Source organism: Zootoca vivipara, chromosome Z2, assembly GCF_965207765.1.
Source record: "Zootoca vivipara chromosome Z2, rZooViv2.hap1.1, whole genome shotgun sequence".
Taxonomy (NCBI): Eukaryota; Metazoa; Chordata; class Lepidosauria; order Squamata; family Lacertidae; genus Zootoca; species Zootoca vivipara.
Genome location: NC_142585.1, coordinates 45,664,242 through 45,789,379, shown reverse-complemented (window position 1 = coordinate 45,789,379; position 125,138 = coordinate 45,664,242). Strand labels below are relative to the sequence as shown.

Sequence of the window (125,138 nt, the reverse complement as noted above, 5' to 3'; positions counted from 1 at the left end):
CTTCCTTTTCCTGCCTCCCTTTTTTCTTTCTTTCTCCCTCCCTCCCTCCCTCCCTCCCTCCCTCTCTTCTTACCCTTCCCTCCTTCCTTCCTTCCTTCCCTGCCCCTCCTCCCTCCCTCTCTTATTTCTTACCCTCTCCTTTCTCCCCCTCCCTCTCTTCTTACCCTTCTCCTCTCTCCCTCTGCTTCCCCTCTTCCCCTCTGCTTCCCCTCCCCCCTCCCCCCTCTCTTATTTCTTACCCTCTCCTTTCTCCTCCACCCTCTCTTCTTACCCTTTCCTTCCCTCCCTCCCCCTCCCTCAGGCACCGCCTCCAGCTCCTGGAGCGCCTGGCCACGCCCGTAGTCACCGCCCTCCTCCACAGTATGATCGCTGAGCGCCTGGAGTCCACCTGCCGGGGATTGTTCGAGCGCTCCTTCCTGGCCGACTTCCACGTGGTGAGGTGGAAGGGGTGGGGCTTCCAGGGACAGTGGGCGGGGCTCCTTTCACACCTCTTCCTCCTTCCCTCCAGTGGATCGAGCGTGTAATTGGCCGGCTCGACTAGTTCCCCCTCTCACACTTCTCCCTCCCTCCAGTGGATCGAGAGCGTGATTGGCTGGCTCAGCTGGGTCTTCCTGCAGGGGAGTGGGGATTCCGGGGCAGACCCCACCCTCCACCGCTGGCGTTGCCACGTCCAAATGTTATTCTACCGCCTCTACACCGCCCTGCGGATCGAGGAGCTATTTGGCATCATCCGAGGTGGGTTATGAGTTCGAGTCCCTCCCTCTCCGGAAGCTTCTGCCGAGATCTGCTTCATTCATTCATCAGTTCTTTTCATTCAGATTTCCCCGACTCGAAGCCGGCCATTAAGGACCTCAAGTTCTGCCTTGAGAGGACCAACCAGCGGCAGAACCTCCTCAGCTCCCTGAAAAGCGCCCTGGAGATGCGGCTCCTCCATCCCGGTCTGTCTTCTTTTTTTAAAGAAAAAATTCAATAATTTATTGATATTTTATTAATTTTTATTAATTAATATTTTATTAATTGGTTTTTATGCTGAAGAAATGTGAGAAATAGCGAATAAATATGTTAATATTTTTAATATAAACATATTATAAATACATTATATATTTGTTAATTTATAGTATATTTTATTATATGAACGTATAACTTATATTAATATTATATATCAATAAATAATACATATAATACATAGTAATATACAGTACACCTAGTATATATTATACCAATATATAATTTATAATATCTATATATATAAAAATGTAAAAATCGTGAAACTGCATTTTCCACTTTTCTCCGTAACTGCTTGACCGATCGTCCTGAAATTTTGACACAACAGTCCGGGCCACTCCCCGAGCGGGAATCCCTCAAATCACACACCTGGGCAGGTATAGACCTGGTTTTCCACCAAGTCAAACAGCGCCCTCAAGTGGCGTAATGCCCTCCTCCACCCCCTCCCTTTCTGTGAAATCTAAGCCACACCCACAAACCAAATGACATCATCAACCAAGCAACTGAAACCACCAAGTCGGCCATTATCAGACCCCTAGGCCCGGGGGGGGGGAACCCACAGCAACGCACTTGGGGGCGCGGCAAGGGGTTTTTACTTTACAATTTAGCACCACTACCCCCCCCCAAAAAAAATCCCCCACCAAATAACCAACATTGCCAAGTGGAGGTAGGGGCCTGCCTGGGGGGGTGGGGTGTCCGAATAGAGGGCAGGGATACGTAATGGGTCAGAACAGGGTGGGGGGAGAGACAGGGATGAAACCTGCCCTCTCCACAGTATCTTGCCTTGACTCAGGGGGACTCTGAGGCTCAGGGGGTTCTGAAGGGGGACTATTACCCTCCATTTCACAGACTAACGCACAGCAACGCGTGCAGGGCCAGCTAGTATATTATATATTTAATAAACTAAGTAAATTTTATTAATCTTAGTTTAATTAAGCTGATTAGATATTATTTGATTTATTTCCCCGCCAGGGGTAAACACCTCGGACATCATCACCCTCTACATCTGTGCCATTAAGGCGTTGCGGCAGCTGGATCCCTCAATGGTTATCCTGCAAGTGGCTGGGGAGCCGATCCGGAAGTATTTAAGGTGGGGGCACCTCAGGGTGTTGGCTGGGGTGCCGAGGGTACCCAAGGGTGCCGGGTGGGGCTGAATTCTTGGGAGAAGGAAGCTGCGCGTGTCACCTCGTGGAGGTAGGGCACCCAGGGATGCTGGCCTGCAGAGCACCCAAGGTTGCCGGGGTGGGGCTGAATTTCAGGAAGAAGAGAGTGGCGAGTGTCACCTCGTGGGGGGGCGGGGGTCACCCTGTGGGTGAAGGCATGGCAGCACCCGACTAAAACTGGGTGCTCCCCCGGCGCAGAACCCGCGAGGACACCGTGCGGCAGATCGTGGCAGGCTTGACGGGCGAGGGCTCCGGTGACCTGGCCCACGAGCTCTCAAGGGCCGACCCCGTGACCCTGGACAACGGGCAGGAGAGCGATGAGGAGGCCGGCGGTGAGCCTGAAGATTGGGTGCCCGACCCGGTCGACGCCCACCCAGGTCGGTTTTGGGCGGGGGGGAATTGGGGTCTCACCATAGTCCCTCTTTCCTGGCCGTCCATCACGGGTGGGGGCACCCATCTCTCATAGGCGGAGGCACCCATCTTCCACAGGTGGGAGCGGGCCTGTCTCTCACAGGTGCGGGCACCCGTCTCCCACAGGTGGACACCTGTCTCTCATAATGTATAAGCTTCAAACTACATCTCCCAGAATCCTCACCTGTATTTCTCGCAGGTGGGGGCACCCCTCTCCCACAGCCGGGCACCCATATTCTATAGGTGGGGGCACCCATCTCTCCCAGGACTCATGGGTGGGGGGTGGCACCCGTCACTCACCCTCTCCTGGGCCGGCCTCCCCGCAGCCGGAAAGCCCCACGCCAAGCGCCGCTCGGCCGACATCATCACCCTCCTGGTCAGCATCTACGGCAGCAAAGACCTCTTCATCAACGAATACCGGACCCTGCTTGCCGACCGGCTGCTGCACCAGTCGAACTACAGCGCTGAGAGGTGAGCGTGGTTCTCCTTACGGTCGTCCAGACTGACCCCTGGGGTCCCGCCGGAGCCTGAGAACTCGCCTCTCTTCTCCGCAGGGAGATTCGGAACGTCGAGCTGCTGAAGCTGCGCTTTGGCGAAACCCAGATGCTGTACTGTGAGGTTATGTTGAAGGTGAACTAACTTTCACGCAGCGGGGAGTTCCACAGATCCAGCCCCAAAGCACTGCATCCTTTTCCCCGCTCTGAATTTCCCATCGCTCATGCAGCGGGGAGTTCCACCGATTAATCCCCAAACTTTCCCTCTCTGAATTTCCTTCCTTACTACCTTTCACGCAGCAGGGAGTTCCACAGATCAAGCCGCAAGCCCTTATTTTATTTCCCTCACACACTCCCCTAAATTTCCCGACATTGCTACCTTTAACACAGCGGGGAGTTCACCAAACTCTTATTTTATTTCTCCCACCCCACCCCTAAATTTCCCGTCCTTGCTACCTTTCATGCAGCGGGGAGTTCACCAAACTCTTACTTTATTTCTACCAGCCACCCTCCTACATTTCCTGACATTGCTAGCTTTCATGCAGTGGAGAGTCATGCTGATTTTTCAATTTCGAATCTTCTTTTTCCGCGCCAGGACATGGCGGACTCTCGCCGGATCAATGCCCACATCCGGGACGAGGAACAGAAACTTCCGGAAGGGCAGAGTCCCCCCTTCCCCTTGGCGGCGACCATCATCTCCAGCGAGTTCTGGCCGCCCCTCAAGGAGGAGAAGCTGGAGCTGCCAGCCGAGATCTGCGCCGCCATGGATGCCTATGCCCGGAAGTACGAGAAGCTCAAGGTCAGGCGGGTTCCGGGTTCGAGTCTCGAGGCAGGCGGGCATCTTGATTCCTGGAGAGTAACATTTGCCCTCCTTAGGCCATGCGAACGCTGAGCTGGAAGCACCACTTGGGCACGGTCTGCCTGGAGGTGGAGCTGGCCGATAGGACCCTCTCGCTGTCCGTCACGCCGGCCCAAGCAGCCATCATCCTCCACTTCCAGAGCAAGGGTGAGTGAGGGGGTGGGGCCTGTCCCTGCTTGATTGACGTATCCTGCGCCCCGCCTCTTCCTGTCCCTCAATCGATTCCCTTCCCTGCTTGATTTACATATTCCGCATCCCGCCTCTTCCTGCCCTGCTTGATTGACATCTCCTTTTCCCCGCCGCTTCCTGCCCTCTTTGATTGCTACCGCCCCGTCTCTTCCAGCTCTGCTCGATTTTCATACCCTGTGCCTTGCTTCTTCCTGCCCTGCTTGGTTGACACATCCTTTTCCCTTCCTTCCATTCTTGATCCTGGGCTTGATTGACATTTCCTGTTCCCCGCCTCTTCCTCCCCCTTGAGCAATCCTCTTTCCTGCTTGTTTGATATATCCTTTCCCTGCCTCTTCCTGCCCTCCTTGATGGCCGTATCATTTTCCCTGCCTCTTTCTGCCCTTTTCAATAGACATATCCTTTCCCCCGCTTCTTCCTGCCCTCCTCGATTTGCCACACCCTGTCCCCTGCCTCTTCCTGCCCTCCTCAATGGACATATCCTTTCCACCACCTCTTCCTTCCATTCTTTTTTTCCAAAATAAATATCAAATTTTGCAAATATCAATTCAGCATTTAGTCAGATTATACATATTTATCGATTTCCCATGCTTCAGACTCAGACTGGCTGATCCTGGCCTTGATTGACATTTCCTATTCCCCCCCTTTTCCTATTCCTCGAAGGTCGCCCTTTTCTGCTTGATTGACATATCCTTTCCTCCACCTCTTCCTGTCCTCCTCGATGGCCACATCCTTTCCCCCACCTCTTCCTCCCCCTCCCTGCTTAATTGACAGTTCTTTTCCCCCACCTCTTCCTGCCCTGTTCAATTAACATATCCTTTCCCCTCGCCTCTTCCTGCTCCTCTGCCTCGCCTCTTCCTGCCCCCAATTGACATATCCTTCCCCCCCCCTCTTTCTGCCCCTGTCCCACCCCTTCCTGCCAGGCACCTGGACCCTGGAGGAGCTAAGCTCCGCCCTCAAGGTCCCGCCTGCCTCCCTGCGCCGCAAGCTGGCCCTGTGGCTCCAGCAGGGGGTGCTGCGCGAAGACCCCCCGGGTACCTTCTCTGTCGTCGAGGAGGCGCCCAAGGAAGCGCCCGACAAGGTGGTGCTGGTCGAGAGTGATGAGGAGGGCGACTCGGCCATGGCCTCCCAGGCCGACCAGAAAGAGGGAGAGCTGCAGGTATTGACGATTGATTGATTGATTGATTGATTGAGGGATTGGATTGGATTCGCTGTCTGGGCTCCTTCCACCAAAAGGGGATTTGATTTGACTGGCAGCCTCCCCTTCCTCTGTGTTTTGATGGCTTTATCCATCCGTCAATTGATTATTGATTGATTCTTGATAAATCTATTTTTTCATAATAATAGCCTCAGGGTAACAGTGCCAAATTAGGACACAGTTTGATTTGTGAATTGGTTGATTGATGGGCAGCCTTCCCTCCCTCTGTGTTCGGATGGGTTCATCCATCCGTCAATTGATTCTCGATCAATCTATTTTTTCATAATCTTTTTTATTTATAATTGCCTCAAATTTGATTCCCCCCCCCCAAAAAAAGCCGTCCCTCGACTGGATCCTTAGCTCTTTTGCAGCTAGAACGGACCTTCTAATCGAAGGATGGATTTTCTCTGATTTTCCCGATCAATGGATCCCTCCCCAGGTCTTCTGGACCTACAACCAGGATGGGATCTTTGATTTTTTTTCAAGCCCTCCCTCGACCGGATCCTTAGTTCTTTCGCAGCTAAAACGGACCTTTTGATCGAAGAATGGATTTTTCCTGATTGATTGATTGATCGATCCCTCCCCCCCAGGTCTTATGGACCTACATCCAAGATGGGATCTTTGATTATTTTTTCAAGCCATCACTCTATCAGATCCCCAGCTCTTTTGTAGCTAGAACAGACCTACAGGTGAAACTCGGGGAATTAGAATTGTCTAAAAGTGCATTTATTTCAGTAATGCAACTTAAAAGGTGATACCAATATATGAGATAGATGCATGACATGCAAAGCAGGATACGTCAAGCGTTTATTTGGTGTAATTGTAATTATTTGTCGTTAGGCGGGTCAATTATAAATGGAATGTCATTAATGAAATGTCATAGTGATGTTTATTTTTGTTTATTTTTGTATGATTGTAACTATTTGTTTTATTCCTGTGGAATTTCCAAAAGAAAGCATTTGTAAATTCAATGCAGTTTTTGTCGATATTCTAATTTTCCGAGTTTCACCTGTAGACGAACCTTTTCGATCCAGGGATGGATTTTCTCTTATTTTCCTGATCGATCGATCCCATGTCCTTGGGACCTCCCTCCAAGATGAGATTTAAAATATATATATATATATATTATTTTTTAAGCCATCCCTCGACCAAATCCCCAGCTCTTTCGCAGCTAGAATGGACCTGTTGATCGAAGGATGGATTTTCTCTGATTTTCCCGATTGATCATTCGATTGATCCCTTCCCCCCCTAGGTCTTCTGGACCTACATCCAAGCCATGCTGACCAACTTGGAGAGCCTCCCCCTCGAGCGGATCCACAGCATGCTCAAGATCTTTGTCATGACCGGCCCCATGGTCAGCGAGATCGACCTCCGCGAGCTCCAGATCTTCCTCCAGAAAAAGGTCCAGGACGAGCAGCTGGTCTTTTGCGGCGGAGTCTACCGCCTCCCCAAGGCCGGGAACTGAAGTGCCGGGTGCAAATTCCCCCACGGGGGTGAGGGACATGGGTGCGAGGGATGACACGGGTGCTGTCTGTTCGGGGACCCCGGCGTCCGAGGGAGCCGGGCGCTCAAAGGTGCGCCACACAATAATGGCATTTGTTCGCAGTCAAGTGCCTGCTCTTTTCCTTTGAGAATTTATTGATTGCAAAGTAAAAAGTAAAAACAAATATAAAACCACACATTTGTTTCTTCCTATTTTTTCTTTTTGGCTTTGTAATAAAATAAAAGAATAAAATAATGCATAAAGAATAATAAAAAGAAAGGAAAAGTCAAGAAGGAAATGCAAAGATGCAGGGAAAGAAGAAAAAAGGAAAAATGCAAAGAAAGGGAGACAGGTAAAGAAGAAATAAAGGTATAATACTACGGTATTTATAAATAAATTAGATAGATATTTATATATAAATATGATAGATGGATAGATAGATGAATTAAGGAAGGAAGGTAGAAAAAGATAGATAGATTAATTAAGGAAGGAATGCAGGAAGGAAGGGAGAAAAGGATAGATAGATAGATCTATCTGCACACACACACACACACAACTCTGCTTCCGGGAACCTTGTGACATGCCCAGGCCTTATGACATCACGGTGTTCCGGATCCCCAGGAGAGGGACGCCCGGCCATGTTGCTGCCGCTGCTTCTGCTGCCTCTGCTCTTCCTATTGGTGTCGCCGGGTAAGACCAAAATTTTGGGGGGGAGGGGGGACTCAAACCCGCGACGCCCGTTCACCACCCCCTTGCTTTTTTTACGCCCGCAGCCCAGTCCCCGCCACCCGAGCTGGACCCCTACTCGGCCTCAGAGGAGCCCGACGAGATGGACCCAGAGCCCGCTGAAGGAGGAGGAGGACCTTGGCGCGGAACCGAGGTGGGTGCGAGAGCCTGAGCTGCTGGTTTTCCGCTTGCAGGGACCACCCCCCGAACGCAGTTCTCTCTCCCCACCAGGCGTGTTCGGTAGCCTTCCCCAAATAATAATAATAGTAATAATCTAGATATGCAGATAGGTGGATTACAAGTTGTAATAATAATAATAATAATAATAATAATAATAATAATAATAATAATAATAATAATATAGATATGCAGCTAGGTGGATTACAAGTTGGAATAGTAATAATTAGAAATGCAGATAGGTTGAATATAAGTTGTAATACTACGACTACTACTGCTACTACTAATAATATAGATATCCAGGTATGTGGATTACAAGTTGTAGAAGTAGTAGTAATAATAATAATAATATAAATACAAATATCCAGATAGGTAGATTACAAGACTTCAAGTTCTAATAATAATAATTACAAGGTGTAGTAGTAGTAGTAGTAGTAATAAGACAACAGGAAAAGGATAGAAAAGGAAAAAATGCAAAGAAAGGGAGGCAGGAAAAGAATAAAAAAGGAAAAATAAAAAGGAAAAATTTCTCCCCTGAGCTGCTGGCTTGCAGGGACCACCTCCCAAATGCAGCTTTTTTTTCTCCCCCCGCCAGGCACTGATTGATTTCCCGCCGAGGGGACGCAGGAGGAAGCGGGAGCTGGCGTTCCTCGAACATGCGCCCCACCGGGTGAGTATCACACCCCACCCCACCCCCCGGAAAGAGGCGCTGGGTGCCGGGTGGCTGCTCTACGGTTCCCTTCTTTTCTCACCCCGCAGGTCCCCATCCAGCACCGCCGGGTTGCCGTCGCAAGTAAGGCTGCCAGGGAGTGGGTGTGAAAGGCAGGCCGCCGTATCCGTTGGGAAGGGCGCGGGTTCGAGTGTCAGATAGGGGCCACCTTGGGTTCAAATTTGGACCAGGGGACCGGATGCGAAACACAGCCCTCTGCAGAAATTCGATGGGGATCCTTAAGAAGGGCGCCGGTTCGAGTCTCCAGCTTGAGCTGACCCTTTTGGGTTCAGATCTGGGCCGCCTTGGGTTCAAATTGGGGCCGGAGACTGGGTACGAAAAGCAGGCCGTCGTAAAAATTTGAGGGATATCCTTGGGACCGGGTGTGAGAAGCAGGGTGTGGGTTTGAGCTTTTGCTGGCCCTCTTGGGTTCAATTTGGGGCCAGGGACCGGGTGCGAAAGGCGAGCCTGCCATATCAATTGGATGGCGATCCTTGAGAGGAACGCGGGTTCGAGTCTCCAGCTTGATCTTGGGTTCAAATTTGGGCTGGGGATCGGGTTCGAAACACAGCCCTGCCGTATCCATTGGATAGTAATCCTTGGGGTGGGCATGGGTTCGAGTCTCCAGCTTGATCTTGAGTTCAAATTTGAGCTGGGAACCGGGTGTGAAAAGCAGCCCTCCGCCGAAATTCGAGGGCAGTCCTTGGGATGGGCCCATGTTCGAGTCTCCAGCTTGATCTTGGGTTCAAATTTGGGCCGGGGACCAGGTGCGAAATGCAGGCCATCGCAGAAATTTGATGGGGATCCTTGGGAAAGGGCGCGGGTTCGAGTCCCCAGCTTGAACCGGCTCTCTTGGGTTCAAATTGGGGCCGGCGGGGAGGGGAAGCGGTGCGGGAACCTTAGCGTGGCGCCCGGTTTCCCCGCAGTGGCGCCGCCGGAGGAGTGCGATTGCCCCGAGACACTGGCCAAGGGGACAATGGTGGCCATTGTGTCCGTCTTGGCCTTCCTGGGCTTCTTCTCGACCTCCGTCTTGCTAGTGGTGGCCATCTGCCTGCTGCGCATGGTGGACCGCCAGCGGTGAGTTCCACAGGACGATGGGGAAATTGAAATAAAAGGAACAATAATCTGGATAGGCAGATAGGGGGATGGCAAGTTGTATAATAATAATAATAATAATAATAATAATAATAATAATAATAATAATAATGACATAGATATATAGATATGCAGGTAGGTGGGTTGCAAGTTGTCGTAGTAGTAAAAATACCAATAATAATAAAAATACTATAGATATGCAGATAGGGGGTTGCAAGTTGTCGTAATAATAATAATATATAGATATACATATGCAGATACTCTGTGGACGTGTCTTGAACAGATTAATCCACTTTCCATTACTTTCAATGGGAAAGTTCGCTTCAGGTTAAGTACAGACTTCCGGAACCAATTGTGTACTTAAACTGAGGTATAACTGTAGGTGGGTTGCAAGTTGTTGTAGTAGTAGTGATAGTGGTGATGATGATGATAATGATAATGATGATGATAATAATAATAATAATAATAATAATAATAATAATAATAATAATTATAGATAGCAGATAGGTGGATTACAAGTTGGAATAATAATAATATAGATATACAGATAGGTAGATCACAAGTTGTAGTAGTAGTAGTAGTAGTAGTAGCAATAATAATAATAATATAGATATCCAGATAGGTAGATTACAAATTCTAATAATACTAATACTGATATCTGGATAGGTACATTACAATCATAATCATAATGATAATATAGATATCCAGACAGGTAGATTACAAGGTGTAATAATAGTAATAATAATAATAATAATAATAATAATCTAGAAAGGTAGATGACAAGTCATTCTAAAAATTTTAAAAAAAATACCCAGAAAGGTAGATTGCAAATAATAATTGGGGGGGGGGGAGAGAGAGAGGAAGTGGAGAGCCCACTTCCTGCCTGTGACATCTCTATGATTTTAACCCTCCGTCTGCCTTCCAGGAAATCGGGGAAGGACGCCAACGGCGCCAGCATAGCCAAAAGACCCCTCCCTCCACTGCCGTGAGTCCGGCCCTCCGGGGGCGGGGCGGGTGAGGGTCAAAGGTCGGGGCGGGTGCCCAACTGAGCTCCTCTCCCGGTGTGATTGCAGCCCGCCCCGCCCGGAGCGCGTCTACTTAGCGTCGAGGGCCACGCCGGGGTATGAGCGGCTGGTGGCGGCCACCCCGTGAGTAGCTGCCCCTCCCCCGTCCCTGTCCATCATTCTGGGTTTCAGGGGGTGGGACCAGATGACCATCGTCCCATACCTATTAATCATTCTGGGATTCAGCTTGAGGACCATGGTTGTACCGTACCTGTCAATCATTCTGGGATCCAGGGGTCAGGACCAGAGGACCATGGTTGTCCTGCCCCTGTCAATCATTCTGGGATTCAGGGGGCGGGGCCAGGGGGCCATGGTTGCCCCGTACCTGTCAATCATTCTGGGATTCAGGAGGTGGGACCAGAGGAACATGGTTGCCCTGTCCTGGGAAATGTAGCACCCTGTCCCCCCTCCTTCCAGGCGTACCCCGGACGGGGCCTACCTGAGCCCGGACGAGTTGAACCCGGGTCCCAGGTAAGTCTGCGTCCCCTCACCCCCACCCCATCCCCCAACGCCTGGGCTCCCCCCCGGACGCCCCCCTCACCCAGCTCCTCCTCCATTTCCCAGAGTCCACCAGGTGCCGACTTACCAGAAGATGGGCGTCTACCAAGCCGCCGGGTCTCAGTCACCGAGGAGCAAGTTAGTAGTGGGGGTGGGGGGTGGAGGACCCGCCTTCCCTGTCAATCAAGCCAGGGTTTGGCGGGTCAGGATAGATGACCCAGGGAACCCTTCCCTGTTTCCAGGGCTGTTCCGGAGAGCGAATACATCACCGTCAATCCGGCGCCGGGTTTTTCCAGGTGCGGTCTCCCCCCCCCCCCCCCCGGTTCTCTTCCATTCTATATTGGCTCTGCAAAGGGCATATATATATATACACACACACACACACACATACAGTGTATCTCTATGTAGATAGATAGATAGATAGATAGATAGATAGATAGATAGATAGATAGATAGATAGATAGATAGATAGATAGATATCTGAATATATTTATATAGATATCTGAATTTTAGATCTGTCGTTCCCCTGTCCCTATCTCTGGGTATCAATTATCAATATCAGCCGATTAATGAGACTGGTATATAGATATAGAAATATATAGTCATATATTTCACACTTCCTCCTTCCAGCCCTGCTCCGGAGAAGACGTATTCTGGGGCCGGAAAGATCCGCCCCGGCGCCGAGGGCGAAATCTACGGCACCCCAGAGGGGACAAAGCCGGAGCGATCGTACGTGGGCGGAGAAAATCGCTGGGGGGGGGTGTAGAAGGGGAAGGTTTTCCGGGGTCAGGGGAACTCTCCCCCCCGAAGGTGGATAAGAAGGGGGTTGGGCAGCATGGCTTTTGGGCCCAGCTGGGGGTTGGGCCAGATGACCCCGGGGTCCCTTTCGGGTGCGATGGCTCGGCCGTCCTGTGAATCTCGACTGATGGGCCTGTGATGTTTTTTTTCTTCTTTCCCTCCCTCCCTCCCTCCCTCCCTCCCTCCCTCCCTCCCTCCCTCCCTCCCTCCCTCCCTCCTTCCTTGCCTCCCTCCCTCCCTCCCTTTCTCCTTTCCTTCCTCCTTGTTTCCTTCCTTTTCTTTCTTCCTGCTTCTATTCTTCCCTTCTTCTTCCCCCCTTCCCTTTACTTTTTCCTGTTTTTTCCCTTTCCTTCCTTCTTTCCCTCCTTCCCCCTTCTTTCTTCCACCTTCCCTCCCTCTCTTCCTCCCTCCCTCCCTCCACTTCCTTCCCTCCCCCTTCTTTCCCTCCCTCCTTTCTTACCCTCTCCTCCCTCCCTCCCTCCCTCTTTCCTTCCTTCTCCATACCTCCCTCCCTCCTTTCTTACCCTCTCCTCCCTTCCTTCCTTCCTTCCTTCCCTCCCTCCCTCTTTCCTTCCTTCTCCTTCCCTCCCTCCCTCCCTTTCTCCTTTCCTTCCTCCTTGTTTCCTTCCTTTTCTTTCTTCCTTGCTTCTATTCTTCTCTTCTTCTTCCCCCCTTCCCTTCTTTCCTTTTTTCCTGATTTTTCCCTTCCTTCTTTCCCTCCTTCCCCCTTCCCTCCCTCCCTTCTCCCTCTCTTCCTCCCTCCCTCCCTCCCCCTTCTTTCCCTCCCTCCTTTCTTACCCTCTCCTCCCTCCCTCCCTCCCTCTTTCCTTCCTTCTCCATACCTCCCTCCCTCCTTTCTTACCCTCTCCTCCCTTCCTTCCCTCCCTCCCTTCCTCCCCTCCCTCTCTCTACTTCCTTCCTTCTTCCCCTCACTCCCTCTTTCCCTCCCCTTCCCTACTTTCTTCTTCCTTCCTTCCCTCCCTCCCACCTTCCTTCGTTCCCTCCATCCCTCCCTCCTTCTTTTGTTTCTTTCCCAGAGGCCAAGCTTCCCCGATTGCCGAGACACCAGTTTCCGGGTGAGTCAGTCGCCCTCCTCGAATCCACAGTTTTGGAAATAAATCCCGGAATGATTAACAGGGAAGGGGACTCAGGGTCATTTAGCCCCACCCCACTGAATCCCGGAATGATTGACAACTGTCGTTCCACTTGCACCCATTTCACAGGCGGGAAAATCACATTTACGAGGAAGTGGAATGAGAGGGCGCCTATGGAGATGGACGTATTTTTCGACAGGGCCTGGAGGGCACCGCTTGGGGAACGGCCTGGGGCTCCGAATAAAGCTCCACTTTTATCTCTTATGTTTGTCCCGTGTCTTAATAATTTTTTTTTAATTTAAAATAAACTTTATTTCATTTAAAAGCACATACAAAAACAAAACAAAACACAAAAACAAAACATACATTCATAATATAATATCAAACTAAATCAAATCATAATAAATCAGGGTGAAATCATACTCAAATCATATTTAAATCATATATGAAAGAAAATTATAAATCATTCATACAAAATTACATACTTGACAACACTAAACAACAAAAAAAGAAAGAAAATCCCAATCCTTGAATTTATAACAAGTTAAAACAAACATAAGAGAAAATTTAGGGTCTTAGGCCCTCTATTCCCCCCCACCCCTCTAAAAAAAAGGAAATTGACTTCCAGTCACCTTATACTCTGGTCTGCAATTGTTCTTTATATACACACACCTTTTCCCTATCTTCCTTTAATGTCTTTTATTTTCGTGTCTTTTATATATCTTTTATATATCTGTCTTTTTTGATATTGTTTAAGCAGGCTCCAACTTTTTTCTAAACTTGCCTCCTTTATGCCTTTTACCCTGCCCGCTCTAATTGATAGATTTTGGTATGTTACTATCTTTTCCACCCATTCCTCCTTTTTTGGTATTCTTTAACTTCTCCAATTTGTTGCGACAAGTAATCTGCCGGCCGCTGTCGCATGCATGACTAAACATCTATCCTTTGCCTTTATTTCATTGCTTAATAGTCCCAATAAAAACATTTCCGCGTCCTTTTTGAAAGGGTATTTAAAGATTTTTTTCAGTTCATTATATATATCATCCCAGAACTTTTTAATTTTTTTACATTGCCACCAGATCTACATTTGTGTTCCCAGTTCTTCTTGGCATCTCCAGCATGTATGACTTACTCCTTTATACATTTTAGCTACTTTTGTGGGTGTCATATACCATCTATATTGAATTTTTTAAAAAATTTCTTTTAAATCAAAATTTGATACATATTTCAAATCCCGCCTCTACAAATTTTCCCATCTATCAATTGTAATATCCCTCCCAAAGTCTTTAGCCCACTTAATCATTGTATCTTTCATCATTTCATCTTTGGTTTCCCACTCTAATATCAATTCGTATAAATTTTTGATATATTTTCCCTTCCCTTCTAACAGACTATTCCCAAATTTGGACATTTCCTTCTCAAATCCCACCTTTTTATTTAATTGAAATCGTTGCCTGATTTGAAAATATTGTAGCCATACATTACATAAATTTTTGATCTCATATTCTTTTAATTTCCAATCCCCCCCTATATCTTCTAATAATTCTTTATATATTGGCCATCTTATACCCATATTGACTTTTTTTACCGATATTATTTCAAATGGCGACACCCACCACGGCGTTTTAGGTTCCAGTGTTTTATGATACTTTTTCCAAATTTAATATAACGATTTCCTTATTATATTATTCATAAATACGTTATGATTTTCCATTTTATCCTTTAACATGTAGAGATGCCAACCAAAGCCCAATCCAGCTCCTTCCGAATCCAATAGCAAATTATTTTTAAAGTCCATCCAATCCTTTATCCAAACCAGCCCTACCGCATCATGGTAAATTTCTAAATTTGGTAGGCCGAATCCCCCTCTTTCTTTTGAATCAATCATTCTTGCTCTTTTCCCATTTAAATAAATTATGTTATTTCTTTCCGCCAATCTTTAAAATCCTAAAACTGGTAGATTTTGAAATAAATATACATATTAATTTGGGCAATAATTTGGGCAATTAAAATGAGTCTTAATAATGATGATGATGATGCCAGTAGGGGGGGTTATTGGGTTTTTAACTCTGATGGTATGTTTTGTGGTTTTATATTTTGATTTTTCTTTTGCGAACCGCAATAATAATAATAATAATAATAATAATAATAATAATAATAATATATTCAAATAGTATATACATTCAAAAAATAAAAACAGCAATAATAATATAAAAATTCAAATAGTATATAGATTCCTACAGTATATAAATTCAATAAATAAAAATAATATATAAATTCAAATAGTATATGAATTCAATAAATGACTATAATATATAAATAGTATATAAATTCAAATAGTATATAAATTCAATTAATAACTTATTGAATTTATATACTATGATTATAAACTGACCGAAAATCACTGAATATGTGGCTTTAAATGGGCAACTACTGTATCACAAGCAGGCCTATTTTATTTATGTAATGATTTTGTTGTAAGCCAAAAATGACTTATCTTCTGAGTTAGCCAATAAAACTCTGAGACAAGAGGAGTTAGGAGTCCATTATGTTTATTGCAAAGCAATAAGGTTACAGTCGAATTTTTTCGGAATACTGCAACCCCGCCCAAAGGTCAGGCGGTATTTATAACATTTAAGACAAAGGATTTCAATTTAACCAATCACATAAATAATCACATTATTTCATATTTAATATTCATCATCTCATTTCATATTTCATTACCTAATCTAATTGGTTGTTTAGTTGTGTCCGACTCTTCGTGACCCCATGGACCATAGCACGCCAGGCACTCCTGTCTTGCACTGCCTCCCGCAGTTTGGTCAAACTCATGTTCGTAGCTTCGAGAACACTGTCCAACCATCTCGTCCTCTGTCGTCCCCTTCTCCTAGTGCCCTCAATCTTTCCCAACATCAGGGTCTTTTCCAAGGATTCTTCTCTTCTCATGAGGTGGCCAAAGTATTGGAGCCTCAGCTTCACGATCTGTCCTTCCAGGGAGCACTCAGGGCTGATTTCCTTAAGAATGGATAGGTTTGATCTTCTTGCAGTCCATGGGACTCTCAAGAGTCTCCTCCAGCACCATAATTCAAAAGCATCAATTCTTCGGCGATCAGCCTTCTTTATGGTCCAGCTCTCACTTCCATACATCACTACTGGGAAAACCATAGCTTTAACTATACGGACCTTTGTCGGCAAGGTGATGTCTCTGCTTTTTAAGATGCTGTCTAGGCTTGTCATTGCTTTTCTCCCAAGAAGCAGGCGTCTTTTAATTTCGTCACTGCTGTCACCATCTGCAGTGATCAAGGACCTAATCTAATACGCATGTGCAATAAGCATTGCTAACTAAACTTTGATTCTTACTGTGATCTGTTACATATTGTTAGTTTGCATGTATGGGAACCTGTGTTACGTGTGGATGTAACAATTTATGTTCTAGTTTATGAATTGCTTCTTTGTGATTTACGTATTAGCTGACCTATCCCAGTAGGGACAGCTTCTTGCTGAATCATCAGTTTCTTTAAAGCAACAGGTTACCATAATTCACTAATAAAAGCATATTCCAGGATTTATAGGGAATTACATTATTACCTTAATTGGGGCCCTGCTACATTCCTTCCTTTGACTTCAAGCTAAAGGTGCGAGATTACTCGCACCGATCAGCTTGACACTTATGTAACTCATTCAGCTTGACCCTCAGGTAACTCATCTTGACCCTCCTGAGGCAATTGTTGATATTGCAAAAGTAACTGCTTTTGGGCCATGTTTTTGGACTATGTTGGGAAGGATTTAAATACAAATTGTCATCAAAATTTGGTACTGGGTTGGCACCATTCCTTTTAGCCAATAAGACCAGTGCAAATCCCCCTACTAACATCCAAAAATGTATAGAATTGCTATTGCTCTATTTGGATGAGGGCGCTAAAAATAAGGGAGTCTTTTAGAGAGCAAACCAGCTTCCGGAGTGTGACGTAGGGATCCTGATGGTACAATGTCTATTCTAAGTCAAAGTCTTGGTCCTAAGCACACGTCCTGGTGCTCACAGACCAAAGGTGAATCCAAGGAACAAACCCCCCAGCAATCGCAGTCTGTGGTCAGCAAAAGCAGCAAACAGTCCTCGCCAGCGCGGTGTCAATGGCTCATCCATCCACAGATTCAGCCAGATGTGTACTGGTGCAGAGGCCATCAAAGGGGTATGCCCAAGAACGCACCTGGGGAGAAAAAGAAACAAAACACGGCAGAGAGAGACTGTACATGGTGATGTAATGCATGTCCCCCAACAACCACCAGCCCACTGTTGACCCACAGGAGAAATTTGGAGGGTCTAGGGAATATCTGCAAACAGGGCAATGGGGTCTGCGAACAGGGCAATAGGGAGAAGCTCTGACAGAGCTAGGTTGCTTGACAGAGCCAAGCCACTGAATTAGGTTTAGAGCCATCGGTTGGCAACTCTCATTGTTCTACACTCCTGTGGCGGCCAGCTTGGCGGGTTTGCCAACTCCGCTCTATGGTGTTTGCTTCGACAATGGATTAACCCTTCGATGTGCTCTTTCAAAAGGTGACAGTTTCAGGGTTCTTTTTGGGTAACAACAAATTCTGGGCAGGGTAATAGGGAGTACCTCTGTCTATTTTATCACAGCCTCTGAAGTGTTTGCTTTGTCCACTCCTCCAATACCCCGGAACCAGAGCCACCTTTGGGCTCTCCTCTCATCGTCCCATGCTTCTGCCATGACAGGCAGCCTGGCGGGCCACCAACTCCTTGGCGGGCCGTCAACCCTGCTCCACAGCGTTCCGTTTGGACGATGGAGTCACCCCTTGGATGTGCTCTGCAACATGGGCACGGAGGGTTGTGAAAGCACACTCCAAATCTGTGTAGAAGATAGACATTGCCCTCAAAATGTGTACACATTCCTTTTCCATCCTTTTTTTCTTCTTCCAATTATTCCAAATTTATGCCCCCGGCCTGTGTACCAGTTGCACCCCACTCTCCCTCTTTTTCTCCTGAGTGTAAAGGTACCCACTTCCTCACAATGTCAGGTCTACTACTGTAGCTGCTGCTTCCAAGAGCCCCACCTTTTCCAACCCCAACATTCCATTCTTCACTTGCCACCCTTATTCCTCATTACATTTCATTTACATTCCTCAACCGTACTCTGTTCACATATTCCCTGATCATTGGGAGCCAGGCTCCTAAGCCAGGGATTGTGAGGCTCCCCCTGAGGCCCCCCTTCCACCCTCTTGCTTACTGCCTGCACACCACTCTCCCCCCACAAAACATGAAAATGTGTCAAAATATATATATACAGGGTGCAGGAAAACTACAGTTCAGCCAGTTGTCAAAAGCCAGGGCAGAACTGCAGTAAAACTTTTTTTAAAATGACTACTTGTGTTAAAACAGTGAACACCGGGTGCAAAAAACTACATGTCATTCTGAAAGCTTTAAAAAAATGTGAAAAAGGTGAACAGGTAAACAACAATTCAGTATAAACTAGTAAGTAGGCCAATAAGAGCAGGAGGCCTGAGCCTGGTGATAGGAGAAAGCAATGTAACGACACACACATAAAAGCCATACACATACAGTACAGAGGCCTACCACTGCAATACGCCTGGAGAAAGGTTCAGCCAGGGATATAGAGAGCTTTTAGGAATAGGCTCACTCAGAAATCACACAGAGCTGACTCATTGAACAGGCTCTCCCAGATTCACATAAGCGCGCAAACAAATTCACAATTCACACAAGATAGTTCAGGGTAGGCCCGAAAGCCAGGACCAGTTCAGGGTAGGCCCGCTATTAAAAGCCAATACCAGTTCAGGGTACAGGTGTGGGGATGCACAGATAAACAACAGGTACCAAAAAAAAAAACAAGGCCAGAACTACAAAAAACTCAACAAAATGTGAAATTGTGTTTAAAAAATGAAATACAGGGTGCAGGAAAACTACAGTTCAGCCAGGTGTCAAAGGCAAGGTCAGAACTGCTGAAAACCTTAACAGAACGTGAAATTGTGTTAAAAAATGAAATACAGGGTGCAGGAAAACTACAATTCAGCCAGGTGCCAAATGCAAGGGGCAAAACTTGCAGGAAACCTAAAAAATGTGAAAATGTGTCAAAAAGGAAATACAGGGTGCAGGAAACTACAGTTCAGCTAGGTGTCAAAGGCAAGGTCAGAACTGCTGAAAACCTTAACAGAACGTGAAATTGTGTTAAACAAAATGAAATACAAGGGTGTAGGAAACTACAGTTCAGCCAGGTGTCAAAGGCAAGGTCAGAACTGCTGAAAACCTGAAAAAAAAATACTTGAACTCGGGTTAAAACAGGGTGCAGATGTGCTGGGGAAAACTAGAGGTCAGCCTGGTGCCAAAAGCAAGCGAGGTGATAACAGGGTGCAAGATAAACAGGGTGCAGGAAACTACAGTTCAGCCAGGTGTCAAAGGCAAGGTCAGAACTGCTGAAAACCTGAAAAAAATACTTGAACTCGGGTTAAAACAGGGTGCAGATGTGCTGGGGAAAACTACAGGTCAGCCTGGTGCCAAAAGCAAGCAAGGTGATATTAGAAAGCACACACACGTCACTTGCCCCCACCTTCCCAGGCCCCACCTTCTCATGGCCACTGGTCCCATCACCTCCTGGCAAATAGAAGGGGAAGAAATGGAGGCAGTGAGAGATTTTACCTTCTTGGGCTCCTTGATCACTGCAGATGGTGACAGCAGTCACGAAATTAAAAGACGCCTGCTTCTTGGGAGAAAAGCAATGAAAAGTGAGAGCTGGACCATAAAGAAGGCTGATCGCCGAAGAATTGATGCTTTTGAATTATGGTGCTGGAGGAGACTCTTGAGAGTCCCATGGACTGCAAGAAGATCAAACCTATCCATTCTGAAGGAAATCAGCCCTGAGTGCTCCCTGGAAGGACAGATCGTGAAGCTGAGGCTCCAATACTTTGGCCACCTCATGAGAAGATAAGAATCCTTGGAAAAGACCTTGATGTTGGGAAAGATGGAGGGCACTAGGAGAAGGGGACGACAGAGGACAAGATGGTTGGACAGTGTTCTCGAAGCTACGAACATGAGTTTGACCAAACTGCGGGAGGAAGTGCAAGACAGGAGTGCCTGGCGTGCTATGGTCCATGGGGTCACGAAGAGTCGGACACGACTAAACGACTAAACAACAACAACAACAAAATGTGATTATTTATGTGATTGGTTAAATTGAAATCCTTTGTCTTAAATGTTATAAATACCCCGCCTGACCTTTGGGCGGGGTTGCAGTATTCCGAAAATATTCGACTGTAACCTTATTGCTTTGCAATAAACATAATGGACTCCTAACTCCTATTGTCTCTGAGTTTTATTGGGCTAACTTGGAAGATAAGCCATTATTGGCTTACAACATTAGCATACAGGTAAACAGGAGGTAAACAGGATTAACATAAGGTAACAATGCACGATGTCCCAGGACATTGATATGCAAGTACCAGTAAGTATATGGGAGGGGATCCTTGAGTACCTGGCCGGGGGGGGGGGGGGAATGGGTCCAGGTGTGAGTATTGCCTCTGGCTTCGGAGGGTCAGGAATGGCAGGAGATGGTACCTGTATGGATTATGGATATGCAGAGGAGCACCACCCTGGCCACGTGAACTCTTGCTTAAAAGGATTATGGCTGTTCCCTGCATCCCTGAGAGCCCTTGGCCCGAGTAGCAAAAGGGGGGTTTCATTTAGAAATACAGATACATGGTATTCATTCATAAAGAAATATGAAAAAATTCCTTCAGTAGCACCTTAAAGACCAACTAAGTTTTTATTTTGGTATGAGCTTTCGTGTGCATGCACACTTCCTCAGATACACCATGAAGAAATATGGTTACATAGAATCTCAGGCAACAGAGAAAGGGTAGGAAAGAGAGCCTTTATTACACAGGGCTTGATCTTGAGGGGTTCGTGTTGGTGCGATACTAGAGTGGTGTTGTAGGATCAGACAGGGTCCCCTTGAGGGCATTTGTGCCAATCTTTATTCCCAAGTGAAGCCTCGTTCGGGTGCCCCCCCTATAAAATTCCCTAACAAATTTCATTTATTTTTGTTTAAAAATGGACCATTAGTTTATCTCAAGCTTCGTTCCGTGAGGGGAAAAAGAGTAGGCCTCACCTGATTGCTAGGGAGGCTGAGGCAGGCCTAATTTATTTAATGGCTTCTTTGATTTAATGATTTATGCTTTAAACAGGCCACTAGTTTAATTCAAGCTGGCCTATTTATTCAATGGTTTATTTCATTTATTTATTTGTTTGTTTTAAAATGGACCGTTACTTTAGCTCAGGCTTCATTCCGTGAGGGAAAATGTGTAGGCCTCACCTGGTTGCTAGGGAGGCTGAGGCGTTGTCAAGAGCCTATTTTCTTTATTTATTGGTTTATTTCATTTATTTATTTATTTTTTAAACGGGATACTCATTTATCTCAGGCATTCCTATTTTATTTATTTCATTTAATTTCATTAATTCATTTATGCTTTCAATGGGCCACTAATTTATCTCAGGCTTCGTTCTCTGAGGTGAAATGTAAAGGCCGCGCCTGGTTACTAGGCGCCCGACGCGTTGCCAAGGACGCGGTTGCTAGGGCAGCCCGTGATGCGTTACACAACGGAGAAATGTCCGAGCGCGTTCCTGCGCCCCGGCCGTTGACGTCGCGTGCTGGGCACGAAGCAACCAATCCTGAGCCTCCTCTCCATCCTTTCCGACCAGGCATTGGCTGTGCTGACTAAGGGGCGGGATTAAAAAATCAATAGGGGGCGAGAAGGAGTGAGGTGTCGGACAAATGAGAGAGAGGCACGCTAAAATGCAAGCGGCAAACGTCTAATGGGCGTTTGGCGCGCGGGTGGCCGAGCTCAAAAAAGACCAATGGGAATCGATAAAATGCAAGCGCAAAGGAGCGGCATGGGTTTCGTCCAATGGGCGTCTGTGTCCGCGTGGGCGGGCTCGGAAAAGACCAATGGGAACCGATAAAATGCAATCGCAAAGGAGTGGCGTGAGTCTCGGCCAATGGACGTTTTGCGCGCGGGTGGGCGGGCTCGGAAAAGGCCAATGGCACCCGTCTGATGCGCAAGGCCTCGAGGTGGAAAGAAGAGGAGGGCGACTTGAGGAAACGAACCACCTCCGACGGATGGCCAATCAGACGCGGCGGTGGCCTTGATGGGCGGGGTGGATAAAAAGAGGAGGCCCAATAGGCTGAGAAAACGAACCTCCTCCGACGAGGGGCTGGAACCAATGTGGTTCGTTTCTTGCAGGAAACGCACCTCGGCCAATGGGCGCCGCCGCGCGCGCGCCTTCCATCCAATGCCCGCCTCGCGGAGGCGGGGCCGTGGGCTTCCTCCGCCCTGCTCGCCGAATCCGTGGCTCCCGCGCGCGCCGCTTCGGTTGCCCAATCAGCGCCCGCGCCGTCGCGCCTATATAAGGCGGAGACCGTTGCCAGGACGCAGCCAGCGTCCCGCGCGCGTCCAACGATCAGCATCTCCTTTAGCCGCCCAAAAGCAACCGCCGTCATGAGGGAAATTGTGCATTTGCAGGCCGGCCAGTGCGGCAACCAAATCGGCGCCAAGGTTTAATAATAATAATCATAATAATAATTATTATAATTAGGGGGGGTAGAGGAAGGGCGGGGAAAAAAACAAGGCCGCTTAGCCCCCCTTTTTTGTGTGTGTCTTCCCCAGTTCTGGGAGGTGATCTCGGACGAGCACGGCATCGACCCCACGGGCACATACCACGGCGACAGCGACCTGCAGCTGGAGAGGATCAACGTATACTACAACGAGGCCACCGGTGGGTGGCAGGGAGGCCTCTGGGCAGCTGCCCGGGGGGGGGCATAGCTGTCAAGTTCTCCCTTTAAGCAGCATTCCTTTATGCTGAATAGGCTTCCTTGTGAGAAAAGGCAAAACTTGACAGCTATGGGGGGGGGGGAGAGAGAGGTCCAATGGGGAAATGGGAAAGAGAGAAAAAAGGGAAAGGGTTGGGAAAAGATAGAAGGGAAAATGGATAAGAATGGGAAATAGATAAAAAGGTGAAATAGGTAAGAATGGGAAATAGATAAAAAGGTGAAATAGGTAAGAATGGGAAATAGATAAAAAGGTGAAATAGGTAAGAATGGGAAATATATAAGAGATGAAATAGGGAAGACTGGGAAATAGAGAAGAATGGGAAATAGATAAAAAGGTAAAATAGGTAAGAATGGGAAATAGATAAAATAGATAGATGGGGATATGGATATGAAGGTGAAATAGATAAGGAATGGAAATAGAGCCATTAAAACAATAAAGAATTTATCTTTAAAGAATGGGAAATAGAGAAAAATAGATAGAAGGTGAAATGGATAAAAAGGTGAGATACTGTACAGGTGAAATTCGGAAAATTAGAATATTGTCAAAAAATGAATTTATTTCAGCAACGCAACTTTAAAGGTGAAATCAATCTATGAGATAGATGCATGACATGCAAAGCAAGATATGTCAAGCCTTGATTTGTTGCAATTGTAATTATTTGTCATTAGGCGGGTCAATTATAAATGGAATGTCATTAATGAAATGTCATAGCGATGTTTATTTTTGTATGATTGTAACTATTTGTTGTATTCCTGTGGCATTTCCAAAAGAAAGCATTTGTCAAAATGAAAAGAAAAAAAACAAGGAAGTTGAAATACTGAAATCAATGCACTTTTTGACGATATTCTAATTTTCCAAGTTTCTCCTGTAAAATGTTGAAAGAATGGGAAAGAGATAAAAATGGGAGATAGAAATAGAAAGGGGAAATGGGTAAAAAGGTGAAAAAGATAATAATAGATAGAAGGTGAAATGGATAAAAAGGAGAAAGATAAAAATAGAAAAGTTGAAATGGATAAGAATGGGAAATAGATAAAAAGTGAAATAGGAATGGGAAATAAATAATGGGAAAGAGAAAAATAGGTGAAATGGATACAAAGGTAAAATGGATAAAAATAGATAAAAAGGTGAAATAGATAAAAATAGATAGGTGAAATGGATAAAAATGGGAAATAGATAGACTGAAATAGATAAGAATGGGAAATAGATAAAAAGTTGAAATAGGTAAGAATGGGAAATAGATAAAAAAATAGATAAAATATAGGCAGAAGGTGAAATGGATAAAAAGGTGAAAGAGGTAAAAATAGATAGGTGAAATAGATAAGAATGGGAAATAGATAAAAATAGATAGAAGGTGAAATGGATAAAAATGGGAAAGAGATAAAAAGGTGAAGTAGAAAAAAAAGGAGGCCTGGAGATCGAATGGGTATTTAAAAAGCCCCCTGTATGTTAAAAAAAAGGAACCCTAGAGTGCAAATGTGTGTTAGAATGGGTACTTTAAATAATAATAAAGATTCCTTCCAATAGTGCCTTAGAGACCAACTCAGTTTGTTATTGGTAAACTGAGTTGGCCTCTAAGGTGCTACTGGAAAGATTTTTTTTATTTTGTTTCAACTATGGCAGACCAACACTGCTACCTACCTGTAACTTACACTTAATAAGTTAGAAATCAGTTCCAACAGCGTTGCTCTATATTCCAAAAGGAGCCCTGGACTTTGAATGGGTATTTAAAAACCCCCTGTGTGTAAAAAAAGGAGCCCTGGAGTGCAAATGGTTTTTTTTTAAAAAAAGCTCCCTGTACTTAAGTACCCTGTAGAATGGGTACTTAAAAAGTTAATAATATTAAAAATATTTTTATTTCTACCCACCCATCTGGTTCGGTTTCCCCAGCCACTCTGGATGGCTTGCAACAAAATATATGAAAATACAATGGTCTGTTAAACATTAAAAGCTTCCCTTACAGCCCCGGGGTCTATATTCCAAAAGGAGCCCTAATTGGGTATTCAAAAATCTCCACACACACACCCCAATTAATAACTGGGTGTGGAAAAGGCTCCCTGAATTCATACACGTCCTTTTTTAAAAAACAAGGAAATTCTAGATGTATTCCATGTGTTGGTCTATATTCCAAAAGGGACCTGGGGTTGAATATATATATTTATTATACCCCGCCCATCTTGCTGGGTTTCCCCAGCCACTCTGGGCGGCTTCCAACCAAATATTAAATACTATAGTCTGTTAAACATTATAATTTTTGCAATATTATTATTTATACCCCACCCATCTAGCTGGGTTTCCCTAGCCACTCTGGGCAGCTTGCAACCAAATATTAATACAATGGTCTGTTACACATTTAAAGCTTCCCTAAACAGGAAAATATTGTCTTGGTCTATATATTGTATTGGTCTAGAGCAGGCCTGGTCCTCCAGCTGTTTTGGGACTACAATTCCCATCTTCCTTCACCACTGGTCCTGTGAGCTAGGCATGATGGGAGTTGTAGTCCCAAAACAGCAGTTGGGCCAGGCCTGGTCTATACAGTTGTACCTTGAAAGTGGAACAAAAAATACATATAATATTCTTATATAATGTAATAATACAGGTGAAACTTGGAAATTTAGAATATCGTCAAAAAGTGCATTTATTTCAGTAATGCAACTTATTAATTTTTATTTTTATTTTTACAAATGCTTTCTTTTGGAATTTCCATAGTAATAAACCAAATTGTTACAATACTGTAATACAAAAATAAACATCGCTATGACATTTCATTAATGACATTCCATTTAAAATTGACCCGCCTAATGACAAATCATGACAATTGCAACAAATCAAGGCTTGACATATCTTGCTTTGCATGTCCCACATCTATCTCATATATTGGTTTCACCTTTTAAGTTACATTATTGAAATAAGTGCACTTTTCGATGATATTCTTATTTCCCGAGTTTCTTCTTAAAAGAAGAGCCCTTGGATTTCCGTCTTTTTCTTTTCCAAACTGCCTTAGGATACATACAATATTCCTATGTAATATAATAAATAATAATATAAGAAATGTGTATTATAAAGACCACTGGACGTTTAAAAAGCCTTTGGGTTGATGTGTATACGTATACAGTATACACATATGTATGTATGTATGATATATATATATATATCTGTGTATGTACTTAAAACATCCCAAAAATTAATTTAAAAAAAGCCCTAGGGTTGAGGGATGTATTGTTTTTTAAATTTATTTTAAAAGAGTCATAGGACTCATACATATTAAAAAGAACGCTGCAAGTTAAAGATCTATGTATTTCGGTTTATTTATGTGTGTGCATACCGTATTTTTCCTAGGTTTCCCCCCTAAAAATGTCAAAAATTAGGGGGCATCGTCTACACGGATACATTTTTTTAAACCTGAGTCCCCTAGAATAGGGTCATGTAGACGGGAAAATAGTCTAAAATATGTATTTATACTTGAAAAGGCCCCCCCCCCACCATTTTTTTAAAGAAAATATTTCCAAAATCCAGGTTTTCGTGTTTGGATTTTAATTTTTTTCCCTCCCCCCAGGTGGCAAATATGTCCCTCGCGCTGTCCTGGTTGACCTGGAACCTGGAACCATGGATTCGGTCCGCTCTGGACCCTTCGGACAAATCTTCCGCCCGGATAATTTCGTTTTCGGTGCGTCTCTATTGATCGGCATTGGCAACCTGAAAGAATTGATATTTAATTGGTATTGTTTTTATCTTCGTTGGAAACCGCCCAGAGTGGTTGGGGAAACCCAGTCAGATGGGCGGGGTACAAATAATACATTATTATTATTATTATTATTATTATTAAGTTTAGGGAAGTTTTGAATGTGTGACATTTTAATGTATTTTTAACCTTTGTTGGAGGCTGATGGGCGAGGTACAAATAAATTATTATTATTATTACACAGAACATATATATGTATATTATTGCTCCGTGTCCGCTTCCAGAGAAGCGGACACAGAGCAATGGATTCAAACTACAAGAAAGAGGATTCCACCTAAACATTAGGAAGAACTTCCTGACAGTAAGAGCTGTTTGGCAGTGGAATTTGCTACCAAGGAGTGTGGCGGAGTCTCCTTTGGAGGTCTTTAAGCAGAGGCTTGACAGGCATATGTTAAGAATGCTTTGATGGTGTTTCCTGCTTGGCAGGGGGTTGGACTGGATGGTCCTTGTGGCCTCTTCCAACTCTATGATTCTATTATGTTAATATATAATATATAATATAAAATATTATAGTATTATGTTTATTTATTAATATGTTATATATCATAATATATCCTATATATATAACATAAATATATAATACTAATATACCATCATAGAATACTATTATACTAATTATTATTTTATCAATATTATATTAATATATCATAATATAATATTAATTGTTATTAATATTATATAATTATTTTACCATCATAGAATACTATTATATTATTAATACTTATTTTATTAATATAATAGAATATATTATGATTGATTATAATTTTATCCTAATATGCTATCATATTATTAAGAATTATTTTTATTAATATTTGATAATAGAATACTATTATATTACTAATAATGATGATGATGAATACGGCCTCCCCTCCTTTTCTCCCTTCCCAGGCCAGAGCGGCGCCGGCAACAACTGGGCCAAGGGTCACTACACCGAAGGGGCCGAACTTGTCGACTCGGTCCTGGACGTGGTCCGCAAGGAGGCAGAGTCCTGCGACTGCCTGCAGGGCTTCCAGCTCACCCATTCTTTAGGTGGCGGCACCGGCTCTGGGATGGGCACCCTTTTAATCTCCAAAATCCGAGAGGAGTACCCCGACCGGATCATGAACACCTTCTCCGTCGTGCCCTCGCCCAAGGTCTCCGACACTGTGGTAGAGCCCTACAACGCCACCCTCTCCGTCCACCAACTGGTGGAAAACACCGACGAGACCTACTGCATCGACAACGAGGCTCTCTACGACATCTGCTTCCGCACCCTCAAGCTGACCACGCCCACCTATGGCGACCTCAACCACCTCGTCTCCGCCACCATGAGCGGTGTCACCACATGCCTCCGTTTCCCCGGTCAACTCAACGCGGATCTCCGCAAACTCGCCGTCAACATGGTTCCATTCCCTCGTCTTCACTTCTTTATGCCCGGATTCGCCCCGTTGACGAGTCGTGGGAGCCAGCAATACAGAGCATTGACCGTCCCGGAGCTGACGCAGCAGATGTTTGACGCCAAAAACATGATGGCCGCCTGCGACCCTCGCCACGGGCGATATTTAACGGTCGCCGCCGTTTTCCGGGGGAGGATGTCGATGAAAGAGGTCGACGAGCAGATGCTTAACGTCCAAAATAAAAATTCCTCGTACTTCGTGGAGTGGATTCCCAATAACGTGAAAACGGCCGTGTGCGACATCCCGCCTCGTGGTTTAAAAATGTCCGCCACTTTCATAGGAAACAGCACAGCCATCCAGGAGCTGTTCAAGAGAATCTCAGAGCAGTTCACAGCCATGTTCCGGCGGAAGGCCTTCCTGCACTGGTACACTGGGGAAGGGATGGATGAGATGGAGTTCACGGAGGCTGAGTCCAACATGAACGACCTGGTCTCGGAGTACCAGCAATACCAGGACGCCACCGCCGAAGAGGAGGGCGAGTTTGAGGAGGAGGCGGAGGAGGAAGCCGCCTAAGAAGACAAAATATGCTCGAGAGACTTTAGACAGCTTTATTGGACCCCATCCCCTTGGCATATTGACCCCCCTTCTCACCTTCCAGGTTCTTCTCCACCTTAATTCCAAGTTCTCACCAAGCTTCTAGGTGCTTCTGGCCTCCTAAGTTGTCACCATCACATTCAAGCTTCTTCTTCCCTACCTTGGCTCCAAGTTCTCCAGGTGCCTTCCAAGCTTCTCCACCTTGAACCCAAGCTCTCGCCATCTTCCAAGTTTTTTCTTCTGCTCCACTCTGTTCTCACCATGCTTCCAGGTTCTTCTGGCCTTCCAAGCTCTCACCATCACATCCAGCTTCCTTCCAAGCTGCTTCTTCTTCTCCACTTGGAATCCAAGTTCTTCTCACCATCACGTCCAAGTTTCTCCTTCTCCACCTCCAAGTTCTCAGCAGGTGCGTTCCAAGCTTCCAGGTTCTTTCACCATCACGTCCAAGCTTCTTCTCCACCTCCAAGTTCTCAGCAGGTACCTTCCAAGATTCCAGGTTCTTCTCAACATCATGTCCAAGCTTCTTCTCCACATTGAACCCAAGTTCTCACCAGATTCTTCTGGCCTCTAAGTTCTCACCATCACCTGCAAGCTTCTTGTGCTCCAAGGTGCCTTCCAAGCTTCTCCACCTTGAACCCAAGTTCTTACCATCTTCCTTCCAAGTTTCTTCTTCAGCTCCACCTGGATTCCAAGTTCTCACCAAACTTCCAGCTTCTTCTGGCCTCCCAAGCTGTCACCATCACGTCTAGCTTCCTTCCAAGTGTCTTATTCACCTTGAATCCAAGCCGTCTACGATATCCCACCGCGTGGTCTCAAGATGTCCGCCACCTTCATTGGAAACTCCAGCGCCATCCAGGAGCTCTTCAAGCGCATCTCGGAGCAGTTCACGGCCATGTTCCGCCGCACGGCATTCCTCCACTGGTACACCGGGGAAGGGATGGACGAGATGGAGCTCACGGAGGCCGAGTCCAACATTGAACGACCTGGTCCTGGAGTACCAGCAGTACTAGGACGCCACCGCTGAGGAGGAGGGGGAGTTTGCGGAGGAGGAGGGGGCCTATGAAGGAGAGGAAGACACACCAGGCTCGAGAGACTTTAGACAGCTTTATTGGACCACCCCACCCCTTGGTTTCTTCCCTTGTTGGTTCTCCTTCTGACGTTCTCACCAGGTTCTTCTGGCTCCTAAGTTCTCACCATCACGTCCAAGCTTCTTCTTTCTCCACCTTGATTCCAAGTTCTCAGCAAGTGCCTTCCAAGTTCTCACCATCATCACGTCCAGCTTCCTTCCAAGCTTTGTCGTCCTCTCCACCTGGAATCCAAGCTTTCACCATCCCAAGCTGCTTCTCCACCTTGAATCCAAGCTTTCACCATCACGTCCAGCTTCCTTTGAAGCTTCTTCTTTTGCTCCATGTGGATTCCAAGTTCTCACCAAGCTTCCAGGTTCTTCTGGCTTCCCAAGCTCTCACCATCACATCCAGCTTCCTTCCAAGCTTCCCAGTTCTTCTGGCCTCCCAAGTTCTCACCTCATCACCTTCAAGCTCCTTCCAGCTTCTTCCTCTCCATCTGGCATCCAGCTTGCTTCCCTGTTGGTCCTGGGATTCCAGCTCATCTTCTCCACCGTGGCTCCACATTCTTCCATCACATCCAGGTTGCTTCCAAGCTTCCAGCTTCTTCCTCTCCACCTGGCCTCCACCTTCCTTCCCCGTTGACTCCAAGCTTCCACGTTCCTCCTTCTTCACCTTGCCTCCCAAGTTTTCACCAGGTCAAATCTGAGCCTCTGGAAATTCAACTCTTTCCACGTCACGAGTCTCCAGCTTCTCCAACGTGGTCTCCAGGCTCTCCTTGATATTTGGCCTCCTCGGTCTTCTCGAAGATCTGACCTCCCCAATCCACGGTTTTCTCTAGGCTTGAGGGCATCTCTCCATGGTTCTACCATGCCACCTCTGGCAGATCTCCTGGATGTCTCTCCATCTCAGGTTCCTCCTGCAAGTCCAATGGTGGACACGAATGATGGAAGCCCAAAGATGCACCACGAATGTTGGAATCCACGAAGAATGGACGTCCAACGATGGACCACGAAGGATGGAAGATAAAAGATGGACCACGGATGATGGAAACCAGTGATGGGCTACGAAGAATGGATGTCCAACGATGGACCCCCTCAGACGTCACCTCTGGATTCCTCTTCCTCTTTCCCAGAAGGCACCTCTACATTCTTCCTCATTTCTTAGAAGGTCACCTCTACCCTTGTTCCTCCATGGTTCCTCTCTCCCTCGCTTCTCTGTGGTTGTGATGTCATCTGCCGTTGCCGCCGGCGTTGTCTGGGCGGCCATTAAAAATCCTCTTTTCAACCCTCGCGCTGCCTCCGCTGAAGTTCACCAAAATAGGCTTGGCGGGTGCTGTTGCCAAAGGTTTGGGCATAGTTGTCGCGGATTGCTGGGGGGGACGACAAAAATAAATAAATATAAATATATGTGTCAGAGGGAAGGGTGGGTCAAAAGAAATTAATAAATCTAAATAATAATGACTAATAAATTGAAATAAAAAGAATAAATCCAAATAATAATAAATGATGAATCCAAATAATACAATTAAATAATACCAAAAATGAATATCTATGTCAGAGGGGAAGGTTGGGTCTAAATATAGGAATAAATCAAAATAATAATGACTAATAAATAAAAATAAAAATAATGAATCCAATAAAATATTTTTTAAAAAATAAATAAATAAAAATAATAAATAAAAAGAATAAATGATAAATCAAAAGAATAAAACTAAATAATACCAAATAGGGGAACGGTGGGTTTAATAAATGAATCAATCTAAATAGGGTAATAATGACTAATAAAATAATAATAATAATAATAATAATAATAATAATAATAAATCCAAATAAGAATGAATGATAAATAGAAATGATTCAACTAAATAATACAAAAAATAAATACATATCTCAGAGGGGAATGGTAGGTCTAAATAAATGAATAAATCTAAATAATAAGTGATGATGAGTACAGATAATAAATCTAAATAATAATGACTAATCTAAATAAAAATAATAAATCCAAATAATAATAAATGATGAATCTAAATAATAAGGTTTAGGCATAGTTGTTGCAGATCACTGGGGGGACCAAATTTTATAATTATATAGGGGGGTGGATTTGTGAGTGTGGAAGGTGGGAATTAGAAAGAAATAACTAAATAAAATAAGAATGATAATAATATAAACAATGATAAAGAAAAATCAAATTATAACATAATAAATGTAAATGATAACAAAAATTTAATCTAAATAACAGTATAATTAATAATTATATTGCCCCCAAATTTTGGACATTACAGTATTTTTTAGGGAAAAAACAGTCATACACGAAAAAATACGGCAATCTAAATAATGATAAAGAAAAATATAAATGATAACATAAATAATCTAAATCATGAATCTAAATCTAAAAATGATAAAAATCTAAATGATAAGTAATATAATAAATGATAATAATAAATTTAAATAATTAATAATAAACATAAATAATAATGAATAAATAATAAATGCAAATAAGTAATAATAAATAATGTGGAAAGGGAGGAAAAAAGGTGTGGAAATCGGTAATGGCTGAATGGGGGAAATGGACCGAAGGAAAGGAAAAATTCTGGACTGGGGTTGGGGACGGGGACAGTGTGAATGGTGGAACAATCCAAATGGGAATCCATAAATTATTATTATTATTAGTGGGGAAGTTTGAACGGGAAGGGGGAATCGGCCAAAAACTAGAAAAAATCTGAGTGGCAAAGGGAAATACCTGAAAAGGAAAGGTGGGAAATAATAGCCATATCTAGAAATCACCGCAAGCAGAAATATATTAGTCCTTGACCAAATGAGATTTGACCAGTAAGGGGGTCCAGGGTCATCCATCCCATCCCCGGACTTACTGGGCACGAAGCCGGTGTAGAAGGGCATCAGGCCTCCGCTGGTGTAAATCTTGGTGTTGGGCCAGTAGGTGCGGGGATGGCGCTTCCCAAAGCTGTACATGGGGCTCCGAAGCATTTCCTGCGGGGATGAAAGGGCGAGGCTCAGGGTTTGGGACCTCAGCGGGTCATTTAGGCTGACCCGCCCTGGGTCCGGGCTTTGAAATCCTGGAACCCGAGGCAGCAAAGGGACATTATCCGCTCGGAAACGGATAAATTGATGCACGCCATCGCCAGCCGTGGGAGTTGCAGCACGCACCTGGTTGCGGTCAAACTCGTTCATGGCGTCCTTCACCCCCGTCAGATAGTTTTCGCCCATGATCCAGGGGAAGCGAGGGATGTAGCCTGTGTAGCCTGCAACGAGGGGAGGAAATCCCCACAAGGAGAAATGATCCAGGGGAAGCGAGGGGTGTAGCCTGCAATGAGTTAAGGATAGTTCTGGGCGGGGTAAGGGCCTTTGAGCAATTAGTCCCCGTAAGGAGAAATCTGAAAATCCCCACAAGGAGAAATGATCCGGGGGAAGCCTGTTATGAGGGAAGTATAATTCTGGGGGTGTGAGGGTCGGGGAGGGTTCCCTCGAAACCAGCATTTGGGCCCCGTGCAGGGCTCCCTTGTAACTACCACTATGAGTTCACGGCGCAGCCCAGAAGCTGCTGGGTTCCTTTATCTGCGCTGGACTTGAAGCGACTACTCCCCGCAAGGGGAAATCTAGAAACCCCACAAGGAGAAATGATGCAGGGGAAGCGAGGGATGTAGCCCGCAATGAGGGAAGGATAGTTCGGGGGGGGTGAGGGCTGGGGAGGGCTCCCTCAAAACTAGCATTTTCGGCCCTGAAACTACCACTACGAGTTCACAGTGGAGCCCAGAAGCTGCCGGGTTCCTTTGGCTGCACTTGGCTTTGAACGATTAGTCCCCGCGAAGAGAAATCTAGAAATCCCTGCAAGGAGACAGGATCCAGGGGAAGTGAGGGGTGTAGCCTGCAATCAGGGAAGAATAGTTTGGGGGGGTGAGGGCCGGGGAGGGCTCCCTCGAAACTACCACTACGAGTTCACAATGGAGCCCAGAAGCTGCCGGGTTCCTTTAGCTGCGCTTGCCTTTGAGCAAGCGAAACCCCCCACAAGGAGAAATATAGGAATCCCCGCAAGGAGAAATCTAGAAACTCCCGCAAGGCTTGGCCTGAAGCCCTGGAGGCGGCTGGTTTCAGAAAGAAGGTATAGCTCTGTGGGCGGAAGGTGGGGCTTCCCCAGGAAGGGGTGGATCCGGTACCTTACCCGAGATAGCCTTCCGCTGGATCAGGTTGGGCGTGTCCATCTTGGGTGTGCGATCGAATCGACAAACGTCCGACGTCTCGGTGGCCAGCGGGAGGGGTGTGCCCTCGATCCGGGTTGGCTGGGGGGCGGAGAGAGGGTGGGGTCAGCAGGGAGCTCCGCCCTCCCCAAACCCCGCCGCTTCTGACACTGTTGTCGCATGTTTTGCGGAAACGAGATTCCAGAGGGGGGTGTTTAGGTTCACATTTGAACCAGGGACCCGGGCTTACCTCCTCGCTCCCTGCGCCGCCTCCGCTGCACGGGACGGCCCTCCAGCCCTGCCCACAAATCAGGGACATCCCCGGGTCGCAGGGCTGCCCCCGGTCCCGGCCACACACCAGCGCCACGTCCGGGTGGCACAAGTACATCTTCGAATCTGGGTTCAAGTCTGCACCGGTGAGCGCCGGGTGCAAGTCTGCGCCGGCCGACGAGGCAAACTGGCGCCAGCCGGGCCCGCAGGCGAGGCGGATGCCCGGGTGGCAGGAGGGGGTGTCTTTGCCTGGCGGCGGCACCCGCACACATGGTCGGTTGCCTTGTGGGGGAAACGTAGTGCGTGGCGGCACCCGGCCTGGAATGGGAATGCAGCCCTGGTAAGGGACAAAGCCTGAAAGAGAAGTGTCAGAGATATAATAATAATAATAATAATAATAATAATAATTTTTAATATTTAGTCATAATAATTGTGTAATAATAATATTCAGGAATAAAAAATATTCCGCTAAAATAAATTAAAAATAATAATATTCAGTAATAATAATTGTGAAATTATAATATTCAGTAATAGGGGGGCATTTATACATGGGGGCGTCCTATAGACGAAAAAATACGATATATAGAGGGGGGATGGAGAGAGAAATATAGATTAGAGATATAGATAGATAGATAGATAGATAGATATACATACAGATAGATATATAGATATAGGTTAGATATATATAGAGAGATATATATATATAGAGAGAGAGAGAGAGAGATAGATAGATAGATAGTTGTTGTTTAGTCGTTTAGTCATGTCCAACTCTTCGTGACCCCATGGACCATAGCACGCCAGGCACTCCTGTTTTGCACTGCCTCCCGCAGTTGTGTCAAACTCATGTTCGTAGCTTCGAGAACACTGTCCAACCATCTTGTCCTCTGTCGTCCCCTTCTCCTAGTGCCCTCAATCTTTCCCAACATCAGGGTCTTTTCCAGGGAGTCTTCTCATGAGGTGGCCAAAGTATTGGAGCCTCAAGTTCACGATCTGTCCTTCCAGTGAGCACTCAGGGCTGATTTCCTTCAGAATGGATAGGTTTGATCTTCTAGCAGTCCATGGGACTCTCAAGAGTCTCCTCCAGCACCATAATTCAAAAGCATCAATTCTTCGGCGATCAGCCTTCTTTATGGTCCAGCTCTCACTTCCATACATCACTACTGGGAAAACCATAGCTTTAACTATACGGACCTTTGTAGGCAAGGTGATGTCTCTGCTCTTTAAGATGCTGTCTAGGTTTGTCATTGCTTTTCTTCCCAAGAAGCAGGCAAGGTGATGTCTCTGCTTTTTAAGATGCTGTCTAGGTTTGTCATTGCTTTTCTCCCAAGAAGCAGGCGTCTTTTAATTTCGTGACTGCTGTCACCATCTGCAGTGATCAAGGAGCCCAAGAAAGTAAAATCTCTCACTGCCTCCATTTCTTCCCCTTCTATTTGCCAGGAGGTGATAGGACCAGTGGCCATGATCTTGGTTTTTTTGATGTTGAGCTTCAGACCATATTTTGCGCAATCTTAATTCCTGCTTGGGATTCATCTAGTCCAGCCTTTCGCATGATGAATTCTGCATATAAGTTAAATAAGCAGGGAGAAAGGAGTACGACAAGGTTGTATATTGTCTCCCTGCTTATTTAACTTATATGCAGAATTCATCATGCGAAAGGCTGGACTAGATGAATCCCAAGCAGGAATTAAGATTGCCGGAAGAAATATCAACAACCTCAGATATGCAGATGACACAACCTTGATGGCAGAAAGTGAGGAGGAATTAAAGAACCTTTTAATGAGGGTGAAAGAGGAGAGCGCAAAATATGGTCTGAAGCTCAACATCAAAAAAACCAAGATCATGGCCACTGGTCCTATCACCTCCTGGCAAATAGAAGGGGAAGAAATGGAGGCAGTGAGAGATTTTACTTTCTTGGGCTCCTTGATCACTGCAGATGGTGACAGCAGTCACGAAATTAAAAGACGCCTGCTTCTTGGGAGAAAAGCAATGACAAACCTAGACAGCATCTTAAAAAGCAGAGACATCACCTTGCCGACAAAGGTCCGTATAGTTAAAGCTATGGTTTTCCCAGTAGTGATGTATGGAAGTGAGAGCTGGACCATAAAGAAGGGTGATCGCCGAAGAATTGATGCTTTTGAATTATGGTGCTGGAGGAGACTCTTGAGAGTCCCATGGACTTCTAGAAGATCAAACCTATCAATTCTTAAGGAAATCAGCCCTGAGTGCTCCCTGGAAGGACAGATCGTGAAGCTGAGGCTCCAATACTTTGGCCACCTCATGAGAAGAGAAGAATCCTTGGAAAAGACCCTGATGTTGGAAAAGATTGAGGGCACTAGGAGACGGGGACGACAGAGGACAAGATGGTTGGACAGTGTTCTCGAAGCTACGAACATGAGTTTGACCAAACTACGGGAGGCAGTGCAAGACAGGAGTGCCTGGCGTGCTATGGTCCATGGGGTCACGAAGAGTCGGACACGACTAAACGACTAAACAACAACAACAAGCAGGGAGACAAAATACAACCTTGTCGTACTCCTTTCCCAATTTTGAACCAATCAGTTGTTCCATATGCAGTTCTAACTGTAGCTTCTTGTCCCACATAGAGATTTCTCAGGAGGCAGATGAGGTGATCAGGCACTCCCATTTCTTTAAGAACTTGCCATAGTTTGCTGTGGTCGACACAGTTAAAGGCTTTTGCATAGTCAATGAAGCAGAAGTAGACGTTTTTCTGGAACTCTCTAGCTTTCTCCATAATCCAGCACATGTTTGCTATTTGGTCTCTGGTTCCTCTGCCCCTTCGAAATCCAGCTTGCACTTCTGGGAGTTCTCCGTCCACATACTGCCTAAGCCTGCCTTGTAGAATTTTAAGCATAACCTTGCTAGCGTGTGAAATGAGCGCAATTGTGCGGTAGTTGGAGCATTCTTTGGCACTGCCCTTCTTTGGAATTGGGATGTAGACCGATCTTCTCCAATCCTCTGGCCATTGCTGAGTTTTCCAAACTTGCTGGCATATTGGGTGTAGCATCTTAACAGCATCATCTTTTAAAATTTTAAATAGTTCAGCTGGAATATCATCACTTCCACTGGCCTTGTTATTAGCAGTGCTTTCTAAGGCCCATTTGACTTCACTCTCCAAGATGTCTGGCTCAAGGTCAGCAACCACACTACCTGGGGTGCACGAGACCTCTATATTTTTGTGTATTCTTGCCACCTCTTCTTGATGTCTTCTGCTTCTGTTAGGTCCTTACCACTTTTGGCCTTTATTATGGTAATCTTTGTACGAAATGTTCCTTTCATATCTCCAATTTTCTTGAACAGATCTCTGGTTTTCCCCATTCTATTGTTTTCCTCTATTTCTTTGCATTGCTCATTTAAGAAGGCCCTCTTGTCTCTCCTTGCTATTTTTTGGAAATCTGCATTCAGTTTCCTGTATCTTTCCCTATCTCCCTTGCATTTTGCTTGCCTCCTCTTCCCCGCTATTTGTAAGGCCTCATTGGACAGCCATTTTGCTTTCTTGCATTTCCTTTTCCTTGGGATGGTTTTCGTTGCTGCCTTCTGTATAATGTTACGAGCCTCCATCCATAGTTCTTCAGGCACTCTGTCCACCAAATCTAAATCCTTAAACCTGTTCCTCACTTCCACTGTGTATTCATAAGGGATTTGATTTAGATTGTATCTTACTGGCCCAGTGGTTTTTCCTACTTTCTTCAGTTTAAGCTGGAATTTTGCTATAAGAAGCTGATGATCTGAGTTACAGTCAGCTCCAGGTCTTGTTTTTGCTGACTGTGTAGAGCTTCTCCATCTTTGGCTGCAGAGAATATAATCAATCTGATTTCGATTCTTCCCATTTGGTGATATCCATGTGTAGAGTCGTCTCTTGTGTAGTTGGAAAAGAGTGTTTGTGATGACCAGCTTGTTCTCTTGACAGAACTCTATTAGCCTTTGCTCTGCTTCATTTTGAACTCCAAGGCCAAACTTGCCAGTTGTTCCTTTTACCTCCTTATTCCCTACTTTAGCATTCCAATCCTCTATAATGAGAAGAACATCCTTCTTTGGTGTCATTTCTAGAAGGTGTTGTAAGTCTTCATAGAATTGGTCAATTTCAGTTTCTTCAGTACCGGTAGTTGGTGCATAAACTTGGATTACTGTGATGTTAAAAGGTCTGTCTTGGATTCGTATCGAGATCAGTCTGTCATTTTTGAGATTGCATCCCATTTCAGCTTTCACCACTCTTTTGTTGACTATGAGGGCCACTCCATTTCTTCTACGGGATTCTTGCCCACAGTATTACCGGTAGATATGATAGTCATCCGAACTGAATTCGCCCATTCCCTTCCATTTTAGTTCACTGATGCCCAGGATGTCGATATTTATTCTTGCCATCTCATTTTTGACCACATCCAGCTTACCATTATCCATGGTTCTTACATTCCAGGTTCCTATGCAATATTTTTCTTTACAGCATCGGACTTTCCTTTCGCTTCCAGGCATATCCGCAACCGAGCGACCTTTCGGCTTTGGCCCAGCCGCTTCATCAGCTCTGAATCTACTTGTACTTGTCCTCCGCTCTTCCTCAGTAGCATGTTGGACGCCTTCCGACCTGAGCGGCTCATCTTCCAGCGTCATAACTTTTATATGCCTGTTGTCTTTGCCCATAGAGTTTTCTTGGCAGGGATACTGAAGTGGCTTGCCATTTCCTTCTCCAGGTGGATCACGTTTAGTCAAAACACTCCACTATGCCCTGTCCATCTTGGGTGGCCCTGCATGGCATAGCTCATAGCTTCTCTGAGTTATTCAAGCCCCTTCGCCACCACAAGGCATTGATCCATGAAGGGGAGATAGATAGATAGATACATGAATAGATATAGAGATAGGTTAGATAGAGAGATATATATAGATAGGTTCGATATATAGAGAGATATATATAGAGATATAGAGGTTAGATAGAGATATACTGTAGATAGATATACATACAGATTTATATAGATTAGATAGGTAGATATAGATAGATAGATAGATAGATAGATAGATAGATAGATACATACATACATACATACATACATACATACATACATACAGATATATAGATAGAGATAGATAGATAGATAGATAGACATACAGATAAGAGATATAGATATAGAGACCCACCGGAATACCCCGGGATGTAGTTTTGGTGCTGGTCCATGCATTGGCTGAATGGCCGGTCACGGCCGGTGAAGTCGCCGACAAATTTAGGCCTGGTCAGCGGTGCCAGGACGGAAACAGGGCTTTTCTGGACGTTGGGGTCAGTCAGGACGTCACAGGTGATGCGGCCGTAGGGCTTGCCCACCTCGAAGCGGACCTGGGGGTAGAAGCCCGAGTACCTGGAGAAAAGAGGCGGAAAGTGGGGGGGGGGGGAGAAAAAGATACAATAATAATGATAATAATATATTATTTATACCCCACCCATTTGACTGGGTTTCCCCAGCCACTCTGGGCAGCGTCCAACACAATATTAAAATACAATAATCTATTCAACATGAAACACATCCCTAAAGATGGGAAAATCCAGAGCGGGTGAAGCACGGCAGGACCCCTGGGCATCATCTAGACCAACCCCGTGGGAAGGAAGCCATCGGGGTGGGTGTCAAATGAGAGAAATGTTATTTATATAAGGATTGCAAGAAGCTTTTTAAGTTAAGTGATGAAAATCAGCGTAAAGAAGGAATTTTGGAGAGGAATAAGAGTGCTTAAGTACAGGTGAAAATTAGAATATCATTGAAAAGTGCATTGATTCAATAATGCAACTTACTATTTTTTATTTTTATTTCGAGAAATGCTTTCTTTTGGAAATTCCACAGGAATAAAACAAATCGTTACAATCATACAAAAATCGCTATGACATTTCATGAATGACATTCCATTTATAATTGACCCACCTAACGACAAATAATGACAATGACAACAAATAAAAGCTTGACATATCTTCCTTTGCATGTCTTGAATCTATCTCATAGATTGGTTTCACCTTTTAAGTTGCGTTACTGAAATCAATGCACTTTTGGACGATATTCCAATTTTCTGAGTTTCACCTTTATATAAAGATTGCAAGAAGCTTTGCAAATTAGATGATAAAACTCAGTGTAAAGAAGGCTTTTTAGAGATGAATAAGAATGTTATAATTTCTTAAGTAGTGAAAATATAGGAGTTAGTTATAATCGTAAGAAAATCAAAAGGAAGGGTTGAAGTCAGGCTTTTAGCCCTAATGTGTAAAATAAAGGGAAATGTAATGGAAAATAATGATAATGGTAAAATGAATCAAAATGATTTGGCAAAAATAAGAAATGGTAGATTGTGATCCGCAAAGAAATAGGTAGATCGGCAAAGAAATAGGCCTGGCCAAGCTCAAACTGTTTTGGGACTACAACTCCCATCATCCCTAGCAAACGGGACCAGTGGATTATGGGAAATGTAGTCCTGGAGGGCCACTCTAGAGAGAAACAAGGCAAAAGAGAATTGAATGGGACCTCTCATAATCATCTAGACCAACCCGCTTTTGGAAACGGCGATTTTTATTTATTTATTGCGCATAAATAGTGCATATATCACTCCCTCCCTACCTCTCTCTGATTAGAGACCCTCCCCACCCCCAAATTTGGGGCTCAAACTCACCCTGGAATGTAATATGGTTCCTGCGGGAAAAACTTCCCTTTCTGAGCAGCCGCCATCTTAACCTGGCACCTTTGGGTGTTGGGGGTGGCTGGGTGGGCCCTGACTTCTCTGGGGTGCAGGCTGCCTCCTGGGGGCAGCTGGGCTCGCCGGCGGCGACCATTGTGAAGCCGGCGTGTGTGACATCGGCGGGCAGGCATTCAACAGGCCAAGCTAGTGGGAGAAATGGCTTTTTCCTGGCCAGATTTCTCCCATAAATTAATGGGAAATTTAGATTTAAATGCAGACGGGCCGAAATCGCAAGGGTGCAGCTAGATGGGCAGGCGAAAGCTGTGCTTTCCCAGGCGGGAATCTCACCAGTGCAGCTCTAAGAAACTCATTTCTAAAGGAGAAAAAGAGGCCTGAGCAACGGCACTTCCGCCTGCGGGGATGGGCTTTGGTTTGCTGGTGGAAAGGCCGTTTTCTACGCAATCCCTGCCTGCAGAAAAGCAGGAGCTCCAGGTTGTTGCGCAGGATCAACAGGAGGGATGGAAAAAGGGTCCCAGGGTCATCTAGCCTCGCCCACGAGAAAGCAGGAACTGTGGAGCTACGAAACGAGGGATGGGCCTTGACGTTTTTAGGCTTTGGGAAGGCAGAGACCCCACTGACCTCACACTCGGGGCTGAGCCGTTCCCTCGGGGCGCCGGACATTTCCCAGGATATAAATACCCGCCGGAGGGGAGGCCGAAACCCAATAATAATTCGGCTCTGGGGGGAAGGGGGGAGGAATTCACAGGATTGTAGAACGACAGAAAGGGTCCTCAAATCATAGAACGGTTGAGCTGGAAAGGTACACCTGTGGCCATCTAGGCTGACCCCAGCTGTCCCAATGGTCCCTCCAAAGCTCCCAAGGAAGGAGGGAGGCCTGGGATTTGAATCCGCACCCGGTTCTTAATAGGCATCGATCCGGGGTTGGGGACCCCCCCTCTCATTTAGCCCTCCCTCCCTCCCTCCTGTTACCCCCACTCACTTTCCCCACCCTTTCACTTTCTTGCCTCCCCCTTCCCCCAGTTCTGTCAATAGCTCCTCCCTTCCCTCCAATTTCCCCATCAATCCCCCCTCCCTCGCAGTTCCCCTGTCAATCATCCCCCTTCTCTCCATATCCCCTGTCAATCTCCCCCAGTTCCCCCCAATTTTCCATCAATCTCACCCAATATTCCTCCATTTCTCCTGTCAATCTCCCCCCAAATTCCCCCCAATTTCCCTCCATTTCCCCTGTCAATCTCCCCCCAAATTTCCATCGATCTCACCCAATTTCCCCTGTCAATCTCCCCCCAAATTTCCTCAATTTCCCCTGTCAATCTCCCCTCCCCCCCAAATTTCCCCCATCGCCCCTGTCAATCTCTCCCCATTTTGCCCCCTCCCTCCATTTCCCCTGTCAATCTCCGTCCAATTCCCCCCCGTCAATCTCACCCTCCCCCCCTTCCATTTTCCCACCCTCCCTGCTCCCCGCCCCTCCCTCCCCTCCGCGCCGAGCCGCGCCTCTCCGGCTCCGGCGTGGGAAAAAACGACCGAGACTTTCCCACGCTCTCCGACTCATGCTAATGAGCCCCGCCGGCGGACCCGCCCCCGGGACCCGCCCCCCGCCCGGCCGTGCCCATATAAGGAAGCGCCTGCCAGGAGCGCTTTGCCAGGGAATGAATGGGAGCGCGCTGGAGCGGATTAATGAATGAATGAATCAATTCTAGGGGAAAGGTGGGGGGGGGGGAGGCGGCTGAATGGCCTTTTTAAAGCCCCCCCTCAAAGATCCAGTCCATTTTCCCAGGCCTAGACACCCCACAAAAGTCCCTTTTTAAAATGGGGGTGGGGGTGGGGAATAGATAAGATAGGTAGCAGTTGAAGAGAAAAGGGGATATATTTGAAAAACTGAGCATCAAACAAGCCATCGGTGGAAGAGGAAAATTAAGAAATGAATAAAAAAGTCAAAAATAAAATAAAATTTTACTTGTGCTTGGAGAAATTAGTGTTTATTGTTTTATGTAAGTTTGTATATATGTATGTATGTATTGTCTAAATTTCTAATAAATAGTTAAATTTAAAAAGGAAAAAGGAATAAAATAATTATAATAATTATAAAATAAAAACTCCCTGAAAAAGGGAGGGGGGATAGGAAGAAATGGGGATTAGGAAAGAAAGTGAGGCAGGAGGAAAACCTTTGAAAATTAATAAAAAGTCAAATAATAATAAAAAAGTCCCTGCAAAAGGTGGGTGGGGGATAGAAAGGAATGGGAGTTGAAAAGGAGAAATAAAGTGGGGAATATTTTACAATTAAAACATGGAAGGGGAAAGAAAGGGAGGCAGGAGGGAACCACTTGAATATTAATAAAATAATTATAATAATAATAAAATTAAAAGTCTCTGAAAAAGGAGGGGGGATAGGAAGAAATCAGTTGAAAAGGAGAAATAAAGTGGGGAATATTTTGTAGTTAAAACATCAATGCAAGAGGAAATAGCAAGGCAGGAGGGCGACATTAAAAATTTGAATAAAATGTTAAATAAGAATAAAATAAAAAGTCCCTGAAAATGGAGGGGCGGGGCTAGAAAGAAATCAATAGTTGAAAAGGAGAAATAAAGTGGGGAAATTTTTATAATTAAAACATCCTTGGAAGAGGAAAGAGAGCGATGCAGGAGGGAGATCTTTTTTTTTTAAAAAAAAATGTTTTAAAAGTCCCCGAAACAAAAGGGGGAACCGAGGCCAGGAGTTGAAAAGGAGAAAAGAAAGTCAGAATTTTATTAAATAAAAAATTGAAAGTCCCTTAAAAAGGGGGACAGGAAAAGATTAAAAAATTAATAAAATGTTTTAAAAGGCTCTGGAAAAAAGGGGGAATAGAAAGAAGCCAGAATAAAGTTGGAAATATTGAAAAATAATAAAAAGGGCCACCAGTGGAAGCCAGGAGGAGAACATTGGAAAATTAATAAAGTCCCGGGAAAAAGGGAGAGAAATGAAAATGAGAAACTCTGGGAAAGTCAGATTTCTTAAAAAAATTAAAATACAAAAAAAAATCGAAGACGAAATGGGCATTTGAAAATGAATGAAATTTATTATTGCAGTCAAAGACCAGTTCAATAGATATTATATTTACATGAATTTACTGGGTGGTGTAGCATTTACATTTTGGGGGTTCTTGTTTTTAGGATGTAGAATGAAAACCTCACATTGATGATGATGATGATGATAATAATAATAATAATAATAATAATAATAATAATAATAATGTTTGATGTTTTATAATGCTTTTATATGTGCTGCCCAGAGTGGCTGGGGCAGCACAGCCGGATGGGTGGGGTATAAATATAATGATAATAATAATAATATAAAATTCTTTGGCGGCTATGGGAAATTTGTTATGGTTTCTTGGAAGGCCTTGCAAGAGAAGAAAATGCTTCATTCTTGGGAGGATCAAAGAATCCCCATGCGATTTTATTTTAAAATTCATTTTTATTCAAGATTTTCTTGCTTGTCGGACAAGTAAAGGCCCTTCTCCCCACACAACAAAAACCTCAAAGTCCTTTCGGAATTAATTTTTTTGCAGGCAATGCAAAATCCCCATCACATTTGGAGCTTTGGTAAAATAATAATAATAATAATAATAATAATAATAATAATAATAATAATAATAATAATAATTCCTTCCAGTAGCACCTTAGTGTGAGCTTTTGTGTGCATGCACACTTCTTCAGATATAACAACAACAACAACAACAACAATAAAAATATTGTTTATACCCCACCAATCTGGCGCCATTATTTTGCAGGTTTTACCAAATGAAAAATGAAAAATATTAACAAGGAGGCCAAACCCTCAACAATTGGAAGCCCTGCAAAATTAGGAAATAGTATTCTTGTGCAGTTACTATTTGAAAAATATGAATGATTGAATGAATGAATGTATGAATGAATGTATGAATGTACCACTTTATTGCGGGAGACCCTGAAAAATAAGAAATTATAATCCCTGCACGTAAATGTATTGGAAGCCCTGCTTTAAATCATCATAATAAATCCTCCGAATGAAATCCCTGTGCGGTATCTGCAAATACAAATAAACAAATTTTAATAAAGAAAATTTATTAAAGAGAAATCAAATACAAATGAATGGTATCAATACAAATGTAAGAAAAAGAAATAGAATAAATGCAATCAAAACAGATTTAATAAAGAGAAATCAAATACAAATTAATATCAATACAAATGTAAGAAAAAGAAAATGAATGCAACTAGTACAGATTCAATAAAGGACGAAAAAGAATTCCAATACAAACAAGTCCAATGCAGATTTAATAAAGAAAGGAAAATCAAATACAAATAAATAAAGGTATATACCAATTTAATGCAAAGAAAGGGAAATCAAAGACGACACAAAATCAGTGCAAATTTAAGAAAGAAAAATATAAATGAATAAAATCAAATACAAATTTAAGAAAAAAGAAATAAATAATAAATGTAAAAATGTAATAAGAATAATAAGTAATTAGATAACATAAATTGCAATTAATAATAGAATAATAAAATAATAAAAATGTAATAATAATAGTAAGTAATAAAATAATATACTGTGAAAAAATTGTAATAATAATAAATAATAAATGTAAAATGTAATAAGAATAGTAACAAAATAAAATACTAATAGTGATTAAAATTGTAAATAAACAAACAAGCAAACAAACAAATAATAATAATAATACCAGCGCAAACACAGCGCGCTTTTTATTCCCCCTCGCTGTTTTTTCTCTGCTGGGAAATCGAAAGGCGCCTCCCTTTTCCCTCAACGTTCTACTTTCTCCGCGCCTCAGCCAATGGGCGCGTTCCCTTCCCTGCCCGGTGCGCCTCAGCCAATGGCGGCGCTGGGAACGCTGGTGGCGGCCAATGAGCGCCCTGGGAACGTCGGTGGCGGCCAATGGGCAGCGCCGGTATGCAAATGAGTGCTTCAAAAGGCGGGCGGCCGAGCGAGAGCTGCGCTCAGTCGGACGAGGCGGCCGAGTACGGAGATCGGCGCGGCGGCGGCGCATGCGCAGAAGACCGCCCCAATAAAGGGGGGCGCGTTTGGATCCGGACCCCCCGCCAGCGAGAAGCCGAGACGTGACGTCATTCGCGATCCGAAGGTGCTTCTAAGCGGACTCGAAAGGGGGGGGGCTTGAAGAGCCTCGAAGAAAGGGGGGCAGGGCTGGTTAGCGACCCCCAACCGGATCGTCGCTTTGTTGGGCTGGGCGGGGGGTCTCTAACGAGGATCCCCAAGGGGCGTCCTTAATACCCCCCCCTTAGAGACCCTGGTTTAACCCATCCAAACCAGCGGGGGAGGGGTCTTTCACCCGGCTCCTTAACTTAGACCTTCCTTAACCCACTTAACACCAGCCTTCACTCCCCCTTGGAGCGTCCTTAACCAGGTGGCGGGGGTCTTTAACCCTTAGCTCTCTTTTAGAGGGTCCTTAACCCATTGGGGAGATCTTTAACCCTGAACTCCCTTTTAGAACTTCTTTAACCCATTGGGGGGTCCTTAACTCCCCCTCGGAGCGTCTTTAACCCTTCAGCTCCCTTTCAGAACCTCCTTAACCCATTGCGAGGGGGGCTGTTTCCTTCCCTCCTCATCGGAGCGTCTTTAACCCTTCAACTCCCTTTTAGAAACTTCCTTAACCCTTTGGGGGGGTCTTTAACCCTTCAACTCCTTTTTAGAAACTTCCTTAACCTATTTGGGGGGTCTTTAAGCCTTCAACCCCATTTCAGAACCTCCTCCACTCCTTCGCTTCTTAACCCCCCCTTCCTCCCGTACGCGGGGGAGGGGTGACTTCCCCTCCCCCCCGCCTCAAAAAAAGCCTCGAATCCGAAGGGGTCTCTAAGCTCCCCCCCTCCTCCCCCCCGCACCGTTCCACGCATGCGCGCCTCGTCCGCTACAGCCGCCAGCGCCGCCGCTCCGGCCATGAGCCAGGCGGAGCTGCCTCCTCCTCGTTCTCCAACGACGGCGCCCCCGTCGCCCCCGCCGCCGCTGCCGGGCGAGCGGCGCTTCCGCGAGGCGGTGCGCGCGGGGAACACGGCCGCCGTGCACGCGCTCCTGCGCGGGATGAGCAGCTGCGAGTTCAACGTTAACTCTTTCGGGCCCGAGGGCCAGACGGCCCTGCACCAGTCTGTAAGCGACGGGAACCTGGAGCTTGTCAAGTTGCTAGTCCGCTTCGGGGCGGACGTCCGGCTGGCCAATCGCGACGGCTGGAGCGCCCTGCACATGGCCGCCTTCGGGGGACACCAAGACATCGTCCTCTACCTGGTGGCCAAGGCCAGAGGAGGAGGGGGAGGCGCCGCCGGAGGGGGGGGCAGGTGAAAGGGGGGGGAACGGCGTACGATTCGAACTCACGACCCGCCACCGAGGACTTGGGAACGCCATTGGAACGCACCGTGGGGGAAAACAGGGCAACAGCACACGCCTCACGCCCATGGCACACCAGCCAAGAGTCTGGGGAACACCCATTGGAATGCACCATGGGGGAAAACAGCGCACGACTTGCACCCACGACGCACCAGCCAGGACTTGGGAACACCCTTGGAAACAAACGTGCGGGGAAAGAACGCACGACTCGAACACACCACACACCACCCAGTGGGAACATGCCGTGGGAAAAGCGGGTTGGAGGGCCGCCCCCCCAACAAAGCTTATGGAGGGGTAGGTGAGCGGCGGACGTCACCCCACCCCCACGCAAAAAAACAAAAAGAAATCGGCACGACTTGAACCCACGGCCACCACCGAAGGACTTGGGAACACCCATTGAAGGGCGCCGTGGGGGAAAACAGCGCACGACTCGAACCCATGGCGCACCCCCCCCCCAGGACTTTGGAACATTCCCTGGGGAATGCGGGTTGGTCTAGATGGCCACCGGAGATCCCCCCTTTCCAAACCAAGCTTCGGACCTTGGAACACCCCCCCCCAAAGGCTTTTCAGACCTCTCTCCGTCTACCTCTGCGGCTGCGCGACGTTGCCTCGCTTTTGGGGGGGAGAGCCCCCCGAAAAACACCGCCCTCAACTTGAACCCACGATTCTCCCCCACTTGGCAGCCCGTTGGGGAAAGCGGATTGGACTAGATGACCGCCGGAGGTCCCACTTTCCAAACCAGGACTTTCCATTTGCTGGACTTGATCTACCTCTGTTGCTGCGCAGTGTTGCCTCGCTTTTTGGGGGAAACTCAACTCAATGGCGCCCTCTGCTGGCCAAGCAAGGGAGGCAGAAGAAACTTTCTTTGGGTGGGGGAAATACCATTTAATGTCTGGAAATGGGGGGGTGTTATAGAGAGATATATTATATTGTCGACTGCCCATTGAAATGCTGCTTGTCTCCCTTGCCAGGGGAGACCCCCACCCCACCCCGATTTCACCCCCATTTTATACAGGGTGGGACATCCCAACCACCCCTCCCCCAATTATCCCTTGAAAATATAGCTATTTTAATAGATCATTTGTGCAGTGTGTGTTTTTTCAGTGGGGTTGGGCTTTTGATGAGGGTGGGCGGGTCAGCCTCTCCAGCAGTACGGGTTACTCGTGAGATGATTTAAGGACCCTGCTATCTCTCCCGCTATCTCACGCTATCTCCCCCCCCCCCCCCGCTTTTGGAAGAATTGGAATGCTTCATATAGATAATCAAGAGCCCCTCCTTTGAAGAATTGGAATCTTCCGTTTAGATAATTAAGAGCCCCCCTGAAGAATTGCAAGGCTTCCTTTAGAAAATTAAGAGCTTCCCCTTTGAAGAATTGGAATCTTCCATTTAGATAATTAAGAGCCTCCCTCTTTAATTAGCCCCCTTTAAATAACTGAAACTTTCCATTTAGGAATGGGGACGCTCCTTTTCCCCCTTCTTAAGCACCCCCCTTTTAAAGAAGCACTCCATTTAGATGTATAACAACAACAACAACAACAACAACAACAACAACAACAACAACAACAACAACAACAACAACAACTGGACCTAATGGTCAGGGGTCCCTTTACCTTTACCTTAATAATTGGGAATGCTCCTTTTGTATAATTGATAATCCTCCCTTAAAACAGAATGGAAAGCTCCTTTTTGTAAGTGATAACCCCCCCTTCAAACAGAATGAAACGCTCCTTTATAATAATTGATAAACCCCTCTCCCCTTAAAACAGAATGGAAAGCTCCATTTAGATCATAACTCCCTTTTCAAATATATTGGAATGCCTTTAAATGAATAGGTATGTCCTGAACCCTGCAATCCTCCTCCTCCTCCAATTATTATTATTATTATTATTATTATTATTATTATTATTATTATAGCACTTTATGGGGTGTCAGTAAGGCCTTCGAGGATGTGGAAATTCCTGTGTCAATCGGCGAATAAAGGTTAATAAAGGCTAGTAATTGGGTTAATAAAGGCTAATAAAGGAAGCAGCCCTCCTTGAATTGGCTTGAATTGGGCGTAGTCTCAGGCTTGGTCGGCTTTTATTTTATTTTATTATATTCTATTGTATTAATAGGTCTGATATGTTTTGAAATACTGTACGTGGGACAATTATGTCTGGATGGATCCTCCAGCGGAACAGGCAGTCTATCTGAATTCCTCTGTTAGTAGGCTAAGTCTAATCATCGGATTGATAGGCTCCTATTAGTAGAATCGAAGGCAATTGATAGGATTCATAGGAACCATTAATAAGATTCGTAGGCTCCTATTAGTAGTATCCAAAGGCTCCTATTAGAAGGATTAATTGGCTATTAATAAAATTCATAGGCTCCTATTAATAAGACTCATCTGCTCCTATTAGGATTAATTGGCTATTAAAAGGTTCATAGCCTCCTATTAATAGGATCCATAGGCTCCTATTAGAAGGATTAATTAGCTATTAATAAGATATGTAGGCTCCTATTAATAGGATTCATAGGCTCCTATAAGAAGGATTAAAAGCCTAGTAATAAGATTCATAGGCTCCTATTAGTAGGATTAATTGGCTATTAATAAGATTCATAAAGGGGCCCCTGGCCATCAGGTCCAGTCATGTCCGACTCTGGGGTTGCGGTGCTCATCTCGCGTCATTGGCCGAGGGAGCCAGCGTTTGTCATGTGGCCAGCATGACAAAGCTGCTTCTGGCGAGCAAGAGCAGCGCACGGAAACGCCATTTACCTTCCCGCCAGAGCGTTCCCTATTTATCTACTTGCACTTTGACATGCTTTCGAACTGCTAGGTGGGCAGGAGCTGGGACCGAGCAACGGGAGCTCACCCCGTTGCAGGGATTCGAACCACCGACCTTCTGATCAGCAAGCCCTAGACTCTGTGTAAGTTTAACCCACAGCGCCACCTGGGTCCCTTAATAAGATTCATAGGCTCCTATTAATAGGATTCATAGGCTCCTATTAGAATTAATTGGCTAATTCTAATAGGAGCCTGTGAATCAGATTCACAGGCTCCTATCAGAATTAATTGGCTATTAATCAGATTCATAAGCTCCTATTAGCAGCATTACTTGGCTATTAATAAGATTCATAGCCTCCTATTAACAGGATTAATAGGCTGCTCTAGTTTGCCAGAAGCGGCTTTGTCACGCTGGCCACATGACCTGGAAGCTGTACGCCGGCTCCCTCGGCCAATAATGCGAGATGAGCGTGCAACCCCAGAGTCGGTCACGACTGGACCTAATGGTCAGGGGTCCCTTTACCTTTACCTTTACCTTTATCAGAAGAATTAATTGGCTATTAATAAGATTCACAGTCATCTATTATTAGAATTCTTAGGCTCCTATTAGAAATGGCTATTAAAAAGATTCATAGGCTACTATTCATAGGATTCATAGGCTCCTATTAGCAGGATTAATTGGCTATTAATAAGATTCATCAGCTTCTATTAATAGGATTCATAGACTCCTATTATAATTAATTGGCTATTAAGCAGATTCATCAGCTCCTATTAATAGGATTGATTGGCTCCTATTAGTATTAATTGGTTATAATAGGAATCATTGGCTCCTATTGATTTGTGGGCTTTTGTTACTGTTTCCTGGGGGGTATTATATCCTAATTAGGTTTATATGTTTTGGATTAGGCTTTTATTAGATCCTAATGGAACCCCCAGTGCCCGGCCCAGCCTATCTCAATATTTTATTTTATTTTATTTTGTCAAGTGAAATGAATTCAAGAAACGGGAAAGACTCGAAACCTGCATTTATTGCCGTGATTATTGGCAAGTTTGGGGCCATGGGTTCGAGAGGCGCGGGCCGGCTTCAGGACACCGTCGGACGGAGGAAGTCATCGTCCCCTAAAGAGGAGAGGGCAGAAACGATGAGGTCAAGAAACAACAACAACAACAACAACATCATCAACAACTAGTAGTGTCTGGTCCTCAAGGTTGCACTATGACTTGTACCAAATAAACCAGCCCTGAGGACTGGAAACTTTATTTTGGAAATCTCTCAGCGATTAGTACTAGAATCTTTTTCCAATAATGATGATGATGATGATGATAATAATAATAATACTAATAACAGAAGATTCAGGTAGGAAGATGTGTTCAAAATATATGTTTGAGACCAACTAAGTTCGTTCTTGGTATAAGCTTGCCTATGCATGCACACTTCATCATATATTAATAATATTAATACTAATACTACTAATAATAGTGATGTTTCTGGTCCTCAAGCTTGCGCTAGGACTTTTCGCAAAGAACAGAGCCCTGAGGACTAGAACCTTTTTTCGAAGAATAATACTAATAATAATCACTAATAATACTAATAATAGGGCCGCCGCACCTTCGGGGAGCACCCCGCAGTACTCCTTGCACTCCTTCTCCAGGTAGAACTTGTTGGCGTTGGCCCCGCAGCCCTGGAAGGTGATGCAGGCGCCCCGCGGGGCATCAAAGGCCCAGAATTCCGAGGGGCAGGGACCGCCAGGGATTATGGGAAGGCGGCAGGCAGCTGGGGAAGAGAAGAGGAGGGTCTTGAGATGTTCCCGGAGAGCCTCCAGGCCCAGAGGAAATCTATCCCAGCCCACCGTTCGAGGATTGACAGCTGAGATCCCTTATTGGCCGCGGGTCAGTTTGGATGACCCTGGGTACCCTCACCTTCCGTCCGGCATGTCTGAAGGCAGGCCCTCTCCGTGGGGAAGCGGTTGGTGTTGCCCAGGCAACCGCCGTAGAGGAAACTCTGGCATGCCTGGGCACTGGCATTGTAGAAATAACGGACTTCTCGGCCAAGGCAGGGGCCTTCATCCTTGAGGAGCTGGCAGTCGGCTTGCGGGGAAGGGAAAAGAAAATCTCAATCGAGGATGGGGGGAACATGCAAAGTAGCATGCAATATCTGGGGAACTCCCTGTCTCTTGAAAAGTAGCAGGCAAAATCTGGGGAAATCCCTGCCTCTTGAGAAGTAGCATGCAAAATCTGGGGAACTCCCCATCTAAGTAGCATGCAAAATCGGGGGAATTCCCCGCTTTGTAAGAAGTAGCATGCAAAATCTGGGGAACTCCCTGCCTCTTGAGAAGTAGCATGCAAAATCTGGGGAACTCCCTGCCTCTTGATAGATATCCCAAGAGACCCTCACCCAAACTTCCCTGCCCCACAAGGAATGGCACCCCCTCCACATTGCAAGTGCGCACCTTCCCCAACGTTTGGGAGCGCGGGTGCAAATCCATCGGCGGAGCCTTCCTCCTCAAACAAGACAGTCCTCCGCACCCTCTCCTGGAAAATGTCGCATGAGGCATTGTCAATGGGGTACCCTGAGGTGCCCCCCCCCAAATGGTCAGCCCTGCCCCGGGGGTGGAGGGCAGGCCGCCCACGGAGCTTTCGGAGCGGGTGCACGATGGGTGTTAGAAATGGGAATCGTGTGCAACAGTGGTGCTCAACCCCAAAATCACGCCACACCCTATAGGTGCAAGCTCAGCACCCATAGGAGTCACACAGGCCCGATATCTCAGGCTGCATTTGTCAGTGGCGTCAGATCGAGGTCAAAGGCTTGATTGGAGGAGGAGCTTTTTGTGGGCGAAGTAGAGAGGTCCCTGGGTGCTCCCGGAAGCCTGAGCACCCACCCACCCATCCCCTTAGGGTCACCTACCTGGGGCGCTTCTTCAGCCTGGGGCGGAATGCACTCCCCTAAGGAAAAACAGAGGGGGTTTGGACCCATTTTTTGAGGGGGCTTCTCTGAGAAGGGATCCCATTTGGGTGTGGGAAAGTGGGGTGCAGCGGGTCAGACTAGATGACCCCGGAAACCCCCAAACCCCAAATCTATAGGCCAAGGAAACTGGGCTCTACAAAGTGTGCAACCGAAATAGGCAGGAAATCCGAACGGATTTAAACCTGCCACCTCCTCCCCTCCCCCCCCCAACTTGCCTTGGTTGCTCAGGACAAAGATGGCGTCCTCAGGGATCCCCAGGCCCAGGGCCCGTCTCCGGAAGTCCTCCACCAGGTTCTCGCTCAGCACCGGGGTCCTCCCTGCAACAGGGCGAGGGATTCGAAACTCACTGAACTAGAAGGTGAGAAAGGCAGGAAAGGAGACTTCCCAAACACTTTCCAGTGGCGGGGAGTTCCCCAGTCGGAATAAATAGGAGCTATATTCCAGCTGCAGGGAGTTGCACAGCTTAATCACCATTACTTTTCCTGCCCAGGTATTTCATGCAGCGGGAAGTCAGCTGGGTGAACAAAGAGGCCTTACCAAATAGAGCTACAGGGTCACGGAAGCGACCTTTCAATATATTTTTAATTAGCTAGATTTCATGCTGCAGGGAGTTTCCTTGGGCGGTTGTCTATCTCCCACAGCTGAACTACATTTCTCGCTGCGGGGATTTCTACGCACCGTAGAGCTTGGCGGTGGTGCTGAGCCCGTGGGTGCTGTTCTTTTTCATCACCCAGACGGCAAACTCGTTGGGGTCGGCGTGCACCACAAAGGTCTCGCCGTGCGCCTTCCATCCTGGAACGAGAGGCGGTGAGAGGCTTGAGGGTTCTGCCTTCAACTTGATATGGGAGCAAAGGCTTCATTCATGGAGGAACAATGTGTGGGATGAGTAGAGAGGAAGGCACACAAAAAAATAAATATATACAAAGGCACCGGAGATTTATTTGAGGGGTTCCGATGAGTCAACTTTATAGGTGAGCAAAGGCTTTATTCATGGAGGAACAATGTGCGGGACGAGTAGAGAGGAGGGAACAAAAAAAATAGAAAATAAACCTACTTGCGTTTTGGAACGTGAATCTTCCCAACTCGGCGCTCTGCTGGTAGTTCTCCGTGTAGGCCCGGCAAGCCCCTTGCCTGTGACAAAAGAGACAGGATCAGGGGCGTCAGACTATATGACCCCACGGGCCCTTCGGTGCCAATCTCCACCTCTGTTTGGGCTGGATGACCCTTGGGGGTTTCCTGAACGGATTTTCCCCCTTGTACGGTTGCCACGCACCTGAGCCGGGTGCTGGTGGCACTGAGTTCCCCAGGCGCCTTCCCCGGGCCCAGGACCAGAGTCCCGGCACTGAGGTGACTGCGGCGGGCCTGGATCCAGCGGCAGGTCGATCCAATGGCCACCTCGTACCATTTTCCGTAGAGCTGGGGGGGGGGGAAGAGCATTACTTTATTATTATTATTCCCCGGGTGGACAAGCTGCTATTGTCTCCCCCAGAACCAGCTGCCGTTCCATTTAAGGGCATGAGTCGGGCAGTTCCGCAGGTTAACAGGGCCCTCTTTCCCTAGGCCCTTCACAGGCTGCCACTGGCTTCCATGCAAAGTGGCAGGGAGTTCCCTTGGTTAATATATACCTTCCCTACCCTGAATGACCGGGAAAGTGGCAGGGTGTTCCCCAGGTTAAATTTCATTTTACGTGAATCAAATGTGCCGCCAAATCTCAGGGGGTCCCCTTGTTTTCCACAGTGTCCTTTGGCCCCAAAGGTGCCATTATTATTATTATTATTATTATTATTATTGATGTATTTGGCATAATTAAGTTTCCAGTTGCCCTCTATGTGGGACAAGAAGCTACAGTTAGAACTGGATATGGAACAACAGATTGGTTCAAAATTGGGAAAGGAGTACGACAAGGTTGTATATTGTCTCCCTGCTTATTTAACTTATATGCAGAATTCATCATGCGAAAGGCTGGACTAGATGAATCCCAAGCCGGAATTAAGATTGCCGGAAGAAATATCAACAACCTAAGATATGCAGATGACACAACCTTGATGGCAGAAAGTGAGGAGGAATTAAAGAACCTTTTAATGAGGGTGAAAGAGGAGAGCGCAAAATATGGTCTGAAGCTCAACATCAAAAAAACCAAGATCATGGCCACTGGTCCCATCACCTCCTGGCAAATAGAAGGGGAAGAAATGGAGGCAGTGAGAGATTTTACTTTCTTGGGCTCCTTGATCACTGCAGATGGTGACAGCAGTCACGAAATTAAAAGACGCCTGCTTCTTGGGAGAAAAGCAATGACAAACCTAGACAGCATCTTAAAAAGCAGAGACATCACCTTGCCGACAAAGGTCCGTATAGTTAAAGCATAGTTAAAGCTATGGTTTTCCCAGTAGTGATGTATGGAAGTGAGAGCTGGACCATAAAGAAGGCTCCCTTTTCTCCTTAATTCCCCCCCCTCCTTTCGTTTCCTCTTTCCTTCTTTCCTTCAAGTGGGAGGCAGTTCCGCAGCCCCACGGCCCCCCTTACCTTCTGCACTTCCATAGCTTCCTGGGCTTGTCCCTCGCCCACATTCGCACCCAAGACCAGGGTGGTGAGTGCGAGGATCGCGAGGGGCTCCATATTTTTCCCAGAGAGAGGAGACGTCTGGCTGCGGCGGTGGAGAGTTGGCTTCTGGGGTCCGTCAGGAGAGAACTTTGGCCCCGGCCATTGACCTTCGGCTTATCGCTTACGTTATCAGCAACCTTCGTTATTTGCTGAGAGGATGGATGACGCCAATCAATCGTCAATATCAGGTGGGAAGCTGGCGTCACAATAGAAATGAATTGAAATAAATAGCTCTTATTCTCGGCTGTTGCTTACATTATTAGCAGCGTTTGTTATCTGTTATTAATAAGCAGATCCCTAAGGAATAAGATGCAATTCAATAATCAATATCAGAGAGGAAGTGTGCATCTTCATAGAAAGAAATAGAAATAACTCTTTTTCTCGGCTTCTGCTTACATTACCAGCAGTGTTTGTTATCTGCCATGTGATTAATAAACAGATCCCTAATCAATAATCAATATCAGATAGGAAGTCTGCATCTTCATATAAAGAAATAGAAAGAAAGAGCTCTTTTTCTCAGCGTTGGCTCACATTATCAGCAGCGTTCATTATCTGTCATGTTATTAATAAGAAGGTCCCTGAGGAATAAAATGCAAATCAATAACAGATAGGAAGTGTGCATCTTCATAGAAAGAAACAGCTCTTTTTCTCAGCTGCTGCTTACATTATTAGCAGCCTTTGTTATCTGTCATGTTATTAATAAGCAGGTCCCTAAGGAATAAGATGCTAATCAATAATCAATAACAGATAGGAAGTGTGCATCTTCATAGAAAGAAACAGCTCTTTTTCTCAGCTGCTACTTACATTATTAGCAGCCTTTGTTATCTGTCATGTTATTAATAAGCAGGTCCCTAAGGAATAAGATGCTAATCAATAATCAATAACAGATAGGAAGTGTGCATCTTCATAGAAAGAAACAGCTCTTTTTCTCAGCTGCTACTTACATTATTAGCAGCCTTTGTTATCTGTCATGTTATTAATAAGCAGATCCCTAAGGAATAAGATTCGCCGAAGAATTGATGCTTTTGAATTATGGTGCTGGAGGAGACTCTTGAGAGTCCCATGGACTGCAAGAAGATCAAACCTATCCATTCTTAAGGAAATCAGGCCTGAGTGCTCCCTGGAAGGACAGATCGTGAAGCTGAGGCTCCAATACTTTGGCCACCTCATGAGAAGAGAAGAATCCTTGGAAAAGACCCTGATGTTGGGAAAGATGGAGGGCACTAGGAGAAGGGGACGACAGAGGACAAGATGGTTGGACAGTGTTCTCGAAGCTACGAACATGAGTTTGACCAAACTGCGGGAGGTAGTGCAAGACAGGAGTGCCTGGCGTGCTATGGTCCATGGGGTCACGAAGAGTCGGACACGACTAAACAACAACAAAGGAATAAGATGCTAATCAATAATAACAGATAGGAAGTGTGCACCTTCATAGAAAGAAATAGCTCTTTTTCTCGGCTTCTTATTCTTAATTCTTATATATTTATTATGATTACTTGGTCAAAATAAAAAAAAATATTTCAAAAAATTAGTAGTTATCATCATTTTAACTATCTATACTGATCATTGATTAGATTTTCTCTACGATAGCAGCCACTGAGGACTAGAAACTTGCTCCATTTGTAGGTGAAGCGGAAATTATTTCCTATTAAATGCAGTTCATTTTGGACCCAGGTTAGAAAACATTATTTTCCTTACTTTCCTTTTTTTTTAAAAAATAATCCTATTCAAAACTTCCTTGAGGACTAGCAACTTGCTGGATTTTAAAGTTAAATGCAGGTGATTTCCTGTTAAATTCACCTTATTTTCCTCTGGAAAAACCATTTTTAAGGCCAATTGCAGCTCAATTTTGTATTCAACGCAGCTTAAATTTTTGTTTGCACACTGTCAATCATTTGCCAACCACCGCCAATCATTCACAGAAGCAAACAAAAAAAGGCCAAAAAGCTTGCAAAACACCCCAAAGCTGGAGCAAAGTTTGGGCAAACTTTGCAAAATGTCCCAAAGACAGCCGAAGGTTGCAAAAAATAATAATAAAGGTTTTGCAATCCCCAGTTTAGAGATCCTCCATTAAATAATAATAATAATAATGATAATGATAATAATAATAATAATAATTCTGGGCGGCTTCCAACAAAACATTAAAATACAGAAATGAAACATTAAAAGCTTCCCTAAGCAGGGCTGCCTTGAGATGCCTTCTAAAGGTCTGGTAATTGTTGTTCTCTTTGACCTCTGGTGGAAGGACATTCCACAGGGTGGGTGCCACTACCGAGAAGGCCCTCTGCCTGGTTCCCTGTAACTTGGCTTCTTGTAGCGAGGGAACCGCCAGAAGACCCTCGGCGCTGGACCTCAGTGTCCGGGCAGAATGATGGAGGTGGAGACGCTCCTTCAGGTATACTGGACCGAGGCCGTTTAGGGCTTTAAAGGTCAACACCAACACTTTGAATTGTGCTCGGAAACGTACTGGGAGCCAATGTAGATCTTTCAGGACCAGTGTTATGTCCAAAATGACTCCCAGGCTGCGCACCTGGTCCTTCAGGGGCACAGTTGCCCCATTCAGGACCAGGGAGTCCTTCACACCCGCCCGCCTCCTGTCCCCCACAAACAGTACCTCTGTCTTGTCAGGATTCAATCTCAATCTGTTAGCCGCCATCCATCCTCCAACCACCTCCAGACACTCACACAGGACCTTCACCGCCTTCACTGGTTCTGATTTGAAAGAAAGGTAGAGCTAGGTATCATCTGCATACTGATGAACACCCAGCCCAAACCCCCTGATGATCTCTCCCAGCAGCTTCATATACATATTAAAAAGCATGGGGGAGAGAACAGAACCCTGAGGCACCCCACAAGTGAGTGCCCAGGGGTCTGAACACTCATCCCCCAATACCACTTTCTGAACACGGCCCAGGAGGAAGGAGCGGAACCACTGTATGACAGTGCCCCCAGCTCCCAGCCCCTCTAGACGGTCCAGAAGGATGTTATGGTCGATGGTGTCAAAAGCCGCTGAGAGATCCAGCAGAACTAGGAAACAGCTCTCACCTTTGTCTCTAGCCTGCCGGAGATCATCAACCAGTGCGACCAAGGCAGTTTCAGTCCCATGGTGAGGCCTGAATCCCGACTGGAAGGGATCCAAATGGTCCGCTTCTTCCAGGTGTGCCTGGAGTTGTTCAGCAACCACTCGCTCAATCACCTTGCCCAGGAATGGAAGATTTGAGACTGGGCGATAGTTGGCCATAATGGCTGCATCTAAAGACGATTTTTTAAGAAGTGCTTTAATAACCACCTCTTTCAGCGGGTCTGGGAAGGCTCCCTCATAGAGAGAAGCATTCACCAACCCGCAAAGCCCATTGCCCAGCCCTTCCCAGCTAGCTTTTATAAGCCAGGATGGGCAAGGATCAAGGAGACAGGTGGTTGGTTTCACTCGTCCAAGCAGCCTGTCCACATCCTCGGAGGTAACAGATTGGAATTGATCCCACACAACTTGACTAGACAGGACTCTAGCACTCCCCCGCCCCGGCCCTGCTCCCACGGTGGAGTCTACCTCTTCCCGAATCTGAGCGACTTTATCTGCAAAAAACTTTGCAAAATCATTGCAGGAGATCATGTGGCCCGTACTGGGCCCGGATGGAGCAGGTGGTTCCGCTAAATTGTGAACCACCTGAAAGAGTCTCCTGCTGCTGTTTTCTGCAGATGCGATGGAAACGGTGAAGAAGGTCCTCTTCGCCGTCACCATTGCCACTTGGTAGGCTCGAAGTTGAGCTTTAGCCCGTGTTCGGTCTGATTCAGAATGAGTTTTTCGCCACCGGCGCTCTAGCCGTCTCAACGACTGTTTCATCGCCCTCAGCTCTGGGGAAAACCACGGGGCTGTCCGGGTTCCATGCAATCGAAGAGGGCACTTCGGAGCCAGGCAGTCAATAGCCCTGGTTAACTCCGCATTCCAGTGGGCCACCAGGGAATCAGCTGAAAGGCCATCAACATGGGATAAAACATACCCTACCACTCTCTGGAAGCCAATTGGATCCATTAAGTAGCGGGGGCGGACCATCCGAATCGGTCCCACTTCCCTGCAGAGGGGAAGGGTTGCAGAGAAGTCCAGTTGCACCAGAAAGTGATCTGACCATGGCACTTCTTTTGTTTCGCTTTTACTTAATGTCAGATCACCAACATCCATAGAGGTAAACACCAGGTCCAAGGCATGTCTGCGGCTATGAGTTGGGCCAGACTTATTCAGGGACAGCCCCATGGAGGCCATGCTTTCCACGAAGTCCCGAGCGGCTCCTTGTAAGGTCGTGTCGACATGGATGTTAAAATCCCCTAGGACAACCAAGCTAGGTGCCTCCAGGAGCACAGCTCGGGCAGGGAATCCTTGGTGCAGCAGGGAGGTCGGTACACCAGAAGGAATCCTGTACTGCCCCTATTGCCCAACTTCCAGAACATGCACTCAGAATACTCGGTCTTACCAATAGGACACCTGGTGCAAACTAATGACTTCCTAAAAATCACTGCAACCCTCCCTCCCCGCCCAGATGGCCTGGGTTGCTGTGCATAAGAGAAACCTGGTGGACAAGCAGCGGCAAGGACAGGCCCATCTGCTTCATCCAACCAGGTCTCTGTCACACATGCCAGGTCAAATCCTCCACCCACAATCAGGTCGTGAATGGCAGTGGTCTTATTCATCATTGACCTGGCATTGCACAGGAGCACCTTCAGGTCATGTGGGTATCCCTTGCCGATTCCAGTATCCGGTCAGGAACAGACCCGGAGGCAGGGATAGTCCTCAGACAACGACTAAGTCTGCCTCCTCGGTAATGACATGGTCTGGTCTTAGCGTAACTCCTCCTCCTACCCGTGACCACTGAGATCGGTTGTCCCAGTTCATCCCCCCCCCCCCGTGGAATCTGCCCCAGCCATTTTTCTGGCTGGGACCCCCTCCTGGGCAGCCCTGACCCCTCCACCCCTCCCCTTAAAAACAAAATAAAACCTTTGTAAAAAAACAGCAAAAAATGGAACAAAAGAAAAACACAAAAAACACAAAAAACACAAAAAACAATAAAACCAAAAACAATAAAAATTACAAATATACCCAAAGTTTAACAAATTCCCATACCCAACTAAAAATCCCTCCCACCTACCACCCCAAAGAAAATAAAAAACATAAAAATTCTTTAAAAAGCATTTTAAAAATAACTCTGTGCTGTTTTAAATCCCCCTGGGCAGCACCAGCAGCAGAACAGCGGCAGCAGTCCTTATGAGGCCCTCCAGGCCCTGCCCTGAGCCAGGTGGAGAGAGGCAGGGACAGGGCCTGTGGGCACTCACAGCAGGAAGAGTCCTGGGCAGCATTACTAATTATTATTATTATTAATAATAATAATAATTGCCCCGTGAGCCACGTTTTAGTTGTTGTTGTTTACGACTAAAACGTGGCTCTCGGGGCAACTATTACTAATAATAATAACAATAATAATAATAAGTAATGGAGGATTGCCTAGGATTTTAATTGATATTATTATTATTATTATTATTAGTAGTAGTAGTAGTAGTTGCCCCAAGAGCCACCTTTTAGTCATTAAAAAAAAAGATTGCTGAGGACTTTAATTGATATTATTATTATTATTATTATTATTATTATTATTATTATTATTAGTTGCCCCAAGAGCCACGTTTTAGTCATTCTGTGGGTCATTCGGCTAGATGACTCTGGCGCCCTGTCAATCATTCTGGGATTCAGTAGGCTTCTGCTAGAATGAACCGGGGGGGGGGCCTGTGAGGTCACAACCACCTCTGTGACATCACACAGGAGCTCGTGGGCGTTGCTCTGCTGCCCCGCCCACCCTCCCGGGGATTCCCCCACTTGATCACCATGCGCTTTGCCAGGAAGAGGGACGTCAAGGAGCAGATTGAGGGCCTCCAGACCATCATCCACCTGCAAGGTGGGCCGGATCGTAGGGAGAAATCTAGCAGAAAGAATTAAGGAAGGAAGGAAAGAAAGAATTAAGGAAATAAGAAAGGAAGGAAGGATGAAGGAAGGAAGGGAAAAAGGGAGGTTTTAGGAAGGAGGGAAGGAAGGAATTAAGGAAGGAAAGAAAGAAAGAATTAAGGAAGGAAGGATGGATGGATGGGTGGATTTAGGAAGGAGGGAAGCAAGGAATTAAGGTAGGAAAGAAGTAAAGAAGGAAGGAAGGAAGGAAGGAAGGAAGGAAGGAGGAAAGGAAGGAAGGAAGGAAGGAAGGAAGAATTAAGGAGGAAAGGAAGAAAATAAGGAAGGAAATAAGAAAGAATTAATGAGTTGAGGAAGGAATTTAGGAAGGAAAGAAGGAAGGAGAGAAGGGAGGTTTTAGGAAGGAGGGAAGGAAGGAATTAAGGAAGGAAAGAAGAAAGAATTAAGGAGTTAAATGAAGGAAGGAGGAAAGAATCAAGGAGAAAAGGGAGGGAGGGAGGGAGGGAGGAGGGAGGAAAGATTTAGGAAGGAGGGAAGGAAGGAATTAAGGAAAGAAAGAAGGAAAGAAAGAATGAAGGAATTCATAGAATCATAGACTCATAGAGTTGGAAGAGACCACAGGGCCATCCAGTCCAACCCCCTGCCAAGCAGGAAACACCATCAAAGCATTCTTGACATATGGCTGTCAACCCTCTGCTTAAAGACCTCCAAAGAAGGAGACTCCACCACACTCCTTGGTAGCAATTTCCACTGCCGAACAGCTCTTACTGTCAGGAAGTTCTTCCTAACGTTTAGGTGGAATCTTCTTTCTTGAAGTTTGAATCCATTGCTCCGTGTCCGCTTCTCTGGAGCAGCAGAAAACAATCTTTCCTCCCCCTCTATATGACATCCTTTCATATATTTGAACATGGCTATCATATCACCCCTTAACCTTCTCTTCTCCAGGCTAAACATACCCAGCTCCCTAAGCCGTTCCTCATAAGGCATCGTTTCCAGGCCTTTGACCATTTTGGTTGCCCTCTTCTGGACACGTTCCAGCTTGTCAGTATCCTTCTTGAACTGTGGTGCCCAGAACTGGACACAGTACTCCAGGTGAGGTCTGACCAGAGCAGAATACAGTGGTACTATTACTTCCCTGGATCTAGACACTATACTCCTATTGATGCAGCCCAGAATTGCATTGGCTTTTTTAGCTGCTGCATCACACTGCTGACTCATGTCAAGTTTGTGGTCTACCAAGACTCCTAGATCCTTTTCACATGTACTGCTCTCAAGCCAGGTGGCACCCATCCTCTATTTGTGCCTTTCGGTTTTTTTGCCCAAGTGTAGTACCTTACATTTCTCCTTGTTAAAATTCATCTTGTTTGCTTTGGCCCAGTTGTCTAATCTGTTGAGGTCATTTTGAAGTGTGATCCTGTCCTCTGGGGTATTAGCCACCGCTCCCAATTTGGTGTCGTCTGCAAACTTGATCAGGATGCCCTCAAGCCCATCATCCAAGTCATTGATAAAGATGTTGAATAAGACTGGGCCCAAGACAGAACCCTGTGGCACCCCACTAGTCACTACTCTCCAGGATGAGGAGGAGCCATTGATGAGCACCCTTTGGGTTCGGTCAGTAAGCCAGTTACAAATCCACTGAATGGTAGCATTGTCTAGCCCACATTTTACCAGCTTCTTTACAAGAATATCATGGGGCACCTTGTCAAAGGCCTTGCTGAAATCGAGATAGGCTACATCCACAGCGTTCCCTTCATCTACCAGGCTTGTAATTCTGTCAAAAAATGAGATCAGATTAGTCTGACATGACTTATTTTTCAGAAACCTATGCTGACTTTTAGTGATCACAGAGTTTCTTTCTATGTGCTCACAGACTGTTTGCTTAATGATTTGCTCTAGAATCTTTCCTGGTATTGATGTCAGGCTGACTGGGCAGTAATTGTTTGGGTCCTCTCTTTTCCCCCTTTTGAAAATAGGGACAACATTTACCCTCCTCCAGTCTGCTGGAACTTTGCCTGTTCTCCAGGAATTTTCAAAGATTATTGCCAGTGGTTCTGAAATCACCTCTGCCAGTTCTTTTAATACTCTTGGATGTAGTTCATCTGGCCCTGGAGACTTGAATACATCTAAACTAGCCAAGTATTCTTGTACTACCTCCTTACTTATTCTGGTCTGTGTTTCCCCTGCTGAATCATCTGCTCCATATTCTTCAGGTCAAGCATTGTTTTCTTTTTTTGGAGAAGACTGAGGCAAAGAAGGCATTGAGGAGTTCTGCCCTTTCTCTGTCCCGTTTGCATTTCACCATCTTCTCCTCTAAGTGACCCCACTGTTTCCTTGTTCTTCCTTTTGCTACGGACATACCCATAAAAGCCCTTTATGTTGCTTTTAACCTCTCTGGCGAGCCTGAGTTCATTCTGTGCTTTAGCTTTTCTGACTTTGTCTCTACACGTGCTGGCTATATGTTTGAATTCCTCTCTGGTGATTTCCCCCCTTTTCCATTTTTTGTACATATCCCTTTTAAATCTTAACTCAGTTAAAAGTTCTTTAGATAGCCACCCTGGCTTCTTTAGGCACCTTCCATGTTTCCGTCTCATTGGTATTGCCTGAAGTTGTGCTTTTAAAATCTCACTTTTAACAAACTCCCAACCATCATTCCCTTTTAGTATTTCTGTCCATGGGATCTCACCCAGCGTTTCCCTAAGTTTTCTGAAGTCGGCTTTCTTAAAGTCTAGGATTTGAGTCTTAGTATGCTTGGTTGCTCCTTTCCGCTGAACAATAAACTCCAGAAGAGCATGATCACTCCCACCTAATGATCCTGCTACTTCTACCCCACTAACCAGGTCATCACTATTGGTTAGGACCAGATCTAAAATGGCTGATCCTCTTGTTGCTTCTTAAGGAAGGAAGGAAGGATTAAGAAGGAATGAAGGAAGGAAGGATTAAGGAGGAAAGTAAGGAATTAAGGAAGGAAGGAAGGCATGATGAAGGAAGGAAAGAAGGGAGGTTTTAGGAAGGAGGGAAGGGAAGAATTAAGGAAGGAAAGAAGGAAGGAAAGAATTAAGGAATTAAGGAAGGAAGAAGGAAGGAGGAAAGAATTAAGGAGGAAAGTAAGCAATTAAGGAAGGAAGGAGGGAATTAAGGAAAGAAGGATGAGAGAATGAAAGAAGGGAGGGAGAAATGTAGCAGGCCAGGAGGCTGGATCACAGGGAGAAATGGAGAAAGAGGGGACAATGATATTGTAATGTAATAATGTAATAATAATGTAATAGGTTCCTGCCAACCTAGCAGTTCGAAAGCACGTCAAAATGCAAGTAGATAAATAGGAACCGCTACAGCGGGAAGGTAAACGGCGTTTCCATGTGCTGCTCTGGTTTGCCAGAAGCGGCTTTGTCATGCTGGCCACATGACCTGGAAGCTATACGCCGGCTCCTTCGGCCAATAATGCGAGATGAGCGCGCAACCCCAGAGTCGGTCACGACTGGACCTAATGGTCAGGGGTCCCTTTACCTTTAATGTAATAATTTAATCATAATAATTGGAGAAAGAGGGGACAATGACATCATCATTTAATAATTTTATAATATAATATTATAATATAATTTAATCGTAATTATTAGCGAAAGATGGGACTTTGAGGATGATAATTTGTTGTTGTTTAGTCGTTTAGTCGTGTCCGACTCTTCGGGACCCCATGGACCATAGCACGCCAGGCACTCCTGTCTTGCACTGCCTCCCGCAATTTGGTCAAACTCATGTTTGTAGCTTCGATAACACTGTCCAACCATCTCGTCCTCTGTCGTCCCCTTCTCCTAGTGCCCTCAATCTTTCCCAACATCAGGCTCTTTTCCAGGGAGTCTTCTCTTCTCATGAGGTGGCCAAAGTCTTGGAGCCTCAGCTTCAGGATCTGTCCTTCCAGTGAGCACTCAGGGCTGATTTCCTTCAGAATGGATAGGTTTGATCTTCTTGTACCGTAGTCCATGGGACTCTCAAGAGTCTCCTCCAGCACCATAATTCAAAAGCATCAATTCTTCGGCGATCAGCCTTCTTTATGGTCCAGCTCTCACTTCCATACATCACTACAGGGAAAACCATAGCTTTAACTATACGGACCTTTGTAGGCAAGGTGATGTCTCTGCTTTTTAAGATGCTGTCTAGGTTTGTCATTGCTTTTCTCCCAAGAAGCAGGTGTCTTTTAATTTCGTGACTGCTGTCACCATCTGCAGTGATCAAGGAGCCCAAGAAAGTAAAATCTCTCACTGCCTCCATTTCTTCCCCTTCTATTTGCCAGGAGGTGATGGGACCAGTGGCCATAATCTTGGTTTTTTTGATGTTGAGCTTCAGACCATATTTTGCGCTCTCCTCTTTCACCCTCATTAAAAGGTTCTTTAATTCCTCCTCACTTTCTGCCATCAAGGTTGTGTCATCTGCATATCTGAGGTTGTTGATATTTCTTCCGGCAATCTTAATTCCGGCTTGGGATTCATCTAGTCCAGCCTTTCGCATGATGAATTCTGCATATAAGTTAAATAAGCAGGGAGACAATATACAACCTTGTCGTACTCCTTTCCCAATTTTGAACCAATCAGTTGTTCCATATCCAGTTCTAACTGTAGCTTCTTGTCCCACATAGAGATTTCTCAGGAGACAGATGAGGTGATCAGGCACTCCCATTTCTTTAAGAACTTGCCATAGTTTGCTGTGGTCGACACAGTCAAAGGCTTTTGCATAGTCAATGAAGCAGAAGTAGACATTTTTCTGGAACTCTCTAGCTTTCTCCATAATCCAGCGCATGTTTGCTATTTGGTCTCTGGTTCCTCTGCCCCTTCGAAATCCAGCTTGCACTTCTGGGAGTTCTTGGTCCACATACTGCCTAAGCCTGCCTTGTAGAATTTTAAGCATAACCTTGCTAGCGTGTGAAATGAGCGCAATTGTGCGGTATTTGGAGCATTCTTTGGCACTGCCCTTCTTTGGAATTGGGATGTAGACTGATCTTCTCCAATCCTCTGGCCATAATAATAATACTAATAATAACTATGACTACTATGAATGTCTTGATCACACACCCCTGACCCCCCCTCCCAGAGCAGGGAAGGAAGCTCTTCGCTCAAGGGGCGGAGGAGAATGTCGGCAAGAACAAATACCTCCTGGGCTACCTCCGGGGAGATGTCCGTCAAGGGGCCCACGAGCTGGACCTGTCCATCAAGGTATGGGGGGACAAGGGGGTGGACTGGATGGCCCCTGGGGACCCCCTTCCCTCTCCCCCTTCTCTTCTAGGATTTCATCTCTGCTTGCTTGGTTCGGGGTCAGCCCAGATGATCATGGGGTATCCTACCCCAAAAGGGAATCCTCATAACATGGGAATTCCTTCGCTGTCCATCATTCCTGGATTTGGGAGCTTGGATTCCCAGATCGGAAGGCTTTGAAGTAGAGGATTGATGGGAGGAGGGAAGGAAGGAATTAAGGAAGGAGGGAAGGAAGGGGTGGGTGAGAGATAGAGAGAGAGAGAGAAGGAAGGAAGGAAGGATAGATTTAGGAAGAAGGAAAGGAAGGAAAGAAGGAAGGAAGGAAAGAAATAAAGAATTGAGGAATTAAGGAAGGACAGAAAGAAAGAAGGATTCAGGAAAGAGAAAAAGGAAATAAAGAATTAAGGGAGGGATTAAGGAAGGAAGAAGGAAGGAAGGAAGGAAGGAAGGAAGGAAGGAAGGAAGGAAGGAAAGAAAGAGGAAAGGAAGGAATTCAGGAAGGGAGGAAGGGATGTTGACCCATCTCTGGAACATCTCCGAAGACCTTCCAGAGACAGCTCCACGAAAAGGTAGATGAGCCAACCGGGATTGTGGGAAAAGGGACCCCGAGTCATCTATCCTGACCCGCCGGCCTTGTCCTTCTCCCCGCAGTATGACCACGCCACCATCACCCGTGCCTGCCGTGACCGCAAGAGGGAGAAGGTGGCTCTGGCCGAATACACGGTGGAGGTGAGGAGGCTGTCGCGATCGGTAATCGTAGGGGGGGGATTGACGACCGATCGATCAGCTCGCTGATTGATTGATTGGCCTGCTGATTGACAACATGTCCCCCCCCCCCGGACAGCAAGCTCGAGCTACGCTGAGCAGCTACGTCTTCAGCCGCATGAACACCCACAACGCCCTGCTCTACGAGGTCAAGCGGCGGGGCACGCACCTTGAGGAGCTACAGGTCATCTTGCGGGGACTCATCGCCCTCGAGACGCCTGGGCCCGAGGCTCAGGCCCAGCTGAGGGTGAGAGGGAGCGTGGCGCTCTGTAGAGATCCCAGATTCAAGAAATAAGACTGTTTGTATTGATTAAAGAATAATAATAAGTTATTAATATTTAATCATTTATTTCATGTTATAATTAGGTTATTAAATAATATTATATCACAATCTTAAATACTGTAATAATTTAGCAATCCCAGATTCAATAAAAAATACTATTCTTATTGATTAAATAACAATAGTATTATTAATATTTAATAATTCATTTAATTTTATAATATAACTAGCTGACCCGGCCACGCGTTGCTGTGGTTCTTTCCTGTGACCCCCCCCCGTCCTGATCCACGACGTATCCTGCCCCTCCTCCCTCCACGCTGGCTCATCCCTGTGTTTCGGTAGGATACCCTTCCCTCTGTTGTCCGTGGGGAGTGTTGGCCCCTCCCCCATGTATCTCCATACCTTGGCCCCCACCCTTGGAGAAGGAACTGTTAGGTTCTGGGTTCTATTTCCCAGCATGCACTTTTGTCTGAGCCCTCTGTTGTCCCTGGGGAGTGTTGGCCCCTACCCCCGGTATCTTCCTACATTGGCCCCCACCCTTGGAGAAGGAAATGTCAGTTTCTGGGTTCCATTTCCCAGGATTTACTTTTGTCTGAGCCCTCTGTTGTCCCCTCCCCCCTGTATCTCCATACATTGGACCCTGGGCACATATCGTGAACATTTCTATATATTTAGATTAAGGATTGGGGGTGGTGATGCGCCCTGGGACCCAGAGAACTACTTTAAAAATCCCGACCGGGGGGGGGGGGTCAAATAGCGAAGCCCCACAGCCCCGTAGCAACGGACAGGCCCAGACAGAAGGAGGGGGGGTCTTATGGGCCACTTGGCGTGGGCCTCCGAATCCAAAGAGGGCCTCAGTCAGCATACTGTATTCACAATCAGTAAAATGGAAAAAAGTAACAAAAGGGTTAAAAACAGGGCCACATTATCTACCTGGCCCGGGCCTCTGTCTGGCCCTGCAAAGGACCTGGCAACAGAAGGCGCATTCTGAAACACCCAAGTTGTTCAGTTCCAGGAAGTGGCAAGGGGAAGGTAGGGGATTGTAAATCGAGGGGGTTGGAATTGGGCACTGCAAATATATGAGGACTTAAACTGGGGAGAGAAAGTGCATGGTTGTTGTTTTTTTTAAAAAGACGCAGAGGGTTGCATTCAGTCGTAGTATATGTGAAATGGAGGGTAATAGCCCCCCTTCAGATCCCCCTGGGCCTCAGAGTTTCCCTGAGTCGAGGCGAGATACTGTGGAGAGGGCAGGTTTCATCCCTGTGTCTCCCCCCACCCTGTTCTGACCCATTACGTATCCCTGCCTTCTATTCATTGGACCTTGTTGCTGGAAAAGGCCTGTTTTCAGTTGAAACAAAATAAAAATATTCCTTCCAGCAGCACCTTAAAGACCAACTAAGGTGCTACTGGAAGGAATTTTTTTATTTCGTTTCGACTACCTCAGACCAACACGGCTACCTGCCTGTTTTCAGTTGGTTTGGTCTTCAACACCTCTGCTGGATGGATGGATGGATGTGAGTGGTGGATCTCGTGGTGGAGGCGGGGTTTGTGGGTTGCTGTGCGTTAGTCTGTCAAATGTAGGGTAATAGGCCCCCTTCAGATCCCCCTGAGCCTCAGAGTCCCCCTGTTTTATAGGATCTCGTGGCGGAGGCGGGGTTTGTGGGTGTGGCGCGTTGTTGTGGCTAATCCATGTGACTGCCCCCACGTGTCCCGATCCATGATCTATTCTGTTTGTCGTCCCCCCCCCTCTCCATGACCGGCGTATCTCATGACGTTTTGAAGGATGGTACTTATTTTTGTCTTGTGGTTATTTAGTGGGGGATTTGGGGGTGGTAGTGGTGCTAAATTGTAAAGTAAAAACCCCTTGCCGTGCCCCCAAGTGCGTTGCTGTGGGTTATTCCCCCCCCCGGGCCTAGTGGAGGCCTGGCAGGGGCTACATAAAACAAAGGCCATGTTGCGACCTGCGATCCGGGCGCTCGCCCTCTTCCCCCCTGGGCCTAGTGGGGGCCTAGCAGTCTGGCAGGGGCCTAGGGGTCTGATAATTTCCGTCTTGGTGGTTTCAGTTGCTTGGTTGATGATGTCATTTGGTTTGTGGGTGTGGCTTAGATTTCACAGGAAGGGAGGGGTGGAGGAGGGTATAACGCCACTTGAGGGCGCTGTTTTACTTGGTGGGAAACCAGGTTTCTACCTGCCCAGATGCGAAATTTGAGGGTTTTTTGTCCCCAACAACGCTCAGGGAATGGCCTGGATCGCTGTGTCAAAATTTCAGGACGATCGGTCAAGTGGTTATGGAGAAAAGTGCGGCTGACACTTTCAAGATTTTTACATTTTTATATATATAGATGATATTAAATAATAATTTAATAATATTAATAGTATTTAGTAATAATAATATTATTAAATACTACTACTGTACTACTACTACTACTACTACTATTATTATTATTATTATTATTAATTTTGAGTGATTGGCCAAACCCTCCACCTGGATTTTAAATCCCCCCAAAATGCCGCCAGCCCTGCCTTGCTGCAGCGGGGAGTTTTCCCAGGTTAACGGCTCTGCCCCCCCCCCCCCCGGTTGCAGGAGATCCGCCGGCTGGAGAACAGCGTGGAGAAGACCCGGGTGCTAATTGCGACGGCCGAGAATGCCCACATGCTGTACCGGAAGATGTTGGACGTGCTGAAAGACGTGAGGGCTTCTGCCTGCCCCCCGCCCCCCCACCGAAATCGGACTGTGTATTGCTTAATAATAAAAATAATTTGGGAAATAAATAAATAATAAAAAGGGTAGTTTCTCGATGGGACTATATTGCTTCATTATTATTATTATTATTATTATTATTATTATTATTATTTTCCACGTTATAATTATTAATGAAGCACTATACAGTCCCATTGAGAAACTGGGTAGTTTCTTGATGGGACTGTATATTGCTTCATCATCATCATTATTGTTATTACTATTAATTTCCATATTATTATTATTTCTTCCCAGGAATTGTCTCACCTCCCTCTCATCCTGGACGACCTGCAGAAGCGGGTGGAAGTCTATCAGGTGGAGCTGCAAGGCGTCCGCCTCATGACCCTTGACACAACAGAAGCCATGGAGGCGGCTCAGGTGAGAGGCTGCAAATTATTATTATTATTATTATTATTATTATTATTATTATTATTTCTACCCTGCCCATCAAGCTGGGTGTCCCCCAGCCACTCTGGGTGGCTTAAAATTTTCCCATTATTATTATTATTATTATCATTTTTATTTGTTTTCCAATACAGCCAATTAACATATTATTATTATTAATCATTTTTATTAGTTTTCCAATAAAAACAGCCAATTAACTTATTATTATTATTATTAAATCATTATTATTTTTCCAATACATACAGCCAATTAACATATTATTATTATTAAATATTATTGAATACAATATTAGATATTTCTTTACTCTTTACTATTTATTATTTGTATTATGAGAGTTAAGCAACGGATTAAAGAATGATCATGAGTCAATCATGTCAGCAAATGAGTATCATCATCATTATTATTATTAAAATCATTTTTATTCATTTTCCAATACAGCCAATTCACATATGATTACTAATAATAATAATAATAATAATAATAATAATTTTTATTGGTTTTCCAATAAAAACAGCCAATTAACATATTATTATTATTATTATTATTATTATTATTATTATTATTATTATTAAATATTATCGAAGGCTTAATATTAGATATTCCTTTACTATTTAATATTTATTATTTGTATTATGAGAGTTAAGCAACGGATTAAAGAATAATCATGAGTCACTCATGTCAGCAAATGAGTGTCATCATTATCATCATCATCATCATTATTTCCAGGCCGACATGCTCAACACCGAGACGGAGCTGGTGGCCGAGAAGAAGTTCCGCGACAACTCCCTCAACATCCAGAAGAAGCAGATCGAGAGGATCCGCAGCAAGGACGCCTCTGAGAGGCACCGCCGGACGCTGGTGAGCAGCTGGGAACCCTGGTGCAGCGCCTACCCCTTCCCCCTGCCCCACTGTTCTAACCACTGCATGTCGCCCCCTCTCTCCGCCAGCAAGGACGCCGCGACATGGACTTCCCCAGCCTGATGGGCCGCGAGGGGATGAGAGGTAAGCCAGGGCCCCCTTCCCGTGCCTGGGAGTCGTAGCGTGCGGCACCAGGGAGTTGTAGTGCGCGGTACCCGGGAGTCATAGCGTATGGCCCCCGGTCACCTCTCTCTCTCCTCCCAGGGGCCAGGCTGGAGGCCTCCAAGGCCATGATCGAGTACCAGGGCCTGGTGACAGCCGAAGTGGACAAGATCAAGGCCGCCGTCCAGTGCTCCCACCTCTGGGTATTGTAGTTCCTGACGCCCGGGCGGGAAAGCTTGGGGGGCGGAATCCATCGCCAAAAGGCAGCTTTGAATGTTGAACAGACCGTTGTAGTTTCATATTGGGTTGGAAGCTCCCCAAATGGGGATATTATTATTATATATATATAATAATCCCCATTTGGGGAGCTTCCCCAATCATTATCATTATCATTATTATTATGTCTAATGACTGGTTGTGAATTTCAGAAAGAAAGAAATCGGATCAATATCAACAATTGGCTGTAAATTGAAGAAAGAAATCTCCTCAATACCAATAATTGGTTAATAATAATAATAATAATAATATATTTGTGCCCTGCCCATCTGGCTTCCAACAAAGGTTTAAAAATACATTTAAATGTCACACATTCAAAACTTTGGTTGTAAATCCAAGACAGAAAGAAATCTCATCAATACCAATCATTGGTTGTAAATCTCAGCAATATTTATAATTGGTAGTATATCGCTTAGAAATCTCATCAATACAAAGAAAAATCTCATCAATACAAATTATTGGCTGTATATCTAAGAAAAACCAAATACCAATAAGTCCTTGTAAATTCAATACTCATCAATACCAATAAGTGCTTGTAAATTAAATAGTCTCATCAATACCAATAATTGCTTGCAAATCTGAGAAACAATGTTTGGTTGTAAATCTAAGAAAGACAGACATTTCATCAATACCAATAATTGGTTGTATATCTGAGAAAAATCAAAACACCAATACCGGTAAGTCCTTGTAAATTCAATACTCATCAATACCAATAAGTGCTTGTAAATTCAATAGTCTAATCAATACTAATAATGCTTTCAAATCAAATAAGCATTGATTGGTTGTAAATCTAAGGGTGGGGGAAAAGAAATCTCATCTATACCAAGAATTGGTTGTGAATTTAACAAATACTTTTTAATCAATTAATCAATTTAATCAAATAATCAAATAATTGATTAATAAATCAATACATATTAGATTTGCCATCTAATCAAGAAATCCCAACAAGTCCTAATGATGGGTTGCCTGTCTAATAAATAGAAAAAAACCTCTACTAATTGGTTGCAAAACGAGTAAAAACTTTGGTGCTGTAGATCAATAATCAATAATTATAGCACCAATTTCTTTCCCCGCAGGATATCGCCGGGCGCTTCCTGGCGCAGAAGAAGTCTGAGGAGGACCTCCAGCAGCAGATTGCCGAGTGTGAAAGACGCCGGCGGGAACTTAAATCCCACCTGAAGGCGCTGGAGCTGGAGCGGGCGGAGCTAAAGTTCCACCCGGCACCTGGCGCCCTCAGGTAACAGTTCGAATTTGAAACGCTTTGACGGGATCCTGGGGCAGGCAGTTCCAAACATCCAAAAAAAACCCCGGGCGCCCTGCTTTCCCATGCAGCTCCCAGAAGCTGACCGAGGAGCTGGGCGCAGCGCTAGAGGAAGAGAGTCGCCGCCTGGCGGAGGCCCAGCACCACGTTTCCCAGAACCAGGAGTTGCTGCTACTTTTCGAGAACGGGGTCAACAACCTCGCCATTCGCCTGTGTGGTGTCCACGTGGCCGGGCAGGTAGGGAACTACAGTTCCCAAAGTCAGCTTGGGTCTTGGGAATTGTGGTTTACGGGCAGCCTCTCCCACTCAATTCTGTTTGACCGGGAACCGTAGTTCACCGGGTTCCACACCATACTATAGTTCCCATGGGCAAGGCCTTTGAAATGCCATCCTGTGTGGTTTGCACAGGGTACAAAGCTGATCCCTTGTGGCAGGAAATTCTGGAAACTGTAGCGCTCTTTGCACCCTGGCAAACTTTAGTTCCCGAATTTCCAAAAAGGCAGTTACATTTCATGCTGCAGGGAGTTTATTGATTCACCCCAAAGCCCTCCATTTCCCCATCTTGGCTCTCCAAACGTTCCCCTCCCTCTGATGCAACAGGGAGTTCCCAAGCTGAACCCCAAAGATCTGCTTTGAAATTGTTCTCCGTTCCAAAAATGCAGCTATATTTCATGCTGCGAGGAGTTCAATCAATCAATCAATCTACCCTGAATCTCAAAAAATCCAGCTATATTTCATGCCGCGGGAAGTTCAATCAATCAATCAATCAATCAATCCACCATGATTTTCCAAAAATGCAGCTATATTTCATTCCATGGGGAATTAAATCAATCAACCCCAAATTTTCAGAAATGCAGCTATATTTCATGCCGCGGGGAGTTAAATCAATCAATCCACCCCGGATCTCAAAAAATGCAGCTATATTTCATGCTGCGAGGAGTTTATCAATTAACCCCCCTTTCTCTCCCCTCCAGGATGAATTCCGTGGCGAGGCCTGGGACATCTTCCAGAAGCTCCAATTCTGCGAGGGGCGGCTGCTTCACCTCCTCAAGGTGGCGGCCCAGCCGCTGCACTTTGACTTCAGCCAGGAGGAGTCCAACGAGGTGCGCGGGAACTGTAGCGCCAGCTTCAGCAAGGCGCCTGGCGGAGGTTTCTCACCACAACGGCGTTCTGATGTGACCGGGGGGGAGGGGGAGGAGCACACCAGGCATGGAAATGTAGCGTCTCCATAATAAGATTTTTCCCGTTCCCCCAAGCAACGCCGGGAACCGTAGCGCCAGGTGTCAAGTCGGTTGAGATTCATCCGGGAATATCGACATTGGGAATTGGAATTGGGAATCTGGCGCTGAGAGGCTTGATGAGCGTTTGACACAGGGCAGAACCATCCCAGATAGATTAATTAATTAATTACAATAACAACTAATAATTAACTAATAATTAAGTTGCCCTCCACAGACCTTTGTCCAGGTGAGGAACGTCTTGGAAGAGAGCACCCGGGAGGAGCCGCAGAACCTGAGAATCACTTTCGAGGACGACGAAGACGTCCGAGGTACTACCGGGCACTGCGGCGCTACGACTCCCAACCAGCTGGGTCCGGATCGGATGGGGGAGACGGGCTTCCCCAGAGTCTTAGCAGGGAGGGTTGCCAAGCTGTCATCCATCTCTGGAAGGGGAGAAATGGGGGAAATGGTGGGATTGTAGAGTGGGACACCGGGCGGCCATCCATCTCAACCCCGTTGCTCTCACCCAACAGAGGCCTTCAATTTTGCCGACATCGACCACAGCTACCTCCCTGGGCGCGAGGAGATAAAGAAGCAGGGCCTGAAGCTGATCGACGACAAGACCAAGGTGGTCAAGAAGAAGCAGAGGGGGGCCTCCAAAAAGTGAAAGAATGCAAAATATTATTAATAATTAGAATAATTCCTTTGCTGTGTAAAGCCAAAATAAAGAATTAGGTGTTTGGAAAAGGTTGGGTGTGAAGATTGTCCCTCCTGGGGCGCCATAGACCACAATCAAAGGCCGCCACACACAACATGGCCGCCACGTCCCTGAAGACACTTTTGCCTCCCCAGCCGCTTGTCGTAGACACCCTCCCTCCGCCCTCCTCCAGCTCCTGCCTCTTTATTATTTATTCTTTCTATATATATAAATTTATCGGTATAAATTTATCGGTATAAATTTGTATTATATGCATAAATTTATCGGTATAAATTTATATTATATTTATATGCATATATTATTTATCTCACAGCATATTAAGCCCACGCGAGCCGCGCTTCCTTCCACCGTTGCCTAGCGACCAGGCCTCCGCTGGACAATATTGTCCCTCTCCAGCCACCGTCGCTACCAACGCCCTGCAATTGTCCCTCCGCGTTTCCCGTCGCGAGCGAGCGCCCTCATTAGCTGAAATCTGCCGCGGGGGGGGGGGAACTATGTCCCTCAACGGCCGCCGTCCGCCGCCGGAAGTCGTCCCGCTTAGCGAAGAAGGAGGAGGAGGAGGAGGGCAAAGATGGCGTCGTCGTCGTTGTGAGGGGCTGCCTTGCCGCTCGTCCGCTCCTCTGCTGGGCCGGCCTGGGCGCCGGCTCCTCCCAGGCGGGATGTTCTCGGCGCTCAAGAAGCTGGTGGGCTCGGAGCAAGGCCCCGTTCGGGAGAAGCCCATCCCGGCGGGCTTGCAGTCCATGAACCAGGCGCTGCAGAGGCGCTTCGCCAAGGGCGTCCAGTATAACAGTGAGTCGGGATGGCGATTAATATTCATGAGATGAACTGCTGGCTATTAACTCCGCTCCGCTTCATATTAATATTCATGACTTCTATTAATATTCATGAGATGAACGGTTTATATTTATATTTATATTAATATTCATGAGACGGACGATTCCCATTAAGAGCTCCTTAAGCTCTTATTTTCCCGTTCTGAGAAACCTAGCTCCTCAAGCTATTTTGCATGGCATGAGGCAGGAGCTCCCCGCTCTGGGAAACCTAGCTCATAAGCAATACTATTAATCACCAGGACAAATTATGGCAGCGATCACAATTCTTTCTTCCTCTTCCATTTTTGATATAATGTTTAATATTGTTAATGATGACCAAACTGTTTGTTAGCATTCGTTGGTTCAAATTGTATTTATGGCTTTCGTCCTCCGGGCTCTGAAATGGCAAAATATCAAGAGTATTATTATTGCACCTCCATGTACACACACACACACACACACACACACACGTGTAATAATAATAATTTATTATTTATACCCCGCCCATCTGGCCGGGTTCCCCCAGCCACCCTGGGCGGCTTCCAACAAAAATACAGAAATCAAACATCAAAAGCTTCCCTAAGCAGGGCTGCCTTGAGATGACTTCTAAAGGTCTGGTAATTGTTGTTCTCTTTGACCTCTAGTGGGAGGGCATTGCACAGGGTGGGTGCCACTACCGAGAAGGCCCTCTGCCTGGTTCCCTGTAACTTGGTTTCTTGTAGCGAGGGAACCGCCAGAAGGCCCTCGGCGCTTGACCTCAGTGTCCGGGCAGAACGATGGGGGTGGAGACGCTCCTTCAGGTATGCTGGACCGAGGCCGTTTACGGCAGTGTTTCTCAACCAGTGTGCCTCCAGATGTTTTGGGACTACAACTCCCATCATCCCTAGCTAGCAAGACCAGTGGTCAGGAATGATGGGAGTTGTAGTCCCAAAACATCTGGAGGCACACTGGTTGAGAAACACTGGTTTAGGGCTTTAAAGGTCAGCACCAACACTTTGAATTGTGCTCGGAAACGTACAGGGAGCCAATGTAGGTCTTTCAGGACCGGTGTTATGTGGTCTCGGCGGCCGCTCCCAGTCACCAGTCTAGCTGCTGCATTCTGGGTTAGTTGTAGTTTCCGGGTCACCTTCAAAGGTAGCCCCACGAAGAGCGCATTGCAGTAGTCCAAGCGAGAGATAACTAGAGCATGCACCACTCTGGCGAGACACTCCGCGGGCAGGTAGGGGCTCAGCCTGCGTATCAGATAGAGCTGATAAACAGCTGCTCTGGACACAGAATTGACCTGCGCCTCCATGGACAGCTGTGAGTCCAAAATGACTCCCAGGCTGCACACCTGGTCCTTCAGGGGCACAGTTACCCCATTCAGGACCAGGGAGTCCTCCACATCCGCCCGCCTCTTGTCCCCCACAAACAGTACCTCTGTCTTGTCAGGATTCAATCTCAATCTGTTAGCCGCCATCCATCCTCCAACCACCTCCAGACACTCACACAGGACCTTCACCGCCTTCACTGGTTCTGATTTGAAAGAAAGGTAGAGCTAGGTATCATCCGCATACTGATGAAAACCCAGCCCAAACCCCCTGATGATCTCTCCCAGCGGCTGCATATAGATGTTAAAAAGCATGGGGGAGAGGACAGAACCCTGAGGCACCCCACAAGTGAGAACCCAGGGGTCTGAACACTCATCCCGCACCACCACTTTCTGAACACGGCCCAGGAGGAAGGAGCGGAACCACTGTATAACAGTGCCCCTAGCTCCCAAGCCCTCTACACGGTCCAGAAGGATGTTATGGTCGATGGTGCCAAAAGCCGCTGAGAGATCCAGCAGAACTAGGAAACAGCTCTCACCTTTGTCCCTAGCCCACCAGAGATCTTCGACCAGCTGCATCTAAAGGCGGTTTTTTAAGAAGTGCTTTAATAACCGCCTCTTTCAGCGGCTCTGGGAAGGCTCCTTCGCAGAGAGAAGCATTCACCAACCTGCGAAGCCCATCGCCCAGCCCTTCCCAGCTAGCTTTTATAAGCCAATAAGTCAGGATGGGCAAGGGTCAAGGAGACAGGTGGTTGGTTTCACTCGTCCAAGCAGCCTGTGCACATCCTCGGAGGTAACAGATTGGAATTGATCCCACACAACTTGACTGGACAGGACTCTAGCACTCCCCCGCCCCGGCCCTGTTCCCACGGTGGAGTCTACCTCTTCCTGAATCTGAGCGGTTTATCTGTAAAAAACTTTGCAAAATCATTGCAGGAGATCATGTGGCCCGTACTGGGCCCGGATGGAGCAGGTGGTTCCGCTAAATTGTGAACCACCTGAAAGAGTCTCCTGCTGCTGTTTTCTGCAGATGCGATAGAAACTTGTCATCTCTGATAAGGAGGGTGAAACGGACTATAGAGATGAGGTGGAGCGGCTGACAGAGTGGTGCAGAGTTAATAACTTGCTCATAAATACAAAGAAAACAAAGGAGCTTATGGTGGACTTTAGGAGACAGAAGAACGAGGTCCAGCCACTTTTGATTGACGGAATTTGTGTGGAGAGGGTAACAACGTTTATATTTCTAGGCATTGAGTTACAGGAGGATCTGTCCTGGAGTGTTAATACAAGGGGGCTTGTGAAGAAGGCGCAGCAGAGACTGTATTTTTTGAGAATTTTAAGGAAAAACCATCTTCCACAAAAGCTGCTGCTTGCCTTCTATCACTGTGCCATACAGAGCGTGCTCACGTATGGTTTATGTGTGTGGTACAGAAGCTGTACTTCTCAGGATAGAGCAGGGCTGTGTAGAATTATTAAAACAGCAGAGAGCATTATTGGCTGCTCACTCTTCACCTTAGAACAAATCTACACCACCAGGTGCCATAGAAAAGCACTAGACATATCAAGAGATCCAACGCACCCTGGTCACCATTTCTTTCAGCTCCTGCCATCGGGACAGAGATATAGAACTATGCAGGCAAGAACGAGCCGTCTCAGGAACAGTTTCTTCTCTAGAGCGATTTTGGCCTTAAATGGAAAGCCTGGACTTTGAAGTCATTTTATTTGTTATTTGTATTATATTTACTGTTTTTAATTAGGTTTTGTAAATTTGGATTATGCGGAATGCTTTATCTGAGTGGATGTTGTTTGTTGTTTAGTCGTTTAGTCATGTCCGACTCTTCGTGACCCCATGGACCATAGCACGCCAGGCACTCCTGTCTTGCACTGCCTCCCGCAGTTTGGTCAAACTCATGTTCGTAGCTTCGAGAACACTGTCCAACCATCTCGTCCTCTGTCGTCCTCTTCTCCTAATGCCCTCCATCTTTCCCAACATCAGGGTCTTTTCCAGGGAGTCTGCTCTTCTCATGAGGTGGCCAAAGTATTGGAGCCTCAGCTTCACAATCTGTCCTTCCAGTGAGCACCCAGGGTTGATTTCCTTCAGAATGGAGAGGTTTGATCTTCTTGCAGTCCATGAGTGGATGTAGCAACCAAGTAATTTTGTTGTTCCCACAAGGGGACAATGACAATAAAGATATCTTAAAAGAAGGTCCTCTTCGCCGTCGCCATTGCCACTTGGTAGGCTCGACATTGAGCTCTAACCTGTGTCCGGTCTGATTCAGAATGAGTTTTTCGCCACCGGCGCTCTAGCCATCTCAACGACTGTTTCATCGCCCTCAGCTCTGGGGAAAACCACGGGGCAGTCCGGGCTCCATGCAATTGGAGAGGGCGCTTCGGAGCCAGGCAGTCAATAGCCCTGGTTAACTCCGCATTCCAGTGGGCCACCAGGGAATCAGCTGAAAGGCCATCAACATGGGATAAAACATATCCTACCACTCTCTGGAAGCCAATTGGATCCATTAAGTAGCGTGGGCGGACCATCCGAATCGGTCCCACCTCCCTGCAGAGGGGAAGGGTTGCGGAGAAGTCCAGTTGCAGTTGCACCAGAAAGTGATCTGACCATGGCACTTCTTTTGTTTCGCTTTTACTTAATGTCATATCACCAACATATAACGTGTGTGCTATATACCGTATTTTTTGCTCTTTAAGACACACCTAGTTTTTAGAGGAGGAAAACAAGAAAAAGTATTCTATTGAGCCTTCAGTGCCTCAGAAGGAAGGAAGGAAGGATTAAGGAGGAATGTAAGGAAGGAAGGAAGAATTGAGGAATGGAAGAAAAGAAGGGAGGGAGGGGTGAGAGAGAGGGGGGAAGAGAGGGAAGGATGGAGGGACAGGGATTGAAGAGAGAGAGAGAGAAGGAAGGAAGGAAAGAAAGAGAATTAAGGAGGAATGTAAGGAAGGAAGGAAGGGGTGGGTGAGAGAGAGGGGGGGAGGACGAATGGAAGGGGTGAGAGAGGGAGAGGGAGAGAAAGGAAGAGAGAGAGAAGGATGGAAGGAAGGATGGAAGCTGGCGGGAAGGGCAGAAGGGGCTCCCGTCGGTCCCTCCTCCTGGCTCCCTGCTCCTCTGCCAACGGCGGCTCCTCTGCCTGCTCTTGCAAGCAGGAAGGACTATTTCTCTTCTTATTCTGTTTCTTATTTTCTATTTTTTATTACTCTCTTTATTTTCTCTTTATTTTTTTCTTTTCTCTTCTTCTCTTTCTTATTTTCTGTTTCTCTTCTTACTCTCTCTCTTATTTTCTTCTCTTATTTTCTATTTTCTATTTCCATTTCTTCTTATTCTTTCTTATATTCTATTTCTCTTCTTATTCTATTTCTGTTTCTTCATTTTCTCTTTCTATTTCTTCGTCTTCAATTTCTTTTCTCTTTCTTTGATTTTTTCTTTTCTATTTCTATTTCTTCTTCCTCTCTTTTTAATATTTCTTTCTCATTCCAAATTTTTACCCAGTGAAGATCGTCATTCGGGGCGACCGCAACACAGGGAAGACCGCCCTGTGGCACCGCTTGCAGGGCAAGGCCTTCCTCGATGCCTACGTCCCCACCCCGGAAATCCAGGTTACCAGCATCCACTGGAACTACAAGAGTGAGTTCCCCTCTCTCAGAAGCCTAGCTCCTCAAGCTATTTTTCCCCCGTGTCTCGGGTTCGAATCCTGATCCCTGACCCCCTCTGGTTCCCCCCCTTTCCCTAGCCACCGATGATGTCGTGAAAGTCGAGGTCTGGGACGTCGTTGACAAAGGTGAGCCCCCTTTGTCCTGGGTCTGGGGTCATCCATCCCAACCCGCCAGGGCTCTCTGCTCTGAGAAGCCGAGCTCCTCCTGCCATTTCATATTGCACTGCATGAGGCGGGACCTCCCCGCTCCGAGAAGCCTAGCTCCTCAAGCTTTTTTTTGGCGTCGCAGGCAAGTGCAAGAGGCGAGGCGACGGGCTCAAGTTGGAGAACGAGTCCCAGGAGGTAAGCTGGGTCTACTTTTCCCCATACCGAGAGCCTCTCCCCGCTCTGAGAAAGCTAGTCTGCCTCTCTTTCTCTCTCTCGAACCCAAGGCTGAAGCGGCGATGGCCCTCGATGCCGAGTTCCTGGACGTCTACAAAAACTGCAACGGAGTGGTCCTGATGTTTGACATAACCAAGCAGTGGTGAGGTGACCCACCCCACCCTAGGGGGCGGGCGGTGTATGCCCTACCCGAAGGTGCTGACCCCACCTCCTCACCCTTGCCCCCCCCCCCGCAGGACCTTCGACTACGTTCTCCGTGAGCTGCCCAAGGTGCCCAACCACGTCCCCGTCTGTGTGCTGGGCAACCACCGAGACATGGGTGAGCACCGGGTCATCCTGCCCGACGATGTCCGGGACCTGATCCGCAAGGTCGACAGGTATGGGGGGCGCCGAGAAAGCTAGCTCCTCAAGCTGTTTTGTCTTGCATTGCAGGAGCTCCCCGCTCTGAGAAGCCTAGCTACTCAAGCTATTTTTTTTATTGCATTGCATTGCATCAGGCAGGACCTCCACACTTTGAGAAACCTAGCTCCTCAAGCTATTTTTTATTGCATTGCAGGAGGCGGGAGCTCCCCGCTCTGAGAAGCCTAGCTCCACAAGCTATTTTTATTGCATTGCATCAGGCAGGAGCTCCCCACTCTGAGAAACCCAGCTCCTCAAGCCATTTGTAATGGGATTTCCTCTGAAGGCAGCCCTGTTTAGGGAAGCTTTTCGTGTTTGATGGACCATTGTATTTTAATATTGTGTTAGAAGCCGTCCAGAGAGGCTGTTGTAACCAAGCCAGATGGGTGGGGTATAGATAATATATTATTATTATTATTATTATTATTATTATTATTATTATTATTATTATTTCACTATCCCCTCCTCTCCTGGCACCCCACGCAGGCCGCCCGGCGCCTCCTACGTCCGCTACGCTGAGGCCTCCATGAAGAACAGCTTCGGCCTCAAGTACCTGCACAAGTTCTTCAACATCCCCTTCTTACAGCTGCAGGTAAACAGTGTGGGGTCAGTTTGGATGACCCATTATCATCTTTTCACCACCAATCTTTGGACGATTGCCCCACTTCTTGGGAGATGCTAGTGCCGGGGGGTGGGGAACGCCCCAACCCATTGCCTCCGTCTCTCTTTTTCTCTTTTTTTCCACCCCCTCCCTCTCTCCCCCCCAAAAAGAGAGAGACACTTCTCCGGCAGCTGGAGACCAACCAGTTGGATATCGATGCCACCCTGGAGGAGCTGTCCGTGCAGCAGGAGACGGAGGACCAGAACTACGAGATGTACGTCCGGCCTGCCCCCTCCCTTGGGTCACCCCCCCTCAGAGCCTCATGCAATGCAATATAAAGTAGCTTGAGGAGCTACCCTTCTCAGAGCGGGGAGCTCCTGTCTTGTGCAATGCAATAAAGAAAGGCCCCGAACTCCGCCCCTTTCTCTGTTTTTACTTAATTTTAATTAAATTTATATTCCTTTTTCTTTCTCAATAAAGATGTGTATGTTTATTTCAATCCTGCCATCAAGTCTATGATCTTCCTTTCCTTCTACAAATATACTCTAGCTATTTTTTTATTGCATAGCATCAGGCAGTAGCTCCCTGCTCTGAGAAACCTACGGGAGCTCCTCAAACTATTTTTATTTCATTGCATGAGGCAGGAGCTGCCCACTCTGAGAAGTCTAGCTCCTCGAGCTATTTTTTTCATTGCATTGCAAGTTCTCTTCCAACATTTTCTTTCCTTCTTTCTCTGCACAGCTTCCTGGAAGCCATGGCAGCGCGCGTCCGGGGAACTTCTCCTCCGGCCCCTGACGGGCAGAGTCCCCCGCCGCCTGGTGACAACGCTTCGGGGGGCTCCACTCCAGGAACCCCACAGCCTGCCGAGCCCCCCCTCCCGCCCGAGGCCCCGCCCCCCACCCGCCGCAGCTTCATCTCGCGCATCTTTGGGGCCACGACAGAAGGCCCCCCTCCTCTCACGCCTGGTGAGCCTCTTTTCAGGGAGCTCCCTGCTCTGAGAAACCTAGCTCCTCAAGCTATTTACATATTACTCCCTGGTTCTGACCCCCGCATCCTCTCCCCCCCCCCCGGCGCAGACCCCTCCGTCCCGCCGGCCCCGACAGTGGAGGACTTTGCCCCGGACGACAGCCTGGAGGGCAGCTTTCTGGAAGACCCTGGGCCGTCACGACACAAGGGGGCACCCTCGGCCGGACCCCCGGAAAGCAACAGGTGAGGGTACCGCCCCTTCCAAAGGGGTGGAGGGGGGGCATCCAAACCTCAGGCTCCCCGCTCTGAGAAACCTAGCTCCTCAAACTATTTCTTATGGCACTGTATGAGGCAGGTGCTCCCTGCTCTCAGAAGCCTAGCTCCTCAAGCTATTTTTCTTTGCATCTTTTCCCCACACCCTTGACCCCTTCTGCTCCTTCCTGCAGCCGCCACGACGCTCCCAGGAGCCCGGGACTGGTATCCGGTACCGCACCCCCCGGCAAGGACGGGGCACTCTCGAGTGAGGAGGACGAGGAGGGCCGGCCGACGGCCTTCGCCATCCTGGGGGATGAAGACATCGCCCCAGAGCTAGAGGGGGAAAAGTGGTATGAATGAATGAATTAATAAAAATAAAAATAATTTATTTTTTGTACCCTGCTGATCTGGCTGCGTTTCCCCTGCTACTATTAGAAGGATAATATATTATATTGTTTATTACTTTATTACTATAATTACTATACTATACTATTATTAGGATAATATATCATATAAAAATATATATTTTATTATTGTATAATCAGGATATTGTATATTATATTATGAGGATGATCTATCATGCTACTGTAATACTGGCCCCCCTTACCTCCCCAGCCCTCCCTCCCCATCTTTAAGGTCACCACCCCAACTGGAACCGACCCCAGACGCCCTTTCCGGCCTCCCCACGGCCCCCCGGCCCCCGGCCCAAGCGCCGCCCCCCGGGGCGAAGGGCGAGGAGTCAGAGAGCGACCCCGAGGGCCCAGTGGCTGCACAGATGCTCTCCTTTGTCCTGGACGACCCTGACTTTGAGAGTGACGCGTCGGCCGGCGTCGTCAAGGCGAGGGGTGTAAGTCAGGGGCAGGGGAATTTAAAAAATAGCTTGAGGAGCTAGGTTTCTCAGGGCGGGGAGCTCCTGCCCAACCCCTGGGGCCACCGCTTCCTGTCTCCTCCTTCCTCCAGGACAAGTTCCCTGACCTCTCGGACCTCTCAGATGCCTCGGACCCCGGAGGGCACCCCCCGCCGCCCCCCACCCTCTCCTCCTTCCGGCCGAAGAAGGACGAGGCGGATCTCTTTGGGTTGGGCCTGGACAAGCCGAGGCGGAAAGAAAGCAGCGAAGAAGGTGAGCGGCACATAATGATGATGATGATAATACTAATAATAATAGTAATAGTAGTAGTAATATTCTGGGTGGCGCTGTGGGTTAAACCTCAGAGTCTAGGGCTTGCCGATCAGAAGGTCGGCGGTTCGAATCCCAGTGGGGTGAGCTCCCGTTGCTCGGTTCAAGTTCCTGCCCACCATGGCAGTTCAAAAGCACATCAAAGTGCAAGTAGATAAATAGGGACCGCTCCGGTGGGAAGGTAAACGGCATTTCCGTGCGCTGCTCTAGTTCGCCAGAAGCAGCTTAGTCATGCTGGCCACATGACCCGGAAGCTGTCTGTGGACAAATGTTGGCTCCCTCGGCCTAGAGATGAGCGCCGCAACCCCAGAGTCGGACACAACTGGACCTGATGGTCAGGGGCCCCTTTACCTTTAACATATATACACAAATAATATATAAAAATATAATAAAAATTATATTATTAAAACAATAAAAATAAAAATAGTATAATAAAATAAAAATAGTATTATATAAAAATATTTTGTATTTTTATTCAATGCTATGGTACACAAACATTACAGTTCCACAGGGCTCTTCATCAGTTGATTTGACTATGCTACGGTGCCACAAGCTGGAGTCCCCCCAAATAGGGGGAGTCTTATACATGGGGGCATCAGAAAAATGTGGTTGTTTTAATTAAAAGAAAGAAAGAAATTAAATTATTAAAAAAATAAAAATTCTTACTGTGAATGGTGCTGACGTGAGAAGGGCCGGTATATAAACTGAGTAAATAAAATAAAATAAAAAGAGTATCAAATAAAAGTTAGGAAAAAAATGAAACAAAACGAATCTTCTTCTTTCTATAGATCAGGACAAGCCACCTTCCAAGGAGAAGAAGAAAAAGAAGAAGAAGCGGAGCGGCAAGGAGGTAGCGCCCCCCCCCTGCAATGCAATGCAATTAAAAAATAGCTTGAGGAGCTAGGCTCCTGCCTCCTGCAAAGCAATATGAAATACAGTGGTACCTCTACTTACAAATTTAATGAGTTATTCGTAAGTAGAGGTACCACTGTAGCTTGAGGAGCTAGCCTCAGAGTGGGGAACTGTAGTGCGAGTGTGAGGAACTACATTTCTCAGCCGGGCGCCTCCCCAAAAAACATTCTCTCTTTGTCTCTCTCCCGCCCCACCCCCAAGGACGAGAAGTCGGCGAGGAAGAAGAGCCGCCCCAAAAAGGGCAAGGAGGAAGAGGACGGCGCACGGCGGACGAAGGCCAAGGGCAAGGGCGACAATGCCATCGACGAATTGGAGGCCTTCCTGGGGGGCGGCGGGGGGGCAGGCACGGCACGGGGGGGTGGGGACTATGAGGAACTTTAGCTCCGCCCCCTCCCAACAGGGGGCCCCTGGGAACTCCTTCCACCTAGAAGGCCTGCCCCCAACCTTTGACGGACGACTCAAGGAGCTGTAGCTCCACCCCCTCGACGGGAGGGTCCACCCCCCCTTTGACGGACGCTATTTTGTACAAGGGGACCCTCCGGAAAAACCAGACTTCCTGCAGCCCCCCCCCCCCCGGTCACTGATCCGGGGTCTGGAGACGCATGTTTGGCCCCCTCCCCTGGTTTGCCCCGCTTTTTTTGGCATTGCTGTGACCGCCCCCCCCCAATGAATCTTCTGGCGCATTCCGTTGCCTTGTGCTGCTTTGGGGGGCGGAGCTGGGGAAAAGGAAGTCCTGCCCCCTCCCCGCCTGCCTTGAGGCCGCTCCAATTCCGGGCATGTGAAACTGACCGTCGACTCAGGTATCTCTCCCCCACTTCCGGCCTGCTTGATCCTGCGAAAAAGGGGGCCATGGGGGAAGGGGCTGGCGGTTCCCCTCTTGACTTCTTCCTCTTCCCTTCTTCCTCCTCTTCTTTTCCTTCCCCCTTTCCTCCTTTTTGCCCAGCATTCTCTTCCTCTTCCCCCTCTCTGATCCCCATTTCTCTTTCCCTTCTGTCCTTTTTTTCTTCCTCTCCTCTGGTCCCTTCCTTCCTTCCTTCCTTCCTTCCTTCCTTCCTTCCTTCCTTCCTTCCTTCCTTCCTTCCCCTTCCCTTCCCCCTTCTTGCACTTCCGCTCCCTTTCCTCTTGCTTCTCCCTCCCCATTTTAAACATCCTTCTCCCCCTTTATCTCATCTGCTTCTTTCTCTTCCTTTCCATTCTTCCTCTTTTCTTCCCCTTTCTTCTCCCCTTCTCCCTCTTTCCTCTTCATCTCTTCTGCTATTTCCTCTTCCTCTTTTTCCTCCCTCAATTTCCCTCATTTCCTCTTTCTCCTCCCCTTCTTCCTCTTCATCTCATCTGCTATTTCTTCTTCCTTTTCCCTCTTTTCTCTCCCATTTCCTCTTTCTCCTCCCCTTCTTCATCTCATGTGCTATTTCTTCTTCCTTTCCCCCTTTCCTCTCCCAATTTCCCTCATTTCCTCTCCCTTTTCCTCTTCATCTCACCTGCTATTTCCTCTTCCTTTCCCCCCTTCTTTCCTCTCCAAATTTCCTTAATTTCCTCTTTCTCCTCCCCTCCTTCCTGTCCCTCCCCATTCCTCTTCCTGTTCCCCACTTTCTTTTACGCCCCGCTCCTCTGCACCCATCAACTTATAAACATCCTGTTTGCACAAGGCCACCTGCCTCCGTGTCATCTTTGGTGCCTGTTTTGGGAAAGGGAACTGTAGCGTGCTGTGCGTGGTGCCTGGTTTCAGGACTGCGAAGACTTGGCCCCTTGCTTTGTGGCAAGGAAAGGACCTACCTTGGACAACGGCCACACCAGGCGCCTTCATAATTTCCGACAACGCAAGTCCTATGGCAACTGTAGTATGCTCAGGGTTGCCTTGGGAACTGGAGTATGCCCAGGGGCACCGATAACTAGGTGCCACCATAGACCCGTAGGAAAGAGAGATTGGCTGTTAAGGGGAAGAGGTCGCCTCCTGGCTATACCTAGCAACCACAGTTCCCACGACCCATCTTGCCGTTTTAGGCAGTGCTCTGGGAACTTTAGTTTGCTCTGGGCGCCACTCATTCCTGGCAGCTAAAACTCCCAGAGTTCCGTGGGCGAGAAGGATGGACCGTTACAGTTTTCTAGGAACTGTAGCTCTAGGAGAAGGGGGCATTTTGGCGGTCGAAAACTACAGTTCCCAGAAACCACAAAGAATTCCCAGAGCCAAGATTTCCAAAGTAGAGAATTGTAGTTCTCTGAGGCGCCTCATGAAAAGTCTGGTACCTTGAGGGTACTACAGTTCCCAGTGCAGTTTTGGTCAAGGTGTGGCTGTTTAGAATGGGGTGAATGCGCCTGGCTTTTGCCGCTGTCCCCCTGAGAATCCTGGGAACTGTAGTTTCTGGCAGATGCTGAGAAACTACCTGGAAGGGTTGTCGCGGGGGAGCTAAGTGGAGACGGGGATCCAGGTTCAAATCCTCTCCAGGTGATCAAAACGGCGTGTGGAATAACGGGAAATGTAGCATTTGTGCCTAGAACAGTTTTATTTCACTCCAGGTCCCAGGTGCGAATGTGACCCCAGACCGGATATTATTATAATATTATTAGGTGTGGGAAAATGAAACATTGGGGGTCAGTAGCCATCGTCTGCCCAGGTGACCTCATAGTCTGGAAAAGCGGCACTCAGTTTTTCGGTGGCCACTGAATGCTTTGCGCGCCCAAAGCCCTAAAAGAGAAGAGGAAAATTAGAGCAATACGAAACTAATATATAATAATAATAAATTTCTAATACATTTTAATGTATTTTTAATCTTTGTTGGAAGCTGCCCAGAGTGGCTGGGGAAACCCAGCTAGATGGGTGGGATACAAATAAATTATTATTATTATTATTATTATTATTATTATTATTATTATTATGTATTGTTATGATGTATTATAATGTAATTTAATTGTGCCATTAATACATAATAAATGAAAAATAACTATATAATTATAAAATACAAATGCTATAATAAAGAAGAAATAGGGATATAAAATTATACAAAAATATCCAAATAGTAACACGACGAAGTTTTATCATATAGATCTTTTTAGATATATAATGTATTATAGAATGATATATATTCTTAGTATCATTTTTATCCTTAATGCGATAGTATTCTTTGAACCGCCCTGAGATATAATAATAAAGAGCAGTTTAATAATAATAATAATAATAACAACAACAACAATATATTAGGTATGTTTTGTTGTTTAGTCGTTTAGTCGTGTCCAACTCTTTGTGACCCCATTGACCAGAGTATGGGAACGGTTTAATAATAATAATAATAATAATTAATAGGTATAGAGCAGTTTAATAACAACAACAATAAAGCCACTATATATATATATATATATATATATATATATATATATATATATATATATTAGTGTATTTCAGCCCGTTCAATAACGGGCGCTAGAAGATATGCGAGAGGAGCAGCGGGGCTGCGGCTTTCCCTCTCTCTCTAGAAAGAAAGAACAGTTTGGACAGGAGGGTTCAGTGACCGCAGTTAGACGATTACATTAGCAATGCCTGATCACTTAATTCAGAATACATGGATAGAATCATAGAGCTGGGAGGGACTCCCAAGGTCATCTAGTCCAACCCCCTGCAATGCAGGATTCTTTTTGGCCAACGTGGGGCTCGAATCCTTGACTCCCTGAGATTAATGAGTCTCATGCTTTAGTGAACTGATGGTGCACAGGGGAAGAATACGAATACTTCAGATGGCACTGCCTAGAAAACACCAATTCTCACATTCTAGGAGAAGAGAGTCGGCGCCCTGCCCTCGCCCGGGAGTGCTGCTATCACCGATGCACCTGTGACTAAGCCCAAAAGCGCAGATATATCGTGTGGGACCCTCCCCCGGAAGACACAATATGAAATATTGGCCGGGGGGGATGAGGGAAAGAGGGGGGCCAGCTGCGTCCCCCTTCTTGACGGGGCAGCGTCACTCTCCACGATCGCGTGAAAGGCTGTGTGACGGAGGAAACGACACCCTTTCATCCTCCCCACCCACCCCGTGAAAGCCAAGAAAGAAAGAAAAAGTTTCAGGAAGATCCAGCCTTTTCCTGTCCCTATAAAGTTGTCTCATCATCTGCCCAATAAAAGACCTAAGTGCCATAACAGGATCAGGGGCCAACCTGGCAGGACACTGGGGGAAGAAGGCGAAAGGCTGTAGCAAGTAAACAGGGCTGGTGAAGAAATCTCAGCCTTTTACCAGGGGACGCTGTGGCTTTAAACCACTCCAAGAAGGGTTTCCTCAAACGTCCCTTCCCTGCTCCGTTGCCTCGCTCACCCGTGCTCCGGTGTCTGATTAAATGAGAAGGAAGTGTGGGAGTGAAGCTCTCCCTTTAAGAGGCAGCCTGCAATGACAATTTCAACAATTCGTGGTTGCAGGCTGCCTTTTAAAGGGAGAGCTTCGCAGCCTCCACTCCCAAACTTCCTTCTCGTTTAATCAGACCCCAGAGTGCAGGGGGGGGGGAGAGGAAAATAGGATCGCTGAAAGGGGGGGGGAGGAAGAAAGAAGGACAGGGCGGGGGAGGTTCAAGGAGGTGAGAAAGCGAGCGAGGCAACGGAGAAGGGAGTGAAAATTACAATGGCAATTTCAACATTGCAGGATGGCATTCCACAGCTCTCACTCTTCCCCTCTTGTTCACATCGGCAGACTGAGGATGCCGGCGCTAGAACATCCCGGGGTTGCCGGCTCTGTCGGGTGGGGGGAGGGAGAAGCAATCCTATAGGGACAGCGGGGTTTACTGCTGTGTAAGCGGACAGAGAATTGTGCTGCTGGCAAAAGACGTGCTTCTTCTCTCCCGCCCGCTCCTTCAAGGCGCCCCTTGGAAGGAACTTCCTCGCTTGCCAGTCCACCGCCTCCAACCCCACACATTCGCCCCCCACCCGGCTCTGCTCTTTGCCCGTCACTTGGCCTTCCTCACACCGCATTGAAAACTGCCAGTTCCGGCTTCTATAACAAATAATTCCTTCCCCCACCCCCACCCCGCTTTGTGTGTGTGTCGGTTGAAAGTGCGCTGCGTATGGGAAGCGCGGCGGTCGGGGGTTTATTTGGATGGGGGGGGGGCTTCGGTTAGGTCGCCTTTGTCTCCAGTAGCCCCTGTGTTTGCGAGTGGGGCCGTTGGGCTCGGAGATGGGCACCGGGAGTGGTCTCTGCCTGTTTCCGCTCCTCCCCCGCTCAGCCTCTCTCTCTCGCTACAATAGTGCCAGCAGCGTGGCCTGCAGAGTGTAGCTGCTGCCGGGGCTGCTTCCCTCGGCCTGCTGCGCTGGCTGCTCTTCGGGCGGCAGAGGAGGTGGCAAGAGTAGCACCTCCACCTTGGGCCTGCCCCGCCGCCACCACCACCAAGAGGCTGCCCATTAAATTATGGAACCCGTTAAAAGATTGTTGGGAGCAGCAGTTGGCGGCCGCAGGGAAACGGTAGGTGGGGGGGGGGGAGAGCGCGCATGCGTGTGTGTACGTCGTCTCTGCTGTCCAATCCCTGTGTCCCTGGGGCCCATGAACAGTACCCCAGGGACACACGGGACAACTGGACGCAGGGACAACTTGGACATTATTATATAGGATATATATATATATATATATATATATATATATATATATATATATATATATATCCTATATAATAAAGACCGTGAGGGCCGCTCTAGGACCTAGTCCCGCCCGCCAAGAGGAGTCCCTCGCTCGCTCACCACGGAGTAGCCGTAGACGTGGATCCGGCGGGGGCTACTCTGGCGGGAAATCCGCCCGCCGCCCTGGCATTCGCACTCAAAGCCCAGCTGGGAGAGATCTTCAGATACGCGGTCATAGATGTCGGCTGCGGGTTAAAGTGTGTAAAAAATGCACATTGGGGTTTAGATGAGTGTATAAATCTAGGGTTTGTGTGTCCCTATAAGTGTGCGGTTGCTTATAGATTTGTGCGTATACTTGTGCATATAAATACATGTCTCTATAAGTGTGTGCTTGTGTGTATATTTGTGTGTATACTTGTGCATATAAATATGTATATATATAATTTATAGAAATATACCTATGTATCTATTAAATCATAATATTATTTAGTAATCTATTCATAGCATCAAAATAAAATGATGTATAAATAATAAATAATAAATAGATAGAAATAATAGGTATATATATATATATACACACACACAATTATAAATATCGAATCATATATATTACTAAATAAGCTTATGAAAACGTACAGAGAAAAACAAAAGTGACATGTTCCGTTCAGGATGAGGGCGCGAGGCATACGTGCCATTCCGCCCCCTTTTCAGCTCTCGCCCAATCAGAGCTCGTGTCCGGCGCGCTCTCCCCGCCTTCGCGTCCCTCGTGCTTAAGCCTCGCCCAATCGGTGCCCACTTCCGGCGTTCCCTCCCCGTCTCCCACGTCCACGTGCCTACGCCTCGCCCAATCGGAACCCGCTCCCGGCTTTCTGCGCCCGCCTCCGTCCCCTCACCGTGATACTCGGCCCAGGCGTAGCCGCGCACGACATCCTTGCCCGGTCCGGAGCCTCGTGGCGTGACCCGGATGAGGACGTACTTGAAGACGCCGTCGTCCTCGTCGATGTCGACGTCGGGAACGCGCTCCAGGTCTCCGTCCGCCATTATTGCTGCGCCCGCTGAGGCGAAAGGAGCGCCCACCAAAGCAGGCACGGGACCAATGGTGATTCGGCTGCTGTGAAGCCCCGGCCCTGAGGCGGGATTAAGTCCTTTGGCGGGCCGGCGCAGAAAGGCTCAGCCGATGGGTACGCCACTTCTAGCTTGCGTGACCAATCGAGGGTAGGCTGCCGCGCAACACCGCCCAGGAGGCGGGGTTAGTTCCTTTGATTGTCCGGCTCAGAAAGGCTCAGCCAATGGGTGCACCGCCAAATCGTGGGTCAGCTGCTGCGGAGTACCGCCCCCGGGGCGGGCGTACGTTTTTTGATAGGCCTGTCAGCCAATGGGCGCGCCGCTTTCGGCTTCCTTTACTTAATCGCAGGTCGGAGTGCCTTTAGTGCGTGTGTTGGGAGGTCAGCGTCCTAAGCTAACTACATTTCCCATGATGCTTTGGGGCCTGGCCATTCAAAAGACTTAGAAGAGCCCTTGGAATCGTCAATCAAAGCTCTAGGTGCAGCTTGGGAACTGAAGTTTCCAGGCACTGAGACCTCCAAGGAGGCGCCTTCTCCCCATTGAGAGCTAAAATTTCAATCACACCCCCCACCCTTGAAAATGGGGATCCACTCTCGGCTTTGTAGGGCTGGCACCAAACTACAGTTCCCAGCACGAAAATCACTGCCCTTTAAAAAATTATTTATTTTTTATAATATTATTTTTAAGAAAATCACTGCCCTTTTAAACAGCCCCATGTTTCTGCAAAGGTGTATAATTTCATATTCCCATAAAATATGTTGTGATTCATGGAGAATTGCTTTTTATTATTATTTCATTGCTGATCATCTCTGGTTTCTTTAAAGATCTGTTACTTTTATTATATTAATACTGTAATACAATAAATGTTAATAATTATTAATATTATTATCAATTATTTTTAGTAATAATTGTTATAATTGTTATAATTTTGATTCTATAAAAGAGACAGACACAGGGATTGGACGCAGAGACTGCACGCACACACACACACACACACATGCTCTCCCCACCCCTCTGCCTACAGTTTACCTGTGGCTGCGAACTGCCACTCCCGGCTTCTACCCCCAGCGACCAGCAGCCAGCGGGCGTCGCGCACACGCGTGCGCACTCTCCCCCCCACCCCGGCCGCTCCGCTTTGACTTTTCGGTCTCCGAAGCCCCGTCTCATGCTGGAGGTGCGCGGCAAGGCGGCGGGGGGGGGGAGAAGCGCTCCCCGCCCCGCTGCCTTGCTGCGCACCTCCAGCATGGGAAGGCGCTTCCTCGGCGAAGGCAAACAGGCGGGCTGCCTGCCTGCTTGCCTTTGTCGAGGAAGTGCCCGCTGTAGCTTCGGCTCGGCGGCAGCAGTGCTTCCTCGGTGAAGGCAAGCAGGCAGACAGCCCGCCTGTGTCCGTGGGGCACATGCGCAATCCCTGTGTCCGTGGGGCACATGCGCAATCCCTGTGTCCGTGGGGCACATGCGCAGTAGCGCAAACCCAGGGACACGGAATACTGGACGCAGAGACACTTGCACTTTATTATATAGGATGATGGTAATAATTTATTATTTATACCCCGCTCTCTTTCTGTCTCTGTCTCTTTTATAGAATCAAAATTATAACAATTATAACCATTATTACTAAAAATAATTGATAATAATATTAATTATTAATAATATTAATACTTATTAATATTCATTGTATTATTAATATAATAAAAGTAACAGATCTTTAAAGAAACCAGAGATGATCAGCAATGAAATAATAAAAAAAGCGATTCCCCATGAATCACAACATATTTTATGGGAATATGAAATTATACACCTTTGCAGAAACATGGGGCTGTTTAAAAGGGCTTGGCGACAGCAGCGCTTCCTCGGCGATGGCAAGCAGGCAGACAGCCTGCATGCTTGCCTTCGCTGAGGAAGCCGAAGCGACAACGGGCGCCGAGGGAAGCCGGCATTGGCTTGGCGGCGGCGGGAAGAAGGGAGGAATTCCTTCCCCTCTTCCCGCCGCCGCCAAGCAATCCCCAAGCCAAATTGTGGCGCGTGAAGGCTTGGGGAAGGCAAACGGCGAAAAGCCCCCGCCGCGCCGCAATTCGGCTCCGTCCCCCGCACACTTTGGCTTGGGGAAGCAGGCAGGGAGACGGCAACAGCCCGGGAAGCTGCGGGCTGTTGCTGTCTCCCTGCCTGCTTCCCCGAGCTGTAACGCAACGGGGGACAGAGCTGAAGATTGGCGGGCGCTGTTTGCCGGGGTTGACAAGCCCCGGCAACCAGCGCCCGCCGATCTTCGTGTCCCAAGGCTTCCCCTCCGTTCCCACCCAGCTAGCACCCGTTTACTAAACGGGCTGAATGACACTAATAGTACTATAACATTTTATATAATTAAAATGATTAAATAGAATTATAATTAAATAATTAAATAAATATAATTATATATATTAAATTATATTGAATTATTAAATCCAATATATTAATTGAATTTATATACCCCCACATTAAAAACTTGAATAGAAATCAATTCTGTGTGAATCCTATGGCAGGCGCACAGATGAAGGCCCAGCGAAGGAATTCCAGGAGCAAGTGATCGCTGCTCGTTTTCCTTTGGGATGATCAAAAACTGCTGCCAGATGGGCTGGATAATAATAATAATAATAATAATAATAATAATAATAATAATAATAATAATAATAATAATTTATTGTCCTTTTGGGGGGCAATTTGTCTCAGTTGGACAAAAGAAACAGAAATCATCGAAAGGGCTGGAAAGGGAAATGGGGTCCTCTGAGTATGTGCAGAGTCCCCAAGCAAAGGGAACATCAAACGGAGGCTGACAATGTTGTGGGTTTGAGTTCCATTTCATATTTATTCCAGGGAAATATTTTCTCCCCCCTCCCCATTTTTATACCTTTCCATATAAACGTACATATACATGCTTCTTTTTCTCTCCGGCATAAAATACCTTTACATAATTTGGCAAGTATATATATTTCTCTCTCTTTAAGGAAATAAATAGAACATGCATTCGTTTGTTCCGCACCATTTACAAACCGTTCCACCCTCAAAGGAAAAAATAACCTTTTGATGGGGTTTGGCATACATTTCATTCGTCTGATGCACCCATTTTACAGTTGATAAATGAAATAATAATATCAATATCAATCAATCAATCAAACAATAATATCAATGATCAAATCAAAAATAAGATCCATCGTTTTCCAAAATTGTCAAATAACAAAATCTCTTTTTTAAAATACAACATTCAATGGGCCCATTGTACAGTTCTCTATCTTCCTCAGTTTTGAAAGCCTTAAAAAGTGCAATAATAATAATAATAATACAAAACTTCACCAATCGTATTGATCATAGTCATCATCTGATAAAACATGTGGATCAGATTTGGCATTCCTGGAGGAAATAATAATAATAATTTATTATTTATACCCCAGCCATCTGGCTGGGTTTCCCCAGCTACTCTGGGCGGCTTCCGACAGAATTATTATCATTATTATTATTATTACTACTACTACTACTACCCCGCTCATCTGGCTAGGTTTTCCCAGCCAATCTGGGCAGCTTCCAAAATAATAATAATAATAATAATAATAATAATAATAATAATAATAATAATACCCCACCCATCTGGTTGGGTTTCCCCAGCCGCTCTGGGCGGCTTCCAACAGAATATTAAAATACAATATCCATAAAGGTCCCTTTTGGCGGTTTTTTGCTCTGTCCATGCGCCACTGTTTTTAAAATATGATTATTCTTTTTTTTTTAATTGATATGCCACCCTATACCCGGGGGGGTTTGAATAATCCCTTCGGTTGCAGTGATATCAAAAAACCAAAAGAATAATAGAAAACTTCACCAATCAATCTGGGATTTCCGGGGAATTGAAAACAGGTAGAGATTTCAAAGGCCAGAATCCGTTTTGGGGGCGATTGTCGATCCGAGGATCTCTTTCCACGTCAGAACTCCCTGCCACTTGAGCAAGGAGCCAGCAGAAAAAGGAACGAACTGTTTTCCATTTTGGATGTCCGTTTTTCGTCCGTTTGGGAGTTCTTTCCATTGGAACTGCCCGCCACTTGACCAAAGAGATGTCGCATGAACTACAGCCAAAGGAACAGAGCGCTGGTCTGGGTTTTTTGCCTGTTTGGGAGGAGGAGTTTCTCCCCCTTGCAACTCCCCACCACTTGAAGGTGGCTCACATCAGGTCGTCCAGCAGGTTGGGGCTGGCTACCCAGTCGAGGGTCCGGGGTTCGGATGCCGCCATGATCATGCAGAGGAATGGCTTGCCTGTCCGCTTGTCCACTGGGTAGATGGTGGTGGGGGTGAAGCGCCGCCCACCCTCCACAAAGGCGCAAAGCCGCTCATAGACCTGCGGGAACTCGCGTCGCAGCACCACGCCCCGGGCCCGGAGCTCCCGCTGGATGTGGACAAAGCACACCTCCCGGGCACGCCGTCCTGCCTCGCCCTCCTGCCCCAGGTCGGCTGTCCCCGGCGGCGGCGTCAGGATCAGCGTCTCCATGTCGCCGTTGGCGTGCGGCAGGCCAGGCGCCGCCGAAGCCAGCGCTACCTTGGCGTGCTTGCGGACTACGGGCGCCGGACGCTCGCCAGGCAGTGTTTTCCCGCCCACCGCCACGGTGACGTTGAGCACAAAGCATTCGCCGGGGTCATAGTCCTCCCCGGCACGGCGCAAATCCCCGGCGTAGGAGCCCAAGTCGCCAGAGTAGCCGCCGAGCTCCCGGAGCGAGAGGTACGTCGGCGACAGGAGTAAGCTCTCCAGGCCGAAGCGGAGGAAGTTCTCAGCCGAGCCAGGGCTGGGAAAACCGAGGAACAGGACGCCGCGCCCGCGAGAGAGGAAGCCCACCCGGGCCACGCGGGAAAAAGCCCGATGCGCCGGAGCATCCTCGCGGCAAAACCGCAGCACGTTTCGGCAGGCGCTGCCGGCCCGTCCGAAGACGCAGCGCTCCTTGTGCGAGGCCCAGTCTTGCCGCCGGCAGTGGCGCGAGCAGTAGACGGTGCGGCAGCTGTGGCATGACTTGAAGTAGAGGCAGGCGTGGAACATGGCCTCCGTGCGGCCACAGCGGGCATTGGAGCACATGAGGACGTCATCCTCATCAGTGCTGACGTCCGGAGAACTGGCCTCATGTGCCGCTGCCGGCTCTTTGGTGGCGCCGATCAGGTGCCGGAGCTGCTCGGAGAAGTCGCCTGTTTCACCACCTGGCGGTGGCGGCTTGTAGTCGATCACCAGATCGGTGATGAGCTCGTCCAGCTGCTCTAGGCTGCGTTGGCGTGACGAAGTATCGGGCGCGTCCCGGCGCCCATCGGCCCGGATGTCGTTGTCGGTTATGGTGATCTCAGGTGTCACGAACCAGCCGGCACGCCCATCACCGGCCGGCGACTTCTCCAGCAGCGAGTTCTCTGACAGCGAGAGAGCAGCGTAGCGTTTTGGCGAACTGGAGAGCGTCACCACCACAGGTGAGGGGCGCCTGGCATCTGGGGAGAGGGCCCGCAGTGCCTCGCGGTGCCCCAGTAGGTTCTCGTAGCTGCGCCCACGCCAAAGCGGCTGATCCGGGCGCCCGCGGGGCGTCAGGATGTTGTCCCACGACTTGGAGTAGCTGCGCGTGTCGGCTCCCAAGCGTGGCGTGCCGGCCTGCCAGGAGGACAGGGCGGGTCGGGGGGCCACCGGCGGATAGCGACATACCTGCCAAGTCTGGTAGGGCGCCGCGGTCCGGGCGGGTGGGTACCAGCCATTGTAAGGGGTGCTGTGCGGATGAGGGTACGTCCCCGACACCTGGGCGTAGAAGGCGCGGGGGTCTTCACCATAGAACGGTGGCTCGGTGGTGCCATAGTACGTCCGCCCGGGCGCCTCCTGGACGGGGTACGTCCCACTGTGGGCGTCAACGTAAAGGGTCTTTGCTGGGATCGGGCGGAAGCCAGTTTGGGGGGGTGGCTCATCGGCATAAAACGGGCCGCCATAAGGCGGCACATACCCTCCGTCATAGGCATCGGCGTAGAAGATCTTGAGGGGCGTCGGTTGCGGGTAGGGAATGCACCCACTCTCACCCGCGTTGTAGAGTTCTCCCGGCACCCGTTGCTCCCCGCTGTAGGTGTCACTGGGGGTCGGTGTGCGGGACATGGGCCAGACGCTGGGCACGGTCAAGCCTCGGGCGGGAGGCAAGTCGCTCCTTCCCGGGGCGTGGGCAGCCTGGCGCAGCGCCGCTTCGTCAGGCTTGATGTCCATGCGCCGGCGTGGGGCCCTTGCCTCTGCCGGTGGGGCGTTGCCGCCATAATGGGCACCAGAAAAGGGGGAGATGCGGCTGCGCTGCGGCTGAAGCTTGACTGGGTGCAGCTCGTTGGCGAGGCTGCGTCCGCGCCGTGCCGGTGGCGAAGCAGCCGGGGCGAAGGCTGGTGGGGCGCGGGGGGCGCTTTTTGAGCGCGCCCGCCGCCCCGGGTCTGGGTCTCTGGGGGCCTCTCTCCCGCGACGAGGCAGCGGCGGCTTGCAGGCGGCAGGTGGCGGCGGCTCATCGTCCAGCGACTCTAGGAAGTCGAAGCTGCGGCAGTGGCGTTTGTGGAAGGGCTGTGGTGCGGCGGACATGGCAAAGGGTAAGGCCGTTTGGACGTCGCGGTAGACCGTTGACGACAGGAGATCCGGCGGGTCGGTGCGGGTCATCTTCAAAGAGGCAGGCCCCTCGTCGTGCCGTCCTCAGTGCGAATCCTTCGGGATGGAAACAAATAGACAGGTGAAACTTGGAAAATCAGAATATCGTTGAAAAGTGCCTTAAGAAATAAACATCACTATGACATTTCATTAATTACATTCCATTTATAATTGACCCACCTAACGACAAATAATGACAATGACAACAAATAAAGGCTTGACATATCTTGCTTTGCATGTCATGCATCTATCTCATAGATTGGTTTCACCTTTTAAGTTGCATTACTGAAATAAAGGCACTTTTTTGACAATATTCTAGTTTTCCGAGTTTCACCTATATGAAGATGCTCAGTGCCTGAAACTACGGTTCCCAGGATCCTAGCAGCCAGGACCAACAGAAAGCTCTTGGGGGACTGCTATTCCTATCTCAGAGGCAGCTCTGGGAACTCCTTGCCTCTTGATCTGCGGCAGACAAAATCTGGGGATCTCCCTGCATCTAGAAATCTAACAGTCTTGATAAGCCTCTCGGTGCCAAATAGGACATTCCCTGCTCCTGGTTCTCTGGGAATCTGCGAACTCCCTGCTTTGTGATCTCTAGCAATCTGGGGAACTCTCTGCCTCTTGATAGCTAGCAGATAAAGGTTGCACTTGAAATTCAAGTTCTCTGCATCCTACCTGGCCTGGCAGGCGTCGCTGGGCATTGGGACGGTGCTCCATGCTGGTCCCCGGGGTGCCGGGCGAGGATCCTAGATTTCGAAACAGGACAATGGAAGACGGGGGCGACATGGATCAGCTGTGGGGGGGGGAGGCAAACACACTCTGCATGTGCCCAGGTTAGTTAGGATTTAAAGCCGGGAAGGGCCTAAGAGTCAGATGACCAATCGTTAGCGTGAGGCTGGGGGGGGGAGGGGGCAGGCTGCTCCCCTTCTGTTCTCTACAATTGGACCAAGCAGCCACCCCCCTACAATTGGACCAGGCTGCTCTCCTACAGGTCAAACTCGGAAAATTAGAATATCATTGAAAAGTGCATTTTTTCCAGTAATGCAACTTAAAAAGTGAAAACAATATAAGAGATAGATGCATGACATGCAAAGCAAGATATGTCAAGCCTTTATTTGTTGTCATTGTCATTATTGGTCATTAGGCAGGTCAATTAAAAATGGAATGTAATTACTGTAGTGATGTTTATTTTTGTTTATTTATTTCTATTTGTTTTATTCCTGTGGAATTCCCCCCCAAAAAAATCTTTTTGTAAAAATGAAAAATAAATAAATGGTAAGTTATAAATGCACTTATTGACAATATACTAATTTTCCGAGTTTCAATTGGACCAGGCTGTTCCCCCTTTGCCCCCACAACTGAACCAGGCTGCTCCCCCTCTGTCCCCCACAATTGGACCAGGCTGCTTCCCTACAATTGGACCAGGTGATCCCCCTTTGCCCCTACAATTGGACCAGGCTGCTCCCCCTCTGTCCCCCACAAATGGACCAGGCTACTTTCCTACAGTTGGACCAGGCTGCTCCCCCTTTGCCCCTACAATTGGACCAGGCTGCTCCCCCTCTGTCCCCCACAAATGGACCAGGCTACTTTCCTACAGTTGGACCAGGCTGCTCCCCCTTTGCCCCTACAATTGGACCAGGCTGCTCCCCCTCTGTCCCCCACAAATGGACCAGGCTGCTTTCCTACAGTTAGTTGGACCAGGCTGCTCCCACTTTGCCCCTACAATTGGACCATGCTGCTCCCCCTCTGTCCCCCAGAAATGGACCAGGCTGCTTTCCTACATTTGGACCAGGCTGCTCCCCTACAATTGGACCACCCTGCTCCCCCTTTGCCCCTACAATTGGACCATGCTGCTCCCCCTCTGTCCCCCACAAATGGACCAGGCTACTTTCCTACAGTTGGACCAGGCTGCTCCCCCTTTGCCCCTACAATTGGACCAGGCTGCTCCCCCTTTGTTCCTACAATTGGACCAGGCTGCTCCCCCACTGTCCCCCACAAATGGACCAGGCTGCTCCCCTACAATTGGACCGCCCTGCTCCCCCTCTGTCCCTCACAATTGGATCAGGCTGCTCCCCCTCTGTCCCCCACAATTGGACCAGGCAGGCCCCTCACTAAATTGGACCAGGCTACCCCCCCACACAAATGGGCCAGACTGCTCCCCCCTTTGCCCCTACAATTGGACCATCCCACCCCCTCCCTCCGCAAATGGTCTCATCTGCCTCCCGCCCGCCTGCGGCCGAGCCGAACTATCAGGCGCGGGTAGCGGGGGTGGGGTGGGGTAGGAACTGCGGGCCTTACGTCACCGCGGCAGGAACCACCTCGAGAAGAAGGGCGGAGACACCCCCTCGCCGGTAATCGTTTAAACGGCGATCGGTGCCCCCCCACCGGACAGGGAGGAAAAGGAGATGGTCTATTCCAACTCCCCCCCCCTGCGCGGTCAGGTAAAATTGAAGCGCCCCAAAGCGCCCGATGTCGCCTCACCTGTTCGCTCAGGCGCCGCCGCAGTGGCGGAAGCTTTCCAGCTTCGCAGCGCCACCGCGTGGCCACTGAGTAGAAGTGCGCCTTAAAGGGGCCACAGCTGGGAAATTGCTGGGGAGGGAAGCAGGCGGATGTTCAACAGGTAGGTAGGTGAGGCGAGCGATGAAGCTGGGCAAAGAGCAGGTGTTCGGTATAGTGGTTGGGGAAACTCAGACGTATGGGCGGGCGGGGTTTTAATAATAATAATAATAATGCGCAACTGGTGCAGTGCAAAGTCAGGAATCCAACCGGTCCCAGATCAGCGGAGGAGGCGCTTGAGCTGGGGAGCTCAGCCATATGGGCGGGGTTTAAATAATAATAATAATCAGAAGGTAGATGTGCAACTGGTGCAGTGCAAAGAGTCAGGAATCCAACCGGTCCCAGATCAGCGGAGGAGGCGCTTGAGCTGGGGAGCTGCTGGCCAAGCCCAAGCCATGAACCTGAAATTCCTCCAGGCTGGGAAGTTGCCCAAGGACAGCAGGCAGAAGTCCAACTGGGAGGGTTGGAGAGAAGCAGGTGGATGTCCAATGGGTGAAACCCTGTGGGAGGGAGCGGAGGTGGAGACTCAGCTCAGCTCAGCAGGTATGGAGGAAAGAAAATGTGGGTTGGCGGAAGGCAGGTGTTCAATTGGTGCAGTACAAAGCGGCGGGAGTCCAACCAGCCAAGACCCAAATCCATAGAAGAGGTGCCAAGGCAAGCCGGAGCCCAAGCAATGAACCCCCATCCATCTGTGAAGCCACCCAAGGGCAGCAGGCAGAAGTCCAACCGGGGAAACGGTGATGCCCGATGAGGATTGGCTGTTCTGGGGGCTTCTTCCATTGTGGTTTTAAGAGCTCCATATTCATTGAATCGGTTTATTAAATTGTGTTTGTGTTTTTGTATACAGCTTGTATCCACGTTGAATTGTGTGTTTTTAATGATTATTTAATTCCCCCCTTCCAAGCTTTTTAGGTGCTCTTTTTAAAACAACAACAACATCAATTTATTACTAGGAATAGGTTTGTGTGTATAATCATAGACATGGAGGTGAAAAATTGAAATTCTAAATACACGCACACACCAAAAATATAGTGTTTTTCCTGCTATATTGCGGTTCTCTCTCCATCTGCTCCTCTTTGGAAAGCTGGCTGGGCTTGGCGCCCAGTCAGCACTGGCAGGTGGAAGTTCCACCAGGCGCCCGGCCTGCGCTTGGCATCGTATCTCGGTGACGCACCTTGCACCTGTCTCCTCCTTTTTTGTCTCCTTTGATCGCCTGATCGAGTGGGCATCCCCCAAAGGATTCTGGGAGGTGTAGTTTGAAGCTACCAAGGGGCGCTCTAGTCTCCTTTCAACACGGCATCTCCGCCAAGGATTGTAGATGAGGCTTCAAAGGTGCTCGCTAGTCCCCCAAAGAATTCTGGGAGATGTAGTTTGAGGTTTCTAAGGTACTCTCTAATCCCCTTTCAACACAGCATCCCCACAAAGGATTCTGGTAGATGTAGTTTGAAGCTTCTAAGGCGCCCTCTAGCCCCCTTTCAACACTGCATTCCCATGGAGGTTTCTATGAGATGTACTTTGAAGCTTTTAAGGCACTCTCTAGTCCCCCAAATTCTGGGAGATGTAGTTTGAAGCTTCAAAGGCACCCTGTAGTCCACTTTTAACACAGCACTCCCGCAAAGGATTCTGGGAGCTGTCATCTAAGAGTGCGGTGAGCAGGAGACCCCCTATTCCCCTCCCAAGGAGCACCGCGATGGGCCCTTTCAGTGTGGTGCCCCTCCCCCCAGGGATTCCGGGAGTCGTAGCGCACAAACAGGCTGCGGATTCGAGATGCGCAAAACATTTTATTTGCTTTAAAGAGGAAATGGGCAGCCAGTTGGGACGTGGCTTTCCCCACCCATTCATAGTCGAACTCTGGGAAGCAGGAGGGAGAGAACAGGGTGGGTGGGTGGGGGGAGGCCCCGGGCGCTGCAGGGCGCCCGGCCGAGACCCCTCGAAGACCCCCCCCGAATTCGAGGCTTTGTCCTCACTGCGCCTTGGGGCCCTTTTCGAGAGGTTTCCCGATGTCCTTCCCACGGAGCTTGAGGCCTGGCGGGAGACAAGAGGGGGGGTCAGCTGCACGCCCGGAGCCCGGCCCCCCGAACCCCGAACCCCGAACCTGCTTACCGATGGCTCTCTCAATCTTGCCCAGCACCTGGTTGTTGGGGATGGCCTTGCCCGATTCGTAGTCGGCAATGACCTGTGGCTTCTCGTTGATTTTCTGAAAGAGAAGAGGGGCATCCCAGGTGAGTTTTTGGGGCCAGAATGACCGGGGGCCAAACAGGGCCCAAAGCACATATCTGGCAGGGGAAGAAACCTAGAATTAAATTTAAATTGTGAACAGATATTAAAAGAGAGGGCTTCGCCTTGCCAGACTTTAAATTATATTATGAAGCATCTTGCCTCTGTCGGTTAAATGAATGGATGTTTTTTAGAAAATACAGATCTGTTAGATTTAGAAGGTTTTTTTTTTAAAAAAAGCACATTCCTTTTTCAAAACAACAACAACAACAACGAGGAGGAGGAGAAGAAGTTCTCGTTTTCTCATCCTTACCGTTGCCAAGTCCTTCTGGGTGAGCCCCTTGCCCTGCCGCCCCTGCTGGATCACTTTGCCCACCTCGAGGGGCACCCGGTCATGGTGGAGCTCCTCTGTCTCGCGGTCCAGCTTGGCCGTGTTCTTCGTGATGGAGTGCTGCTTGTTCTGGCCCGCTGCCCCTGTGAGGAGGGACACCTAGAGGCATCAACATCCGCGGCGACGTCACTTCCTGCCTGGGTAGGAAGACATTACTTCCTGCCCGGGCAGGAAGTCTCTCTCCCTCTCTTCCCCGGGAAAGAAAACCCACTGTGTCTTTCTCCCACTCTGAGGCCTGTGGGTATAGGGCAGTCAATCAATTCAATAAATAATAATAATAATAATAATAATAATAATAATAATAATAAATTATTTATACCCCGCCCATCTGGCTGGGTTTCCCCAGCCACTCTGGGTGACTTCAAAAAAATATTAAAATACAATGGTCTGTTAAACATTAAAGAATAAAATACATTATATTAGACAAGGCCTTGGTTGGAATAAAAATGAATAATCACTGCATTTTTCTGTGTATAATAGGTTTCCCCCCTAAAAAATCATGTCAAAAATCAGGGGGACATCTTATACATGGGGGGGGGGAGATCCATAGCGACATCACTTCCTGTCCAGGGTATAGGGCAGTCAATCAATTCCAGAAATAAATTTGATCCATTCTATTTAGACAGGGCCCTGGTAGGAATAATAATAATTTCTGTCTTTTTCCGTGCAGAGGCATACCCAGGATCAAAATTAGGGGGGGGCAAGGGCGGGAGGGGAGGGGCCACAGTGGGAATGTGGGCGGGGCTACGTGGCCTGCGCCTCCCAGCTCTTCCGAGGAGGCGGCCCCAGGCTCCCACTCCCGGCGCGAAGCTCCAGAGGTGCGCAGGGAACACAAGCTTGTGGCTGCCTCCTCCACGCCTCCCAGCTCTTCCAAGGAGGCGGCCCCAGGCTCCCGCCGCGAAGCTCCAGAGGTGCGCAGGGAACGCAGGGAACACGAGCTTGTGGCTGCCTCCTCCACGCCTCCCAGCTCTTCCGAGGAGGCAGCCCCAGGTTCCCGCTCCCGGCACGAAGCTCCAGAGGTGCGCAGGGAACGCAAGCTTGTGGCTGCCTCCTCCGCGCCTCCCAGCTCTTCCGAGGAGGCAGCCCCAGGTTCCCGCTCCCGGCACGAAGCTCCAGAAGCGTGCGGGGAACACGCGCCTGTGGCTGCCTCCTCCGCTTACGCTCCCCGCGCTCCTGCTCCTCCGCTTATGCTCCCCGCGCGCCTCTGGAGCTTCACGCCGGGAGCGGGAGCCTGGGGCCACCACGCTGCGCCCCTCAGCCTTCTGCCTATGCCCATGTTTACGTGTATAAGAACTTACATTTCTTAGAGGTCTCCACATCGTCACCTCTCCTCTGAGCCGCAACGACAGCCTGGGAAAGAGCCATAAAAAGAATGAGGATTAATTCTTCTTTTCAATGAATGAATTAGGCATTTAATAGACTTTTCGAAGACATCTGAAGGCAGCCCTGTTTAGTTTAATATATTGTATTAAATATATTTAATATAATTTAATATAAAAATAAATATAATTATAAATAATTAAATGTATTTAATAGACTTTTGGAAAACATCTGAAGGCAGCCCAGTTTAGTTTAGTTTAATATATTATAGTAAATATATTAAATATAATTTAAAATAAAAAGAAATATAATTATAAAAAATAAAAATATATAATTTAATATAAATATATTAAAAGCTAAAGAAAATAGCTTTTAATGTTGAACAGACCATTGCATTTTAATCTTGGGTTGGAAGCCGCCCAGAGTGGCTAGGGAAACGCGGCCAGATGGGCGGGTACAAAGAATAAATTATTTATTATTATTATTACTTTTATTACTATTACTACTACTCCTATTATTATTACTATTATTATTATTATGTTTTTGTTTTGCAACCAGGGTCCTGTCTGATATTATCACCAGAGGGTGGGGCTTGCGGGCCGCCGTTTTGGGCGGGAAACTGCCCCAGCCAATGGGGGCCGTCGGCAGGCGTGGCCTCGGGAGGGAAAGGGGCTTATGAGGGGCGCGTCGCGGCCCGGCCCCCTTCAGCACGCCCCGTGAGAGGGCCGACGGCGGTTGTGGCGCGGGTTGGCTTCCGCCCCGCCTGCCCGCTCACCTGCTTTGACTTGGCCTGGGCAGCGCTGGGCCCCTTCTTGCGCAGCACCGTCACCGTGTCCCAGTCGCTCTCCGCCATGGCGCTGCTGCTCTGGGTGGCTCGAGCGGCCTCTCGCTCCCCATTGGGCGCTCGTCACAAAGGTCCCGCCTCCCGCTAGATAGTCCGCCAATCGGCTTTCCCTAGCCTGAAGGGGGGCGGAACAGCGACAAGCCGACGCCGTCGCGAGATTGGCAAGTTGGGGGTGCGTAACGCCCCTTGCTCTTGATTGGCGAGGCACGGGATGGGGAGTATGCGCAGAAACGGCGGTGGTGCTGTATAGCATGCGCAGAAACGGTGGTCGGACGGCCCGGGCTGTAGAGCATGCGCAGAAACGACGGTGGTGACTCTCTTGGCCGACGTCACCTTAGACTTGCCGTATGTACGCGAGGGAGCGCCCCTTGCTCTTGATTGGGGAGGCCCGGGGTGGGGAGCATGCGCAGAAACGGCGGTGGGGCTGCCCGGGCTGTAGAGCATGCGCAGAAACGACGCGGGCTGTGGAGCATGCGCAGAAAGGACGATGGCGCTGCCCGGGCTCTAGAGCATGCGCAGAAACGGCGGTGGTGCCCGGGCTTTGTAGAGCATGCGCAGAAACGGCGGTGGAGACTCTTTTGGTAGACGTCGCCTTAGGCCTGCCGTATTTACGCGAAGGAAATGCGCACCTCAATTTTCAAAGTGGGAGGCCGCTTTTATAGCTTGCCCGCGATGCCCTACTCGGCCCGCCCCCGCTTATATTATCGGCCCGAGACTGCCGGAGAGTTCGGCTGCGCGGCGGAGAAGCCAAACCCACCGACGGGGCAAGGAGGCGGGGGCGAACAGAGGTCAGCTCCTGCATTGGCGGCCTAAAGAGCCGGTACTGGGGGGAGAGCCGTCTGTGTTGCCGGAGGGGGCGGCGGGGGAGATTTAGAGGAACATGGCAAGATCAGAAGACACGGCTGTTTTCACGGCGGTGGCCACCCAGGTCATAGCTGTCAAGTTCTCCCTTTTATTAAGGGACATTCCCTTATGCTGAATAGGCTTCCTCAGGAGAAAAGGGAAAACTTGGGGACAGGGTAAAACGCGGATCCAGATGATTTAAAACGGATCCTCATGAATTCATATGATTTTTTCATTCAAATAAAAAACAACAACACCATGATACTGTAGACCATGTCTTAGTCTGTAGGCACCACCAAAAAAATCACGCATCTACTGCTTCGTGCGGCCACAATGGCGCAAAAACGTGGTTGAAAAACACGGATCCTCATGATTTCTCCATTGGGCCACCACAAGCTCACTGTCAAATCACATATCATTTCCAGGGCCACAGCCTGCACAACAAGAATCATGGATCCACGACTTCCTGGCGACAGTAGGGCACAAAAACATAGTTTTGAAGGACAGATCCTCATGGATCCTCATGCTTTTTCCATGGGGCCACACCTTACTTACTGTCAAGTCACATATCATGCCCAGGGGCACAGCCTGCACCACAAAAATCACGGATCCATGGGTTCCTGGAGACAGCAGGGTGAAAAAAAGTGGTTTTGAAGCATGGATCCTCATGGATCCTCACGCTTTTTGCATTGGGCCACCCTGAACTCGCTGTCAAATCACATATCATGCCCAGGGGCACAGTCTGCACCACAAAAATCAAGGATCCACAGCTTCCTGGTGACACCATGGCCCAAAAACGTGGTTTTCAAGCATGGATCCCCACGGCGCAAAAACGTGAACGGCAGAAGATGAAAATATTGACAGATCAAGTACAGTGGCAACTTGCAAGATGAATGCCTCACGCAACAAAAAAACTCGCAAGACGAAAGCGTTTTGCTTTGCACGAGGGACTCGAAAGACGACGAGGTTTTCTGGCTGAGTCCTGAAGTCACATTAAATCCCAGTTCAAAGCAATGCAATCTGTCCAGAGGCAAGCAAGTCTGCTTTTCCTTCCTCTTGATTATCAGCCAATATTTAGTGTATGAACTGAGTTACCAAAGGACTAAACCTGCATGTGGATTTTCAATGATTTGTCAGGAGTTGGTGTCAGTTGAAGGAAAGCTGAACAGAGATGGAGGAGTAGGTATAAATCCCATCCATAGGGCCAGAACCTGAGAGAGCTGCTGTCCTTTGATGATGGACATGGAAGAAGCCAGGCCATTAGGTGTAACTTCTTCCATGAGTGTAGCACTCTTCTGGGAAAAGCCTCACCTATCCCAGAAAAAGAAAACATCCTTCCATAGAACTCTTAAAAGGGCAGGAACACTCTCAAGGACTGACAAGGTAGTCAAGAGATCAAAGAACAGCAAGCAAGAGAAAACCCCACAAGGGCACCCCTTAATAAAATGATGAAATCCACCAAGAACATCCCTGAACTCAGGTATGGGGAACCCCCTCATGTTACTGCACTACAACTCCCATCATCCCATCATCCCTGGTCGCTGGCTCTGCTTGCTGGGGCTGATGGTAGTTGTAGTTCATCAATGTCTGGCGGGCTAAAGGTTCACCACATTGGTGCTAACAAAATGGTTCCTTGACAGGATCACACTTCAAAATGACCTTAACAGATTAGAGAACTGGGCCAAAGCAAACAAGATGAATTTTAACAAGGAGAAATGTAAGGTACTACACTTGGGCAAAAAAAAATGAAAGGCACAAATACAGGATGGGTGACACCTGGCTTGAGAGCAGTACATGTGAAAAGGATCTAGGAGTCTTGGTAGACCACAAACTTGACATGAGTCAGCAGTGTGATGCAGCAGCTAAAAAAGCCAATGCAATTCTGGGCTGCATCAATAGGAGTATAGCATCTAGATCAAGGGAAGTAATAGTACCACTGTATTCTGCTCTGGTCAGACCTCACCTGGAGTACTGTGTCCAGTTCGGGGCACCACAGTTCAAAAAGGATACTGATAAGCTGGAACGTGTCCAGAAGAGGGCAACCAAAATGGTCAAAGGCCTGGAAACGATGCCTTATGAGGAACGGCTTAGGGAGCTGGGTATGTTTAGCCTGGAGAAGAGAAGGTTAAGGGGTGCTATGATAGCCATGTTCAAATATATAAAATGATGTCATATGGAGGAGGGAGAAAGGTTGTTTTCTGCTGCTCCAGAGAAGCGGACACGGAGCAATGGATTCAAACTACAAGAAAGAAGATTCCACCTCAACATTAGGAAGAACTTCCTGACAGTAAGAGCTGTTCAGCAGTGGAAATTGCTACCAAGGAGTGTGGTGGAGTCTCCTTCTTTGGAGGTCTTTAAGCAGAGGCTTGACAACCATCTGTCAGGAATACTTTGATGGTGTTTCCTGCTTGGCAGGGGGTTGGACTGGATGGCCCTTGTGGTCTCTTCCAACTCTATGATTCTATGAGTTTCACACAAGAGTCTTTCTAGCCTTACCTGGAGGTGGCAGGGATTGAACCTGGGACCTTCTGGGTGCAAAGCAAGTGCTACAACATCGAGCTATAGCCTTTCCCTAAAGTTACCCAATCTTTCTATGTCCTGAAAGCCAGAGGTTTCAAGATTTACAGCTCTAACACAATAAATACACAGTTCCTATTGGTTTATTCGTTTGCTTGCTTGCTTATTTTTTAAGAGAGGCTGGGGGTGGGGTGAATAAGGGATCAATTATCCTTTTGTTAATGTGGTACTTTTCAGTTGGCAGTTGCTGCCCCCTAATGACTGCAGCTAGAATAACAGGCTGACAAAAGAGTCTGATATGCCTCTTGGCAAGTCTCTGTTCTCCTACCGGTAGTTCTCCTGGCTTACCAGGGAAAGTGCCTATTTTCTGAAAAACTGCTTGTCAAAAGTTCAGGGTGTGTGGCAAGATCAGAGACATAATTTCCATTACACGCAAAAAAACCACACACCCCAAATAAGTCAACTTAGTTGGCCAATAAGTGCAGGAAAGAATCAAAATCCACATTATGGCCATACCATTAGAAGGCCAACCAAAATGTCTTCAAACTGCATGCAGGCTTTCAGGTTCTCAAGAAGTTAACTTTGTAGGTGCTGGATTCAAATGAAGTCAGCAGTGTGTGGGTCCCTGGAATTATTTCTGTAACTGAGAATGGGGCGTTCCACCATTCCTCCCTCAGGCCATCTGTTGGGGATTCTTTAGTTGAGATTCTTGCATTGCAGGAGGTTCGGCTAGATACCGTTTGGGGTTCCTTCCAACTCAGTGAGTTGGTGCCCCTGATACCAAGGCAAAATAATGTTTCAGCATATCCAGTGTCTCACCTACAGATATAAAGGAGAAGTAGAGCTGTGTATCATTGATATTATTGACAACGCACTCCAAAACATGGAGAGTCCTGGGACACCTTCCAGGTGGGGAAGGCCAGTGAGGCTGGGGGGAGTTTTCAGGGCCAGATGGAAATGCCTGTATTTGTGCCCCACACTGAGCCTGAGGTTTCCCCTATCCTTTTTACCTCAAACCATCTCTCAACCCCAAATGGGCCGCCTTCCTGAAATGATCATAGACCCTTCTCCAGCCCAGTTCCCTTTCGCCATACTCATCCTTTCTCCCCTTGTCCAACACTCATTTCCTCCATGTTAGGGGACTCGTAAACCTTCACAAGATCAACACTGCCTCTCTCTTTTGAATAAACATTTAAAGCTGGGGCAGCTTTTTGTGTGGTGCTTTTCCCCTAAGGAACCTAAGGAGGGAAGGCATGGGTCCATCAGCCTGGCTAGCTCAGAACTGGTTTAATCCCAGTGTTCAACCTGGAAATGTGGAGCAAAGTACAGTACCATAGGTGGAGACTACACACATCTGTTGAGTGCTTTTCTTTGCCACTGAGCAGCATAATTAATCCATTTTTTATGGATTAACTGTCCATTAAACCAGGACTGGGGAAGCTGTGGCCTTCCTGATGTCCTTGGACTCCAGCTTCCATCACACCAGCCCAAGTTGCCAATGAACAGGGATGATGGGAATTGAAGTTCATCAGCCTCAGGAGGGCCACATTAGCCCTACATTAACCCCATGTGTACAAAACAGAACCAGTTACTAAACATGACAAAATAAGAGCTAACAACTCTAAGCGATGCACAACATTTGGGTTTTGCCACCTGCATTGTAATGGATTTATTAGACCTCTCAAGAAAGGTATTCAAAAGGGTCTCTGAAGGATCGACATGAAGCCACTTCCGAAAGGGATTAATGAGAGTGCTGTGTGGAGCCAGAAGCAAAGCTGGGCAGAGCAACAGGTTCTGAAACCATATGCTATCAGTGCTCCCAGCTACGTACGTGACACCACAGATTTTCTGAGGAAAATACAATATTTGAACAATCTTCCTAACAATACTATACTAGCCACTATGGATGTGGAATCTCTATATACCAACATCCCACACAATGATGGTTTACAAGCCATAAGGAACACCATTTCAGATAAAACCACAGCGGACTTTGCTACCAAACTCTGCCACTTTGTCCTTACCCACAACCACTTCAAATTTGGTGATGACCTGTTCCTCCAGATCAGCGGCACAGCCATGGGCACCCGCATGGCCCCACAGTATGCCAACATCTTCATGGCAGATTTAGAACAACGTTTCCTTAACTCCTACCCACTCAAACCTCTCCTGTACCTGCGATACATTGACGATATTTTTATTATCTGGACACATGGACAACAGACCCTGGAAACCTTCCACCAGACATTCAATGACTTTCACCCCACCATCAACCTAACAATGAACCAATCTATGCAAGAAATACATTTTTTGGACACTACTATAAAAATACAGGATGGACGTATAGACACCACCTTATACAGAAAACCAACTGACCGACAAACATATCTACATGCTTCTAGCTACCATCCCAAACATACCAAACAATCCATCGTATACAGCCAGGCCTTACGTTACAACCGCATCTGTTCCAACTCTACAGACAGAGAATCTCACCTAAGAGATCTACAGCAAACCTTTTTAGAACTAAAATATCCACCTGATGAAGTTAAACAACAGATCAACAGAGCCAGACAGATACCTAGAGAGAACCTGCTGCAAGACAGACCCAAAAAAGAAAATAACAGAACACCACTAGTCATCACATACAGCTCCCAAGCTAAAACAGTACAACGCATCATCAGAGATCTACAGCCTCTCCTGGACAATGACCGCTCCCTTTCTCAAGCTCTGGGAGGAAGACCTTTCATTGCCTACAGACAGCCACCCAATCTTAAACAACTCCTCACCCACAATAATACAACCACCAGACTTAACATGGACACTGGTACCAGAGCCTGCAATAAACCCAGATGCCAACTTTGCTGCCACATACACCCAGACAACACCATTACTGGCCCCAACAACATCCAACATACCATCTCAGGACTATTTAATTGCTCATCCTCTAACATTGTGTATGCCATCAAATGCCAACAGTGCCCTTCAGCTCTCTATATTGGACAAACAGGCCAAACCCTACGCCAAAGGATAAATGGACATAAATCTGACATCAGGAACCAGAAGACAGAAAAACCAGTAGGAGAACACTTCAATCTCCCAGGACATTCTATACAAGATCTCAAAGTAGCTGTCTTACTACAAAAGAATTTCAGAAATAGACTGGAAAGAGAAGTTGCTGAATTGCAACTTATCACCAAGCTCAAAACCATGGAGGGACCTGGTTTGAACAGAGATATCGGGTTCTTATCTCATTATACATGATAAGCGATCTTCAGCCATCTCAACCCTTGCTTTTTCATGCAAAACCATTTGCAGTCGTTTGCGGTCATCAACAGCTATCAGTCAGTCAATCACCCATTTCCACCACCCTTCTGAGTGATCCCCCCTCCCCATCCCCACCCCTCCCCACCCCTTCTCTACATAAGTGCCTGGAAACTTCCATTTCACTGTATCTGAAGAAGTGTGCATGCACACGAAAGCTCATACCAAAATAAAAACTTAGTTGGTCTTTAAGGTGCTACTGAAGGAATTTTTTTATTTTACTTCGATCCAGACCAACACGGCTACCTACCTGTAACCAGAACTATGGAAGGCACCACATTGAGCCGCATGAAATGGAAGTCCATCAACCTCACCAAGAAACTTGCCCAGGTACAAACTGACATCCTCTTTCTATCTAAATGCAAAAACCTGGACATTGTACCTAAGGGTCTTAGAATTAAGAACCCTCTTCAATCAACTTATCCCACAGAATATGCCAGAAAACTATGCCACACTTTATCTAAGAAACTGCTGAAACATCTTATCGGCGTTCTGTATTCCAAACAGAAGTTAATAAAGGAGGAACTCTCTGCACTGGAGAACTCCATCAGGAATCACCCGGCCTGGCAGAAGTTCCACAAGGAAAAACAAACAATTTACCACTCTCAACTGGAGTTACTGAAGAACCAGAAAAATAAAAAACTCTGCAACCTTTCCAACCTACAGGCCACCAATCAAAACAAGATCAACAACATTGTCAATCTTTCACAGCAAACACTCAGCCCAGCTGAGGAATCCGTCCTTTCACGGGGACTATCATTCTGCCCTGCCAAATCCCAACACATGATTCAGTTCTGCGGGGACCTGGAAGCATTTTTCCGCCGTTTACGCCTGAAGGAGTATTTTCATCACACACAAGAACAAGACAAAGTAGAACAAACTACATCCCCACAACACAACACCTCTCAACTTACTGGGGAACAACCATCACCCTCCAAACGCATCAATGAACAGAACATTGACCACCAACTACCACCGAAAAGAAGTTACACAAAAAGGGACTCCACATGGACCCCTCCTGATGGACGCAATACCACACTAGATCTGTACATCGAATGCTTCCGCCACAGAATCCAAACGGATGTGACCAGAAAACACCATCGCTTACTACAAAATCTAAACCATGCTGAAAGGAGAGCCATAGAAAATCTCAGGAACAACCCAGACATTATAATTAAAGAGGCAGACAAGGGTGGAGCTGTCGTCATCATGAACAAAACTGATTACATCCAAGAGGCCCACAGACAACTTTCCAATACTGCCTTTTACATGAAATTGGACTCAGACCCCACACAAGCATACAAAAAAGAACTGAACAAGATTATTAAGGAGCTACCCCTACACATCCAAGAACAGATCCTCACAAACACACCAGCGGAACCTCGGCCAGGAACTTTCTATCTTCTACCCAAAATACACAAACCAGGAAACCCAGGACGCCCCATCATCTCAGGTATTGGCACCATTACAGTGGGTGTTTCCGGCTATATGGACTCTGTTCTGAAACCATATGCTATCAGTGCTCCCAGCTACGTACGTGACACCACAGATTTTCTGAGGAAAATACAATATTTGAACAATCTTCCTAACAATACTATACTAGCCACTATGGATGTGGAATCTCTATATACCAACATCCCACACAATGATGGTTTACAAGCCATAAGGAACACCATTTCAGATAAAACCACAGCGGACTTTGCTACCAAACTCTGCCACTTTGTCCTTACCCACAACCACTTCAAATTTGGTGATGACCTGTTCCTCCAGATCAGCGGCACAGCCATGGGCACCCGCATGGCCCCACAGTATGCCAACATCTTCATGGCAGATTTAGAACAACGTTTCCTTAACTCCTACCCACTCAAACCTCTCCTGTACCTGCGATACATTGACGATATTTTTATTATCTGGACACATGGACAACAGACCCTGGAAACCTTCCACCAGACATTCAATGACTTTCACCCCACCATCAACCTAACAATGAACCAATCTATGCAAGAAATACATTTTTTGGACACTACTATAAAAATACAGGATGGACGTATAGACACCACCTTATACAGAAAACCAACTGACCGACAAACATATCTACATGCTTCTAGCTACCATCCCAAACATACCAAACAATCCATCGTATACAGCCAGGCCTTACGTTACAACCGCATCTGTTCCAACTCTACAGACAGAGAATCTCACCTAAGAGATCTACAGCAAACCTTTTTAGAACTAAAATATCCACCTGATGAAGTTAAACAACAGATCAACAGAGCCAGACAGATACCTAGAGAGAACCTGCTGCAAGACAGACCCAAAAAAGAAAATAACAGAACACCACTAGTCATCACATACAGCTCCCAAGCTAAAACAGTACAACGCATCATCAGAGATCTACAGCCTCTCCTGGACAATGACCGCTCCCTTTCTCAAGCTCTGGGAGGAAGACCTTTCATTGCCTACAGACAGCCACCCAATCTTAAACAACTCCTCACCCACAATAATACAACCACCAGACTTAACATGGACACTGGTACCAGAGCCTGCAATAAACCCAGATGCCAACTTTGCTGCCACATACACCCAGACAACACCATTACTGGCCCCAACAACATCCAACATACCATCTCAGGACTATTTAATTGCTCATCCTCTAACATTGTGTATGCCATCAAATGCCAACAGTGCCCTTCAGCTCTCTATATTGGACAAACAGGCCAAACCCTACGCCAAAGGATAAATGGACATAAATCTGACATCAGGAACCAGAAGACAGAAAAACCAGTAGGAGAACACTTCAATCTCCCAGGACATTCTATACAAGATCTCAAAGTAGCTGTCTTACTACAAAAGAATTTCAGAAATAGACTGGAAAGAGAAGTTGCTGAATTGCAACTTATCACCAAGCTCAAAACCATGGAGGGACCTGGTTTGAACAGAGATATCGGGTTCTTATCTCATTATACATGATAAGCGATCTTCAGCCATCTCAACCCTTGCTTTTTCATGCAAAACCATTTGCAGTCGTTTGCGGTCATCAACAGCTATCAGTCAGTCAATCACCCATTTCCACCACCCTTCTGAGTGATCCCCCCTCCCCATCCCCACCCCTCCCCACCCCTTCTCTACATAAGTGCCTGGAAACTTCCATTTCACTGTATCTGAAGAAGTGTGCATGCACACGAAAGCTCATACCAAAATAAAAACTTAGTTGGTCTTTAAGGTGCTACTGAAGGAATTTTTTTATTTGCCTTTATGCAGTAAGCCAGCTTCCACATACACCCAGACCCCCATCTCTGCCCTTCATCCAGGCAAGCAAGATGGGTACTTGGGCACCCACAATAATATAATACAAAGTCCATAGGAAAAGTCAGTAGGAGGGAGGAGTGCTGCTTCCGAGAGAAGCAGTTCAGCTCCACCCTCCTCAGCCAGCCTGTCTGAGCCCCTCCCCATGGAAAAGGGCGCCTCACTGGCTGCGGATAAAAGCCACTGGCCACCGGCCACTACAACACGGACATGTGACATCACACACCTGCACGAGGGAATTTACTGCAGTAGGGAATTTATTTGTCTTAATAATAATAATAATAATAACAAAAACAACAACTTCCAGTGAAGAATTTCTCCCAATAGATTCAATTTTGGATGCAATTTTGCCTAATATACACGTCTTTGAAATCACTTCTCACTTAATTTTGTATGTTATTTTCGCTAATATATGGATTTTTATGTAGTTTTTCTTACCCTAGATAGTATAATGCAATTTAATTCAACTCAAAAGTATAGTAATCCTTAGATATATATACAAAGAACCTGTCCTTCCAAATTATAGTATTATAGGGCTCACTTTACATTCCTGTGCATTCACAACAATTTATATCTGAACCAGCCATTAACCCAGACATTTAAAATTCCGGAGTGGTGAAATAACAACTCCATCTTCACTACCTGAACTTCTAGGATTTCTAAATCGTGCAACATCTGCAGAAGCAGCCCCTCCAGGAAAGCACAGAGTGCCTGACCACCCACCAGGGGGCAGCATGTTGCTAGAAAATCCAGCAATTTCTTAGTAACTTTCAAGAGGTGCATAAAAATATGGATGGTGTCGGGAAAGCGGGCAGAGAAGCTGAACATGGGGTTGAGGTTGGGGGACATATACAGAGCTTATTGAATTTAAAGGTGACGCTATAAGACCCAAAAAGAGAGAAGCAGTGGCTGCACTACGCAGGACCGCCTTAAGCCCCCCGGCGCCCTGCCCCCGCCCCTTTCCCAGCCGGAAAGCCGGAGCCACGCGCTGCCTTGGGGACGCGCACCGCGGTGCCTTCTTCTGCGTAAGATGCAGTGGAAGGCTTTTTGCAGAAATATTAAGCAGACGAGCCGAGGTGTGGGAGAAATACCGTAGTTGAAGGACGGGACTCAAGGCCAGGGCTGTCTTAAACCTCCTCCGGCGCCCCCCCCCTTTCCCAGGTTTGCGGGCCTAGACATGGGCGTAGGCAGGGGGGGCAGGAGGGGACAGCTGCCCCCCCCTAGAAGCAAAAAATTAATGTATTTTACAGACCATAACCAGCACTTTCCCCCTCCAAAAACTGAAGTGGAAAGGGCTTTGCTTTAGCAAGAGCAGCTAAGTCTCCGCTTGCTGGGGGGGGGGGGACACACAGTTGTAACAAAAACACATCAAATAAATAAATGTCCAGCCTCCGCATCTTCCCACCCAGGCGCCCTCCAGAGCTGGGAGTGAACTGGGCGTCTTGGTTCCCCTCGCCCCTGGACAGAGTCAATGGGGGGATCTGCAAAGAGAAAGAGGAGGGAGGGGGGCTTTGCAAGAGAGGGGGGAGTCTAGGATGAGAAGCCAAGCACGACGACGCCTTCCTTGAGTGGTGGGGTTCAGGAGGGAGGCGCCCCTCTTTTACCGTGGAAGCTGTGCCTGGCAGCCCCCATGCATGCAGAGCCATCCCCTCCAGCTGGAAAATCCCAGCAGGAACAGAGATGGAGAAAATGCCCCGTCCCTGCCACCCGCCCCCTGTTTAGTGAGTTGGAGGTGGTGTTGTGGAGGAAATGTTGCTTTCTCTGGAAAAAAGTAAAAAAGCGGACAGCAAATTATAAATACACTTCCAGAGCGGTCCCCTCACTCGAATAATCTTGTTTGCACAGTCTTAAATATATCCTCCTGACCCAGAGAAATTACTCCAAAGCATTTCACTGGACTCTTAAGTGATAGTCAATAGTGGAGCTGGGAAGACTCAGCTCTTCCTCATTTCTGCATTCTTTGGGTTTGTCTTCTCCTTGTGGTGATAGTAACTGGTTACCACAGAACCCTATATTTAGGTCTCGCTGGCCACAGCTTCTACAAAACTGTAAAGAGACCCAGTGTGAGTGTAACACTTGATTCTTTCATTCAAACATATTTTGGAACATTTAGAGATTGCAGCAGCAGCGGAAACTTTCTGCTCTGAGCCTCTTGAACAGAAGGGCGATCCCTTACTTCACCTTTGCAGGAAACTAAGGTACCTTGGTATTATGCCCAGAGCTTTGCACAGTGATACTGCAAACATGCAACAGCATTTTAATATTTTGTTGGAAGCCGCCCAGAGTGGCTGGGGTAACCCAGCCAGATGGGCAGGGTATAAATAAATAAATAAATAAATAATATTATTAGCCAATCCGTGCCGTAATATAATTTGTGTGTGGTGGGCAATCCCTGTGCTCAAATTATGGAGAAAAAGGTAGGGGGAATGTGGCAAGAGGTGTGGGTCATGGGAGGTGGTGGGCTCTCTTTTGCTGGGGGTGGTCTGTCAAAAAGGCTTCAGTTCTGTCCTGCATTGCAGATCTTGCACAGAGTAGGGGGGGCTGGGCTAGAGGAGGGGTGCTTAGACTTTTAAACCCAGGGCCCTTTCAACATGGCTGAAAATAACGGAAACCCTCCACTTTCAAAATAGTTGTATGGAGGCAGAGCCAGTCACAAAATGGAGGCAGAGTTTGACCTAATCAGCAATTCCTGATACCACTTTCTATTGTTATCCAGTTCATCTCTGGAAAGTTCTGGAACTTTCATCTCTGGAAAGTTCTTTGCTGCAGTGTTTTCCTGGTGGCAAGGAGTTCCCTAGTCTGGCTTTCCTCAATCTAAGGAAAAGCATTTGCACTGTTTACTCAGCATGCAAGGAGTTACTGGTACTGGCGCAGGTCCAGCCAAAAGGCACAATTGGGGTGGGAAGCAGACAAATGAAGAGGCCCTGGACAGTCTGTGACACTGAGGCCCACAGCCGAACCCTGCATAAGCACCTGGAACGTCAGGAATCTTGCAGCGCTTGGAGACTGGGGTGGCATGCAACATTATCTTTGTACAATACACAGGTTAGTTTCTGCACACATTCACAGATCTGGCTCTACCCAAATTGGGGCTTCCTTGCTGGCCTGGTTTCCCAAGGGGTCCAAGCAGTATTCAGGCACCCTCTGCTGTTGTCCTGAAGTATTACTGTCCTGGAGATCAGAAGGTAACCTGCTTAGCTAGCCAGACTTGGTGCTTGTTCTGGGGCTCAGACTGTAAATCTGTAAAATGTGGGGTACATACCAGTAAATACCCAGGGGAGTTGATGGTTCTGCTTGAATAACCTGGGCATTCTCAAGCAGGTAGAACCCTTTTGCAAAATTGCTCTGCCTTTTGCAGTAGAAAATGAGAAAGCGGTTGGTGGGAGGGGGGAATTGGTGGCAGCACCTGGAAGAAAGTAAAAGGGTTGTATCCAGTAATGATCCAGACAGGCAAAAACTCTACAAAGCATGGCAAGTAAGGGATATGACCGGGGTGTCTGTGTGATCTGGGGGAAGCCCCAAGGGACAGGTGGTCTTGGAGCCGCCCCGCCCCCCCCGTTCCATGGCCACCTTCACCCTTGCCTCCCTGCAACTTTAGCTAATGGACCCACATTGCAGATACAGGGGCTGGGCTCTCTCTAGTTAGTACCCTGTTTAATTTGGGTGTTTTTCTTAAAACGGTATTCCTGCCAGCAGAAAGCAAGGAGCAATCATTTAATTCCTAGGCTAAACAGGAGCACCACCTGGTGTGTACACCAGCCTCCCACATCTTGGTACCTGCCAGATGCTTTTGCCTATAATCCCTACCAACCCCAGACAGCACTGCCAGGCGCTGCACTCTGTGAGGAGCACCCGGAACGGTTCCGCCTATACATGGGCAAGGGGCTCTTCCAGACAACTTGCTTATGGAACATTTGTTCTGATTTGTTGTTTGCAGGGATACTAGATAACATAAGCTATATTCAGGTTATTATACATATATTTATTTATTTATTTAGTTATTTATTTAGTTATTTAGTTAATTTGAAGTCATCTTATTTTACTTGTTATTTGTATTATATTTACTGTTTTTAATTAGGTTTTGTAATTTTGGATTATGCGGAATGCTTTATCTGAGTGGATGTAGCAACCGAGTAATTTCGTTGTTCCCGCAAGGGGACAATGACAATAAAGATATCTTATCTTATCTTATATTTATCATTTGCTTTTCAGAAAGGTGAACTCAAAGTGACATACAAAACAGAAACATTGAAAACAGAAAAGAGCAGCTCCAGCTGAACACCACATCACTGAAAGACAAGCAGAAAATTAATGTCCAATAAGGATAAGACATAGACAGTGGTGGTGCCAGTTGTGCCTCCCTTGGGAGAACATTCCATAAATGAGGAGCCACCACAAAAAAGGCCTGTTCTCATCAGTCTACGCCAGGGGTCAGCAAACTTTTTTAGGAGGGGGCCGGTTTACCGCTTCTCAGTCCTTGTGGTAGGCCAGACTGCACATGTGTACACACACACACACACACACACACACACAGCAGAGGGGGGGGGCTTCTCTCTCTCTCCCCTCTTTCCCCAGCCCCTCCCTCCCCCTGCTTTGCTACTTCCTCCACTGCTCTGCATGTGGTTGGGAGTTGGCAGCGGCGGCGGTGCCTCTCCTTTCCAAGCCAGCTTTCCTGGGCGCCAGGTGTGGGGCCAGCAGGCACACCAGGTGTGGGGCCAGCAGGAAGCCCCATGACACGCCCATCACGATGCCCACAGTGCAGCTATGGACGGAGAGGCTGGCGGGTGGGTGGCGAGTCTGGGCCACACGTCAGCGCATGGGCAGCAAGGCTTTGGATTGGCTGGCACCTGCGGAGGAAGGGAGGCACTGCTGCAGTGTGCGGGAGGGAGGGGGAAATGGCGCCCCCCCCAAAATGGCGCAGCCTGAATGATCACACCGATCCAAGCGGTGATTCTAGGACTGTCTGCGGGCCGGATACAGAGGGCAATTAGGCCTGATCTGGCCCACTGCCCTTAGTTTGCCGACCCATGCTCTACGCATCTCCCTTGTGGAGGGGGGAACAAACATGGAAAAAGGCCCCAGATGATTAATGCAGAGCCCAGGTTCATTCACATGGAGAGAAGCTGCCCTTGAAATATTGGGGTCCTGAACTGCATAAGGCTTTATAGGTTCAAACCTGCACTTTGAATTGGGCCTGGAAACTAATTGGTAGCCAGGATTACCAGGATTGGTGCCCTGTGTTCAGACTGTTTTGTCCCACTCAGCAATCTGGCCACTGAATTGCACCAATGGCAATTTTTGACCCGTATTCAAAGGCAGCCCCATGTATAACTCATAGCAGCAATATAACCTAGGCTGGATCTAGACACATTTTAAAAAGTTTCAAGGAAATGTGCTGTATACCTCATAATGGTAAATTACGTTGCCGAAAGATAGAACTCTACAGCACCTTCTGGTGTCGCAATGTTATAACACATTCAAAATGCACTTCTTCTTTTTTAACTAAAGTAGCTGAGTCCCTAGGTTACCAGAGCTTAGAAGTCTGATGTTATAGGCGGGAAGTGGGTTTGTAGCACAACACTTCCCAAGCAACTGTAGCTGAATCCCACTCAAAAGTAACACCAGCCTATTAGTTCCTCAAATCTCCATCTGACTGCACAGCAGGGATGCAAACACAAAACTTTAAAAGGGGACAGCAGATCTTATGAAAAGGCCAAGCTAGACAGGGTATTAATTGTGGTTACAGGTAGGTAGCCGTGTTGGTCTGGGTCGAAGTAAAATAAAAATATTCCTTCAGTAGCACCTTAAAGACCAACTAAGTTTTTATTTTGGTATGAGCTTTCGTGTGCATGCACACTTCTTCAGATACCTATCTGAAGAAGTGTGCATGCACATGAAAGCTCATACCAAAATAAAAACTTAGTTGGTCTTTAGGGTATTAATTGTTTGTGGGATTTTCTGTCTCAGGTGCCAGAATAACTAGACTCTGGACTTGAGTGCTGTGGACCTTGACTTTGGGATTTGGTGAGTGCCATTTGCTTCTCCACCTTGGGAGAATGTATTGGATCAGCCCAGCTTTTGGTTCTAGAAGCTCTTCTTTCTTAAAAATATAAATAAAATAGGCTGCTGGAAATCCAGTTAGATAATGGTCCAAATGGTCACAGTTGGCAGGGTCAAACAGCAATTAGGTGACCTTATGTAGACATCATGGACCGAGTGCTGCTCATTTTTGTCCTCTCTCTGAGCTGCGTGCACAGGTTGACAGCAGGGTGTCGGTTGGAAGTGTCATTCAGAACGCCACTTGACTGCTCTTTCACCCCACATCGTTGCACATATATTTATTTACATGGGGGGGGGGTTGACCCAAGAGCCACATTCCATTCTGGACAACCTTCTGGAGGCTGCATTCCAGAGGTGGGTGGGGCCAGAGGCAAAAGCAGGCAGAGCAACAAACATATCCTCCCCCTTTGTTCACCTCCTACTCTCACACACACCACTCGCTACAGGTGAGCAAGAGGTGTGGATCTTTGGGGTGGGTATCTCGTTGTCTGCCAGGAGAAGTCCCTGGGAGGCCAGCAAACCTTTTGCATAACTGCAGCTGACCACGCCTCACCGTTTCTTGGAAGGCTTGCCCTCGCAAGTTGTCGAGGGCACACCTCTCTCCCTTGAAACAGGTCCAGGTTTTGCATATCTAAGCAGCAGCAAAATCACCCAGCCACACCCTGGAATCCTGACCATAGTCCACATGCCCTGGGGCTGCTTTCCTCAACAGTGACAAAGGCCAACAAAGTTGTGGGTGTCTCTCGATGTTTGCTGCTGACCTCATACTTTGCCATACTTTGACATAAGAGCTCCTGCGTGAGATTTCTGAGCTAGAGTTTATCAGCAAGTTTGAGTCTATTCCATTTGGCCCCAGTCCAGATTGTGGGTTTCTTCCCACACTACCCGTGTTAAATTAGTGTTACACAGTTCAAATGGTAAATATCATCTCTGATTACTTCTGTTGCGAAAGGATCCAAAAAGCAATGTCTTCATTAGGACCAAGTTGATCAAGGCAACAGAATGGCCAAATGTCTTGAGTTCAGACTAGATGTTTATGTGTGCAGTTTTCTTCAGACTAGACGTTTATGTGTGCAGGGGGAGAAGAGTAAATATACCGTCATGGGGGGGGGGACACTGCATGCCTTCACAGAAGTAAATCTTGTTGCATTCAATGGGACTTATTCCTAGATAGGAATTTGCAATGTGGAGAAGCAGAGCGGTTACACAGAGTTTTGCTCAGAATAGAGCTATAGAAAACAATGGACATAACTCAGCCATGTTCATTAATTTCAGTGGGACTCCACTGAATATCACCCACTGCCTTCTACCGAGAACAGAGCCTTGGTCAATGCAGCTCACTACTGTCTACACTGACAGGCAGTGGCTCTCCAGGGTTGCAGGAGGGGGTTTCTCTCAGCCCTGCTGCCTGCCCTCTTCCTCTTCCTTGGAGCAAGGGGTGTACTGTAGTAAGGGGTGTACTCCCCCTAGTAGGGAGGAGGATGGGGACAAGATCAGTTCACTCTGATTGTCTTGCTGTATCCTCTGCTGGCCTACCTGTCTTCTGGCCTTCCAATCCCAATGGCACCAGCCACCCCTGCTAGATTGGCAGGGGGGCACCCACAGGCCCCTGCCCTGTACTACCTTGCCCTGCCCCATCCAGGCAAGTGGGGAGGAGGGGGACACAACTGGACTATGTTGGCTCCACATGTCATTGGGTCTTGCTCTGACTGCTGCTGGCCCTACCTGTGGGCATTACTTAGTTTGAAAAAGTTTCCTTCCTCAAGCCTGATGTTTCCCTGGCATTCCTGTAATGCTGGAAACTTCTAAAATTGAATTCCAGGACTAGCGTGTGTGCAACTTCCCACAACTTTCATTTTGTTCTGTTTGGTTCTCATGCGATTTTTCTTTTTAAAAAATCCTTATCTGAAGAGTTCCTCCAGATGGGCCCTGCCTGCTTAATGAACCATCGACCTGATCTGCTAAAACAAAGCTTCAGCAAAGTTTATGCCCTGCTGTTTATTGAACTTTTGCTCTGATTTGTTTGTGGGGAGGTAATATGTCATTCTGCTAATTATTTGTTCACACAAAACTTTTTAGTGCCTTTCCCTGTAACAACTTTCCTAACTGCCAAAAGTTGCTGCTTTTCTGTTTTCTGTTTGTTTGTTTTTTAAGTGGATTTGTTGCACCAAAACCCTTTCATCCCCTGCAGGACTTGTCAGGGCACACAGCTACTTGACCACATTGACAAAGATATAATAATGATGGTGCTCTTTATTTCATAGAAATAATTCTAGAATTGTAGAGATGGAAGGGATCTGAAATATACTTAGAGTCCTGTAGTGACTTCATGCTCTTTATTGCAGCTTGTAAAACAGTGAATGAAATGCCCCCCCCCCAAACCTCAGGCTTTTATATACATTATTTACACAATGAGTCCCATCAGATTGGCTGATTAACTTCTTCCTGGAGCCTGATTGGTCTTCTGCAAGACAATCAGTTATTGCATTCTAGGATCCTCCTTGCCTATTGTTCTAGGATCCAAGCTTAGTACATAACAGATCCATCTAGTCCAACCCCCTGCAATATAGGAATCTAAACTGAGGCATCCATGACAGATGGCCACCCAACCTCTGCTTAAAAACCTCCAAGGAAAGGAGAGTCCACAACCTCCTGAGGGAGTCTGTTCCAGCTCTTACTGTCAGAAAGTTCTTCCTGGTG

General features: G+C 47.2%; 11 protein-coding genes and 1 long non-coding RNA gene across 18 annotated transcripts; 6 read left to right on the top strand and 6 right to left on the bottom strand.

The window, feature by feature from the left end:
* Positions 1-273: 273 nt before the first annotated feature.
* LOC148686662 (anaphase-promoting complex subunit 2-like) lies at positions 274-6,995 on the top strand. Its single transcript, XM_088665032.1, has 11 exons — positions 274-434; positions 573-735; positions 819-938; positions 1,978-2,095; positions 2,367-2,545; positions 2,906-3,050; positions 3,134-3,209; positions 3,669-3,872; positions 3,950-4,079; positions 5,042-5,277; positions 6,569-6,995. The coding sequence occupies exons 1-11, from the start codon at positions 363-365 to the stop codon at positions 6,779-6,781; spliced, it is 1,656 nt and encodes a 551-aa protein (XP_088521158.1). The 5' UTR covers positions 274-362; the 3' UTR covers positions 6,782-6,995.
* A 269-nt stretch (positions 6,996-7,264) lies between these two features.
* On the top strand, positions 7,265-17,519 carry LOC148686661 (uncharacterized). Its single transcript, XM_088665429.1, has 12 exons — positions 7,265-7,489; positions 7,573-7,679; positions 8,298-8,372; positions 8,462-8,495; positions 9,338-9,488; positions 10,432-10,491; positions 10,580-10,654; positions 10,988-11,041; positions 11,135-11,364; positions 11,699-11,797; positions 12,904-13,225; positions 17,516-17,519. The coding sequence occupies exons 1-12, from the start codon at positions 7,393-7,395 to the stop codon at positions 17,517-17,519; spliced, it is 1,308 nt and encodes a 435-aa protein (XP_088521555.1). The 5' UTR covers positions 7,265-7,392.
* A 4,898-nt stretch (positions 17,520-22,417) lies between these two features.
* Positions 22,418-30,880, top strand: TUBB4B (tubulin beta 4B class IVb). Its single transcript, XM_035102402.3, has 4 exons — positions 22,418-22,539; positions 22,651-22,759; positions 26,369-26,479; positions 27,443-30,880. The coding sequence occupies exons 1-4, from the start codon at positions 22,483-22,485 to the stop codon at positions 28,501-28,503; spliced, it is 1,338 nt and encodes a 445-aa protein (XP_034958293.1). The 5' UTR covers positions 22,418-22,482; the 3' UTR covers positions 28,504-30,880.
* CIMIP2A (ciliary microtubule inner protein 2A) lies at positions 30,824-41,042 on the bottom strand. The gene is made up of 7 exons (XM_035102403.3): positions 40,705-41,042; positions 39,202-39,416; positions 34,034-34,407; positions 33,768-33,885; positions 32,756-32,850; positions 32,461-32,578; positions 30,824-30,960 (listed from the first exon to the last, which is right to left on the bottom strand). The coding sequence occupies exons 1-7, from the start codon at positions 40,899-40,901 to the stop codon at positions 30,872-30,874; spliced, it is 1,206 nt and encodes a 401-aa protein (XP_034958294.1). The 5' UTR covers positions 40,902-41,042; the 3' UTR covers positions 30,824-30,871.
* Positions 41,043-45,892: 4,850 nt separating this feature from the next.
* Positions 45,893-48,173, top strand: NRARP (NOTCH regulated ankyrin repeat protein). Its single transcript, XM_088665030.1, has one exon. It carries the CDS (start codon positions 46,610-46,612, stop codon positions 47,048-47,050), a length of 441 nt encoding a protein of 146 aa, XP_088521156.1. The 5' UTR covers positions 45,893-46,609; the 3' UTR covers positions 47,051-48,173.
* A 2,694-nt stretch (positions 48,174-50,867) lies between these two features.
* Positions 50,868-55,506, bottom strand: AMBP (alpha-1-microglobulin/bikunin precursor). Its single transcript, XM_035102408.2, has 10 exons — positions 55,348-55,506; positions 54,098-54,240; positions 53,879-53,955; positions 53,503-53,616; positions 53,040-53,141; positions 52,765-52,802; positions 52,310-52,391; positions 51,780-51,947; positions 51,469-51,633; positions 50,868-50,978 (listed from the first exon to the last, which is right to left on the bottom strand). The coding sequence occupies exons 1-10, from the start codon at positions 55,438-55,440 to the stop codon at positions 50,944-50,946; spliced, it is 1,017 nt and encodes a 338-aa protein (XP_034958299.1). The 5' UTR covers positions 55,441-55,506; the 3' UTR covers positions 50,868-50,943.
* Positions 55,507-61,176: 5,670 nt separating this feature from the next.
* On the top strand, positions 61,177-75,323 carry CCDC183 (coiled-coil domain containing 183). The gene is made up of 14 exons (XM_060270434.2): positions 61,177-61,361; positions 66,449-66,570; positions 67,261-67,338; positions 67,454-67,621; positions 70,239-70,343; positions 70,650-70,772; positions 71,526-71,657; positions 71,747-71,801; positions 71,922-72,022; positions 73,172-73,332; positions 73,428-73,593; positions 74,331-74,459; positions 74,812-74,905; positions 75,110-75,323. The coding sequence occupies exons 1-14, from the start codon at positions 61,292-61,294 to the stop codon at positions 75,241-75,243; spliced, it is 1,638 nt and encodes a 545-aa protein (XP_060126417.1). The 5' UTR covers positions 61,177-61,291; the 3' UTR covers positions 75,244-75,323.
* LOC148686660 (uncharacterized) lies at positions 74,882-75,729 on the bottom strand. Its single transcript, XR_015948729.1, has 3 exons — positions 75,606-75,729; positions 75,103-75,230; positions 74,882-75,019 (listed from the first exon to the last, which is right to left on the bottom strand). It is a non-coding gene; the product is annotated as an uncharacterized LOC148686660 (long non-coding RNA).
* A 94-nt stretch (positions 75,730-75,823) lies between these two features.
* On the top strand, positions 75,824-87,418 carry RABL6 (RAB, member RAS oncogene family like 6). 3 transcript variants are annotated; one of them, XM_060270430.2, is made up of 15 exons: positions 75,825-76,083; positions 80,918-81,052; positions 81,159-81,206; positions 81,370-81,422; positions 81,512-81,603; positions 81,698-81,838; positions 82,347-82,452; positions 82,632-82,735; positions 83,203-83,426; positions 83,538-83,670; positions 83,874-84,032; positions 84,298-84,529; positions 84,643-84,802; positions 85,648-85,709; positions 85,973-87,418. In XM_060270430.2, the coding sequence occupies exons 1-15, from the start codon at positions 75,954-75,956 to the stop codon at positions 86,150-86,152; spliced, it is 1,959 nt and encodes a 652-aa protein (XP_060126413.1). In that variant the 5' UTR covers positions 75,825-75,953; the 3' UTR covers positions 86,153-87,418. The 3 variants fall into 3 exon arrangements, with proteins under 3 accessions (XP_088521155.1, XP_060126413.1, XP_034969604.1); XM_088665029.1 differs by lacking the exons at positions 82,347-82,452; positions 82,632-82,735 and having other exon boundaries at positions 75,824-76,083; XM_035113713.3 differs by lacking the exons at positions 75,825-76,083; positions 81,370-81,422 and having other exon boundaries at positions 80,970-81,052.
* An 835-nt stretch (positions 87,419-88,253) lies between these two features.
* Positions 88,254-92,571, bottom strand: PHPT1 (phosphohistidine phosphatase 1). The gene is made up of 3 exons (XM_035114186.3): positions 92,249-92,571; positions 91,476-91,600; positions 88,254-88,454 (listed from the first exon to the last, which is right to left on the bottom strand). The coding sequence occupies exons 1-3, from the start codon at positions 92,394-92,396 to the stop codon at positions 88,362-88,364; spliced, it is 366 nt and encodes a 121-aa protein (XP_034970077.1). The 5' UTR covers positions 92,397-92,571; the 3' UTR covers positions 88,254-88,361.
* Positions 92,572-95,232: 2,661 nt separating this feature from the next.
* On the bottom strand, positions 95,233-101,608 carry AJM1 (apical junction component 1 homolog). Of its 5 annotated transcripts, none has more exons than XM_060270213.2 (3): positions 101,542-101,608; positions 99,736-99,806; positions 95,233-99,117 (listed from the first exon to the last, which is right to left on the bottom strand). In XM_060270213.2, the coding sequence occupies exon 3, from the start codon at positions 99,070-99,072 to the stop codon at positions 96,601-96,603; it is 2,472 nt and encodes an 823-aa protein (XP_060126196.1). In that variant the 5' UTR covers positions 99,073-99,117; positions 99,736-99,806; positions 101,542-101,608; the 3' UTR covers positions 95,233-96,600. The 5 variants fall into 5 exon arrangements, with proteins under 5 accessions (XP_060126196.1, XP_088521173.1, XP_060126195.1 ...); XM_088665047.1 differs by having other exon boundaries at positions 101,410-101,548; XM_060270212.2 differs by lacking the exon at positions 101,542-101,608 and adding an exon at positions 101,359-101,500.
* Positions 101,609-103,377: 1,769 nt separating this feature from the next.
* Positions 103,378-106,411, bottom strand: EDF1 (endothelial differentiation related factor 1). The gene is made up of 5 exons (XM_035113716.3): positions 106,320-106,411; positions 105,523-105,574; positions 104,147-104,307; positions 103,720-103,813; positions 103,378-103,641 (listed from the first exon to the last, which is right to left on the bottom strand). The coding sequence occupies exons 1-5, from the start codon at positions 106,395-106,397 to the stop codon at positions 103,580-103,582; spliced, it is 447 nt and encodes a 148-aa protein (XP_034969607.1). The 5' UTR covers positions 106,398-106,411; the 3' UTR covers positions 103,378-103,579.
* Between the last annotated feature and the right edge of the window lie 18,727 nt (positions 106,412-125,138).

Excerpts from the sequence above, each read along its gene's own strand:
- LOC148686662 (XM_088665032.1), top strand. The coding sequence starts at position 363 with ATGATCGCTGAGCGCCTGGAGTCCACCTGCCGGGGATTGTTCGAGCGC. Across the intron at positions 939-1,977 it reads GATGCGGCTCCTCCATCCCG|GGGTAAACACCTCGGACATC; the intron begins GTCTGTCTTCTT and ends TTTCCCCGCCAG. Across the intron at positions 3,873-3,949 it reads GGAAGTACGAGAAGCTCAAG|GCCATGCGAACGCTGAGCTG; the intron begins GTCAGGCGGGTT and ends TGCCCTCCTTAG.
- LOC148686661 (XM_088665429.1), top strand. The coding sequence starts at position 7,393 with ATGACATCACGGTGTTCCGGATCCCCAGGAGAGGGACGCCCGGCCATG. Across the intron at positions 9,489-10,431 it reads CGCATGGTGGACCGCCAGCG|GAAATCGGGGAAGGACGCCA; the intron begins GTGAGTTCCACA and ends TCTGCCTTCCAG. Across the intron at positions 11,798-12,903 it reads GGGACAAAGCCGGAGCGATC|AGGCCAAGCTTCCCCGATTG; the intron begins GTACGTGGGCGG and ends TTTCTTTCCCAG.
- TUBB4B (XM_035102402.3), top strand. The coding sequence starts at position 22,483 with ATGAGGGAAATTGTGCATTTGCAGGCCGGCCAGTGCGGCAACCAAATC. Across the intron at positions 22,760-26,368 it reads ATACTACAACGAGGCCACCG|GTGGCAAATATGTCCCTCGC; the intron begins GTGGGTGGCAGG and ends CCCTCCCCCCAG. Across the intron at positions 26,480-27,442 it reads CCCGGATAATTTCGTTTTCG|GCCAGAGCGGCGCCGGCAAC; the intron begins GTGCGTCTCTAT and ends CTCCCTTCCCAG.
- CIMIP2A (XM_035102403.3), bottom strand. The coding sequence starts at position 40,901 with ATGCCTGCCCGCCGATGTCACACACGCCGGCTTCACAATGGTCGCCGC. Across the intron at positions 34,408-39,201 it reads CTACATCCCGGGGTATTCCG|GCTTTGTCCCTTACCAGGGC; the intron begins GTGGGTCTCTAT and ends CTTCTCTTTCAG. Across the intron at positions 30,961-32,460 it reads CTACACCGGCTTCGTGCCCA|CAATCCGCGACAACTATGCC; the intron begins GTAAGTCCGGGG and ends CGTCCCCCCCAG.
- NRARP (XM_088665030.1), top strand. The coding sequence starts at position 46,610 with ATGCGCGCCTCGTCCGCTACAGCCGCCAGCGCCGCCGCTCCGGCCATG.
- AMBP (XM_035102408.2), bottom strand. The coding sequence starts at position 55,440 with ATGGAGCCCCTCGCGATCCTCGCACTCACCACCCTGGTCTTGGGTGCG. Across the intron at positions 52,392-52,764 it reads AGGCTGAAGAAGCGCCCCAG|GAGAGGGTGCGGAGGACTGT; the intron begins GTAGGTGACCCT and ends GACATTTTCCAG. Across the intron at positions 50,979-51,468 it reads CTGCGGGGTGCTCCCCGAAG|GGGACGATGACTTCCTCCGT; the intron begins GTGCGGCGGCCC and ends TCTCCTCTTTAG.
- CCDC183 (XM_060270434.2), top strand. The coding sequence starts at position 61,292 with ATGCGCTTTGCCAGGAAGAGGGACGTCAAGGAGCAGATTGAGGGCCTC. Across the intron at positions 61,362-66,448 it reads GACCATCATCCACCTGCAAG|AGCAGGGAAGGAAGCTCTTC; the intron begins GTGGGCCGGATC and ends CCCCCCTCCCAG. Across the intron at positions 70,773-71,525 it reads AAGCCATGGAGGCGGCTCAG|GCCGACATGCTCAACACCGA; the intron begins GTGAGAGGCTGC and ends CATTATTTCCAG.
- RABL6 (XM_060270430.2), top strand. The coding sequence starts at position 75,954 with ATGTTCTCGGCGCTCAAGAAGCTGGTGGGCTCGGAGCAAGGCCCCGTT. Across the intron at positions 81,423-81,511 it reads TGGAGAACGAGTCCCAGGAG|GCTGAAGCGGCGATGGCCCT; the intron begins GTAAGCTGGGTC and ends CTCGAACCCAAG. Across the intron at positions 81,604-81,697 it reads TTTGACATAACCAAGCAGTG|GACCTTCGACTACGTTCTCC; the intron begins GTGAGGTGACCC and ends CCCCCCCCGCAG.
- PHPT1 (XM_035114186.3), bottom strand. The coding sequence starts at position 92,396 with ATGGCGGACGGAGACCTGGAGCGCGTTCCCGACGTCGACATCGACGAG. Across the intron at positions 91,601-92,248 it reads CGCCTGGGCCGAGTATCACG|CCGACATCTATGACCGCGTA; the intron begins GTGAGGGGACGG and ends TTTAACCCGCAG. Across the intron at positions 88,455-91,475 it reads ACGTCTACGGCTACTCCGTG|GGCTTTGGGCGCGCAAAGCA; the intron begins GTGAGCGAGCGA and ends CTTCTCTTTTAG.
- AJM1 (XM_060270213.2), bottom strand. The coding sequence starts at position 99,072 with ATGACCCGCACCGACCCGCCGGATCTCCTGTCGTCAACGGTCTACCGC.
- EDF1 (XM_035113716.3), bottom strand. The coding sequence starts at position 106,397 with ATGGCGGAGAGCGACTGGGACACGGTGACGGTGCTGCGCAAGAAGGGG. Across the intron at positions 105,575-106,319 it reads CCCAGGCCAAGTCAAAGCAG|GCTGTCGTTGCGGCTCAGAG; the intron begins GTGAGCGGGCAG and ends GCTCTTTCCCAG. Across the intron at positions 103,642-103,719 it reads CAAGATTGAGAGAGCCATCG|GCCTCAAGCTCCGTGGGAAG; the intron begins GTAAGCAGGTTC and ends GTCTCCCGCCAG.